This window comes from Mustela nivalis, assembly GCF_964662115.1.
Source record: "Mustela nivalis genome assembly, chromosome: 11".
Taxonomy (NCBI): domain Eukaryota; kingdom Metazoa; phylum Chordata; class Mammalia; order Carnivora; family Mustelidae; genus Mustela; species Mustela nivalis.
In genome coordinates, this window is record NC_139030.1 from 25,136,381 (window position 1) to 25,280,559 (window position 144,179).

At 35.1% G+C, this 144,179-nt stretch overlaps 2 protein-coding genes across 2 annotated transcripts in view; one reads left to right on the plus strand and one right to left on the minus strand.

Moving 5' to 3' along the window:
• The first annotated feature begins 15,310 nt into the window (after window positions 1-15,310).
• LOC309844039 (uncharacterized protein) lies at window positions 15,311-79,268 on the plus strand. Its single transcript, XM_082690180.1, has 3 exons — window positions 15,311-15,650; window positions 20,730-20,850; window positions 79,004-79,268. The coding sequence occupies exons 1-3, from the start codon at window positions 15,489-15,491 to the stop codon at window positions 79,141-79,143; spliced, it is 423 nt and encodes a 140-aa protein (XP_082546306.1). The 5' UTR covers window positions 15,311-15,488; the 3' UTR covers window positions 79,144-79,268.
• A 39,333-nt stretch (window positions 79,269-118,601) lies between these two features.
• Window positions 118,602-144,179, minus strand: part of LRP1B (LDL receptor related protein 1B) — a 1,916,825-nt gene continuing 1,891,247 nt past the window's right edge. Inside the window, exons 87-91 of the mRNA XM_082690181.1 lie at window positions 133,857-133,933; window positions 126,827-126,917; window positions 125,529-125,673; window positions 122,349-122,447; window positions 118,602-120,889 (exon numbers count right to left, since the gene is read on the minus strand). Of these exons, the coding sequence (XP_082546307.1) occupies window positions 120,749-120,889; window positions 122,349-122,447; window positions 125,529-125,673; window positions 126,827-126,917; window positions 133,857-133,933 (553 nt within the window). The 3' untranslated portion in view covers window positions 118,602-120,748. The remainder of the gene's footprint in view (window positions 120,890-122,348; window positions 122,448-125,528; window positions 125,674-126,826; window positions 126,918-133,856; window positions 133,934-144,179) is intronic.

Here is a 144,179-nt window from a genome sequence, read left to right on the forward strand (position 1 = left end):
ACTTAAGCTTACCACAAGTTTCTTTTTTTCATCTTCTCCTTCTTATCAAGAAAATTTCACAGACAGACCTGTTACCTAACAATGCTTTAGCTTTAAACCTGTTGAAGTTATCTACACCTCATCAGTAAATTCAAACTTACCCACACACAAAAAAGAGGAGACAGGGTGTAAATTGTCATGTATCCCATTTTCCAAGGCACTTAAGAATGTCGAACAGTTCTGTCATTTTACTATGTAAGTGAGACCAGATGTCGCTGAAAAGTTCTGTCCAGTAGATTTTCAGTGGAATAAAAAGCTTTATAGACATCCTTATTGCTTTTTGCTTGTCAAGAGAGAAAGACTGAAAATCCAAGCTGGATCACAAGGTAAGTATAAGGAGGAAATTTTTACCATAACTTTTGTGCAGTTGCTATTTCTCACTCCCTCCTCTTGCTCAAGATGAAGACTCATACGCCGCCCACTTATCCTCAACCACTTTCTTAGTTCTGGTAAAAACAGCCATGGAAAAGATATGTGGCTTTTCCTTCCCACTCCTTTCAGAATATACTGTCTCTATTTGTTAATTTTATCATATAACTGAGACTTTGGCACAGGCTTTTCACAGTTCTTGTTATCTGACTGTGGTTCTAATAACATATGACAATATTTTTCTTATTATACTCCCTGAAAAGTATCAAAAGATTTCCTCTTCAAAAGGCCATTTTAACCAATACAATCTACCCATACTATTTTCTAACATAAAATCCACTTGAGATAGGTATAGCTCCAATATGCTATAACCTTACAGATACCAGAGTAATCCCTTCACCTAATATGGTACTGTGACTACATTCTGTAATACTCTTCTCCATCAGTTTTAAAGTGTTTATTTTACCTAAATCTTGATTTTCAACTATGCAGGCATCTTTCCTGTTCATTAAAGTAAGATTTGATTGCATATGTTAAAGTCTAATTTTGACAATTTCATCATACATCTTGAATGGGCAAACTTAAGAAGTTTTGTTATTCATGCCAGAACAGTGAATTTTGCAAATATAACTCATTCCCCCACTTATGCTAGCACCTCTTAAATACTTCTTTGGGTATTCTACTTCATTAGCCTCTAGTTAGCTTTTCTTATTCACAGCCAAATTTAGCTTTCTTTGCATTTATTCAAGTATTTCAAGCATTCACTTGTATTATTTTAAATAAATAATGTAAGAGGATGCCTAGAAGCCTTTCTCAAGTAACATAATCCCCTACAAACAATAGTCTCAATATATATGTTGGGTTCTTCCATATAACAGATGGGTGCCAAATGCCATTTATATAAAGCTCCATAGACTACCTGGACACTAAAAGGTGTTTATCAAGAGATTATCCTCTTTCATTTTATTTTTTATTTCTTTGTGCTTTTTGCTTTAGAGATTTTTTTTTTTTTAACTCATTTCAGAGATTGAGAGAGTACAAGCAGGGGGAGAGGCAGACGGAGAGAGAGAGAAGCAGACTCCCTGCTGAGCTGAGAAACTTGGGGCTCCAACCCAGACCCTGGGATCATGACCTGAGCCAAAGGTAGATGCTTAACCATCTGAGCCACCCAAGCACCCCTCTTCTTTAGTTTTTAATACTTCTCATAACTAGATATATTGACTCAAGTATCTTAAATATATATATGTAAATAAAAATTTTCATCTAGCTTTGTTAGTCACTCTCTGGGCTTTGCTCATTTCAACAAAGCTCAGACATAACTCAATATAGTACAAAATAACATTTCTGTGACACTGTAATAAAGTCTCTATCCCAAAGACATCAATAAAGCAAGAAATTAAAAAATTTAAAAGTAAACGGAAGTAAATCAAATCAAGTCTTAGAGATATTAGTTATGCAGAGGCGAAGAAAGCATATAAATGGATTACTGACCAAAACAAGAAAAGGCAGCCAGAAAGTACCTAGAGCCCACAGAAAATGCAACCAATTTTAAAAAGATACTGCTGATGGGGCACCTGGGTGGCTCAGTGTGTTAAAGCCTCTGCCTTCCGCTCAGGTCATGATCCCAGCATCCTGGGATAGAGCCCAGCATCTGGCTCTCTGCTTGGCAGGGAGTCTGCTTCCCCCTCTCTACCTGCCTCTCTGCCTACTTGTAATCTCTGTCTGACTTGTGATCTCTGTTTGTGAAATAAATAAATAAAATATTAAAAAATTAAAAATAAAAATAAAAAAGATACTGCTAATTGAAGAAACTATTGGACCTAGTTAATATGCCATTAAAATCAAGGAATAAAAAAAAAAATACTAAAGGTGTTTTTCCCGTAAGTACTGATACATATTTCAATAGTGCAATTAATTAATTGTCAGTTATCCCAAAGAATGTGCCACTTTCTGGTTCCAGGTTTTTTTTGTTTTTATTTTTGTTTTTTTGTTTGTTTTTTAATTGATAAGCTGCATCCCACCCTATATAAGTTATACAACCTCTATGGCCTTCAGTTTCTTCCTCTGTAAAATGACAAGGAGTTTATGGCTAAATATATTATAGCTAAGATTGCTTTCAGCTTTTAAATTTTTTTTTAAACTTTAGAACAGTTTTTGATTTACAGAAAAATTGCCAAGATGATATAGAGAATTCCTATAATACCCCAGACTTAGTTTCTTCTATTATTAACATCTTGCATTTGATGGAACACTTGTCACAATTCATGAAACAATATCAATATATTTTTTACTAAAGCCCATAATTTATTCATATTTCCTTACTTTATGTACCTACTGTCTTTGTCTATTACAAATCTTATCCAGGATACTAACATTGCATCTAGTCATCCTATCTCCTTGGGCTCCTCTTGATTGTGACAGATTTTCAAACTTCCCTTGTTTTTAATGACCTAGACAGTTTTTAAGAGTACTGGTCAGGTATTTGGTAAAGTGTTCCTTACACTTTATAACTTTATATAGTTGTCCCCCTAGATTTTTAAAAACATCTTATCAATGATCTTTGTAAAACAATAGCTGGCACACAGCAACAAACACATAGCATACCTATGAATAAATAAACAAATGGAAAACTAGATGTTTCATTCATGTATAGATAGTGATATATCAATATTAATTAAAAATTAATTCTTCAGGGGCGCCTGGGTGGCTCAGCGGGTTAAAGCCTCTGCCTTCAGCCCAGGTCATGATCCCAGGGTCCCGGGATCGAGCCCCCCATCGGGCTCTCTGCTCAGTGCAGAGCCTGCTTCTCTCTCTCTCTCTCTCTTTGCCGGCCTCTCTGCCTACTTGTGTTCTCTGTCAAATAAATAAATAAATAAATAATCATAAAAAAAAAATTAATTCTTCAGTGTGGATTTTGATACCAGATTGGTACTGTATCATTCCAGTTTAACAAAAACCAAACTGGAGAATTTGATTATTTTTTTCTTTCTGAATTGAATTTAGCAACATTTCAGAATAAGACCAATTCGGAAGTTTAATGAGAAAAAATAAAGTATCATTGGAAAGTATTTACTAGTAAGAGAAATGCAAGTGTGGGAATGCAAAGGACATTTTTAAAATAGTGAGTGATGGTCAAATCATTACATTCAAATCACCTTCGTGTTCCACACAATCAGGGGGAGGCATGCAAATATCAGTGAGGAATAGACCAAAAAATACAGTGAAAGACTAAGGATTCAGTATTCTGTTGGAATCAGGAAAATGAAATTAGATTATTCTGCCTGTAGGGCAACAATGTGTTGGAAATGGAGTTATGCTAAACATAACCTTTCTTCAACCTTTATTCAAGGTAGTAGCTGAAAATTCTCTTTTCACACATAATTTCATCATGCAATTACCTCAGAGAAAAAAAGATAGCAAATATAACCTTGACTGGCAATGCAATCTTTTGAAGTAGTCTTTCTTCTTTCTCAAAAACCTGGGTCCTCCAGATATAATTTCAGACTAAATACAATGTACAATTTTCTGGCAAGAAAATGGGTAATCACTATACTATTTAGTAATACACTGATCAATATATTTTGTTCTAATTCAGTAATGTAATAGCTATTTACAGAGTATTTGGTTGCATCACTACAATTTCAACTATGAGGTTGGCTAGATAATAAAACAATAGGCTTTTCCTCAACGAACTACTGCTCAGTTTTCACAATTTACTGTAAATATTAAGTTTAAAGAGAAAAGAACTTGCCATGTTATCAGTTCTTTCAGCCTGCTATATTTTACCACACTATAGCAAACTAATAATTATCAATCCTCAAATGTCTTTTTTTTTTTTGCAAATTAGTTTCAGAAAAGCAATTTAAAAGTTCCTTCATTTTTCTCAGTAGGCCTCAAGATAATATTCTTTTAATTGCAAGAATTGGAATGCCTGATACTCTCCATTTTTAGTATAGTGCATTGACTTTTTCAGTCACTATTCCATTTTGTACTTTTCTAGTGATATTTACTTCACTGCTACTCTATTTCAGATAAATTATGGAACACTTACTCTGATGCATTCAACATTGTTGAATGTTTTCTTTGTGCGGGGATCAGAAGTGCCTGTTAGAGATACAAAAAGGTGAAGATACCTTTTTTAACCTAGCAACGAGGCACTCATGGTCTTTTGCAACAGAAGACAGAACTTTGCACCACAGAGAACAAGACCCTTTTAATCTATGTATGTAAGTCTTCTACAGATGCATATAGATACTACTTAATACACATAACAAAACAGACACAATGAAAAATCTCTATCAATTATTAATATAGGTAAACTTAATTGACTTGATTGTAATTTACTGTTTTATAACATAAATATGAAATACCATGAAATCCAATAAAATATAAAACATATAATTCCCAAAAGGCTGCAAAAGGCTGATTTCTGGGCAACCTAAATTTTTATCTTTTAAAGGATATGAAAAAGAGTATAGTCATTCAGTTAGAATCTGGGAAAATGGGTATATTTCTTTGATTCTAGGTTTGCAAGTAGAGTTTCCTAGAGGCAGTGATATCAACTAAGTGGTTACATGATTGGCACAAAGCAACAAACACACAGCACACCTATGAATAAATAAACAAATGGAAAACTAGATGTTTCATTCATGTATAGAAAGTGAAATATCAATATTAATTAAATCGATATACCAATTTATCCAATTTGATTTAGCCAATGATGATTGGGAATAATTAGCATGGGTATAGAAGTACCTTCTTAACCTCCTGTAAACGTGCCTCTCTGAAGTCAGATTAAGTAACACAGGAAAGTGATGGGAAGGTATTCGAAGTTAGCCCCATCTCAAAAAGAACTCTTGACAAAGGAAATCTGAAACTTGAAAGAAAGAAATTGGATCAAGAAAGGGTAAATGGAAATTATATGCAATTCAAATACAGACAAGGGGAAGGTCTTAAAGCTATAGTTTGAGGCTGATGGGAGAATAAAGATAGGGTTCTAATGGAGCTCATAATGTGAAGAGTAAATTATATAAAAAGGAACTACAGGCAAGGAAGGCAGAGTCATCATTAACAAAGGCAGGACCATGAAGAACATTGGTTACTTATCATTTCCAAGGATGGCAACAGGCCCAATCATACACAAATTAATTAAAATCTAATTATTAAGCTGATAAATAAAGCAACTAGCAGAAGATAAAACTTAGCATTTCCTAAACCAGTGGTGTTTAACCACTGAAAAATATAATACACAAGTGATAAAATGATTTTAGTACTCTCAGCCCCTCTAAGCATCCTTAAGCCAAAGCGATTAAATATGGCAACAGACTTACTAAGATCTGCAATTCTGATCTCTAGAAAGTTTTGGGGTGCTCCTTGTAATACCATAACTTTTTGGCTATCTTTTTCATTGAAAGGATGAGAAGTGGATGGAATATGATAAATAGAGAAAGATCAAAGGTTTGGGGACGGGGAGGAGAGCAAAAATGAGATAATAAGAGACACAATCAGAGATGTGGTTATTCGGTAACAACTCAGCTGCTAAGAACTCTACAGGAAGCAAAGTACTTTCTAGTCAGCGAACACTTGATTCAAAGCTCACATTCATACTTGTAATATGATCTTGAGTAAGTTATTTACTTCTATAGTCTCTTTTTTTGAGTTTTAATATGAAAACAAGATTAATATTACTTCATTGATCTGAGGATAAACAAAACAACATACAACAAAGTGCTATGCACTAATGCCAAGTATACAATAAACATTTAATAAACAAATCTCTTCTTCTCTGTATATTCATATTTTCCACATATTTGAGATATTATACTGTATTTACCAAAACAAATTTTTCATATTTCAGCCACTATATGTCTTAACTGTTTTATGTTTTCCTTCCTTCTTATACAACTGCCTATGATTACCTATTAAGCTTTCCAATGTTGGTATTTTAAATATCAATATATTTTTTAATAATACAGTTATGCATGAGTCCATTCATTAAATGGTCCCAAGTTCCTATGAGTTGTTTAACTGAGTTAGCTTTGAAAATATTTTCGATAATGAATTCTGGACTATAAATGAAACTCTGTTTCAAGTGACACCTGTATAATATTTATACTTCTAATTACACTTTTTTCCCCAAATTATATCCCCCCAAAGAAAGCCCTCAAGTGAAGGATGGCTAGAACACTGAACAGACAATAATGCTCCAGACTATGTATTTTCAAAAATTACTAATATAAAACCCACCAACTTTTTAATGAATCAAATTACATACATAATACTATGATCTAAGTTTATTTATAAAGCTTAAGTAAAAGTACCCATTTTCCCTCTTATACATAGCCATTTATAATCAACAACCTGATAAAACTAAGATTCAAATCATATTCATAGTAATATCTACTTAAGCCCAAAGACTCATGTTGTAAAGCAGAGTGTTGGTACCTTGGCTCATATGAATAGTCACTGTGAATCAAAAATACTCCTCTTACAAGTACATAAGTTAGGTGTTGAGCAAGGAACACAATTAAAGAGTCATGACATAATTGCTTGGAATCATTGCTAGAAAGAACATATTCAGTATTCTCACTAAAAATAATAAATGTGATGCTGAAACATTTTGGTAAAATTTATTTAACTTTTAATAGTCAAGAAGAAAGAGAGACTCTTTTTTTAATTTAGAGTTCAAAATAAGAAGATATCATTACTGCTTAGTTAGCTGCTTAAAATGACATTTATCTGACATTTTCACCTATATAGAAAGGCATCTTATGAAATGAATTTTCTTCAAGCAGCGAAGCTAAAATGGTAATCATATCAGCAAAATTCTTCAAGATTACTCTTTCCTTTAAAAAATGTCATTCAAGGGTTATTACATATTAGATGTGAACTGTATTCTGACTTCCGGTAATACATATACTCAAAGGCCATACCTTACAACTCTTACATCATTGAAAACACAGTATACCTAGACTTTTTTTTTCTCAGCCCTTAATTTTGATAAAAGGTTTGACAAAGGAATTCTGTGGATAAACAGTACATAATCAGGTATCATCTGTCCATTAGCTGAGGCATTACAGTGGCTGGCCTAATTGCTGATAGCATAAATCACACAACAAAAAACACAACATAAAGCCTAATAAAATCTTCACAATTACCTTTTTTTTAAAATATTTTATTTATTTATTTGACAGTTAGAGATCACAGGTAGGTAGAGAGGCAGGCAGAGAGAAAGGAGGAAGAAGGCTGTCCTCAGAGAGAGAGCCCGATGCGGGGTTCCATCCCAGGACCCTGGGATCATGACCTGAGTGGAAGGCAAAGGCTTTAATCCACTGAGCCACCCAGGTGCCCCCACAATTACTTTTATAAAACTATTATAACCATAACATTGAAACATGAACTAGATGTTATAGAGGAAAAATATGACTAATTCTTACATGTCAACAGAGAAGTTTTTTTAAAGGCAAATTAAATAAAGCAATATATTAAAATAATAATGAAACAGATGTTAGCAAAAAATTCCGAGTGAAAATATATTAATATTAGGCTACAAATTAGTGTAATCATAAAAATAATATGATTAAAGGATGAAAAAAATGGGATACCTTTAGGGATATGGAGACTATAAGGTCACAAACCTGGTATTTTGGCTAAGGGCCAAAATTATAAGCAGTGTGCTAAGACTTATTTCAATGTGTTTGAAATTTTGAAACACAATTAAGAAAAGCATGGATACCTACTGAATATTTAGAGATTCTCATAAATTAACTGAATGGAACTGCTCACACTCTAAGGTTTTTTAAGACATCTAGTTAAAGTTTGGTTGGAGGTGAGTTAGTTCCATGCTATGAAGTCCAGAGAAAGGATACCAAGGAAGGCAACTCCTGCAGGACACAGCAGTGAGCTCTAAGGCTTGCATAACTTTTCACTGCAATGGATTTCTCTTTTTGTGATGCTTAAAAATGAAGATTGCTAAACAGATGGATTCTAACTCATTTTGGAAAACAACACTAGGAAAAAAATACAACTTTCAGGAGAAATGCAATAGGTCAATCACTAACCAGCTGAAAAGAAAAAGAAAGGGAAAAAAACATATTACAGGGCCACCTGTCATTTAGTTGTGGGTGTCTGTATTTGTTTGTTGTTTTATTTTTCCACTGTAAAAAGCAGGAGATTAAAAGTAGATATTTGTCCAAATAAATTAGAATGTTTTACTCACTAATAACCTGTCAGACCTAGCAGACAGGAATTTAGACAAATTTGTCTAAAGATGAGTACTAATGTTCATTTCATAGTAGCTCACCCTGCTATCATGAAAATGCACCCTCTTTATAGTAAATAAATAAATGAAGCCAATTAAACTCAACGAGAGTCTCAGGATATCTACACCAGCAGTCAATTATTGTTTGAGAAAATAGCGCTAATTAAGTCTCAAATTTTTTTTTTTTAAAGTAGAAGTTCATCATGGCTTTCTTCCTAAAACAGAATTTTTAAGCACATTTTTAAAGAAAAAAAAATCATCCTCCCACTTAAGAAAGCTGATCTAGAATGTTTTGCTATTTGCAATTTATTATTTCCTATAACATATCAAAAGGCACCACTGTTAAGAACTAGCTTTGGCCAATGTAAATTACAATACCAAAAAAGCTTTAGATCAATGACTAACCATCTACATTCTCACCAAAGGAAGAAATAAAAGATAATAATCAATAGCTGGAAAGGAACAGACATGAAACATCTCTTGTTTATGTCATAAGAGAAGACTTTGACTATTCACATGCATATAAAATACTGTAGTTGTTTTAATTTTACTTTGATAACTATACAAAAAATAATTTAAATAATTAAAAAGGATCATTATTAGTAAATTTTGGGAAATCAAGTTTACATCTGTTTACATAAATGATGTGGATCATTTATATTTAAAAGATGGCATATGAGATACATATATCTTAAAATTCAGTTATTGAATAATAATAGGTCACAACTTTAAACATTTATATCTCTAAACAATGAAAGATTAACCCAGTGCAGACAGAGGATACTACCAGGGAAAGGGTGGCAGGAGACTATTTAATTTCCTTGTAACCTTAGTGATAGACCTCCTAGAATTTAAAAATGTATATATGTATATATTACTAATAGGGGGGATCCTCACCTATGGAACACTTTAAGTCTAACATATCTTGTGCATCTAAAATTGCTTATGTTAAAAGAGCCTGGTCTCATGGTATCTGGCTTCCTAGAAAATGTCCCCGTATACCATGGATTTACCAGAGAAAAAATGGAAGTGTTTGGGGGTGCCTGAGTAGCTACGTGGTAAGTGTCCGAGTCTTGATTTTGGCTTGGATCATGATCTCAGAGTTGTGAGATCAATCCCCAAGTCTGGCTGTGCACTGGGCTTGGAGCCTGCTTGAGATTCTCCAGGTTCCCTCTTCCTCTGCCCCTAGCTCCCTGCTCATGCTCTTCCAAGCTCGCTCGCTCTCTCTCTCTCTCTCTCAAAAATTAAAAAAAAAAAAAAAAATTAAAATTAAAAAATGAAGGTGTTGCATGACGTAAGCCTCCAATTCTGTGTGAAGGGATTGTGCTTCTCATTTAGAAAACTTCTCTCTTAACTGGGCCATTATTAAAAGTTAACACATAGTTATTAGTATTAAATATTATTAAAAGTTAACACATAGTAATGTATAAAAGGTTATATGTCATTCACCCTTGAGAACTGAGAAGACAAAACCGCCTTTTTATTTTTATATATTTATTTTTTAAATATTTTATTTATTAGTTTGACAGAGATCACATGTAGGCAGAGAAGCAGGCAGAGAGAGAGGAGGAAGCAGGCTCCCTCTGAGCAGAGAGCCCGACACAGGGCTCAATCCCAGGACCCTGAGATCATGACCTGAGCTGAAGGCAGAGGCTTTAACCCATTGAGCCACCCAGGCGCCTCTGCCTTTTTGAATTATTTTTGAATTTTGGGGGGATTACGGAGAGTTACCCTAGGAACTTGTGATTGCCAATGGTATCTGTAGATCATACTATGACCATTAATTTTATAGTCAGCTTGAGTCTCACATATTTATATAGTTTTATTATATTGTTCTTATACTTGGGGAACAAAAAATTATAATAGTAAAGTTCTGATATTGAACAAGATTTAAACATTAAATCTGATTTACCACTGACATGACCAGGGAGTCTGGGAAATACAGATTTTGGATTTTAGGATACTGAGTCTACAGAGAGTATAAAAGTAAGTGGCAATAGATGCTTGATTGCCTATAGATGTTTTTCAGCTCAATGTATGTGTAGATTGATTAAATATATTTGCTATCATTGCATTACCTCAAAGTTTTAATGGTGATATTTACTGACTTAGAGCTCAAGCTCTGTACTGACAGTCTTCAAATCATCTACCAGCTACCCATGGTGTGAGCTCAGATAATTAATCTATATTTTTCCTAAAGATCTCCATGAGAAGCTAGTATAATGATTTTTCTTTTTACATATGAGGGAACTGAACCTTACCTCAGGAATTAATGACATAAACCTATGTTTGCATGTTGGTAGTAAATAACACCTATCACACATACTGATACATAAAAATAACTCAATAAATGTAAGCTATTCCTAATATATCAACATGGCCCATTTTATATATCTATATACATCCAGGTAATAAGATTATAGCAGAAATATTCAAACTACATCTTTCCATTATTATCTGTTTATATCATCCATTAAAAATATACTTTTGGGGGCACCTGGGTGGCTCAGTGGGTTAAAGCCTCTGCCTTCAGCTCAGCTCATGATCCCAGGGTCCTGGGATCAAGCCCCGCATCGGGCTCTCTGCTCGGCAAGGAGCCTGCTTCCCCTCCTTCTCTATCTGCCTGCCTCTCTGCCTACTTGTGATCTCTGTCACATAAATAAATAAAAATTAAAAAATATATATATTTTTGTTTTTCCTTATGTGTTTTTCTTTTATAAACTGAAAAAAATGCATTAGTTGTTTAAGTGGACTATAGCTAATCATTTGGGTTGAGGATTTTAAAGTCGGTATAAGGCAATTCATTAATATGCTAAAATCCATATTAAGAAATTAATCCATTTGCAAATGAACTATAGCTCCCTCAAAATGACTGATATTGCCAGATTTAGAGATCTTAATTATATAATTTGAAAATCATTAATGTTAATAACAAAATTAATTTATTGAGTTTATAATTATTCCTAAAACATTTTAGTTCTTTTTAATAATGGCACTAGATATTAGAGTTAATTTTATAGTTTTAAACACAAATGTGTTACTCCATTCTTGTTGGTGTCCCAGAATGCATGTATTTGATTTTGAGGACATGGTTTATTAATTTTTTAATTGTTAATTTTAAAAATTTGCTATTTCTTCTCTGTGCTCCCAAAGAATTCAGTGTTTCTCTGTCATCATTTATCACCTGATGTTTGAACAGTCCTGTCACCATATAAGAGAGATGTACCAACATGTAGCAGCTACCAGAACCTGGAAAATAGTTGGCTTCTTTACGTTCTCAATCAACAAAGCTAGTGATCCTAATAAGGCACACGCACACACTAATACACACACGATTAAGACCCTGTTGGGGCGCCTGGGTGGCTCAGTGGGTTAAAGCCTCTGCCTTCGGCTCAGGTCATGGTCTCAGGGTCCTGGGATTGAGCCCCGCATCTGGCTCTCTTCTCAGCAGTGAGCCTGCTTCCCCCTTTCTCTCTGCCTGCCTCTCTGCCTACTTGTGATCTCTCTGTGTGTCAAATACATAAATAAAGCCTTTAAAAAAAAAATACCCTGTTTACTAGGAGAAAGTATGAAAGTGTGATATCACCTCAAGTCTTTCAAATTTCAGATAAATGCCCCTGGCTGGCTGCATTTAAATCACATATGGAACCCAAGCTGCAAGAGAATCGGAGATATTGCTGTATATGTTATAGTGTATATAAAGATGTTATTGATCTAACCTATTCTCTAAATAAGGACACAAGTGAAGGAATCATAATGTCCCCAAGTAGCAATCCTCTTTGTTACATTTGCTATCTACCTTCACTTCAGCACTTAATCTGTATCACTTCACAACCCAATAAGATGGTTATTATCCCCACAGAAGAAATTGGGGCTCACATAGGGACCTCACATTGTCTTAGATCATGTAGCTAGCAATCGTAGAGTAGTTCTAACACTCTTCTGAGCATGTTATACCTGAACTCTATATTAAATTTGTTTTTAAATAAGCCCTGAATTAACTGCTATTATTGAGGCAGACTAGTAGAGTCATACATAAAAATTTGATTCTTATAATGGTCATGGTCATAAATTATCTGAAACAATGTATTCATACTTTAGGGAAAGAGAGGTAGGGAGAATAAGTACATTAGAGGTATGTATTGTGTTCCTAATTCACAAAATTGGGTACAAAAGAAAAATCTAATCTAACAATTTAAAAGTAGATGGTCTACTTAGGTTTTCTTGCTTGAAGATGTCCAGTGATTTTGTAATGCATGAACAGATGTTGAAGCCTAGTGTGGGAGATGTTTAGTAACTTTCCTAAGATAACAAAGTAATTTGGCAACTTTGTCTCTAAGCACAAAGCCTGGCTTTGTTCCATTATACCAAATGCATTCATGACACAGCTTCAGAAACTGTAAAAATAGTTTAATAAAGATTTTTAATATAAATTTTAAGGGGACTGTTTTGTTTTAATTATATACTTATTATCTATTATTTTAATATATATATATACATATATATATATGCTTGCTCATATATTTTTATTACAAAGTAATTATAATTGAAATATGGAAGAAATGTTTACCATCTGAATTGGGTTGAATGGCATCCCTATCCCCACCCAAAAATGTATGTCAACCTAAAACCCCAGAATGTCACCTTATTTGGAAACTGGACCTTATGTGGAAAGATGTATTCAAGTTAAAATGAGGTCATACTAAATTAGGGTGGGCCCTAATTCAGTGACTGGTATCCTTATAAGAAGAGGAAAATTTAGGGGCTCTTTGGTGGCTCAGTCAGTAGAGCAGCATATGACTCTTCATCTCAGGTCATGATCCCAGGGTCCTGGGATCAAGCCTCACATCTGGTTTCCTGCTCAGCAGGGAAGTCAGCTTCTCCCTCTTCCTCTGCCCCTGGCCCTGCTCTCTGTCTTTCTTAAATAAATAATAAATAAATAAATAAATAAAATCTTTTAAAAAAAGAGGGAAATTTGAAAACAGAGACATGCACAAAGAAGAAACACACACAAAGAGAACATCATGTGACAGCAGAAGCACAAATTAGAATGCCTGAAGACAGAAAGGGGCCAGGCAGGATCCTCCCCTGGATCCTTCAGAGGGAGCAGGGTCTGCTAGGACCTTGATTTCAGACTTCTAGCCTCAGAACTGGGAGACAATACATTTCTGTTGTTTTAAGCACCCAGTATGCAGTACTTTGTGCTTTGTTTGGTTTTGTTTGGCTTTATCCTCATTTTAATCTAATTATCCCATTAAAAAGGAGAAAATGCACAAGCATGACTCCCCCATCATATATCACATATAATTAATATGTAAGGACAACTGAGTTACATCCATGAGAGATGGTGTGACCTTAAACATTTTGCAAACTTGTTTACTGATGTAAATCTCAATTCCTATATCAAGAGAGCCAAGAGGAAAACAAACAAACAAAAGAAACAGTAATATCCTCCTTAAGAGAAAGAATTTACAAAGATAATTGCTTTAAAACTACAAATTAAAGAGGGGGGGAACCCTCAAAACGATCAAGTTTACCCACTTAGCACACAGCAGATCAAAATTAACCCGATCAGTAAAACAGGTATGAGCACTAACCGCTCAACACTGTCACCTAAGCATTACCTAGGCTGAAGCACTTGGCAGAAAAGCAGTATACGAACAACATGCATTCCTCTTCTCCTATACCCACTCCTTTACCCACACATACATTTACTATTACATGGACTAGGCAGAAACAAGGACAGCTCATCTCCTCTGGGAAAACAAGAAAATGAAAACTTGAGTTAAGAAGGGCCTATGATGGGGGGGGGGGGCGCCTGGGTGGCTCAGTGGGTTAAGCTTCAGCTCAGGTCCTGATACCGGGGTCCTGGGATCCAGCCCCGCATGGGGCTCTCTGCTCGATGGGGAGCCTGCTTCCTCCTCTTTCTCTGCTTGCTTCTCTGTCTACTTGTGATCTCTGCCTGTCAAATAAATAAATTAAATCTTAAAAAAAAAAGTGGGGGGGCTATGAGGGGCGCCTGGGTGGCTCAGTGGGTTAAGCCTCTGCCTTCTGCTAAGGCCATGATCTCAGGGTCCTCCCATCCGGCTCCACATGGGGCTCACCGCTCAGCAGGAGCCTGCCTCCCCGCCCCCCCCCCCCCCCCCCGCCTGCCTCCCCGCCCCCCGCCTGCCTCCCCTGCTCGCTCGCTCTCTCTGCCTGCCTGTCTGCCTACTTGTGATCTCTGTCAAATAAATGGATAAAATCTTAAAAAAAAAAAAAGAAAGGGATTATGAAGCAACAATTTCAGGGACCGACAGGTATTTGTATTGAGGGCCTACTCCTTCCTCCACTGAAATTAGCTCAGCAAGGTGCTGGACCACGGGTTCATAACGGAACGAGCAGAGGCAAAGCCGCACTCCTAACAAGCCGCTGGGAGGCGCGGCTCGGGAGGGAGGCCGTGAGGTCCTCCCGGGCGCCGCCATACCGCTCTGGCCCACCATCTTCCCATTGCACTGGGCCGGAACACATGGCGGCCGCATGTTGCAGGCGCAGCGGCCTCCCCTGTTAAGACACGGACCACCCCCTGTTCCTGTCACCACCTCTCGGGCATAACCCCACCGCGAGAGCACTGTCCCCTGGGGCTCAGTCAGACTCGGGGAGATGCGAGTCGGCTTGAGCAGACAGTCCTCCTCCCGGCAGCGCCGGCAGGACTCAGAGCCCTGGGGTAGCCCAAAGGCTGGGAGGGGCAACCCGGGGGGCAGAGGCCTCCCTATTCCTCCGGATCCCACTGGGGGACTCGGGGGTCTCCCCCCAGCCCTCCAAGCTCTCTTTCTGCCTGATGCTTGGTGGGACCACGTTGCTCTGCCTCGCGTCAGGCCCTCCAGCAGAAAGGGCCAGAGGGGCCCCCCAGGGAAAAGACAGGCGGGCGGCGGCAGCCCGGTGCCAGAAGGGCCGAGCGGCGCTCTCGCCGTCCGGCTGGCTCACCTTCGCCTCAGCTCCGGTAGGTTCTCTCCCGGCCGCATCATCTCCACAGGCCTGACCTTGGGTCGGCCGCCATTTTAGGAAGAACGAGGCACGGGGGCCGCGGGCTGTGGTCCTGATTGTGGCACTTTGTTCCCGCAGCCCAGAAGTGAATACGCCATCTAGTGATAGAATATATATTTTTACAGATTATTTTACAAATTATTTTACATATAGGGACGCCTGGGTGGCTCAGTTGGTTGGACGACTGCCTTCGGCTCAGGTCATGATCCTGGAGTCCTAGGATCGAGTCCCGCATCGGGCTCCCAGCTCCATGGGGAGTCTGCTTCTCCCTCTGACCTTCTCCTCACTCATGCTCTCTCTGTCTCTCTCTCAAGTAAATGAATAAAATCTTTAAAAAAAATTAAAAAAAAAACAAATTATTTTACATATAAATACAAATACACATTTGAAAAATAGCCCGTGAGGAATAAAAACATGTTCCTAAACACCTGCTTTATTTGTATTTATTTAGTGCATTGTTTTCTATCAAATATTTTGTAATCAGCTTATAGACTAGAATGCTGCAGAAATAGATTCATCTGAAATATTCAATTCCTAAGAATTAGCACTTATTTAAACATTTATGAAAATAGTAATTTGGTATGTTAATATCTTCATTTAGAATTAATCTGCATATCTTAATTTTTATGTCATTAATTCTTATCTACACATTTCTTCAGTGTGAATGGTATTGATTTTCTATATTTAATTTCTTGAAAATATAGTTGTGATTGAAATGTAGATCTTAAAATCTAAGGGGGAAAAACAGTGAATCTTATGTAGCAATGTGAGATTAAAGGAATTTTTAGCTTGATTCTTGATTTGACATAAATGTGTCTTTCTGACTTAAAAGTCCCTTAACTGTGTAAATGTATGGCATAAAGCACTGCCTTTTGTGAAATGAAAAATTTAGTAGATAATTAATCATGCCAATTGTTTTAAGATGGGTATTCATTTTTAATGCATAATTTGAATGAAAACTACCAAATTACAGAAATAACACATGAAATCTCTGGCTTATGGGCATTTGGGGAAAGCTAAAGGATAGCAGTGAACATAAAACTTCCAGAAGAGATCACTTCAAAAGCTTTTTCCTCTCATATTAGAGAATGTTTTGCTGTTCAAATTCTGCTTTTTTGAGCAAGAAGACGTTCTCTAATACAAATCCTGGGAAATAAGAAGATGAAAGCCCCATATCCGAAAAGATGTGAGAAATTGACTGTACGATTTTAACCCTACATGGATTAAGGTGAAAACTGAGTAGGTTAGTTTGTAGTGTGTAGTGAATTTAGCAAGAATCTATAGAAATGATATATAACTCTTAAAACCATGAATTATTGCTCTATTTTTACCTACTGCTTGGTATATTTTTGTTGATATTGGTTTTTCAATAACCATAATTTTAGTATCCTTTTCTCTAAAAGAATCATAAATGAATGGAAAAATTAGAAGTACAATATAAATAATATTTTTTATACTTTCTTGTCTACCATTCCCAGGTACTATGGCAGATATTTTTTTATAAACAAGGCCATTCTTCTTATAACCACAATAAAACCATGAAAATCAGAAGGTTTTCCTTAGTAAGTTGCTATCTTCTAATTATCAAAGTATACTCAGGTGTTGGCAATTGCCCCCAAAACATCTTTTACAACTAAAGTATACAATTCAGAATTACATGTTACATTTAGTTGTAATGTCTCTCTCATCTCTTTTAGTCTGGAACAGTTCCTTAAATTTCATGAGATTGATATTTTTATAAATTACAGGGCTTTTTTTTTTAAGATTTTATTTATTTATTTGAGAGAGAGATCACAAGCAGGCAGAGAGGCAGGCCGAGGGGGAGGGGGAAGCAGGCTCCCTGAGGAACAGAGAGCTCGACGTGGGGCTTGACTCCAGACCCTGAGATCATGACCCCGAGCCTAAGGCAGAGGGTTAACCCACTGAGCCACCCAGGAGCCCCAGGCCTTTTTTTTTTTTTTTTTTTTTTTTAAGATTATTTCTTTAGTTTGGTTTGTCTGAGATTGCCTTATGACTAGATAAGAGCTGCATCTGTGACACAAATATCACAAATATGATGCTATATTCTTCTCACTGCATCCTATCAAATGGCAAAGTATTTCATTTTTACCCCATTATTGATAGTATTTAGTAATTTAAGATGGTGTTTTCCAATCTTGTCTACTGTAAGATAGCTCTTTTTCCCTTTGTGATTATAGTTATTTTGTGGGAAGTTATTTTGAAACTATGTAAATATCCCATTCCTTTAAAAAAAATTCAAATCATTCATTTATTTTTCTAATCTTTGTCATCTCATGGTTCCCTAAATTATTTGTGTATTATAATCTATATTGTCATTTCTTTAAGTCTCAAATTATCCAGATTTGGTCAGTGGAAATTCATCTAGCCTAGTTTTTCTGTTCTCTTGGGATATTTTGTCATTTTTAAGCATTTTCTTCCCAGTGCTCTAGACATTCCAGGCTCATATTCCCTTCCCCAGCCATAATAGCAGCTATTTCTGCAATGTACTTTTTTTTCTCTTATACAGAAAGTGGTAATAGAAATATCTGTGTACCAGATGGGTTCATTGTTTTAGGTTAGCAATTGTTTCTGAAGACCGCAGTGACTAGAACTTGGGAATATATGCATCAATTTACATATGCATTAGTTTATTTATTATCTATTTATATATCCATCCATCTCTTTATTGAAAAGCTATGAGTTCACTTCTAATTTGAGTCCAACACTACAGTTTATTATGGTTTTCTTTGTTTCTGTGTTTATAACTACAATTGTTGTCAGTGAGAAACATATCTACCATTTTATTTAATGTATTTATATATTTGATTAATAGTCTGTATGTAGGCTATGTCTATTTTCACTGCCATCCCTTCTCCTGTGTAGGTACCTGCTAAAGTTCTGACACCCTGATGTAGGTTATAAACTATATGACACCATGATAATTCTACTTAGATTCTAAAGTCCCACACTAATGTATCCTTCCATAAGGGCATAAAGTTTCAGTAGGAGTATAAATTGTTTGTGGAAGCAGTCTGATAATATGTATAAAAATCTAAACTATACCTGTCCTTGGAAACCTTTTCCCTGCTAGGAAGTTAACCTAAATAAATACCCTCACATGTACACAAAGTTGTATGTACAAGGCTTTTAGTCTACCTAAAAGTGACTAAGTGCATAAACATACTCCAAGATAGAAAGGGGAAAGTCAAGAATATAAATTGAAAATAAGTACCCATTAATTAAGACAGAAAGAGAAAAGCATTTGAGATATAAGTTTAGAGAAATAGTATAACTATATAAAAACAACTGCCAATAAACCAAAACTGTAAGGGAAAGAGAGAGAGGAAGAGAAAGGGAAGAAGGAGGAGAAGGGGGAGGGGTAACAAAAGATGACCATGACAGAGAGTGAAGGAGGAAGGAAGGGAAGGAGATGGTAGATACGTGGATAGATAATAGAAAAGAGCACTTCAGACCAAAAGCATTCTATTTTAGACAAAATATTCTCACAGACATACAGCTATATTCTAATAGGCACTAGAGCATACACATGAACTTTTATCCAGATTGAATCTTTTAAGTAGCTTACCTTCTCTGTCTTTGCCCATTTTATGCCATGTTTCTACCTGGATTATACCACAACACACGTGTTTATCCTTTCCCCACCCCCAAATCCCAGAAGCCCCAGAATCCTTTATCAGCGTTACAGATGTTTTTGCCATAGCACATGTCCTTGACTTGCTCCACCTGAAAATACCGAGTGCTTTAAAATTTTCCTTCTTCTGATGTAAACAAATATGTGTGAAAGTTGTTTCTTAGAAGAGAATTACCTTCATAATTTGAGAATTAAACTTGAGGCGACAGTGGGCCAATAGATTACCTTTCTCAGACTATATTTGCATATTAGCAAATGCCTTCTATCCTTAACCCCTTACCCAGGGCCAAGGGCAAAGACAGCATTAGAGGAGGGTAACCTCATTCTGCTCACTTCTGTAGGATTCTGTTTTGGTTTACTGCATTATATTTGGTAAGTTCTTAATTGAAATACGTAAATGAGTAAATAAAACTTCTGATTTGTATGCAACCAAATGTAATGCACACTATATCCCACACTTTTCTATTCTTTAACTTTTTTTTTAAATTTTTTATTTTTTATAAACATATATTTTTATCCCCAGGGGTACAGGTCTGTGAATCACCAGGTTTACACACTTCACAGCACTCACCAAATCACATACCCTCCCAATGTCCATAATCCCACCCCCTTCTCCCAAACCCCCTCCCCCCAGCAACCCTCAGTTTGTTTTGTGAGATTAAGAGTCACTTATGATTTATCTCCCTCCCAATCCCATCTTGTTTCATTGATTCTTTAACTTTTATTTACTTGTAAATACCACTTCACTCTTAGGAAAGAGCAGTATGGTAACTTGAGAGAGTATATCCTAGAAGCTCAGAATTACCTGGATGTCTCATTCCACACAAACTCGTCCTGATCCAAGTTTAAAATGTGGCAAACTCCACTGAAAGAATTGGCCAGTTCAAAACATAAAATCTTTATTCTAATCTGAAATCCTCTCCTTCACTGTCCTTTCAAATTTCTTTCACATATAGGAACACCTGTTTTCTACCCAGAAGAACTTATAAGATAACTAGCTATAGTTTTGGCAGTTTGGAGAAATATAACTTTCCCTGGTGTCTCTATACTGGAACATTTTTGTTTTTTATTTAAATCTCTTATTCTTCCCATTGGGAAAAATTTACTACAGATAATTCAAGAAAATTTCATTTATTTAAAGGCCTTTCTTCCTTCTGTTCAAAGATACAACTACATTTATAGGAGCTTATAGAGGGTTGCAGCATTGGATTGGTGGGTTGTTAAGGGAGGAAGTCCCTAGCTTCCTTCATGATCATTATTAATCTAAGATGTACACACTGAAACAGCCTCACTTTCAACTGCCTTCTCATTATTGTTCTATGCAGGTAACTACAGCACAGTGCATGCTCTGACAAGTCATCACCATGTTTCACTCTTTTTTAGCTACTTCCTCGCCACTCTCAGACCACAGGAGACATAAGCTACACTGGAACTTTGAGGCTATGCCAAGCTCACCTGCAGCATTGCCATCTTTTTCCTGGCAACCAGGAACTCCACAGAGAAGGTGAGCAACTTGTTTCTCTAACCCTGAGGTATCCTAAATTGTATCTGGTCTTCTATTTCCCACCAATTCCCGGCAGGATATTAGTGCAGAAGAGACCACAGTTTATTCTCAGGTTTGTCTAACAGTATTTAATCAGCTATGTTCCGTTATTTCTCTCTCTCTTCCTTTAGGCTATATAAATTTTAGCTAGTCCAGGGTGAAGGGTGAGGATGCTTTGTGTCTGATACAGTACATATAGTTTCCAATCAATTGTGTTAAGCTTAAGAAATATAAAAGACAAATATTTAATTATATTGTTCTACGTCTTTCTTTCCCTAGAGACAAAAAACAGTTGCCCCTGGTGGGAAGGATAATTGGGTCCATTGAAAAATCAAAAGAAAATTTTCAGTTTTTAAAAAAAAAATTTGCTTAGTGCGTAAAGAATTCCTAAAGCATCCAATAGCAAACTTCCTTCTCTGTTGCCCTTTTTGACTTCCTGTGTTTATACTTATTCTTAGAGCTGCTTTTTAAAAGCAACTGGAGGTGCCTGGGTGGCTCAGTGGGTTAAGCCGCTGCCTTCTGCTCAGGTCATGATCTCAGGGTCCTGGGATCGAGTCCCGCATTGGGCTCTCTGTTCAGCAGGGGCCTGCTTCCTTCCCTTCCCCTCTCTCTGCCTGCCTCTCTGCCTGCTGTGATCTCTCTCTGTCAAATAAATAAATAAAATCTTTAAAAAAATAAAATAAAAAAAAATAAAAGCAACTGGAGAGTGTGATTTATAACTTTCAACCTGAAAATGTCAGAAAAAGTAGCCAACACCAAATCTTGCTCTGTGAATTTAAAACATCATGAAAATTATGTTCCTCCCCTCTACCAAATTGTTGCCTTCAAAACCCACAGCTGCCTCACGGGCTGTGGTAATGATAAAGACATAGTAACAAACCTATACCTGCCTGGAGAGTTTCTTAAATATGCTGATTCTTGAACAACAATCCAGGGTTACAATATCATCATTTTTAGAGCAGAGGAAAGCTAGTATTCATACTTAATAAACAATTCAAATAATTATTTCCTTCAGTTTAGAATATTCTATCCTAGAAGATATTAGCTATTATATGTGAGCTATAAAAACTGGCCATACAAATGTAAAAAATAAAATAAAAGCCTTCAGATAGCTATTATTTCAAACCAATTTGGGCTACATTTAAAAAAAAAAAACAAACAAACACTCAAAGGGATAATTATAAAAAAATCTCAGAAAATAGTAATGACCCCATTCCCATGCACACACACTGGAAAAAAAGAACATAATAGTTCAAATCAATGTCTTCAGACATTTACAACCTCATCTCCACAGGATCATTGATGATTCCAGAGAATACCCCAGTCTTTTTACTGAGAATATAGAACAATGGAAGAATTGAGTGGGTAACAAAAACTAAATCTAAGTATCTAACAATGGATGAACTTGTTAAATAATGTTGTTTAAGGAATTTTAAATGCCTATAAAATTAAACCATTCAACAATATTTAATGAGATTCTTCTAAATTAGGCAGTATGCTAATGTATTAAAATATTATATTCCTACATCTATTTATATGGAAAACTTGCTTATAATAGATTTTTAAGTATAAGGGTTAATGAAAAATAGTCAGCATATTATGATTTCTATCAAAAATACACATAGAGGGGTGGCTCAGTCAGTTAAGTATCTGCCTTGGGCTCAGGTTATGATTCCAGGGTCCTGGGATCAAACTTGTCATTGGGCTCCCGGCTCAGTGGAGAGCCTGCTTCTCCCTCTCCTCCCCACTAGTGCTTTCTCTCTCTAACTCTGTCTCTGTCTCTCAAAGAAATAAATAAAACCTTTAAAAAAATACACACAGAGATACGAGCTTTAGATGGACACAAAGACCAAAAACTTAATGTTGATTATGAATTAGGATCGTAGGTAATTTTTAATTTTATTTTTATCTATTTTCTACATGTGTTCATCTTCTTTTCAGCCAGGCTCACCACTCTACCTTATGCCCAGTAGACGTGTCAGGTAGCAACTTGTTATTTTCACCTTCTTACCTGCTCCATTTGGTTTTGATGAATGATGCAGTCTTGAGAAATGACATTCAGAGTGTCAAGGGGTTTGATGATCAGGTAGTTTTGGCTATACTTAGGCTTTAAAAATGAGGTCCAAAAGCCTGAACCAGTAGGTTTTGAATGAAATTTCTTTTACTCAAATTTTCTATCCCTTTTCTCTGTTTTTTCTTTGATTATCTTTTTTTGATACCCCCTGTCATCTCTTTTTTTAATTCATTTTTCTTTCTTGTGTATTTCTTCAATTCATACTTCCTTCTCTCTGACTGTCTTATTATTTGTTTCCTGTAGAGATTGTTGCCTTCATCCCCAAACTTATAACATTTCTTTCATTATTACATCAAATGACCAAAGTTAATATCACTTTATAACATATTTATTTCAGAAGTATGTGGGGAGTGCTGAATTATATGTTTTCATATAAAATAATTATTGGTTAGAAATACAGAGTCATACATATAACACAAAGTTCAGAGAGAACAAATGTCAGGTGTTTCTGTAGATTGTTCAGTTTTCTGTTGTTGGAAAAATGAAATACAAAAACATAAGAACACTGAGACTTCTTACTACTCTTGACCACAGTAGCAACTTGGTCTTGCAGAAATATAATGACCTGTGGCATAAATCCAGGCAAGTAGGGGGAAATGCACTCTTAATGTATGAAGGCAAGAGATTAGTGTGTGTACGTATGCATGTATATATGTATATATAGAGAGAGAGAGGGAGGGAGAGAGGGGTATGATTTTTAGGAGAAAAAATAGGAGAAATATGAATTTCTCATTTAACTCAAAAGGGGAGAAATTTCCATAAATGAATTTGACTTCAGAGAGAACATACTCATAGGCAGGCAGAGGACACACATGTCAGGGACAGCAGAAAGGGAGCTGGAGCTCATTTCTCTCATGTAAAAGAGTAGCAGACATAGCTGTGCAAGGTAGAGCAAACTTCTTTCTTGTTCCCACCAGCCAAGAAGCACTTCTGAAAACTGAACTGCAATTAATGGGGTTTGTTTCCCAAACTGAAAAAATATTTTAAGTCAAGGCCACTAACTAGTCACTGTCCTCTAGCAGACTGGTATGTTCCAGTTACTAACGCATACCTGCCTTCATCTTCCCTACACAGTGAGTTTGCAGTTCATCAGAAAGAGAGGACAGAAACTAAGAGGATTATTTCAGTATTGAGGAGCAATTGACCTTGACAAAGCATACATGTTGAGGACTCTGGAAAGGCAAAGTTAGTTTAAGAGCAGCAGGAAATAAGAGATGAAAAGGAGAGTTGAGGAAATAAGAAAAAGCAGGTATGTTTTTGTGAGAAACTTTCAAAGAGTTGAGGGAGTATTCATGAATGGCCCCAAGAAAAGAAAGTCTAAGCAACCATGTCCTGTCTCTTGTGTTGTGTGAGGCAAGAGGACATCTAGAGATTAGATCAGCCACTTCCTTTTTGTTCACTCCATCCCAAAACACAATTTTATGTGTAAAATGTCTTCTGTTTGAAGCACTAACTGTGGTTCCTATTTTTCTGACTGGTACATAGGCTCATTGTGAAGACAGATGTTAAACAAATGGACCCAAAAATAAATATAATCATACAGTTCACAGATGAAAAAAGAAAAAAAAATACTTATATAATTTCATAACAAGTTTATGGGTCTATTTTAGGTTGTCGGCAGGCCCGGATATGTTGTGATGAACAATCTCCTTTATTTGTACTCTTGTCCTCAGAGATTTTAGTTACTTGGTTGGCTTCTTTTCACACCTCAGTCTGCATCTCATTGTCATTACTTCTTCTGACTTCTTTCTCAACTGTTCTTATTCTTTCCTCTCTTCCTACTTCCTGGATATCCCTAATGGCTTCCATCTCAAATTCAACAAGTTCAAGAATCTTATCACCTTCCCCTACTATTTCTTTGTTGCTTGTCCTTTATCTACATTTGTACAACATCAGTCTCTTTATTGTCACAGGAGCCAAAAACTCTGGTTCATTTCTTTAAAAAAAAAAATAGAAGAAGAAGAAGATCTTATTTATTTGTTTTAGGGAGAGAGTATGGGGAGGGAGAGGAGAAAGAATTTGAAGTGAACTCAGCACTGAGAGGGGAGCCTGACAGCAGGCTCAATCTCATGAGCACAAGATCATGACCTGAGCTGAAACCAGAGTTGATGCTTAATTCTGAGTCAGCTGAGCCACCCAGGCATCTGGTTCATTTCTATTGGACTAATTGGGTGAATACTATTTGCTAAATGTCACAATAAATATCCTAGCTTCCAATTCTCCCCAACTTGGTCCATCCAAAATATACTCTTCATAAATCTTTAAGCACAATTCTGGCTGTAGCACTCCTTTTTTCAGACTCTTTCAGCAGCTTTCATACATTGACCACAACTCTGACATCAGGGCCATCTGAGAATCACCTATAACCATTTTTTTTTAAATTTAATTCCACAACTCTTCTGTGATCTAACCATATTGGACTTATTGTAGTTTGTCAGATGTGCTCTGAAGCTTTCTGCCTGCCTGATTTTTGCTCAGTTTATTCTAAGGGAAATATTCCACTTTTTATCTTTTGTATCTTAAGTATACACATTCCTATTATTATGTTAAACTTCATATTCTCTGTAAAGGAATTCCTAGTGCATTTTGATTGACATAATTGCTTTATTAAATTTTCATTATTTTTTTTTTCTTTGTAGAGTTCACATGACGTTTTTCATGCATTTCTTGATGTGATTTTAATCTTCTCCCATTCTTCCTTGATGTTTGAGATCTCTTATTATCTGTGTATTCCTAAGTGTTTATGGTGTGGGTGCTTAGCACTGCATCAAAACCCCTCAAAGAAGTTGAGTAATACAAGCAGTATAATTACAAGTGGCAGCATCCAGTAAGTGACTATGATGCAGAAGAGGCATTTCCCTTTAGCTTGGGAAACCTGTTTTCAAAGGGTTAATTGGACATCATGGTGATGCTCTCAGGAAACAGGTGAACTGTGTTTCTCCCCAGCAGGCTTAACGATTAAAGACTCCACACTTCAGATTTGTGTCATTGCACATGCTGGAACTAAGCCAGGGAATCAGTTAGGCAAATCTTTATTTTAACCTTGCTGCACTTTCAGAGAAAGATCATTTGATAAGCTGAGAACTTCCCCAAATCAATCTGTTACAGCTAGGCTGATGGCTGGAGAAATCTAGTAAGCTCAGAACTCTCTTTCTGGAGATGTTTTCTCTCTCCCTCCTTCCTCCCCCCCCCTTTTTTTTTTATTACATTGAATTCTACTTGCAACAGTCACATCTGTTATTTCACTTCTCAAGCCTTAAAAACTTAGAAGAATGCAGTTTAGACCTTTTCATGAATCATTGGATACTTAAAACGAAATTTTTGTCAGATCAAATTCCTTTTCTTCAAAATAGATAAATAAATTTGTTTGTGCTCTGACTGGTAAACAGAAGAAGACTAGAAAACTGCCTGATGATGGTGTCTATTTGTGAAAGTTAGCTGGCATTATCAGAGGGCTCTTATAAATGTCAGAACATTTCATCAAATAGAGTAATGAGGGTAAAACTTGAGTTCCTCAATTCTTCTACCAATAGGAAATGGGAGGCAGTGGGAATTAATCATTTTAGTTCTTTATGTCATTTGATTCTAACAGACTGAATTTCCTCTGACAAGGAAGGTGGCATGTGGCGTGTAATAATCTTTAAAAACCAGCATAGCTTGGCTTTGATACAATATTCTCTGAAAACAAAAGTCTACACCTCAATCTCAGGTTTCAATAGCAGCATATAAAAATTCAGTTGGCAAGAACTATAAAAAGGAAATTTTATATTCAGTTTCGTCAAATGCCTTTCAATTCACTTCTTACTATTCTTTTAGTTTGCTTTTGTACAATTCTTAGAAGAAAAATGAATCAAAAAGAAAATAAATGATTTTTCTATGTAATGTTTATACAGACACTTATGCAGTGATTGGATGATGATCCTCTAAGTTAGCAGTATGAAAATAGTTTTAAAATTAATTTGAATGGTGGGGAAAATTTTTAAATGAAACAGACAGGCAAGTATCATCAGTTAATTTAATCCACAAATATGATATCTCCTCTGAGTAAATGTATTAAGGGGGGCCTGGTTGGCTCAGTGTGTTTAGCGTCTGCCCTCAGCTCAGGTCATGGTCCCAGGGTCCTGAGATGGAGCCCTACATCACGCTCCCTGCTGGTGGGGACTCTGCTTCTCCCTCACCTCCCTGCTCATGCTCTCTCTTGCTCTGTCTCAAATGAATAAACAAAACCATTTTTAAGAATTAGAAATTAATTAATTAATTAATGAAATGATAAGAATCTGTGATACTTGGGTAACATTTTAATGCAAAGTAGTTTTCTGTAAGCAGTAAAATTAAACACACATTTATTTAAAACAACAACAATAACTCTTGGCTTTCCAAATAGGCCTGGAAATATTTCTAAAATTCACTTTCTTAGACAAAACAAGAGATGTAGACCTCAAAAGCAGAAAAGAGAAGAAAAACGGACATGATACTGAATGGGATTAGAATGAACTTCACTAGGTCATAGTAACATTTTTGTTACCTTAGAGGATAAATAGTGATTTATCCCTATCTTGAATATTTTCAGATATTCAATTTTCAGATAACATCAATATCTTACAGTTTAGCATACAATCTAGCATTTTATTTTACATTCTTTTTCATTCATTTTTTTAAAATCTATATACATTAGTATTCCAAATAGAAATCAAATATATGAGGGGCAACTCATATGAGGCCACATGACCCCCCATCATCATTTATCAAAATAAAATATAGCATACTGCTTAAAAAATAGTAGTTACTTTTATATCTGTGGATGACAATTGCCATCTTAAAATTACCTTTGGTAGTCTACTCAGTTCCTGCCAAGAAGTTAGCTGACCCCTTTTTTTTTTTTTTTTTTAAATCTTTATGTCTATTGTTATATTAACACATTTTACCTAGTTCTATAGTCAGTAAAAAAAGAAATTAACCAACTAAAATAAGTCAATTGTTGCTTTATACTTTTAGGATACAGTGTCTCCAAAATATATTTTTTTCCAGCTACACAAATGCTAAAAAAAAAATCTTTGATAATACAATTTTATGGTTTTGAGAATGAAAATATTGTATTGTAAATCTATGTCCAGCCAAAAAAATACTTTTGGGATGGAGGTCACAGAAATATAGTTCTAGACATCAAAAACCTGAAAAGTTTGTCTTGTATGAATTTTTATTTTAAGGCAAAAGTATGAGAGAGGTAAAATTTTATTTAGGGAGAATGTAATGAAATAAAAATGATTAATAAAACAAGAAGTGCTCTTGTGAAGTAATGAGGATACGAATATAGAGGTACAAATAATTTAAGGAACTAAAATAAATTAGAGATCCAGAGAATATTTACATTTTAATACTATGTAAAAAACTTAAAAAGTTAGATGACAAATTTCTTGGGAAATGCTAACAACCAAATCATAACAGGAAAAATTGAGCTAGTAATTTAAAACCTACCACTGAAACACTCATTACTCATATAGTTTTGTTGCAGGGTCATCAAGAACAAAGGCCAAGAAAAAAATATTGTATGCTGCAACTTAGTAAGTTTATTTAAGTAGCATGGAGACAGGACCCATGGGCAGAAGGAACTACACCATTGCTGTATGAATTTGCAGTTATATTCTTAGTGCTCAAGGCAGAGGGGACATACAGAGAGTATTAGATCATAAATGTCTTCTCTGAATACTACTCATAAAACTATTCTTGGAAGATTTCTCTGGTGCTTATCACTCAGTTTAATATTAGCTGTCAGTGAGATATACAGGTAGTTATGAGACCCTTTAAGAATGTAGCAACCAGGGCATATCTGATCCTTCAAAACTATGCAAGTCAGCCTTCCAAGCTAAAGTTGAACATTTTTCTGCTTCTATACCCCATCATCCTCCCACCCCCACCCCAACCAATTTTCAGTCTTTAAATCTTTAAGATGTTGAAGGGTGAAGGGCTCATCTTCTGTAAAATCTTCAAGTTGTCAGGGGTCATAGAGATGGCCACTATCTGTCCCTACAAGTAACTATTATAGAAGACCTTGCTGTAGAGTTCAGAGTGGATGTTGCGGTAAATTTGTTTTGAGTAGTAAGAGTCATCTGTTGGCTGGGTGGAGTCAGAACTGTTTGCACATATCTTGACAATAGGAGAGAACAAAGCAAAAGAGACACACATTAGGATTATGATTGTAATAAAAATAAGAAGTGTGATAAGAAGACCTTTTAAGGTAAACCATAGTCCACCTCCCACCCAACCAAAAATTTAACCAGTCATTGAGAGAATTAGGAGTCAGGCATTGCCTTAATTTGGGTGTGCTTGTCTGCCAAAATTTTGTATACATTAGCAGAGACATTTAGGATATATATACAACATTTAGTGTCAATATTAGCATAAGAATTTTCCTTTTGACTTACAGTCAGGATATCAAGAGCCATTAGGTTTTGGAGGGCTACTTTTTGAATTTGTGGGTGACTTTGTGTTGGGTTTGGTTAAAGGTAGCTGCTGTATGTTTGATAAAGCTGCCAGGACATATGGCTAAGGGATAAAACCATTAAGAAGCCTTCTTTACCTGATATCTAGCCTTAACAATATCTTAATTAGAGGAATCACTAGCAAGTGGGAGATGACTTGTCCCAGAAGATAAGGACATCCCCAAGTGCATTATACAATCCAATTAGCATCCATTATCACCACAAGTTCATAGTCAACCCCATGGAGTGGGATGCACTCCAACTTTTAAGGAGTGATATCACATAGAATTGATTGAGGTGATAATTGAGTTATACAATGATTAGGAGTGTCTATCCCATTCTTTAGCTGTTTAAATAATCACATACCCATAGGGTCCCTATTACTGTCCCCACAGAGGAAAGACCCAAAGATTGTCTGTATTTGAGCTATTGCAACAATTTCTTTGAAGTTTACCTCAAGTCATACTCAAAAATAATTAGAACTAGATTCTAACATCAACCAAGGTGTGTTATTGAATCATAATTTTTCATGGGGCACCTGGGTGGCTCAGTTGGTTAAGTATCTGCCTTCAGCTCATGTCCTAGTCCCAGGGTCTGGGATGGAGCCCCATGTTGCTTTGGACTCCCTACTCAGAGGGGTGTCTCCTTCTCCCTCTCTCTCTGCCACCTGACCCCCCAACTTGTGTTTTCTCTCAAATAAATAAATAAAATCTTTAAGAAAATTGAAACATAATTTTTCTCTTTAAATTCACCCTTTTTTCCTGAGGTAGCCAAATCAAGACTAATTTGTTTATAAAACAATTCCAGTTTTAACAAACCTGGCCTAATTATATATGTAAACACAGAAATAAAATTGATTGATCATATGGATCCTTTAAAATGTTCTTTGTTGGAACTTTTTATAAGGAATCTCTATATTGAACTTTTAATATCCTCTCAAGGCCAGAAAAAAGCCAAATAATGTCATCAGACTTGCCTTCAATACCTGTAAATTTGGGCAAATTTCTGTTCTCGAGGTCCCTAAAATATCTTGAGGTTCTTGACCTGCCAGGAAGTGACATTCTTTATTCACCTAGTAAGACTGCTGTGAATTCTGTAAGCAAAGTATCATGCCAACATTTCCAAGTGGTTGCATTGGCTCCATAAAGTCAGCCTTAATCCCTTAAAGCTATCTGGTCGTATCTGAATCTATGCATATCTCTCTCAAATATAATATTCTAGTCAAAGCCTTGATAATATAACCAATATTTCCAATTGTATCCTTTTGCAAAGAGAACAGATTCTTTTTGAACTTGTGCAAATAATGAAAATGACCCTGAAAGAAAAGGCTTTCTGAAATCTGGAGGGTTTGGGTGGAAGAAAAGTTAAGTGCTTCAATCTGTTTATAAAAGAACATTTTATCATCTTCCTCCATTCAGTCCTGTTAATTTTGGTTTTGTTTGAATGCAGCTTCCCCATTAGTTCTAGAAATTCTTACCCATTTAGTTTTATGATTTTTAAAGATATAAAATAAGCCTTATTTGTCAAAGGCCCTTCTTATGAATCTCCTTGAAGACAAAACACATTTTGCAAAAGCATCTGCACAATAACTATAAATAGCAAAAAACCCAGAAATGGACCTAGTTCTAGATTGGAGAGTTCATTAAATGTATCTGACAAGGAAGCCCAGTTATTTCTGTGAAACATCGTATTTTAATAATTAGAATGCCAAATAATGACTTTATGATGGAGCATATTAAAACTTTGGGAATTTCATATATTTTCTAGAACAATTTTGCATTTACCCATACAGCATAACATAAGTTTTATCATCATTTGTTTGACCGTGCTTCCCATGTAACTTAACATAGCAAATAAACAAGACTAATTAGATTTCCTTTATCATTTAAATCTTGGAGAAGTTTGTTAAAAACCTTAGAAAGTTTTAAAGTACATCCCTAAATAGTATTAAAGATCATTATAAATCTAATATTTGTATTTAATTAAGGTGGCAATAAGGGGTTCTATAGGAAGTTATATAGTTGTTATCAAAACAAGCTCCCTAACATTGAGAATTTTAACTTTTCAAAGACCGAATAAAAACTAAACTTAGAGCTGTGAAGTTTGTAAACCTGGTGATTCACAGACCTGTACCCCTGGGGATAAAAATATATGTTTATAAAAAATAAAAAATTAAAAAAAAAAAAACTAAACTTAGAAACTGGTTTTCTGGGAAGATAAAGAAAAGAGAAAAACTTTGTTTACATTTTCTTATCAAGAGCAGACCATCAACCCAAGAAAACTGTCTTTTAACAAAAGTAAAAGCAGAATTTCAGTCTTATACCATTGTGCTTTTAAAATCCACTGATTTCAGCTTTAGTCCTGACCGCACATAAAGTTTTTTTTCCAAAACTCTCCCTTCACAAATCTACAACTTTCTTCATTCAGTTTTTGTCCCAAGACTTTTCTCTCTAAATAACCAATCTCCTTTTTTTTTTTTTTTTTTAATTTTATTTATTTATTTGACAGAGAGAAATCACAAGTAGATGGAGAGGCAGGCAGAGAGAGAGAGAGAGAGAGAGGGAAGCAGGCTCCCTGCTGCGCAGAGAGCCCGATGCGGGACTCGATCCCAGGACCCTGAGATCATGACCTGAGCCGAATGCAGCGGCTTAACCCACTGAGCCACCCAAAAAAAAAAAAAAAACTTTAAATAACCAATCTCCTTTTAGAGCAAAAATAATTTATTTTCCCTCAACAAAATCTATTCCCATTTCTTAATTTTTTCTTATTAAAAACACATCTTTCTTGCATACAGATTGACTTCCCTTGTTTCCATCAGTCTTAATTAAACTTAGCAGAATTTTAAGTCTTAGAAATCTTAGCCTCCAAAGAAGATTAAGTAGTAACAAATTGTGTTGTTTGTTACACCAGAATTCTTTAGATCAGCAAGTTTATAAATATATTTCATAATTTATAAAAACAGATGTTTTTTCATAGTGTACTCTTTTAATAAAACAAGCATATTTACCAGCAGGCCCAAGTATTCTGCAATGAGAAGTCAAAGCACATAAACTTATGTTCAGCAAACAATATTTTAGTATTTTTTGGAAAAGACATAGCTATCCAATGAATTCAGTTTATCATTTAGCAAAATTTCAAAGTTTCAGGTTACCAAAGACTTTGAAAGCTATTTGAAAGTTTTACATATAAACCTTTTTATTTATTCAGCCTACTTGTTCTTAAAAAGTAAAGAATAAATTCTTAACTTGCTCTCTTTTGTGAGACAGACAAAACTAACCATCATTTTAAGTCATCTTTTTTGCTGACAAAGTGCAACAGAGATAACATGAACTTATTAGACCTTCAGTAAACCTTGCTAGAATAAAAATATTATATTTAGGGTACCTGGGTGGCTCAGTTGGTTGAGCAACTGCCTTCAGCTTAGGTCATGATCCCGGAGTCCCAGGATCAAGTCCCACATTGGGCTCCCTGCTCAGCAGGGTGTCTGCTTCTCCCTCTGACCTTCTCCCCTCTTATGCTTTCTCTCTCTCATTCTGTCTCTCACATAAATAAATAAAATCTTTAAAAATATTAATTTATGCTGATAAATCTAAAGAAATGCATAAATTAAACTAACAAATTTTAATGAGCTTAAATACCAAATATGTTATACCTGGGTCCTCGAAAAGTCAGTTTGTTCCCTATTGTCACTTTTTTACCTTGGGTACATGAGGGTAGATCTGAAGTGGGTGGTTTTAGTCCAGTGAGGGGAGTTCTTTGCTCCTTGATACCAAAGTTAGGAGGATCAGGAGCCAATGGTGCTAGAGGTATGGAAGATGGTTTATGAGTGGGTTATGCAAGCTGCACTTAATGATGGTACAGAAATAGAAGGGGGGTGGAGGCAGAGGATGTGGGTGCTCCTGGCTAAGCTGGAGGTGGATAAAAGCCCAGAGGGCAGAGAAAGAGGATTCCCAGTCCTAAAACTGGTCAGCTCAAACGGAGACGAAGACATATGTTTTCTTTCCACCAAAAAGAAAAAAAAATATATAGGCAGTCCAAGTTAGGTCAAAGAAGACAGAGAGTCTTCCCAGAACAAAAGGAGTTTCAGTAGCTGTTTGGTAATATTCCTTGAGATCTGTCCCAGATAAACTAATCACAGATGATTGAGTCCAGTTTTCCTATCCATTAACCCAGGAAATGAATGAGGAAGAAAATTCCACACAATAAGTGTCAGGCAACGTTCATCTAATCCTCTCAAGATACATGCTAGATCTGACACACAAAAGAATGAACACGGAAGAAATGAGTGACTTGGGAAGAATAGAGGAAGACATGTATGGGATCTTGGCAGCAACCCCTTTACAAGAGAGATAGTGGGTGTTGTGGTGGTGGGAGGGAATAGAGAATGTGACAGAACACAGAGAAAGTAGAGGATTAACGGAAGTAGAAAAGCCTGAAGCAGCTGAACTGATGGTGGATTGAGGGTTAGAGAGTGAGAGGTATGGACAAATGAGTTTGGATATAGGGCCATAAAAGCCTGACCATATAGGTGAGTACTTTACAAAATGAGGTGAGTACTTTAACTAGGACTACATTACCAAAATATCTGTTGACATCCAATGGTGTCCCATCAGGAATATTGCAGAATGTTCCTGGGTTCAGAGTGGCAGGAGGCATTCCTCTTTCTTGACTGTTCTGAAAAAGGATGTTGAACTCCCTTCACTTCCCTACTCCATTCTAGACTAAATTGGGTGCTTGTGAATGGACTGAAATGCCACAGAGACTGGGGCTACCTCTTTGCATTTTGGGGAGTCCATATATTTGGTGACCAATAATAATACCCTTTGTAGGCCTCTAGTTCTATTATTAATAGCCGGGGTAAAGGTCCTTGCCTTTGTTAAGAAGGGGGCAGCTATTTTTTTTTTTTAATTCAGCATCATATATCTAAGCTAGAAGTACTTTTAATCTGAGAGCAGGACCTAGAATACCAAACAGACCATGGCAAGAACAAATGAAAGACAAGAAAAAAATGAAAGTATGGAACTCTTACCTAATCTGGGAAACTTTCTTGTGAGCTTTATCATGATCCAGTCCCAAGGGAATGACATATCTCAGTAAGACATATCTTAAATTTTATGTTCATCAAAGGTCACACCAGGTTATTTAGGAGGAAACCTTACACAGTAGTCTTGAGATCCATGGCCATCCTAACAACATGTATGGGTGGCCGTCTCATGCCCAAGAAGAGTACAGGGATTAAAAGAACAGGTAAAATAGAGAGACCCTGATTTCTGAGCCCAGTGCCCTTGTTACCAAGGTACTAGTGTGCCTGTGGGAGGCGAGGCAAGAGAGTGCATAGTGTAGCCACAGGCAGGAGTGCGCAGACAAGGCATGAAGTGTCATACTATTCAAGACATTTCCAGAAAAGAACAAGGGGATAAAAGAATAAAAGAGGCTCACCAAGTTGCACCAGAGCTCTTGGATTCACTCTGTAATCCCTGAGTGGGGCCACCAAAAAATGTTGCAAGATCATGGAATGTAAAGACCAAGAAAGAATTCTTGGGATGTTGTAAAGTGCATCGTAGTAATTTTACTTAAATAGCATAGCATAGTATAGTACTGCTTTGGGTGGCTCAGTTGTCAAGCATCTACCTTTAGTTCAGGTCATGATCCCAGTGTCCTGGAATCGAGCCCCACGTGGGGCTCCCTGTTCCACAGGAAGCCTGCTTCTCCCTCTCCTGTTTCCCAAGCTTGTATTCCCTCCCTCACTGTCTCTCTGTCAAATAAATGAATAAAATCTTTAAATAGCACAGTATAGGACCCATGAACAAAAGGGCGCTCCTTTGCTCTATTAAGCTAGTGGTTATATGCTTAATACTCAAGGAGGAGGGGACATGCAGGGAGTATTATATCATACATGTCTTCTTCGAAGTTTTACTCATAAAACTACCTTTGTAAGATTTCTCTAGTGCTTATCATTCACTTTTTTATTGACTATCAGTGAGATAGGCAGTAATGAGACCCTTTAAGAATGTAGCAACCAGCATGTATTTGATCCTTATCAGAACTATGCAGGCAGTAGGCCAGCCTTCCAGGCTAAAAGAGAACATTTTTCTGCTTCTGTCCCTCATCAGTTTAACTGATAACTTCTAGTTTGTTTGTTTTTTTTAAAGATTTTATTTATTTGACAGAGAGAAAGATCACAAGTAGGCAGAGAGACAAGCAAAGAGAGAGGGGGAAGCAGGCTCCTTGCTGAGCAGACAGCCCGATGCGGGGCTCGATCCCAGGACCCTGAGATCATGACCCGAGCCGAAGGCAGAGGCTCAACCCAGTGAGCCACCCAGGCATCCCTGATAACTTCTAGTTTTATTAGTGACATGAATTTTAATCTCATATAAATTATTTCACAATATACAAAAAGATAACAAAAACTTTGTTTCCAGGAGAATGACAGTCTAAACACTCTGAATAGCCCTTTTGCTAAAGACAGATATAAGTGTTGAAATTCTCTCTCTTTCTTTCCCTCCTTCTCCATTCCCCACCTCTGTTTGTCTGTCTATCTCTATACACACACATGCACGCATAACTAAGCTGACAAGGAAGTATGAAATCTATAAACCAAAATGAAAGGAGGAGTCCTGGGATATAAATTAAGGCACCTATAGACCCATGGTTTATATTTTGTTGGCCTTTCAAAGTATTATGAGGTATAGTGGTTAGGGTTATGGCCTAGGTAAGATAAAAACTGGTGTAAGAGATTTATGTATAGGAACGCCTGGGTGGCTCAGTTGGTTAAGCAGCTGCCTTCGGCTCAGGTCATGATCCCAGCGTCCTGGGATCGAGTCCCACATCGGGCTCCTTGCTCCGCAGGGAGCCTGCTTCTCCCTCTGACTCTGCCTTCCACTCTGTCTGCCTATGCTCGCTCTCGCTCGCTCTGTCTCTGGCAAATAAATAAATAAAATCTTAAAAAAAAAAAAAAAAGAGATTTATGTATAAAGCAGGGGTCCCAAAGAGTCATACTATCCTTATGAGACAGAATGAAAAGTACATCATACAGAATATGACAGCAAGAAAACTTACCTGCTTCAACTCTGTACTGAATGAAGAGCTAAAAATATATTTTTTTGAAGAGCCAAGAATTCTATCCTGAGAATTTGTAACCATAAGCCAGACTCCAAGTAGGTTTGTAAACTAAGTTCAAGTCACCTGAGTTGACTAAAATGCTTCATAATAAAGACTTCAGTTTTGATGTTTGACTAATGACAGCTTTCAAACCCCACAACTCCCCTTTCCTCTTTTGCCTCACATTTGGGGAAGCTGATTAAAAAATAAAAAAACCCACCGTGTTCCTTCCCTTGGTGCCAGGGAGAAGTCAAAACCAGCAAACCCAAGCCCTCTAGTGGAACACTTACTCCAGTCCCAGCCCTCAACCACATTCTAACTTTCATTCTCATTTCATTCTAGCCATGAGGACCAACTGGCACCTGCCCTGTTCTCCCCAGAAAGTCTCATGGAGTGACTAATAAATCTTGGCATGTGCTCTTAGTGCACATGGTGTCAGCACTGTTGATATCTGAACAATTCCTTTGGAAGGAGTCCTTCCCATCCTCCATGGGTTTACTGTAGAACATCCACACTTAAAACTACAGTGAAATTGTAGATTTTTTATTTATTTATTTATTTTATTTTTTTTCTGTCAGTGGATGCTGTTGGTGGTGTACCAGATCCCTTTTATAGGGCCAGTACACACAGGTGCTATAGCTGTGGCTATTAGTAGCTCACATCTATTTCCTTCTGCAAAGAATTGGCCATCATCAAATGAGAATGGCCTTTTCCAGTCAAGAACCATCCCTCAGCCAGTGGTTAACATACTGGGGTTAGGGGATGTTAAGAATTGTGAAGATTGTGAGATTTCACCCTACTTATAAGCTAATAAACTAGCTTGCCACAGTCTTATGAATGCTAGCAAAAGATATAGAATTTCATGGTCAAAGACAAAGGTCTTTATCCCTCACAATAATAGCAATTGTAGCCAGAGTGTCAGAGCTGGTCCCTGTGCCCCAATTCCCATAAGGCAATGTGAAAAGGGCCAAGTCACACTTATACATAAAATATATCATGTTATGGGAGAAGGAATCTTGAGCTTGGGGAATGGAATCCTTTATAATGGGCTATAAGCTTACCTTAACTTTGTGCCAGAGGGAGACATTATCTTTATTATATGAGCAGAAAATAAACCTGTCCTTCAGTCTAGAGATAGACATTATCTCTAACTTCCAAGGGTGTTCACTATAGAAAGAAACAATTTTTAAAAGATAGTCCAGAACAAATGTAGTCAGCTCCTCTGCTCATAAGACAGGCAGAAATACAGGAGATCTGTGGATAACTGACTCCAACAGATGGGTTTATTTTACTAATCTACCATTATACATTTTGAGTTTTTTTACAATTAAAAAAATCTGTCAATTAATGTAAATGGAGTAAGCTCTCCAATTCAAGAAAGAATGATTATCAGAATGAAAAAAAAAAAAAAATCCTAGCCATGTAAAATTTATGAGTCATACCTACAATCTAAGGACACATACACACCAAAAAACATGTAACAAAATTATATAATAACATATGCTAGATGAATACCAATTGAAAAGCTGGTATTGGTAAGCCAAATAATAGACTGAATGTAAAAAGTCTTATGAGAAATAAGAAAAAAGAAAGGTTTGGTTTGGCATAAAATAATGTTTCTAAATTTGTATGCTCCCAGAAGCAGTCTTAAAATACCATAAAGCAAATATTGACAGAATTAAAGCAGAAAATAATAAATTCATTATCATGGTAGGAGATTTTAAACACATCTATCTTAGTAATTGAGAAATCTGACAAGCAAAAAAATCTGTAAGCATCTGTACAGTTTCAATAAGACAATCAGCAAGTTTAATTTAATGGACAGTTCCATAATAGTATATTCAACAAAAGAATAGTATGGAACTATTACCCAACTGTCAGATACTAAGCTGCAAAGCCAGTTTCAACAAGTTCTAAAAAACTTCTGCCATGCAAATCACATTCTCTGGCTACATGCAACTGTTAGAAATCAAGAACAAAACGATAACTAGAAACATCCGAAACTGTTATAGGTGTTGAACATAACTTTAAATATTTCATGTAATAAAAAGAGAAACTTACAATGGGTATCAGACTTTATTTAGAAATTAGTGATAATGAAATTATTGCATATCCAAAGTTCAAGCCAAAAATGAAAGAATTATCCTATTTCCAGGATGCCTGGTGGCTCAGTCAGTTAAGTGTCTGATTCTTGATTTTGGCTCAGGTTATGATCTCAGGGGCTGAAACTGAACCTTGAGTTGGGCTCCACACTGGGCATGAAGCCTGCTTAAGATTCTCTTTCTCCAGGGCGTCTGGGTGGCTCAGTGGGTTAAAGCCTCTGCCTTCGGCTCAGGTCATGATCTCAGGGTCCTGGGATCAAGCCCCACATTGGTCTCTTTGCTCAGAAGGGAGCCTGCTTTCTCCCTCTCTCTCTGCCTCCCTCTCTGCCTACTTGTGAACTCTGTCTGTCAAATAAATAAATCTTAAAAAAAAAAAAAAAAAAAAAAAGATTCTCTTTCTCCCTCTGCCACCCCCCCCCAAAAGAATCAAAAAGTTATTTTATTTCCTCTACTTCTCTCAGCTTTCACATCCAGTTCATCAGAAACCTCTAAAACTCATGCTGTATCTGTCCAATTTTCTACATTTTCTCTGCAACTACTATGTTCCAAGTCACTCTTCTCTCTTGCCTGTGGTATTTCAACAGCAATGGTTTTCCTGCTCCCTTCTTGCCTTCCTAAAATCCATTCTCCCTGAAGTAGCCATCATGATCTTTAAAAGCATACATTGGATCACATTGCTCCCATGTGAAAACAGAGTGGCCTGCTCTTTGATTGCAGGACTGGTTCTTTTAATTATTCTCATCTGTTCTAGTTTTCTGTGCTCTAAGTTCTCTCCTCAGAGTCTCACAACACAGTAATCCAGCAGCTGGCTGGACTGTGTTCTCATCTATAGCTCAAGGTCCTCTTCTAAGATTATTCATGTGGTTGGCATAAGCTAATTTCTTGCAGGTGTGGAACTGAGGTTCACATTTTTTTTGCAGCCTGTTGATTAGAGTTAGCATCTAGAACCTGCCCTCAGGTCTTCCTTATGTGAGTCTTTCACAACCAGGGATATTTCTCCGAAGGCAGTAGTATACTCTTTCTCCAACTGATGAAGATGGAAGCTTACACAACATAATGGAATAAAAGGAGTTATGGTGCCATACTTTTGCCATAGAATGTAACCCAATCAGGGGGCACCTATCCCATCATATTTACAGGTCTGCCTATACTCAGAAGCAAAGGAAGTATACAGGATACATGTGCCAGCCAGTGGGAATCTTTTTTTTTCTTTTAAGTTTTTATTTAAATTTCAGTTAGTTAACATACAGTGTAGTATTAGTTTCAGGTGTACAATATATACAAGTGATTCAACACTTCCATACAACACCCAGTGCTCATCACATCAAGTGTACTCCTTAATCCCTATCACTTCTTTTACCCATTCCCCCCTCCCCATCATCTACTTCCCCTCTGGTAACCATCAGTTTGTTCTCTATAGGTAAAGGTCTCTTTCTTGGTTTATCTCCCTGTTTTTATTTTCCCTTTACTTCTGTTTTGTTTCTTAAATTCTATATATGGGTAAAATCATATGGTATTTGTCTTTTTCTGACTTAGCATAATACTCTTTAGCTTTATCCATATTGTTACAAATGGCAAAATTTCATTCTTTTTTATGGCTAATATTCCATTGTGTGTGTGTGTGTACACCACATCTTTTTTATCTGTTCATCAGTTGATAAACATTGGGCTATTTCCATATTTTGAGTATTTTGTAGATAATGCTGCTATAAACATCAGGTGCATGTATCCCTTTGAATTAATATTTTTGTATTCTTTGGGTAAATACCTAGTAGTGCAATTGCTGGATGATAAGGCAGCTCTATTTTTAATCTTTTGAGGAACCTCCATACTGTTTTTCAGAGTGGCTGCACCAGTTTGCATTTTCAGCGGCAGTGTAAGAGGGTTCCCGTTTCTCCACATCCTCACCAATACCTGTTGTTTCTTGTGTCAGTGGGAATCTTGATGTCATCTTAAAATTCTGCTTTCCATCCTATCCTTTTTAAAATCCCTTCTGAATAATTAAAATAGTTATCAGTCTATTACCTTTTTAAAATTTTAAAAGTTTATTTATTTTTGTAATTCCTCCTTGGTATCTAATCATCATTAGATAGATCCCTTTCCTGTGGTTTCCACTGTTGTTTTTCCATCTATAGAGCAGAGCCTAAAACATGGAAGATAATAATGCTGCATGCATGTGTGGCTACATAATATGATATGATTATATATATATATATATATATATATATATATGTAATTGTAGGGGAGGAAAACTAATTTTCCCTCTACCTTTCTAGATTCTTGGTGGAGCAACACACCTCTCCCCTTAATACAAGATAGATTAACAGGAGAAAAACAAACAGTTTAATAACATTTGGGGAATGGAGGAAGGGGCTGTTAATTGAAGGTTATCAGGAAAAAGTGAACAAGGACAAAGTTGTGATGCAGATTTAAGTGCTGGCCTTCTCCATTGATAGGAGTTTCAAGATATTAGTCATCTTCCTCTTCCTGGTACAGAGAAGGAGACACCCTTACAAATGAAGATTTTTCTTATAAACTTAATTTTTCTTTTTTTAACAAAAGGTCAACTTCCATTCCTGCAGTTTCAGAGCTTTGTCTGTATCTGCTCTTTCTCAGAAATAACCAGCTCTAGATAATCCTTTTGCCAGATTTTGCCATGGCATATTTTGTCTTTTCCACCATATATTTGAGGGAAAATCTATCTTTGTCCCTAACTTACAACTTAACACCAGAATGAAATATGGATGAGATATGAGATAAAATGGAAAGGTATAAAGTACATATAATATGAAGCGGAACACACATTCCTTGAGAACTGAGGAGGCGTAGCTATGAATGACACAAAATTCAAGACCCATAAACTAAAAAAGTAAAAGACTTAATCAGATGATAATATTTCTTATACTGAGGGCACCTAGGTGGCTCAGCAGGTTAAAACCTCTGCCTTCAGCTCAGGTCATGATCCCAGGGTCTTGGGATCAAGCCCCACATTGGGCTCTCTGCTCGGCAGGAAGCCTGCTTCCTCCTCTCTCTCTCTGCCTGCCTCTCTGCCTAATTGTGATCTCTGTCAAATAAATAAATAAATAAAATATTTAAAAAATATATTTCTGTACACTGAAAAGCACCATTAAAAGGTTTTTATAAAGATAAGCTACAGATTTATAAAATATTAAAGAATATATACCATGTAATTTAATAATGATGTATAATGAGAATATACAAAATTTTAAGACAGACACACATATAACAATTTTTATAAATGGACCAAGGTTATTATCAGAAAACTCTCAGAGGAAGAAATGAAAAGGGGCATTACTAATAATCAGGTAAAAAGTGTTATAATTTTCTATCAATGTATTAAATATTATGAGAGTGAGGGGCCATTCTTTTTCCACCTTCTTATTGGTAAAGGTAAAAACAATAATGTTATTTCACATTGCTAAGAAAAACTTTTTAAATCCAGTCAATAAGGAGATAAATTGAGACAATATCTCTGAGAAGAAATTAGGCAATCAATAGCAGAATTTCTTTTGATCCATCAGGAGCTTGGAATTAATGAGCATCATTTAAAATTATTGTCTTAATAAATAATTGGAAATGCCAAATTTTTTCTTAATTAAATAATATGCTAAATTAATAAAATGCAACATAACTTATTCATTTAAAATAAATTATTTTAGAATAATTTAATTTATTCAATTAAAATTAAAATGCTGATACCAATTTTTATTTGTTATGGAGTATCAGGCCTTTGAAATATACTTATCCATATATGTAGAATTACACTGTAAGTTCTAAATAAAAAGGCACCTATGAAAACACCCCCAGTTTTTCATTCCATTGGTTCTCAAACTTTTGACTGCATTAGAATCATCTGGAGGGTTGACACATAGATAGCTAAAATCCATCCTCAGAATTCTGACTTGGAATTGGTAAAGATAAAAACAGTAATTGCACAGTTTCTCAGATGCTGCTGGTCCAGGACCACACTTGGCAAATCATGCTCTATTCTACTCTTCTAGTTTATTACTTCAGAGTTACAGCTTTCTAAAGTGTTAATAGAGTCTTCTTGCTCAAATTTAGACCCAATAGTTAAAATCAGAAATAGACAAGATTGCTTAAGTCACACTCAAACAAAAACCCATTGTGCTTATTTCTTATCATACATTGAGGCATCACTGAAGATGTTTTGCAATGACCTAGAAAATCCCAACCACCAGACCAGAAACACCATGGTAAGAACAGAATGCCTAGAAGACCCCTTCGCTGTCCATGATCATGGGATGTACACATACTTATCCTTACCAATGATCACATGTTCCCTGCCTGCTCTCCTGCACATACCCTCTCCCAACCTTTCTCTAAAACTATAGGTATCCATCTTACTGGCAGAGATGTCAGTTGTTGAGACTTGAACCTGCTCCCTTCTCTGGTGCCAGGACCTGAAAAAATTACTCCTTTTGTCTTTTCCAAACCCTCATCTCTTGAGTTATTATTGAATTCTCTTGTGATGAATTTATCAAAATTTGTTCAGCAACGGTGTTGGCAAACCCAGCCAAGAGTAGTGCTTCCAATTTGTCCAGCCCTTGGGATTCCCCAGGGTGGAGCAGTTGGCCATAGTAGCATGCCAGGGCTTACTGGTTCCTTTTCTTGAATTTGTAGCTGTGATAGATCATTTCAGCATCAAAAGGATATAGATAGAGTATAGATGTATAGATGTAGATGCAATGTAAATATCAAATTATATAGAGATAGATGTGTAGTTTACCAGTATTCCTCCCACCCACAAAATATCATCTCTACAGGTCAATAAATATTTATTGAGAATTATTCTGGAAGCACTAAGAAAGCTGTGATAGAAACAGAAGATATTATTTCCTACCCCAGAGAAGCTATATACAAATAGAGAACTTAAGACAATGAATACAAAAGCAAATACATAAAGGAAACAATGCAGTTGTGAAAAAGGTATTTAAGAAGATAAAATATGGTAACATGATAGAAAGTGCCAAAGCCTAGTATATCAAGAATGATTTGCAGGGATGACTCTTGAAAAGGATAGCATTTAAGTTGAGAAAATAAAAAATTAAATAAGACTCAAAACTAAAAAAAAAAAAAAAAACTCTCATTAATAATATGGAGAAAAGAGTATTCTAAGCAGAAGAAATAGAAAATTCAAAGCCCTGACATAGAACTGAGATTGGAGAAATCATAGGTAAGAAAGTAAAAAGTTTATACCTTGGACTTTGAATGGGAATAGAAAATAAGGGTATGATTATGTCCACTTCTGAATCCCCAAGCCTAGACCAGGGCTTGGTACACAGAAAATGCTCAATATGCTTCTTTGCTTGCTTGTTTGTATTTTAAGAAATAACTATATTAATTATTAATTGAACCAATGAATAAGTTTTGGATATGGATTTCAGTGAATGATATCCCACATGCAAATAGAGCTATCATTTTTTATAGCTTGTGTTTAATATCCCAAAGTACAGAACAAATTGTCAACTTTTATTCTCAAATTCCTCCTATAAGTAAGATTCAAAGGACAATTTGTTATTATAATTAAAACTGTATTATAGAAAATGAAAATTTAACATGGTTTGACTTTGAAAAGTGCAAGGAATCTGTGAGCCACAAGAATACTGCAGAGATAAAAATATTTCTAAAAATATTGACAGGTCTGCATTTACTTTCAGTGCTTGAGACTGTACTATGGTGATAAGATGAAAAGTACAAAATGCTTACAGCCTTCTCTTTGACCAATATGGGAAAAGGTGGAAAAATAAAGTATCATATAAACTGAGACTATTTTTGTTGTATCTATGAGTAATGGTGAACTTTGGTTCATTTTCTCTTCATATATTTTTTAAAGATTTTACTTATGTTATCTGAGAGAGTGAGAGAGAAAGAACACAACCAAGGGGTATAGAAGGCAAAGAGATAGGAATAAGCAGACTCCCTGGTGAGCATGGAGCCCAAAGTGGGCCTCCATCCCAGTACCTGGGGATAATGATCTTAGCCAAAGGTAGATGCTTAACCAACTGAGCCATCTAGATGCCCCATCTTTTCATGTTTTCATTACTACTAAGTAACTTAATACACAATATTCAAAGTGTTTTGCTCTTATATATACATTAAGAGCAAGAATTAAAATTTTAAAACAAATCTCGTGTAGTTGTTATCTGATTGGGTGAATAGCTATTATTTGTTTTATGTTTTCTTTTTTAATTATAAAAATATCACATCCTACATAAAAAAGTCAAATTCATAAACAGATACAATAGAAAGTAAAAAACAAACCAAAAAAACAACCTTCACAACTTTTCACCTTCCTGCCTCACCACAACAGTTTAGCAGATAATATTCTACCTCTCTCTATGAATCTTTATGTTATATATTAAATATCTGCATTTAATTAAATATATATTGTTTTAAGTGCACACAGAGGCTGATGTGAAGGGATGATAAAATATATATATATATATATTTATATATATATATATATATATATATTTCCCATGCAGTGATAACCAAAAGAGAACTGGAATGATTATATTTACATTGCACAAAATAGACTTTAAGTCAGAAACTCTCAGAAAAGACAAAAAAGAGCATAACATAGGGGCACCTGGATAGCTCAGTCATTAGACATCTGCCTTTAGCTCAGGTTGTGATCCCAGAGTCCCTGGATGGAGCCCCAAATTGGGCTCCCTGCTTTCAGGGAGCCTGCTTCTCCATCTCCAGCTCCCCTGTGCTTATGTTCTCTCTCTTTCTCTCTCTCTCTATCATAAATAAATAAAATATTAAAAAAAAAAAGGTCATAACATAATGGTAAAGGGGTCAATTAATCAAGAGGATATAACAATTGTAAATATATAAGCACCCAACATTGGAGCTCCTAAATATATTAAGCAATATTAACAACATTGAAGGGGAATAAAGAACTATACAACAATATTTCACTTTCAACACAGAATACATCATCCAGACAGAAAAGCAATATGGAAACCGTGGACTTGAATAATACTATAAAGCAAATGAAGCTAATAGATATTAACAGAATGAAGGCCAAAAGTCATCTAGTCATTGCAATGGCTGTAGAAAAATCTTTTGAAAAATACTCTTTCATGATAAAAAACATTTAACAAAGTAGGAATAGAAGAAAATAAATAACTCAGCAGAATGCAGTTATATATGACAAACCCACAGCTAACATAAAACCCAGTGATAAAAAGCAGAAAGTTTTTCTTTAAGATCAAGAACAAGACAAAAATCCCCACCCTCACCATTCCTAGTCAACAAAATACAGGAAGTCCTAGCCAGAGCAATTAGATAAGAGAAAGAAATTACAGGCATCCAAATTGGAAAGGAAAAAAGTGCAAGTGTTTTTATTTACAGTTTACGTATCTTAAGTACAGAAAATCTTAAGGATGCCACTAAATAACTGTTTAAACCAATAAATTAAGTAAAGTTGCAAGATACAACATTAACATACAGAAATTCGTTGCATTTCTATGCATTAACAATAAACTATCAAAAAATTAAGAAAACAATTCCATTTACAATAGCCTCCAAAAGAACAAAATACTGAAGGATAAATTTAAGCATGGAGGTAAAAGACCTGTACACTGAAAACTATAAGATATTGATGAAAGAAAATGAAGAAGATGCAAACAAATGTAATGATACTCTGTTTTTATGGATTGGAAGAGTTAATATTAAATTGTACATACTATATTTTGGGGATTGAATACAATTCCAATTAAAATTCCAAAGGTATTTTTCACAGAAATAGAAAAAAAAAATCACAGTTTTTTTTACAAAATGACAAAGGTCTAAAATAACTAAAGCAGTTTTGAACAAGAAAAACAAACTGGAGGCATCATACTTTCTGACTTCACGTTATATTACAAAGCTACGGTAACCAAAGCAGTAAGGGACTAAAATCAAAACAACATATAGACCAATAGAACAGAGAGCCCAGAGATTAATCCACATATTTACAGTCAACATATCTTAGACAAGGGTGCCAGGAACATAGAATAAAAGATGCATGGTTTTCGGGTGCCTGGGTAGCTCAGGCAGTTAAGGGTACAACTCTGTTCTTGACTCAGGCTATGATCTCAAGATCCTTGGGCTCAAGCCCCACATCAGGAGATTGCTTGAGATTCTCTCCCTCTTCCTGTGCCTCCCACTCCCACAGCTCTCTCTCATTCTGTCCCAAATAAAAAAATTAAAAATAAATAGAAGGACAGCCTGTCAATAAATGGTCATTGCAGAAACTGGTTATCCATATCTGGAAAAATAAATAAACTATCATACGTGTACAAAAAATTCACACCATATACAAAAATTAACTCAAAATAAATCAAAGATTTAAATGTCAGACATGAATATGCAGAACTACTATAATAAAACAGAGAAAAATTTCTTGACATTGGGCAGTCATTTTTTGGATATGAAACTAAAAGCACTGGTAATAAAAGCAAAAATAGACAAATGGAATTGCATCAAACTAAAAAATTCAGCACAGCAAAAGAAGCATTCAACTTGTGAAAGAGACCACCTACAAAATGAAAGAAAATATTTGCAAACCACACATCTGATATATAAGGAGCTCATGGTTCTCAATATCAAAAACCAAATTACCTGATTAAAAAGGACTTTATTGGGGCGCCTGGGTGGCTCAGTGGATTGGGCCGCTGCCTTCGGCTCAGGTCATGATCTCAGGGTCCTGGGATCGGGTCCCGCATAGAGCTCTCTGCTCGGCAGGGAGCCTGCTTCCCTCTCTCTCTCTCTCTGGCTGCCTCTCTGTCTACTTGTGATTTCTCTCTGTCAAATAAATAAATCTTTAAAAAAAAAAAAAAAGGACTTTATTGGGTACCTGGGTGGCTAGTGGGCTAAGCCTCTGCCTTCAGCTTGGGTCATGGTCTCAGGGTCCTAGGATAGAGACCTCTGTCGGTCTCTCTGCTCAGCAGGGAGCCTGCTTTCCCCTCTCTCTCTCTCTCTGCCTGCTTCTCTGCCTACTTGTGACCTCTCTCTCTCTCTCTCTCTCTCTCTGTCAAATAAATAAATAAATAAATCTTTAAAAAAAAAAGAACTTTATTTATCTAAAGAAGGCATACGAATGGAATGGGCACATGAAAAAGTGCTCAACATCATTAATCATCACAGAAATGCAAACCAAAATCAGAATTATACATTACCTACACCTGTTAAGATGGCTTTTACTGAAAAGACAAAAGATAACAAGTGTCTGTAAAGATGTGGGAAAAAGAGTACCCTTGTATACTGTTGTTGGAATATAAATTAGTATAGCCATTATGGAAAGCAGTATCAAATTGCATCAAAAAATTAAAAATAAAACTGTTATATGACCCGGCCATCCCACTTTGGGTATGTATCCAAAGAAAATGAAATTGGTATCTTCAAGAGATATCTGCACTCCCATGTTCACTGCTGCATTATTCACAATGGCCAACATATGGAAACAATTTAAGTGTCTGTTGACAGATGAATGAATAAGGAAAATGTGGTAAATAGGTACCCTAGACTAGTACTCATTCTTAAAAAAAGGAAGTAAGTAAACTGCCATTTGTTGCAACTTGGATAAACCCAGAAGACATTGTGCTAAATGAAATAAGCCAGATACAGAAAGACAAATATTTCATGATCTCACTAATATGTGGATTCTAAAATGTCTAACTCATTTAGAGTTAGAGAGTAGAGCAGAGAGTAGAACTATATTAACCAGGGGTTGGAAGGTGGGGGAAATGGGAAGATGTTGGTCAAAAGAGACAAAATTTCTGTTATGCAGGATGAATATATTCTGGAGAGCTAACATACAGCATGATGACTAGTTTTTAATGCTGGATTGTGTACTTGAATTTTCTAAGAGCGTATATCTTAAGTATTCTCACAACACACAAAAGAATGTGGTAATTATGTAAGGTAATGGATATGTAAATTAGCTGGATTGTGGCATTTTTTACAGAAATAGAAAAAAAAGTGTATATTAAAACATCACATTGTGCCTCTTAAACATATGCAATTTTTGTTTGTCAATTATACCTCAACAAAACTGGTAGGAATAAAACATATAGTGCAAAAATATATATATTAAATGTGTGTATATTTCTAAGTACACATATATTTTCTATGTTCCATCACCTACATTTAAAAAAATCTAAAAAAAAGCCTATTAGGCCTGGGAAGGGATAATAATAATATATAAAAAGGTGACTCTCATACAGATATAATAATAACACTTATTATAAAGTTTATTTAACTCTATTAATGAGGGGACTGGTAAGATGTTAATGACCCATTCAAAGGAGAATCCAAAGAAAATGCACATTTATATATCAGAAACATTGAAGGAATATGCAAATAGAGGCAAAATTGGCTTCTTTCACATTGGGAGAGGGAAGTAAATTGAACCTCTACAGGACAGAATTAGCATATCTATAAACAAGATTTTGCATTGTTATCAATTATCTATAATTTAGAGTTTTAAAATAGCTCAAAAGCAATATAATGCTAGAATTGAATAACCAAGATGTGTGAGCTCTAACAATGCATAATTTTCCATTGAAGCACAAATTTCCCCCTACAAAACAAGTAGAGAAAAGCATTTTATTAGGCATACCAGTTAAATATTTTTCAGCCAACTTCTAATAGGTTATCCATGGAAACAACTAGAAATGTTCCTTTATGTTTCAAAACTTTTTATGTAAAATTCCACACACAACTGCATATATGTACACACATATATTCCTTCTAGGATGTAGCATGTATAACATGCAGCATGTTATTCCTACATGCCTCTGGAATTGAACACAGTAAACTGAAGCTCAGAGACTTGCAGAATATAATCTGTGATGCTAAGGTTGTAGATCTAGAATTCACCTTCCCTGCCAAACTGCACCATTTTCTTCTACTTCTGAATATTCTGAATTTAGGACTGGTGTGTAACTACACACAGTCCTGTGAGAATAGTGGTTTTCTAAACTGCTGATCAGTGAGATCAGATCTGAAAGTTGTCTACACTATTCTTTGTAGGTTCTATGCCTGCTTAAAGAAAAAAAAAAAAAAAAAAAAGAAGAAAGTATTTAAAAAAGTAGGAAATGAAATGAATATAACCATGTCAAGAACACCTCACCTGTCTCAAGTGACATTCTCTCTTCTAAATAGGAATATTGACCTTCACCAAAACCTTTTTCTGCTTACTTGTTAGATCTACTGTCTAAATATAGCCCAAGCCTAGCCATTTTTCCAGAATCTGCGGGAGTTGCCTTCTGCCACATCTAACTTTGAAATGATAATCCTTTGACAGCCCTTCTGTTAGTTGTTTAGTCTTTACATTCTGGTGCACCCAAATTTGCAGTCATCCAGGTGGAATCAAAATCTGGAAGTGATTTATCACTTTGAAGAAACTAGACACATTCTTTCATAGTCCTTTCTTTTTTTCCTCCCCCTTCCCTAATTTCTACCCTGAGAGACAAAGAAATGTATAAACTTGACAAACAATAAATCAGTAAATGAATCAGCATCTCAGATAGAAAGAGTTTAGACTGAAAGACAAAAAAGTTCAAAAAAGAAACAACCTGATTAGTTTCATTAGCATTTCAATAGAATGCGGGCCTTCAGAAGAGGGTGGAGTAAGATTCCACCAAGTGTCATTGAAAATGAACGCTTTGGAACTCTTGACAAGCTGGGGAAGAAGGTAATCATTTTACTTAATTTGTTTTTAGGTTCACTCATTTATAAGAACTAACAGTTCCATTGCTCTTGGCAAAATACAACTGTGATTGCAGCTTTTCTATTCACTGCACTGGAAATATCAGTGAGTGTCTCCAACTGGGAGTGAGATATTGGCAGTATATCCACATATTATGTGCTTATCCATATTATTTTTCTCTTCTACCCTTTGGTAGTCGAATTTTGATATACTTTAAAAAATTGTAAATAATAAAATCAACCAAATCATTGTCTTATAAGAGTATAGATACAAATAAATATATTAATTCAGCAACCCATAGTCTGCTGAGTTGTACTAATCACACCAATGGGTGTTTAATGTGGTTAATTTCAAACACAGCAGGATTTAACTATGTATATACTCTGATGCTATACAATTCTGAGTAAGAAGGCATTTGAGCATGAAAATAACAAATTATATACTCCGTGTATTATATATAGTTTCTTTTCCCCAAATAGCTCTCCTAGTCTTGCATGATAGTTAAATAATTAAACACTAGGTTAATTGTTTATATACAGGAGTTGAGAATTGATTTCCATTCACACTAACACAAACCCATGAATACTGTATCTTTTTGATAGTATCTTTTTTGAATTTTAAACATCTTGAATTTGTTTTTCTTTGCTGAAAAGGAAACTACATGAATTCACCTTACTAGGACTACTGCACATTTTTTTTTCTCTTGAGAGTTGGGAGAATAATCTAAAAGGATCAAAATGGAGTCATGGAATCATGCAGAGGCAGCACATGGATGTTATATTCTTGTTCTTGTTTCTCAACTCTGAGCTCGTTGGATAAGGACCAAGACTAATAATGTAAGACAAAAGAAAAATCAGTAATGATATAGTAATATAGCAGTAATTTAGTATTAATCTAATATAATCTTAGATTGAAGGGGTTATCTCATTTTTAATTATCTTATTTAGAGTCTATATATGATGTAGTAGGAATTACATAAAAATGTCTATGTACAATAACTGGAAGATGGTGAACAAAAATAAAAATACGTGAGAAAATAAAAGTTATGAGTAATTTAAACACTTTAATTTATTGTGTTCTAATGAAAATGATATTTTAAATCTGATTAAAGTAGTTCCATCATCTTTAAGATATGCATATCAGCAATGGTAATATTAAAATTTAGCAATTAGGGGTGCCTGGGTAACTCAGTGGGTTAAACCTCTGCCTTCAGCCCAGGTCATGATCTCAGGGTCCTCGGATCAAGCCCTGCATGGGCTCTCTGCTCAGCAGGGAGCCTGCTTCCCCCTCTCTCTCTGCCTGCCTCTCTGCCTACTTATGATCTCTCTTTTTCTTTGTGTCAAATAAGTAAATAAAACTTTTAAAAATTAAAAAAATAAAATTTAGCAATTATGTCATCAGTATCTAGTGTACATGTAGTATTATTCTTAGACTTATAGAGAGAAAATATAGTATAAAATGCCTGCCATAAAATATATGCCAGTTTAGCTTAGAGAACAAAAACTTACTTTGGACTGTAATAAGAATGCAACAAAGGACTAATTCCTTTTCCAGTTCTCAATCAATTCGCAGTGGTGATGTGTAGCTGATGTTCACAAGCTATTAGATGTTTTTGTATCACCAAAATAAGAAGAACCATAATGTAGCTACTATTTAGGAAATTCTTGCTATATGCCAGGCACTGAGTTAATCATTTCACATTCCTTATTTAACACAATTAACTTTTGAGTTATTTTCCTATACCTTTTAACAAATAATGAAAATTGCAGAGATGAAGCACATTTCTCAAAGTCTCAAGGGTACTATACATTAGAAGAAGGATGTAAATACCGTTCTATTTGTGCCCACTCCCCGTGCTTTTTAGCACTCCATAAAGCCCCTTCTACAGAGGATGTATGGTCCTGGCATGGAGTGTGACTCAGGAGGAGGACAGAGGGAAGACATAACTGAAAGAAATTGGGGTGGGTGAGTGGGCGGAGATAAATGAAAACATGACATTCAAGCCACAGAAGACCTTTTGCACATATGAGCTAAATTCTACACAAACAGAAAGATAACTTGATGGGAAAAATAAACAGCTTACATTATTTTCAAAACACAGTATGCTCAGAGTTGACTAATATTAATAATGTGTTCTTTCGGCAGTGCAGTTTATCTTAGGTGCCATCAAATGGGGGAAATAACAGAATCAGGACCTTAGATCTTGGCAGAAATTTAGGAGAACCAGCTAAGTAAGGTCACAGTGGGCCTGCAGGCTCCAGCCTGACCTTTTGGATCTGATTTTGATAAAACTGAGTCATTTTACAGGTTGAATATTTCCTTACTTCCTAAGCCTTTAGTATGTCAATAACCCTAATAAAAAACAAGATTATCATAATGACTGATTACATGCTTCTCACACCCAGTCCATACATGCCTAGTCCTGCCTATTTTCACCTTTATCAGAGATCTACTCCTCATTAATAACATACAGAGACTTAAATGTTTATAAACAAATTCAAGTGAAATCTGAAATTTTCTTTAAAATACTCCAGGAAAAAGTCAGCGTGGCCTAGATGAAACAAAAATGAAAAATTGTTGATAGTACTGAAGTTGTATAAGACTACAGGAAGGTTTTTTACAATACTCTCCCCAGCTTTATTTCCCGAATAAAAATAAACAGAAAAGAGAAAAATGTAGAAAGGCAAACGTAGAAGTCAGATCAAGATCTATATTGATACCAATATAGAGTTCTTCATTCTGAACAGACCATGGTTAGGTTACTTTTGAACTGTTTTGTGGGGGTGGGTCTGTGTATACATAGTTGTACTTTTGAATATGCACCATGCTTAATCAGTCTGTTAAGAAACAGAATTCCTCTCCTGGTACTTGTCTTCCCTCTTGTGTGCTCACTTTTGTAGAAATAATATACTCCCCTTTATTTGACACTTTGATACTAAAATTTCACATTATGAATAAAGCAATACATTGGGGAGAATTGAGCTGTGTTTCAGAAACAAGACTGTAAGTCTTCTGTAAGCTATTTTCTCAACAGTCTTAAGTTGAGGAGGATTTAAGGATTTATTCTGCCTTTCAGCATTAGCTTCATAAATACTTGCCTGTTCTTTTTGTGAGTAAAGAAAGGAATCCTTTACGTGGAAACACAGCACGTGGAATGCCCTAGATTCTGCGAAACATTTAGAAGAAATACAGCAATCCTGTCCCTGAAGCTTGTCATTTTAAGGTTAGACAGTTCAAGCAATTCAGTTTCAGATTTCTTCAATTAATAAAAGGGGAATTTTCTGAAAATGTCTTGGTATGGAACAAATCAGTTTAAAGTTAAAAATAAAAGAAACTGAAAAGCTTAGGAGGAGAGGCAGTGACAAGAGTATTTATTTAAAGTGAGGGCTATAGGGGCCCCTGGGTGGCTCAGTGGGTTAAGCCTCTGCCTTCAGCTCAGGTCATGATCTCAGGGTCCTGGGATCGAGCCCCACATCAAGCTCTCCATTCAGCAGGAAGCCTGCTTCCCCCTCTCTCTCTGCCTGCCTCTCTGCCTACTTGTGATCTCTCTCTGTGTCAAATAAATAAAATCTTTAAAAAAATAAAGTGAGGGCTATAAACAATAAACAAATGACAACTAGGACAGAATGATAGATGATCTAGAATGAAAAAAAGTGATGGAAAGCTGGCAGGTAGGTACTGGGCAAGCTTACCTACCTACTGCTCCCACTGTAGGAAAGAAAAACAGTGGGAGACTGGGCTGATAAGGCAGAGGCATGCCCTTCTCCAGCTTATCAGTGCAATCTGCACTGACGTGACCCTCTGTTGGTAATGGTTATCTTCAAATGATTTTTTATATGCAAAGGAATAAATCACTAAACTCTACCTAGAAACTAATAATACACCATATATTAACTGACTTGAATTTAAATAAAAAATAAAATTAAATAAAATGAATTTTTAATGGAATTTTTAAAAATGAGATTTGGAAACTCTATGTATGTATGTGTGTGTACATGTGCATGCATATATGCACATGTGTGTACTTTCCAATTAGCACAAATAAATCATGCTTTATAAATATCTCAGTAAAAACTGAGCCTTAAAATTGTCAGTGATAATTTTTATAATAATTTATTTGTATCAATAATAATATATATTACAGAGTTTCCATACTTCTCCTAAAAGACTTTGGTTCTACCAACAGTATTCAAGGGACCTGAGTTGCTCTAATAACCTATTTTCAATGAGTAGGAGATTTAACGAATCAAATGATATTTAATTGAAAATGGATACTTGCTATTTTCTAAACCAAGTACCAAGTAGAATAAAAATGATTCAGTATTTTTTCTTATATTTCTTATACAAATTTTTTTTCATCTATGTAGAATTTTACATTGTTCCAAATCCATGTGAGCTGGTCATTAAAACAATAATAAAGGAGAAATGAAAATAAATATGAAGATTTATAGATCACAGAAAAAAATAAATTTTTTATATAGGCCTCACTAATTATAGTTGTATGTTTTGAGTTTTTCTAAGTAGCCAAATTATAAAAGTATGTGAGCTTGAGGTAAATGAAGCTAATATATAATCAATCCATGTAAAATAATTCCATGATAATAAATATGAAGAGAAAAAAAGAAAAGAAAAATTCTAGGCAGATCTTTGGTTTTGTGAGTTTATGAGGGTTTGGACTTTATAAAAAAATTTTAACTTTTTAATTTTTTGTAAATGTACTCCAGTGATAGGTTGGCAAGGTATAACAAGAGACAAGAAAGGGTTCCAATTATCAGTGTAGAATGCCAGTCACATTTCATTTTTAATCCACCACACCAAGAAATACAACACATTAGCCACAACATCTGAAGATAAATTGCTATTTCTATTTACTGAATTAAGTTTCTGCCTCTGAGTAATTAAAAGTTTTGAACTTTGAAGAGCTTTCTTTGAACACTATGCTATATTCTTTTCTTTTTTAATTTTTTTTTAGAGATTTTATTTATTTATTTGACAGAGAGAGATCACAAGTAGGCAGAGAGGCAGGCAGAGGGAGAGGAGGAAGCAGGCACCCTGCCAAGCAAAGAGCCCAATGTGGGACTCAATCCCAGGACCCTGAAATCATGACCCAAGGCGAAGGCAGAGGCTTAACCCACTGAGTCACCCAGCACCCTCTTTTTTAACTTTTAATTTAGGTTCCTAAGTCTCTATCAAGTATCATTTGAATCACTGTTCAGTATTTTCTGGTTTAACCTTCTTCCTAGAAGAGGATTATGTGAAGTTAATAATATAATTGCATCATCCTAATTGGTGTAGATAAATTATACATCAATTGTGCAATTTTTTTAGTATCTAGAATTCATTTGATATCATTAGAATTCAATTATTTAATTGCTAATTGGAATTAAATCAGGTTATTTGGGTCTTAAGATGATATAAGGTAAATACTTTGTGGAAAATAAAGTCAATATTGTTTCCATACTTCAGGTATTTATAATATAGTGGGCATATCATATAAGAATGAAGTGAGTCAGGATTGTAAAGGAAAAAGGACAGAGTGCAACAGAAACCTCTATATCATTAGCTTCCATAACCAAAATCCTAACATCCCTTTCCAATCACTGCCTGGGAAGGCACTGCATATTTTTTCATGAGCCTATATTCAAAACCATTTTAAATTTGCCTTACTTACCTTCACAGCCACAAAAATAAATCAAATTTATTTATGTAGAGTGATACCTGGTTTCTGACCAAAACTTTTATGTTTAATGAGGCTCATTATTCACCAGGATGGCATCCAAATTTTTGGCTATTTCAAAAAAAAAAAAAATTCATTCTCAAACAAGGAAGATTTGCTCACCTCAAGGATATTATAGTGATTGTGTCTCAGGTTTTAGAAGAAATGGATGTAAAAAATGAGAATAAAAATGACATCCTTTAAATTATATAATTCTCAGGTACTCAACTTTATCTTGGGCATAACAAATTGGATAGATGGATATTAGAGAGTTTGTTGAAATTTCAGAGATTATTTTATCTCTTGAACATCACAAAATAGTATCCTACACAGAGTTGATGCTTAAAAAACTAAATTACTTGTCATAATCATAACAATATTTGGTGAGCCACTTGATTTTTGGAACTCCAAAGTGGCAAGCGTGGAAAATTCTGACTTGTTTCACAGTAATCTAAAGTTGTGGCCTTCCTATTCTTGGTCCCATATTTGTGCACTTGAACACACATACACATACAAAAGTAAGGTCGTTGCAAGAATCATTCTTTACCTTTAATGAAAGTTCTCAGTGATATACCAAGTACAGCTAAAATGACATTAATGGATTTGACAAAAATATATAATCAGAATTGTTATTTAGTCACCTGAATTTACTTTAGAATGATGTTGGTTAAGATACAATATTATTCTCCAACCTACATCCTTTATACTCTCTTTCAAGGCTTACAAGGACATATTTGGCTATAATGCTTTAATTAACACCATAGAATTAACTTCTTTTTGGTGTAGTGTTCCCAAAATTTAAGTAAAATTTCCTTGGTAAAATATTTTGTAGGTGGATGTTATCACCCTTGATGGACCAAATGCAATTGATTGGATGGATATAATAAATTATTTGCAATATACCTAAAATTGTATTAGGACTTGATAAAAAATAAAACTTAGAGGTAATAGATTATTACCCAGACAACTAAATAAGGAAATAGAGATTATAATGAACTCACAATCTAATTAAATTATTATGCCAAAAAATAAATTTGATTTTGTTATCAATTATTTTCATAGTGTAATAATATGTTTTTTATATTTTTTGAAATGAAAGCTGATTTTTTTAACTCAAAGTGGTCAGCTGTTTTCTAACCATAACTTTATATGACTGAAATTATTGTTTTGAAATTTTCAGCTTTTCACTAAAACAAATAAAAAACTTCTGTAATGAAAAAGTAAAATAGTTTCACTGTAATTATAGCCCATGGTACATATCGTAGCAAAGAGTTTTTACATTAAGTAAAGTTACCCTAATTTTTTAGTTTATATAATATTGCCACAAAACATAAGCTGTACTTTAAAATGCAAATGTGTATGTACATTTCAGTTAAAGCTGCAATATAATAGTCATTCATCCAAATGTTGTACCAGGTTGAATACAGTCTCTGTCCTCCAGGAATTTAGATGTAAGCTTCAAAAGGCATTATTTTCATATTCTAAATGCTGTATGGGGTGAGGGGGTGGGCACCTGGTTGGCTCAGTGGGTTAAAGCCTCTGCCTTCGGTTCAGGTCATGAACCCAGGGGCTCAGGTCATGATCCCAGGGTGCTGGGTCCTGGGATGGAGCCTGGCATGGGGCTCTCTGCTCAGCAGGGAGTCTGTTTGCCTTCCTTTCTCTCTCTGACTGCCTGTCAGCCTAGTTGTGATTTCTGTCTGTCAAATAAATAAACAAAATATTTTTTAAAAATGCTGTATCAGGGGAAGAAGCACTTCACTCAAGTACTCAAATCATAACCCACAAATGTTCTCCACCCTTCTGTTGCTTCTATTGAATGTCTCTAGTCTTTATATCCATATGAGAAGCATATCTGCTGTAAAACTAATGAAGCTTACACTCCAGTGGCCCTGTCACTTTTTTGGTCTCTACTAAGATCTTGGAATGGGCTACAGACCTACTGAGGGGAAGAGATTACAGATTTGTTTTAGGCTCAAATAAAAATTAATTAACTTTAATTAATTGATCGATAAAAGGAAAAATCACATTTTTCTAAAATTTTGTGATGTTTGTGGTATCCATCACTTTATAAAACAGTTTTTTATTTGTTTCTAATTTGTTTCTCATTCTAAATATTTCCTTATTCACTTTTGTATTTGTAATTTGGTACTTTTTTTGCACAGATTTATAAGTTATACATACTTCAGAGTTAATAAAATCTGGTTCCATTTCTTTCTCTTCTTTTTATTTTCTCTCTTTTTTTAAAGATATTATTTATTGCAGAGAGAGAGCAGGAGGGACAGAAGGAGAGTGCGAGAAAATCTCCAACAAACTCTGCGCTGATTATGGAGCCCACAGCAGGGCTCCATCTCAGGATCCCTAGATCATGACCTGAGTCAAAAATCAGAAGTCAGACACTTAACTGACTAAGCCGTCCAGGAGCCCCTGATTCCATTTATTTTAAAAGATTTATTTATTTATTTTTAGAAAGACAGAGTGTTGGGAGGGGCAGAGGGAGAAAATCTTCAGACTCTCCACTGAGAGTGGAGCCTAACATGGGGTTCAATCTCATGACCCATGAAATCATGATCTGAATGGAAACCAAGAGTCAACACGTAGCCCACTGAGCCACCCAGGTGCCCCTCCATTTCTGAATAATACTTTTATCCAACCCTCTTTACTTCATCCTAGATTTTGAAAAGTTTCCTCTTCTGTCTTCTATTGTTTTCAGTATTGCTCATCTCTGATTCAACCTTTTTTTAAAAATTTTAACTCTGAAATTGTTTCTAAGTTGCATACCTAAGAGCTTGATTTATTTTTTAAAATACAAATAATTTTCCATTGAACATAGGATAGGGTATATCCATTATATGTTTAGGTATGTTACAGTTCCCTATTGTTGCTCTTACAAATTACTGCAAATTTATTGGCTTAAACCCACACAAATTTATTATCTTATAGTTTCTAAAGCTCAAAAAGTCCTAAAATCAAGATGTCCATAGTGTCTTTTAGAGGCTTTTGAGGCTGTTTCCTCACCTTTACATCTTCTGGAGGGTACCTGCATTTCTTAACTCGTGGTGCTTTCTTCCATCTTCAAACCCAGTAGTGCAGCATCTTCAAATTTCTCTCCTTCCTGACTTGTTTCCCTCTTCATGTTTCCTCTGATTCTGAGTCTACTGCCTCCTCTTCCCCTCATAAACCATTGCAATTACACTGAGCCCACCCAGGTAATACAGGATAGTCTCCCATCTCAAGACTGTTAAATTCATCACATCTGCAAAGTCCCTTTTGCCACATAAGCTTCTCTGGCTCTGGGAATTAGGACATGGATACCTATTTTGTCTACCATATTTTGATCTACCATATATGACATATTTTGCCTTTTGATTAGCACCATTTTACCTTTCTAATTCTTTCTTAAAATTCTGAATCCAGACTCTGATCTTAGACTCTAGACCTGTGCTATTAATTGTTCACCACTATGCCATTATGTCTGTAGTTCTTCACAATACTTTTTCCTAAAACACCAGGGAGTTTCATAACCCTACCTTTTACTCCACAGCTCTCTGCCTTCTTGCCTTTATTTAAGACCAGCTTTCCCTCATGATCACCTCTCTGACTCTTGTTTCAAATCTTCTTACCCCTTCAGAATTTTCCATGCCCTCAACTGTATGCACTGTATGTTCATCTCTGAACATTTAGTTACCTGCATGTCTCCCTTTATAAGATCTTAAGCCGTCTGAGGAAAGAGGTCATGTTTTTAGCATTGTATTTCCTGAGAACCTTCTGCCATAACTGAGACACAGAAGATACTTAATAAATGATGATTGAATAAATAAATTGAAATGCAAAGTATAGTTAGGTGGGAGCGATAAACCCTGCTTAGGAGGGCAAGGTCACAAAAGGGTAAAACAACACAGTTTATTTGAGAATCATGAGTATTTCTGCATGGCTGGAATTAGTATTAAATGGGCATGAGCAACAAGAAGGAGGTAGAAAGACAGGGAAGAGGCAAGTCACAGGAAGCTGTATCAAACAATAGGAATGGGACTTTATCCAGAGGCTCTGGGAATATAATGGCAGAAGTTAATCATAAAATGGGTATTAAGTTTGTATCCTAAAGGATTTTTTTAATAACTGATTTCAAGACCATATGTAATTATTCTTTCTCTTCCAATTTAGTGTTGTAGGATTAAAAGTTATCCAAATTACATCTTTAGTCATCAGTTCTACCACAAAATAGCTCAGTTTCAGTACCTCCATTCTGTTAACTCCAGAAGTCAACCACTTCTTGACATTCTGAGGACCTTGGTTTCCTCAGTTCAGCTCATCCAGAGGAAAGAGAACATGCTTTTTTTGTTTGTTTGTTTTTAACCCGCATTGGTAAGTTTTGTCAAAAGGAATTCTCTATTTTTAAGGAATTCCCCAGACTTAAATGTTTTGATGATGGAGTAGGCTCATAAATTAATCACTGGCAATCCAACAAATGTTGTATCACAAACTATGGCTTTAGGAGTACAGAACAACTTGGGTTATTCCCATTTGTGAGGAGCTTAAAGATTTAATAATAGTAATTGTTAAATTCTAATTATATTATAATTTATTATATAATAATAATAATAATAATAATAGTGGTTCAGAAGGTATCATTTAAGAAACCAAATGACTGAGGTGCCTGGGTGGTTCAGTCTTTTAAGCATCTGATTCTTCATTTCAATGCTGGGCATAGAGCCGGCTTAAGGATTCTTTCTCCCTCATCCCCCACCTCTACCTCCCCAAAGTATGCATGTGCTCACTCTCTCTCTTTAAAAAAAAAAGAAAAAGGAAAAAAAAAAAACCACAATTGATTTCTCCCATCAGCAGAGTTAGAAATCTGAGGTAGACAATTAATGTTTTTATGGGGAGAAATTGGATTATTATTTACCCTATACTAGGATCTAGATGAAAAGCTTCTCTTTCTTTTTCTTTTCTTTTCATCTTCCTTTTTTCTCTCTTACTTGCACACACATAAATATATAATCATCAAATATATAATTAGGAATTATTATGCCCATTTTTTCATATTAAGAAACAGATACTTGAATAGGTGTTATTTCCAAGATCACAAAATTGGTAAGCACTGGAATCGATATTCTACATTGGTTGTGCCAGCCTCGAAAGCCCACATCATATTCTCATTTTCTCCCTCATTCAAGGGAAACCAATTAATATTTGTTATGTGCATTTAATTTTATGAAACAACACAATATCCTGCTCTTGAGAGCCTCCAGCTCCAATATATAATTTGTCATCCCTCCTTTAAAAACCATGGTCCTATTTTTTTATCACCCAGGAAATAGGAAGCAACACAGTCTCAAAATTGATTCTTATGAACAAATAATTTTCAAAAATGATATTCATATGGGTGGCACAAACAGGACTTTTGAATGTAGCGAAATGGGGAAAGATTACAAGGACTATAATTAGCTGTTAGAACTTAACTACCATTGCAATTTTCAACATATTTAATAGCTTAATTAGAAAAACCAACATCTATTAATGCCTGTAATGTGTTAAGTACTGTGTTAGGTACTGGGGAGTCCATGACAAGCCATAACCATTGACTTTGTCTTCAAAGAAAAAGAAAAATATAATAAAGAATTATAGTAAAGTTTGTTAAGTACTATGAAAATGTATTTCAGGGGCTTTTAAGTTAATCTGAAGTGGTTAGGGCAAGTTTCAGGTAGAAGAGAAGTTAAGTTTAGACAAAAGGAAGGAGTAAGAATTAATGAAATGAAAAGGGATGGGTGATGCCAAAACGTAAACCATTGGCAGGTGGCCCCATGTCATTAAGGGATGCAACTTTTAAGAATGAAACAGTAAAACAAAGAGAAGGTTATAATTTGTTATATCAGAGGTCCTGTCTCTCACAGTTTGCTATTCAATGTCAAGAAATTAAAAAAATATCAGAAGCTTTGTAAGAGGCGTAATATTTCACAGTTACAATAGTCCATATAACAGAGGTATTAAAAAAAGTAATTTTTCTTGACTGATTTTTGAAGCTTTGTCAGATGACTTATTGTTTAAGCTTTCAGGTAAATTCAGTGTTACTGCACAATTTTTCAGATCACTTCAGAAGACATTAGCCACTTCAGGAGCACGTCACTGATGCTCAAAGTTTCATTTTTATACCATTGTTTTCTCTGTAAAAGGTCTTTCTTCCTTCCCATTTTAGTTGTAAAGTCATGTGAAACAGTCCATGGGCACTGGTTCCCACTAGTGGTTCAGCACAGAGCATGTGAGGTGATGGCAAGAGAAGGAAATGTCTTATCCCTTTAGGGTCTTAGCTGAACAGAGTTGGTCTAGCCTAGCCCATGCTCAGGTTTGTATCGTGGACCGAGCCAGGTATTGTTTTTGGCTCATATCCAGCCCCTAGGAGTACCCTATGGGCAGGGCATGTGTACCCTTCTGAGGTGAGCACCCTTTTCCTTGGAGTAGTTCTTGACTCACTTTCCCAGCTAGTCCCACAGTTCACTTTAGGGCTCTGGGGGAACTTACAGATCTTCTCATGCCACCTTCAGACCTGTGGAAAACTAATAAGCTTATCTAAGAACCTCTCATGCCTAGAGGTCACTGTCTTTCTCCAGGGCATATTTGTGGGTTTCCTTTCTTGGGCTGTACTTAGAAAACATGTCTCTTCTTCATTTAGACTTGTCCTGGTCTTACAGGGAACTCTTGTGTTCCTTCCTCTTGACTTGCATTGAAAGAGGGGACACAAATACCACAAATACTCTTCCTTTCTCTACCTTTTCTCTCAGTGTGCACTTCATGACTACCTCAGGTTTCTCAACCCTGACATTGTTGGCATTTGAGGCCTGATAATTCTTTGTTGTGGGAGGATGTCCTGTGCACTGTAGGATGGTTAGCAACAACCTGGCCTCTACTCACTAGAAACCACTATCACCTCTCCAATTATAATAATAAAAAATGTGTTCAGACATGGCTAATTGCCCCATGTAGGTAAATTGCGACGTTACCGCTTTCTCCACAAAGTAACAATTTTGTCTACTCCAGGGCAAAGGAAATAAACTGATTCTATCAAAATAAATTCATTTAAAAATATTTTTAATCTTATACCTAGAATCTAGGTTTTATTTTTCTTCTCTAATCTCAGGGAGACTATAGAGTTAATTGACATCTTTTATTTGCTGAACACTGGTAAAAATCTCTCCTTTGTCCCCCAGGTAGAAGTTTTTTTTTTGTTGTTTTGTTTTGTTTTGTTTTTTAAGATTTTATTTATTTATGTGAAAGAGCAGAACAAGAGAGAGAGAGCACAAGCTGGGCGGGGGAGGCTGCTGCAGAGGGAGAGAGAAAGGAAGAGTCCCTGCTGACCAGGAACCCTTCCTCCTCACAATATGGAGATCGATCCCAGGACCCTGGAATCATGACCTGAGCAGAAGGCAGACATGTAACCGACTGAGCCATTTAGGCTCTACACCCCAGGGGTAATTGTAACCCCAAATCTTTAAGATTGAGTCAGAGGTCAGCAGAACAAACACTTGTCAATGGTTAGTGCTTCTATGCCACAAGTTAGTAGTTTATGTATCATTTTCCCCAATAGTTTTACCAAACATCTAAAAAATGATTCACAGTAAAAAGTTAAGTAATCAAAACATTTCTAAGATTTTAATCAATGCAATTATCTATATATTTATTTATTTATTTATTTTTAAATTTTGTATGTATTCCACTTTTTCAAAATAGCCCAGCAACAGCTCTGGCTCTCCCTGGATAAATCTCTTTATTAGCCAGTGCTACATTTCCATTATTTTTCCTTGGGCTCCATTATTGTCAGATTGCTTATACTTAGAATCCCAAACTGTCATTATTACTCCATGCTACTGATCTATCACATCGTTTCTCCTCTACTTTCTACCCTCTGCTCTTTCAACGGTGACAGAGGCAGAATCATTCTGAGAACCAGCCTATATAAGTCTTGGTCATACCAAGCTGTACTTGTTTTAATGTGATACACAACACAGAGATAGACTTCTAGGAACCACATGTATCATTTTGGTCTGTCTAAAAGCAGTTGTTTTCCATCCTGTAGTAGTAGTTTTGCAATTAATTTATGATATATTTTGGAGTAAAGGAGAAAAGCAATTTGCAAGGGGAATACAACTTTAAGTTTAATGCAAACTAATGTACAATCAATCAACAGTATTAAAAGAGAGAGTACTGCAACCGTTGTGGATAGACTAGGCTAGTTCATTTTCATGTTCTGACTATAAATGTCTGGGTTCACACATTATTATAAACAGGAATCTAAATCATGGTAGCCAGTTTAAAGGCATAAACAAAACATTAATAGGAACAACAAAATTAGGAGCAATAATGCATTTTCAACTAAGGGTATTTATCCTGCTATGTTCTAAAAACCCAAACACATAACTAACGTGATAGCATAATTCTTGAAGTATGCATTATATCAAAGACTAATTATTTTTCTATAAAAATACAGTAACAGGATTAAGTTTTAAAAGGTCACTTCTATTGTAAAATGAAGCTAATTAAAATTATACATAAAACTGGTGAGGTTAGAAATTTGTTTCTGAGTTCTTATTCATGTTGGAAATTCCAATATCTAGTACAATTCCAGGTGCATAGTATATGCTTAATAAATGTAAATTAAATGAGTAGGAATTAAAGTTTTACAGAATAATATGAGTGCTAAATAAAGTAATGAGAGAGGAAGACACGTGTTATAGTTTTGAAGTATGCCTGCATAAATAAAGTGTTCAGTAAATGCTTGTGATCTGAGCTGAAAATGTTCTTATGGAAAAGATGAAGAGAGAAACCAGAGTATTGACAAAGAGCTTACCACATGAGGTAGGCTCCCAATGAATTTGGCTTCCTGATACTTACATCACTGTATAACCCCTTTCCTTGAGTGGCACTTTTCAAATGAAGGGAATATGGCATGAAAGGGTTTCATTTCTGAAATTAGGTCACAAAGAGCTGTGGCTTTCATCTCATTTGCACTCCCTCTGGCTCTTCCTGCTTGCTTGGTCAGATGAAGTCAGCTGCCTTGTTTTGAGCTACTTCATGGAGAGACCCACATGGCAATGAACTGTGTGTGGCCTCTGGTAAGAGACAAGTTTAAAGCATCATGCTCCTCAAAAGCCAAAATGAATCCTAAAGGCGTTAACAGCTGGAGCCTGTCAGCTAACGGCAGTTTGAGCTAAGTACAGTCGTCTCTCTAAAGGATATCTGATTCTTCACAGTGGAGTATCAAGGAAAGCTGTCTAAAACATGGTACACTTGAACAGACTGGGCTTAGAAGGATGGGCGACTAGGGAGGAATGTGGCAAGGGAGCAGGAGAACTGCATGTTCAAAGGCACATAAACTTGAGGCAGCACTCTATATGGCACAAAAGGGCTAGAGAGAAAAATGCTCCAGGAGAAAAAAGTAATCTGAGAATGGAGGTGGGCAGGTGCCAGAAAATGAAAGCCCCTGTGCCTCAGATGGCTAAAACTTCATCTTAAAAGCTATAATAATATTGAAGAGTTAAGGATTTATATCAGTGAATTATAAGATTGACTTTTTTTTTTTAAGGATTTTATTTATTTATTTGACAGACAGAGATCACAAGGAGGCAGAGAGACAGGCAGAGAGAGAGGAGGAAGCAGGCTCCCTGCTGAGCATAGAGCCCGATGCGGGGCTCCATCCCAGGACCCTGGGATCATGACCTGAGCCGAAGGCAGAGGCTTTAACCCACTGAGCCACTCAGGCGCCCCAAAGATTGACATTTTTATAAAGCTTTTGTTCTGAATGTTAGAATGTTAGAATCCCAAACTTTCATTATTATTCCATGCTACTGATCTATCACATCATTTCTCCTCCACTTTCTACCCTCTGCTCTTTCAACGGTGACAGAGAACCAGCCTATATAAGTCTTGGTCATACCAAGCTGTACTTGTTTTAATGTGATACACAAACCAGAGAGGAAAATAGCCAGTTCATTGTAGGTTTCTGAACTCATGAACCAGTATATAAAAACATAACCTGTTTATTCCATGATAAAATATGATGAATAGTAATTATTGCAAGGTGTTGATTTGCACTGGGACTGATACTTGAATGTATTGACTTCTAAAGGAAGATGACAGTCTCTTGGAAGTCCAGCTTAAGTTTCTAGATGGATGGGATATATGGAGATTAAATTAGTTCTGGCCAGTTCCTCTGATTTGCCTATTATCTAAGAATCTACTAGAATACAACTTGAACCATGTATACCACTGTGCTTTAGACCCAAATTTATCTGATTAATTGGGAGGGACTTGGAAGACAACAAAGATAAGACTTTCAGGATAAACAAGAGGAACATAGAAGAAAAATCACCATCAATAAGAAGGCACACAGCTTGTTGGGCTTCATGTACTCTGAATAAGGCTGGATACGTGAAGAGGGCAGGAAAGCTACATCAGAAGTTACCTACTCTCTGACAATACCTTTGTTCCTGGGAAGGCAAAAGTTCTGTTAAACAGAAAGAATTGTTTCACAAAGTCCCAGAGACTTTACCCCATTTGTGACAGACTTTGAAATGACACCCAATGATACCACCCTACAGGAATTCATGACCTTTGCTTGTCTTACTAGCTTCATCTTATATATACCCTTGTTATCTGCTGCTTATCTCCAGAAATTTTATAAATGTCACAATCTTGCTGATTTCTAGACTAGATCAGTGCCCTCGTTAGTCTGTTTTCTGTCATTCTTAAATAAGTTATTTTATGATAATTTTTATAACATTATCTTTGTAATTGAATATTGTTTATTTAATTTGGTATTTATTTCATTAATTGGATCCTTATATCAACTATATTTTTTCTTTAATTAGAATTTAAGCTTTATGAGGGCAAAAATTATATCTATGTACCTAGCATGATACAGGTATATACTAAGTACCAAATAAATATTTGGTGAAATAGTAGGTGTATAGAACAGGAATGTATAAAATATCTCACCCTATATTCCAAATTTCATTAAATGACATCCAAATTTCATTAAATGACATCCCTGGAGTGTTAACTCTACTTAAGAAGTCCCAGGCTCCTTCAACCACTGCTGCTCCCAATCTGTCCAATCACTCACCAGTTCTGAAAGAAACATAGTATACATGGGAATTTGTGGGAATTTGTGACCAACTGTGTGAGGTTAAAAGCTAAAATCAGGCTCTGCTGGTTTTACTTCACAAATACTTGTGAATTCACCTCCTCTTCATCACTACTACCACTAATATCTTAATGGAAAAATTAATGTACTAATTAGACTCCTATAATCATTTTTAATTTTACAAATAAAATAAAATAATGACCTTCTAATTAGTGTCCTGTATTTTTATGTATACAACTTTTATATATTATATATAATTTTATATGTAATTTATATATAATTATGTATGCAATTACATATAACATATATAGTTATATATATTTTATACATATAATTACCTATAATTTAATGCTTTTAGTTAAATATATTGTTTAACTCTACAAGTTATATAACTTGTAAAAATTTTGCAAGTTAAATTTATAAGTCTAATGCCTTTAATGCTCATAATAACACTTTGGAGAAAGCTATCTTAGTTTTAATCCTGTTTTTACAGATAGAGATATTAAGACAGGTGCATAACTTTCTAAAGGACATCTAGCTTGTAAATGGAAGTTGCTGGCAGAATTCAAATCTGTTAATAGGTTGGGAACTAATGGAAATGGTGGAACTAGTGAGATTGGAAGGTAAAAGTGTGTTTGCAGGGGTGCCTGGGTGGCTCAGTGGGTTAAAGCCTCTGCCTTCAGCTCGGGTCATGATCCCAGGGTCCTGGGATCGAGCCCTGCATCGGGCTCTCTGCTTTAGCAGGGAGCCTGCTTCCTCCTCTCTCTCTCTCTCTGCCTCTGCCTACTTGTGATCTCTGTCAAATAAATAATAAAATCTTAAAAAAAAAAAAAAGTGTGTTTGCAAATTCCACACTCCTAAAAAACTATTGTTGCTGCCCCTGACTGAAATTCATCTTTCATATATTTGGCATAATTATCTTTCTAAAACATAGATGTGATTCTGCCATACTCCCATCTCCGTCTCCCTCCCCCGCACCCCCCTCAGCCCTGCCCCCACCAGTGGGGACATGGGGATGCAAACTAAGTCCTTTAGTCTGACATACAGGTCTTTCAAGAGCCTGATGTTTTTCAGATTCCCTGATTGTCTCCTGCCACTCCTGGTTTTCACCTTGCTGGCTCACCTTACACAGCTATTCCCTTACATGCTTCACATGTGCTTCTGCATATTTGCTTCCCCAGGAAAAGCTTCCCTCATTTCTGAGCTTGGATGCTTGGATAAATGTCTGCCATCCTTCAGAATTTAGCTTAGGTACTATCTAATCTAGACAACTTCTATTACTTTACTTTCTCTATTATTTTAAAGAAAAAAATTTTTAGTTCATATACTTATCTCCTCAATGGATTGTAAGCACTTCAAGAACAAGAACTGTATCTCATAGTTTGATATCCAATGGCAGTCAGTGATTGGCACAAGGTAGACACTTGAAAAGTAATTATCAAAGAGCACTAAGAAGGGATGAGTAGGAAGCTAAGACAAAAGAAATCTGTATTGATTTAGAGCTAACGCTGTAACAGACATTTCAAACTTGTCATTTCATCCACTGCTTGTGAAAAGTAGAATCTATATGGTGTTAGCAGTTCCATTTTATAGATAAAGAAACAAATGTTCATTGAAATTAAATAACTTTCCCAAGTTTTCATTATTAGTGAAATTCAAATGTAGTTTTGACTCCACAGCTAGAGTATTAGATATTATGTATAATAAAACTTTCCTGGAAAAAAATCTTTATAATGATGACTACCATTTATGGTGTAATTACTATGTTCAACATATTGTGCCAAGCACATTTCTTTCATTCTATTCATTCAAGTGTTTATAAATCTCATGCTATAACCAGGAATATTCTAGTGACTGGGAATATTAACAATAAATAAAACAGGAAAAAGTCCTTGTCCTTTACAGAATTTACATTTAAGAGAAAAAGGAGAAGACAATAAATTGATAAATTCATAATACACTGGTTGACAAGAACTATGGAGAAAGATGATGTCTGAATGGATAGAGGGTGTGCAGGGGGCAAGTGGAAGGGTTGCATTTGTAAATAATGTGGTAGTGAAGGTCTTACTCCGTGACATTTGAGTTGGGTCTGGAAAGAGACATCATGTGCTGCCTGGTATGTGGACAACCAGGAAGCTAACATAGCAGGAATGGGAGAAGGGTAGGGAATGTTAGTGGGAGGTGAAGTCAGAGAGGTAGGGGTTAGGGTTGGAGGTGCAGACTGGGTAGGGTGCTAGATGGCACTCTTAGACTTTGACTTACATGGTTTAGAAAATTATTGAGCAGAAAAATGACACAGTCTGATAGGATTTGAAAACATCTCTCTTGCTACTGAGAAAATACTTCAAGGTAGCAAGGTCCAGAAACAGTCTAGTTAAGAAGGTATTCAATAATTAATGTCAGAGATTGGGGTAGCTAAAATCAGGTGGCAGTGGAGATAATGAAAGTGCAGAAATTTTGTATATATTTTAAATAGGAAACAGAAAGAATTTGGTATGGATTAGATGTAGTTTGTGAAAGAAAAAGGAGTCAAAGGTAAAATACCACTGTTGTTCTTGATTCAATATGTAAAATGGACATGTAAAAAAAGTCTAATAAGATTCAGTACAATGTGAAAATATTTAATACACTTTATCATTATTTCTATCTAGTAATACAATTTTGATATTTCAATATTATTTGAGGAGAAGTCTATATTGGGGATAAATTATGTAAGTGGTCAAAATTACTATTTCAAAAACTTTCAAAAAAATGTTTATCAGAGTGAATCTTTAATTTGTTTTATTATTTATATTGGTACTTGTCATACTTAGTGAGAGTGTAGTATGTCTTAAGGAAATTTCCAATCAGGATTTTTTTTTTTTTTCACTTTTTAATCCAGTGCCAGTGAAACACCAAATGACTAGCAGTAGGAAGCAATCATAATGCCTCAGATGTGATTCTTGGAAGAATGAAGCTACTTTCATAGCCTGTGAAAGACCGGACTTGTCATGTTTATTGCCTGAGAAGACCTTGAGCTCTTTTTTTTGATTATTTTTTTTAATTTTATTTATTTATTTGACAGACAGAGATCACAAGTAGGCAGAGAGGCAGTCAGAGAGAGACGTGGAAGCAGGGTCCCTGCTGAGCAGAGCCTGATGCTGGGCTCCATCCCAGGACCCTGGGATCATGACCTGAGCTGAAGGCAGAGGCTTAACCCACTGAGCCACCCAGACGCCCCCCCTTAAGCTCTTTTTATCCAGTATGCATGTATAAAGTTAGAGTTTTAACTAAGGCTATTGAAGAGTAATATAAAAATAATCATCAAGGACACTACCATTTTTTTGAGCTGTAAGTGTCTTTGTGTGACTGTAAAAGTGATATAATAAAGCAATCCAATGGATGCAATGTGAAACCAGAGAAGAAAAAAGGATAGAAGGCACAGTGAATGTAGAATTAAGAAGGTGTCATTAAGATCACAGAAGTAAAGGAAATACTTTTCTTTTCTTTCTTTCTTCCCCCACCCCCCTTTCTGGTGGTGTGAACACCTGAAAAAGAACTCAATTAGACCAACAATCAATGGCAGTACTTCTTTGGTTATGCTTATTAGGTGATTCTAGTTTAGATTCCAACTGAGCTGGAGGCACTGCAAGGGAAGAAATGTCAGCAAAATATAATGCTATTGATCTGACATTTACTCAAGAAATTATCTTCCAACAATCTTTGCTGAGACATCCTATTACTACCTTTATTTTTTTCCACAATGCACAGAAAAGTAAACTTAGTTCATCTCTAACATTAGAAATGCTATAGGAATTTGGCGTGAACTTTCATTGCTGTTTCAACATCATATAAGCATTAGTTGGGTAAGGCAAAGGAGAGATGACTGTAAGTGGGATTGATTATTTCTCAGGAGAGGAAAGAGGGAAGATGAGGTAGATAATAATAAATCAGATTCTCTCAACTTGGCAGTCAACAGCTGGCTGTGAATCCAATGCATATGAAAGTTCAGTGGCAGTTGTCAGTACTGGATAGTCATTTGTTAAATAATGTGAAAGATTTGGTGTTTAAAGTAACAAGTATAAGATGGAAAACATAATAAGACTTAAAAAAAGGAAAATACATTATTAGTCAAATGAAATTTCCCCTGTCAAATAGTCAGTCTGGAAGAATGTACAGTAATAGAATATGTATATCATTGATAAAAATTTGGGGAACTGCTCTTTTGGAATTGTCCTGGGAGTAAGTTTTTAGCACTATCCAAGAAAATGTAGAAAATTCAAACTAAAAGATTACCAAAGGAAATGAAGCCGAATAATAAAAGCTGCCAAAGTGAATAGCCTCAAACAAGGGTGTGGGATAAAGCATGAATTACCACCAACACTCTACTCTGCTTTTCTTCCTTCCCCTACAGTCCAGTACTCCCTAGACTAGTAGACACAAGGAATAATAGATTCTTGCTAAAATGGGATAATTACTAATGTCATTGTTACAAAAGTATGGAGAACCTATTCTAATCCAAAAGTGAACTAAATGTCTTCAGATTGTTCAGCTTGACCAAATCTTAATAAAAACTCCAATCTGCTCAGCTCTAGCCTAATGACACTCAATGAGTTTCCCCCACAGAATGACGAACAACTTAATATTCTCTTTTATATGAAGCCATAGAAAATAAATGATTTTAAAACCAGATTAACTGCCTCTGGAAAGAACTACTATAGATCAACAAATAACAGTTTGTAAGTGTGAGTTACTTTTTGATATATCCAATCACTAACACAACTTCGCATCTTGAGATAGGATTTCCCAAATCCTTCTTGGTTTCCATGTTGTAAGTGCACAGACTTTCCACTTCAACTTAGTAAATGTGGAAGATAATAAAAGATGAGTAAGGTGAGGAGTCCAATAAGCACACACAGAGAGAGTAAAGGAATATATATTAAAAAGTTTATTCTAAAGGCAAGAAGAATTGAAACAGTTTCTATACCTTGAATCACAAGCAGTTCAGAGTGGAAGAGGTGATAGCCTGAGGGTTATGGCACATTGTAACATTCTGAGTAGGTGTTGATGTGATTTTAACTGTGGGGGGAAAGGCAGGCTGATTTACTTCATTTGGAACCAGAAACTAGCCCTGGCAGGTGTTTTACCGCATTAAGCATATGGGCCTCAAAATGTCGATGACACCCCTACTGCTTTCATTTTTAAAGTCAGCCTATTAATAACATCTGACAGCTGGGTCAAAAGCATATGCTATTTAGCCTTATTGTGACATTTTGGCTCGTCAGGACACCACCAGTGATTATTCAACCTTGAAACTTGTGATCTTGTGTCTTCTGAAATTATGACTGCTCAACAGAGTAAAACAACCTATAAATTCCAGCCAGAACACTTTATAAGGTTGTCTATATACCTTAACTGAATTTACTGGCCACATAGTCAAATCCTTTTATGTGTGAAGCAAAATCAGCCTTTAGAGTAGATGGAGTGGATGGATCTATAAAGTTATGGTTCAAGGGGTTTGACACAGAATACTTCTCAATACAAACACCCCCAGAGATGGTACACACCATTTATTCTTATCTACTGATACATAATTAGAGAATCCTTACAATTAGTTTGAGTATACAGAGGAGGAGTTTAAAGAGTTTAAGGGGGAGGTCATTTAAGAAATAGAGCACAAAAGGAGAAGGGAATCTACACTAAAAAAAGATGACTGGTAGTACTAACTATAAAATCTAATTTTGCCTGGAACTCCCTGTGTGAACTCTTTTATGCCCTGAGCATTTACTCTTCATTGTCCATTTACTCATCACCATCAAAGGAGACTAAATACCAAGTATTAATGCATAACACACAATTGTTGGGAATCTGGTCTGGCACAAGTATCAAACACCTGGGTTAGTGGAACAAAGAAAAATAGCCAAAGTCAACATCCATCCCTCAAAACAGACACTGGAGCAGGGAAGCCTGGAAAAAGATAAAGAGGAGTGTGGTGTGTGAGCATGAATACTTTCCTCTGCTTATGGACCAATAACCCAGAGTTCTATTTGTTGGATTCCACAAACACAATGGAATAACAAATGCCACTCAAAGAAAACAAAACAAAAGCACTCCTAGATACTATTTGTTTTTGTTAACATTCTCTCTCCATCTTTTCTAAATGAATCTAGATTCTCTGATAGTGAACCCCCCAAATGGGCAGAAGTAGGGCCAGAAGAGACATGGTGCAGAGCCAACACTTATTTTCAGCATGTTATTAAAAGCTGTTGGCATGATTCTTCTAATCTCAAACACTCCCTTCCCAATAGGGTATGAGATAAGCATCAGAGTGCTTCCCATTATAGGAATAAGAGCAATAAATAAGAATTTTATGACCAATATTTTGATGCTTAGGCCAGAGTTCCTGCCAGGATATCTCCCAAAGGTGTTTTCTGAAATGAATTTTGAGGACTGCAAAATCTTGGAACACCCTGACCATCAAGTATCAGGAATAAAGTCAGCATTAAAATTATTGATTTGTGGGGAGAAAAACATAGCTTCCCCCTTTCTTGAAAGATGAACCAGAGCAAAAAGCGATAGAGACACCTCCTTTCACAGAGGTGTATCTGTTTCATTTGCTCCCCATAATGCCAGAGATATTGACCATTCCAACTAGGTACTCCTCACTGAAATCTGAAGCCGTGTGTGTGTGTGTGTGTGTGTGTGTGTGTGTGTGTGTGTGTGTGTGTAAGTGTTTTCTATATATCTTCAGTGAACAGAAAATAAATGTTAAGTAATGGTATTCAACCCTAAACCCATAGTGACAATTTATATTTTATCACCAGGCTCAGTGGAGAAAGTTTAGCTAAGTTCTATCCATTTGTGTGGATGGGTAAGTGCTAAAATATGTCACTTACTTTTAATTAAGACATTGGACCCCTAAGTAAAAGAAATCTACAAGTCATAAAAAATGCACGATTCTGCAGCAAATGTTTTAACTTTGGTCTTCAGAGGTGTGCATTATAATTGTTTTTTTTTTTTTTTGCTTTTGTTTTGTAGAATACTTAGTAATGTGTCAGTAAAGCAGCTTTTCTGTCTCCAATAGCATCTGCTTTCCATGCAGTGAAACTGACTTACAATGAATCTGATGGAGAAATGTGCTCTCATAAACTATATTTGGAGTAATCCTTGGAAGCAAATCCTTGCAGCCTCTGAAATAGCATATAACCATAACAGCACCAATTTTTCCTTTCCCTCTGGTGACTGAAAAGAAAAAGTATGCTCCCCTCCCTCATCCCTGAACCAAAGACAGTACATTGTAATTATTTATTTCACTATGATTTGCATTTTACCTGACACCATTTGAAAAGCCATGCACTTAAATATTTTAACCAAAGATGGTATTAGAAGTGATTTTAATCACCTAAATTATTTTCTCTAAGCTTCAAAAGCTATCAGTGTTTTCTTACTCCTCATTGCCAAATGATGGAGGTTATATAACACTGATCATTTCCCTTTCTATTTAAAAAATAAAATGCTAGTGTGAAAACATAAGTGTTTAATGTACCTACTGCTTCAGTAAAGAAAATACATGGTCAGCAGAGGTGATATCAGCAAGAGAAATGCTGGCCAGCTTGCTGACAGCCTGCCTCAAAGTCCTCATGTATTTCTGCCCGGTAAGCACATCATCACTGGATGTCAGGACATCCTATGTGGTCAAAGTCTGTAAGAGCTGCCACATTGGCTAGTCATAGCCATTGTCACTTTAGGTTGGGTGTATCATCTCTGGAGATTTTAGAACCATCCCATAAACCTTCCTTTCTCTCTCTTCTGTTATGAACACCAGCCACCATTACTGTAATGATTCTGCTTAGTTATCTGAAGAATATAGTGTATTTTATTTCTTTGGTGCATTGAGACACTAAACATATGTAAAATATCTTACCTTTCCAAGTCAAATTGAGGCCATCTCAAGACCTATTTTCTCCAAAGTAAGCTCATGAAAACTGGATATTGCTAGGCAGCTGCAATGTTCACAGCTGGCCTTCGGAAGGGGAGATATCTGAAGCCACCTCCAGGACCTACTCCTTTGTTCCTCTCCACCTTTCAAACTCCTGCCTCAGTTACGTGTCGGATGACAGGAATCAGCAGTTTCAGGAGAGCAGGGACATGCTGTGGGGGAAAGACTAGAGAACAAGATGCTGGCAGTGTCTCTGTTCATATCATTGAAATTCATGGAAACCAGAGTTTTCAAAGGAACTTTATAAAATGGATTCAATGCTATATGTCTTGTTCCTGTCCACCAGCAATCCCTTTTTAGCAAGAAAAGTATAGAGACTATACTAGGAAGTGATATGCCAGAAGTTCCACGTATTATCCTTCCTGTTTTGCCCTTCACAGGAGATGGGACTCAAGTATTAAGTGGAAAACTTCTCTCGAATATAGATATATAAAATTTTATTCAAGAAACAAATCAGTTTCTGGAGCCCCAGGAGTGAAGGAGCACGATTATCTGACATTTAAGCCCTTTCTCCACTCTGCAATATTGATTTTAAACACATGGTCCATAGTTTCTCGCTGGGCTTTTGTTACTCACTAGCTGAGACTATAGATAATTTAATACTCCACATAGTTCCACTGTATGAAAAATGAGAAAAGTTGTTATGCTTCCACATAGTTTTGTTTTGTTTTGTTTTTTGCCATTATAAAGTGAAAATACAGTGCAAAAACATTTAGCATTGTATCTGACACATGATAAGCCAATAAAGTTAGCTGGTACTGTCATTATTCCTGTGTCAGTATCTTGTTCTGCCCTCTTATGACATACTAATAATATGCTACTTCCCTTTGTTCTCTTCTATTGTTTTCGAACACCCCTATGTTAATATTTCTCCTTCTGCTCTTTGTTTTCTTCTCTAATTCCAGCCTCTGTTCAGTGATATCCTAGCATTTTTAGCACGGCCTAATTTTCACCTCTCAGCTGAGTCTTCCCTGATCCTTTCAACTAGGTCAGATTCTTAGGTTATTTATTTTCAAAGGACGATATTGTTTTTATTCAGGGTCAAAATGAATATGTCTGTTTTATATCTCTTTCACTACTGTGATATTAAACTCCAGGAAAGCAAGAACAGCTCATTTTCTTGCTCACCATTTTATTCCTAATGCCTGAAAAGCTGTTTGACTCATATGGGGAACTCCACAAATATATTTGAAACAAAAAGAATCAATCAACAAGTGATTGCTGTTACTTGTAGGCCATTCTTAATTTATCATCTCTTAAGAAACTCTGCTTATTAAAAACCATGATGATCACTATCTTGTCTGCATCATCCAGATCATTTTCAAAATATAGTTTCAGGATATTACATCAGCTTCCTCTATGATATCAGCTTCTAATTCAAATATTTATCTTTCCATTTCATCTCTTTTGTTATCTGTAATGTTGTATACTTTCCCTTTAGCAAATTAATCATTCATTCATGCATTTAAAATGTTCAAAGATAGTGCTAAAAGACTGGGGGTAAAAACCTCATTGTCTTATTCTTGTTGTTTGCTCATTTATTTTGGTTTGTTTCTTTACTTGTCTGGTAGGAGCAGACATATAATAAGGCTACTATAAATGAGTAAGTATAATGATAATGTCGGCATAAGGAATCCTAAGAGAATGGTATAGGGATTCTCAATGAATCTGAGAGAAGATGAGAGAAGAGTGTAAGGAAATTTCCCAGAATGAGGTAGAGGAGGAAAGGGAAAATAATACAGGACTAGAGGCAAGGGGAGCAACATTCCCTCTAATGGGACTCTAAGATGATTGCTGGAAATATTGCATAAAGTCAGAGGCAGAGCAACTCAGAGACCATGCTGGCATATTGGTCAAGTGAGATCACGGGGGACTTTGAATATCATGCTGGAGAGTCTTTGCTCTCTCCTGTATGGTGGATCCTTAAAGGATTTCAAGACGAGGGGTGACGTTGTCCAGCTTGCTTCTAAGATTTAGCGCTGAAAGCTCTATGAAGGATTTGGGGTAGCTGAGTCCACAAGGCCACTGCAGTAGTTGAGGCAGATTGCAGTCCTGATCACAAGATTCAGTGTGGTGTTTCAGGAGAAGGTCTTGGGGAATGTAAAGCCCCAGAGAAGCATAAGGGTGATGAACGAATAGTCAAGGCTAGAAAAGGAAAGGAAGGTTAAGAAAGGCACATACGGATGGGAGCAGTGGAGGCAATGTGGGTTAGGAAGACCCTGTGAGTTTAAAAGCAAAGAACTATGGGAGAGCTATGCCCACTGAGCTATTCAGTTCTTGCAGTTGAGAATTTCTTGAGAAGCAGTTCTGAGTCTTCCCTCAAGAATTACATCCCTGGGGCGCCTGGGTGGCTCAGTGGGTTAAGCCGCTGCCTTCGGCTCAGGTCATGATCTCAGGGTCCTGGGATCGAGTCCCGCATCGGGCTCTCTGCTTGGCAGGGAGCCTGCTTCCCTCTCTCTCTCTCTCTCTGCCTGCCTCTCCATCTACTTGTGATTTCTCTCTGTCAAATAAATAAATAAAATCTTTAAAAAAAAAAAAAAGAATTACATCCTTGCTATCATCACCACTATCTGGCAGGAGATCAATAGGACTAATTTATTTATGTCATTTTCCCCAAAGCTTTAAGCTCTTCCCTCCAGAAATCAGCTTGGCTCACTCCCTCACAACCACCACCTGTTTTCTAAGGACACTCACTTTAGGGAATTTTCTCAATCACTCTTTTTATTTATTTATTTTATTTTTTAAAAAAGATTTTACTTATTTATTTGACAGATCACAAGTAGGCAGAGAGGCAGGCGGGGGTTGGGGGGCGGGAAGCAGGCTCCCCCTGAGCAGAGAGCCGTATGTGGGGCTTGATCCCAGCACCCTGAGATCATGACCTGAGCCGAAGGCAGAGGCTTTAACCCGCTAGGCCACCCACATGCCCCTCAATCATTGAGTTAGAACAAAAATAGCACCTTCCATGGCTCACCATACTTTTCTGTCCAGCTTCAGCCCTCTTTTTCACAAAACTGATTACCATGATACATATAAGTACACGGAAACCTTGGAGATACTGTGGGTTCTGTTCCAGACCACTGCAATAAAGCAAATATTGCAATAAAGTGAGTCAGATGAGTTATTTTTTTCCCCTGTGCTTATGAAAGATATATTTACACTATACTATAGTCTCTTATGCGTGCAATACCATTATTTCTAAAAAAAAAAAAAAAGTATATGTCTTAATAAAAAAGTACTTTATTACTAAAAAATGCCCGGAGTGCCTGGGTGGCTCAGTTGTTAAGCATCTGCCTTCAGCTTAGGTCATGGTCCCAGGGTCCTGGGATCGAGCCCCACATCAGGCTCCCTGCTCAGCAGGAAGTCTGCTTCTCCCTCTCCCACTCTCCTTGCTGTGTTCCTCCTCTCACTGTCTCTCTCACTATCAAATTAAAAAAAAAAAAAAAATCTTAAAAAATGCCAACCATCATCTGAACTTCCAGTAAGTCATAATCTTTTTGCTGGTGGAGGGTCTCACCTCGATGTTGATGGCTGCTGACTGGTGAGAGTGGTTGGTAGTTGCTGAAGGTTGTGGTGGCTGTGGCAACTTCTTAACATTAGACAGCAAAGTTCACAACATCAAATGACTTTTTCTTTCATATTTCTCTGTAGCATTGATGCTGTTTGATAGCATTTTACCCACAGTAGGATTTCTTTCAAAATTGGAGTCAAGCCTCTCAAACCCTGACACACACTACTTTGTCAACTAAGTTTATGTAATATTCTAAATGTTTTATTGTCATATCAACAGTCTTCACAGCATCTGCACCAGGAGTGATTTCATCTCAAGAAACTACTTTCTTTGCTCATCTACAAGAAGTAACCCCTCATCCTTTCAAGTTTTATCATGAGATTACAACTATTCGGTTACATCTTCAGATTGACTTCTAATTCCACTTCTTTTGCTGTTTACAGCACACCTGCAGTTAACTTCCTCCAATGAAGTCTGAACTCTTCAATTTGTAAAAAATTTAATATCTGTGAAGTGTGATAAAGCAAAGTGCAATAAAACTGAGACATGCCTGCATTTGGTTATCATTTGACCATTCCTACTATTTTTAAGTCTCATGAAAATAAAAATTCTTGTCTGTTTTGCTCATTGTGGTATCTTCAGTTCCTAGAACAATATTCAACACACAGTAGGTACTCAAAAATATTAGTTACAGAATAATTGTTGTTGGTAACTTTTAGTGCCCAAAGATTACAGATTTCTATAAAATGTTGGAAAATAAAATGAGCCTGAAATACCTTGGAAAACCATTTGCCAGGTCCACAGAGGCCTAGTAAGGGTCCTGCCCTGCAGAGGGACTGCTTGGAAGTGTTCAGGGTAAAAAAGGGCAAGGACCCCTTTGAGGAATAGCAAATGCTTTGTTCTGACCCAAGGTACATGGTGTTTGACAGTCTCTACTAGAGAAAGCAAAGCCAGATTTGACAAGTGGGAGAGGAGCTTCCTGTTAATATTATGTGTTATTCCTACTGCTCAATTTTACTCTAGCGGGAAAGGAATATTATCTCGGACAGACACTCACCAGTGAATCCCAAATAACTGCTGTAAGCAAAACATATGTTGCCTTTAAATTATTTAAGTTCATATTTAAAACTCTTAAAAATAGAAGGTAACAAAAATAATACCTTCTTTACCTATCTTTGACCCTCTCATCCCAAAAGAAAATGGACATTCTGCTCTTTGGACTATTAGTAAACAGAGTGGTGAAGAAATCTCCTTCAGATAGAGATTTTCCCTCATCTCCTACCCCACCCCCAGACTACTATTGGCTCAGCTCCCGGATACTCTCTGGCCATACCTTTCCCCAGCCAGAAGATACATAAAGAGCTTTGAATATAACGGGTCTCTTACTGATTAAGAAGGATATAAGAAACTTGCTTTCTCCTTTTGTTTGCATATATGCTTGATTACTACATGGACCTTCTTCATTAATTTGTGTTTGTTCAGTTATTTACCTGGATTCTTGAATATGTTTTTCCTGAAACTAGTTGTTATAGTAAAAATGTCTATGCTATTTTCATCTATTAATGCAACAGAGAATACATTCTCGTGTTCCTTAATGAGTACTTTCTGTATTGTAGTCGGTTTCATTTATTAACTCTTATTAGAAATTAAGAAGGTGGGTTCTATTTTATTTCACAGTCTGTCACCTAGGAACTCAGAGTAATTGGAGTGTATTTAACGATAGGATATATAAGTGCGTTTTTACAAACACCAACCCTTCATTCTTATTGCTAAACTTCCCTGAAAATTTTTTAATCAAATTCTCATTGTCTCTTATGTGTTCTAAACTGCAGATTTACAGAGGGCAGGAATTGCTGTCTTTGTTAAGCCAGTGTTTCTAAAGCACTAGCATCTTATGCCATGCCTCTTGGCAGTGAATAAATATTGATTTATGAAAACCATAAATTCAGAGATAATGATCTTTATTAATCAGTGGGGAAGATGATAGGGAATTTACAGCTTCAATTCAGGGACAGTGAAACACTAAATAGAATATTTTAATTATTTCATTATCATCACCATTCAGTAACATCAGCAGATCAGGATTTGTGTGTGTCATGAGTGTGTATGTGTGAATAGACATGTATGTGATTAAATCTAAGCAGAATGAGGAGGAGGAGAGAGTCTGTTTAGTTTTGAATGTCATGAAGTTTGCTGCTGACAGGATTCAGTAATTTAGTCTTCCTCGCTTAGCTCTTTCTATTTCACTAGCCCTGGAACTCTCTCTGCTCCTATGTAGCAGCCAAGATTGCCATATTGTTCTTTGTTGGCAAGATCTTAAGCTTTCACTTCACTAATAGGAAGGAGATAAAATTCAAATTCAAAATTTAAAAAAGGAATAGTCATACTTTTTTTCCTTTTTAAAAAATAATCATTCCCATTTTATAGCTTTCACTCTCATTTATGACAAGATGCATTTTGATAGGCATTAGTTCTTAAACTTTTAGAGGGTTTTAAAAACTATCTTAATTTTATTTCTGCTGAATAGCAGTCCTATTAGATTTTGCTTTAAAACTATGTTTTCATTATCAAATATGTTTGAGAAAAGTCAGAGTCTAACCATCTTTCAAAATCAGCAATGCTCATTCATAAAGTTGCAAAAAGTGTTATACAAAGTTTTTTCATTATTGAAACGTGTATTTTCTCATATTATTTAAATGTGGAAAAAAATTTAACATTTAAAATAGATTAGCATACTTTGGGGAAAGTTCTTAAACTTTATTTATTTTAATGAAGAGGAAAGTGTTTCCCCTGGAGGAGAAGCAGGGGAAGTAATGAATACAGCTAGACCACAAAGCCAAGGCTGTGGCTGCTTGGGTCTGGGGTCTCTTCACTACACTACAGAATGATTTATCCCTAATTCAACTTGATTCTGCAGTAGAAAGCCAAGTTGTTGCTGTTGTTGTTTTTAATGATGATTCCTAGATCATTTCCAACATTGAGAAATGAATTAAGCATAAAACAAATCACAGATATATATGGGTAAAAAAAAAATTCAATATTCCTCTCCTTATCATGTTCTAAGACTGTAACTTTAAAACCACAAGAGGAAAGAGAAACTCAATTTTTAAGAGGTTTAAAGGGAATCCTAGGGGTGCTTGGATGGCTCAGTCAGTTAAATCTCTAACTTTATCTCAGGTCATGATCTCAGGGTCTTGGGATCAAGCCCTGGGCTGGGCTAAGCACTCAGCAGGCGTCTGCTTCTTCCTCTCCCTCTGCCTCTCCCCCCACCCCCAACTTGTTCTCTCTCTCAAATAAGTAAACAAAATCTTTTTAAAAAATAAGGGAATCCTAAAAATATTTCAGTGATTGCTGCTGATACTTTTATTCTTTGGCATCTGAAAAATCACGTTGATTGATTGGCCGTATTTAAGAAATTCTAGTAATTGTAAACCTTGTTATTAAGTCTAAAAATAGATACATTTTCATCTCCAGGTGTCTTTTAAGATTTGATTTTTAATGGATTAATGAATAAAGCAATTTTGGTAAATACATAAAATGAAAACTTATGGAGCCCCCAGCCAGAATGATATAGTGATGCTCAACCAACTCACATGACATAGAAGAATCTTAAGATATTACGCTAAATGCAAGAAGCCAGACACAGAACATCACGTTATATTATTCTGTTTATACAAAATATCCAGAATCAATTAATCTATAGAGATAGAATGTAGCTTGATGTTTGCCAGGGACTGAGGCAGAGGGAAATGGGGAGAGACTGCTTGATGGGCACATAACCCAAAGATTATGAAAATGTTTTGGAATTTGATACAAGTAATAGTTGCATAACATTGTGAATGTACTAAATGTCACTGGATTGTTCACTTTAAAATGGTTAATTTTATGTTATGTGTATTTCACCTCAATTGAAAAAAGAAGATTGAGTTAAGCATCTGGTATTCGAGAGTTTTGCTCCAAATGTAGCCTCCAACTTAAGGCTGAAAAAAACCCTATGCCTCTTTTTTGTTGCTTGATGTTAAAATAGCATGTTTTTCTTGGCATCTCTATCTTTCCCTTTCCTGCTTCCTAATCAGCATGTTCAACTTGAACAGAAAGGTTTCTTCTCTGTTGAGAAAAATTAACAGTGTATATTATTTTAAGAACATTGCACAAACCAACTTGAAGTCCAAATTAGATGCATTCTGAGCATAATTCCATTGCTCTCTTACATATGACCCTAAAATAAAATGGGTAACAATGTGCCGTCAGGAACTATAGAGGGAGGACACATGTGGAAGAAACAGCTTTGAGTTAAGAATCTCTAGAAATGGGAGTGGAGGATGGAGGCTGTGTTAGCCACATGGTATGAGGCAGATTCCTTTGGAATCACCTTTGGAACGGAATGGTAGAGGACACCTAAATAGGCAGGAAAATAGATGGCCAAATGTGAGCTTTCTAAATGAGTTGTAAAAATACGTTTCTTCAGAAAAATGCATTTCAACTCTCAAAGTTTTGTATCAGCTCATCTCATTGCTGTTTGTGATGGTGGTGGTTTGTTTGGGTTCAGATGCAGATGCCTCAGTTCAAGGCATCATTGTCATTTGTCCATCTCAGGCATGTACTTGGTTTTATAATTTATATATTTATTTATTCACTCATGCCTTTGTATCCCATTGCACTCCACCCCCTCTTCCATGACAACCCCATCTGGTGGACTCGCTATGTATCCTTTGTTCTTGCCGAGGACAGCCTTTTTATAGAGTGATTGAGGGAGAGCATCCTATTTTTGTTCTTTCTGAACCTTGCCTTTTGTTAAAATTTCTCTTCTAATGTAACCCGCAATGCAATTTTCTAGAAAAATCGTGGAGGATGGTGAGAAAAGGCCCAGGTTTAGAGACAGAAGATCTGTGTGGGATACCAGATTCAGTGGAGACCTAGGTACTTCTATGTTATGAGCAAATCTAATCTCAAAAGAGTCTTCTACAAAATCATTCCTTTTAACATTATAGTTTGACAAAAATTGCAGTCACAAAAATACGCAATACACGTTTAAGAAAGCTCAACTCCTATCCCAGTGTGGGAAACCGATTCCCCTATGTTGGGCAATTCTGAGGTAGGGCTCTTAGCTGTGATAGCTGTAAATATGAATGTTCTAGGGAAGAAGTTCACAAAGTGAGCTGAGGAAATGCAGCTTCCAAATATACACACAGACCCTGTTTACAGTGTTTGTAAGCCAGTCTTTGAGAACTCAGCTTGGATATTCCTAAAAAGAGAATGTTTCATAGCTGTGAGCATATACCCAGACGAATCCATGGAACTTAGGTAACTGAGAAATAATATTAGTATTGCTAATATCATCAGGACTACAGCAAAGAATGGTTGGTGATACTTGTTGAGAATGAGGATTGACATTCTCTCTACGGGGATATCCAAGCTGAGTCAGCAGATTACGTTTTCCCCTTTTCCATCTTGCTGTCTGCCTACCTTACTATTGCCTGGTTGCCTGGTACTTGGTGAGAAGAAACACCATGATCTTGGAATTCCTTCCTCTTTTTCTAATTTCCCAGCTTCAAATTCCTACAACCATCTTGCTTTTTTTAGGAACAACACTTGGTGTCACTGGAAATGTTCAGTCTTTTTCCCATGTTACATTTCTAGTCTCCACTGAAATGCAACTTAATGGGTGCTTCTAATAATTTCAAATAATTTCTTAAGTGCTTCTAATAATTTCTGCTTTAAAAGAGTATCTTTGCTAAGGCCAAATACCATTTACTCTTTGGGTTTCTATATGACAGTGCGATTGGGTTGTGGCATCTTTAAATTTCCTACACCCCACATCCAATGGCCTGAGGAGTTTTATCAGCTCTACCTTAAAAAAATATACTCCAAATCAGGCTACATTTAATCTTCTCTACTATTACTTGTGTATATATTTTTTTGCTCCTCAATAGCTCATTTCAGCATGGAACAGCCCCATAGTCCTTTCAAAAGGTTAGTGACTCTTAACAATACTCTGTTCAAAATCTCCCATGCCCTTTCCTTTACAGTTAGAACAAAATCCAAAGACTTTCATGTGATCTTCTTCTCCCTCACATCTGTCTTCCTTCTCTTTTTATCCCACCAGAGTCGCTGTGTGCTTCTGAGCTCATTCCTACCTCAGGTTCTTTGTACCTGTGGCTCTCTCTTCAGGATGTTTTCTTCCTGATAACAGTATGGCTGTATCCTTCTCTTAATTTATTCTTCTGCTCGTATTTTATTTCCTGGGACATAACTTCTCTTATCACCAAATAGCCTCTTCTTCCTTTATTGCTCTCTTTCACCCTACCTTGTTTGATTTTCTTTATAGCATGTATCATTAATTAACAGTAAATTGTATTTGTTATTATTAGATTATTCACTAGAAAAAGAGAGCTTATTCTCTTCACTGCTCTAGCAATAACACTTAGAACATACCTGGCATATATAAGACAATAGTGAATGCTAAGATCAGTGTGGCCATTTAGATATAATTATTTTTTTAGAATCCAGTAAGAACAGCATGTTGCTTAGGGGTATCTTGGGAATTTAAGTAAGTTTCCTATTTAAGATGGAGAACAGCAACAGTAAAATGTGGAACAGGCAGAGAACATGAAGGTTAAGAGAAAGAAAATGTGTCAAATGGAAAGTAAAATAAGGAATTTTTTTTAATGGAAGATAAAGAATGAAAATAAAATCAGAAAAAAAATTGAAACAGAATTTAAGAGACTTAAGTTAATGGTGAACATATGCATGGAATTATTTAAAATGGGTGATAAAGTAAATTAATGATGAATATACTAAAATTTCAGTAATCAATAGGTTTTTAATGCTAATGAGACATTGTTTTCTCAAAGCATTTCAACATATGGTGACAGACTACAGTTCATAATGATATATTGTCCATAGCAATTAAATTATTTTCCTTGAAAGTCTAAGGACTTTTTATTCACTTTGTTTTGATTACTGTTATGGCTTCTTAGAAAGTGAATTAAGTAGACAAACCTAAAAAGATTTCATTTTGTTATTGTTGTTTTTAATCTGTTTATGATGATGTCATTAGAAGGTAACTGAGATTATTTGATAAATTCTGTAATTGTGGATTTGTTTGGAGTGAAGTATATTTGTCTCTTTTAATAAATACATGAAATATAGTTAATATGTTACATAAAACAGAGACTTTGGCCTTAATGGCTATAATATGATTTTATTGAAAAGATGTTTGTACGACATCTTTAGGGTTTAATAAGCAATAACAATGCAAATAAAATCCAGAGACAAATTACAACAGGAATGTAGAGCCTACTATATAATTATAACTATGAAGCTACCAAACACATAGAGTTACTTTTTCTCTCGTGTTATAAAGTTAACATGATTTATGTTTCATGTATATTTTTTGAATACCTATAAGTCATTGCAAGGCAGTATGGGAGGCATATATGCCTAACACAGTATTCCTACTCTCAAGAAATAGAAAATTTAGTAAGCGATAATGCATAGTTAGGAATTATATTATCTTTATGAAAATTAAATAACATATAGATATTTAGCATAGGAAATGTTTAAATAAATGTTGCTATCATACTTTATTATTTGGAAGAAACACCAGACTATCGTTTCAGAGTAGTAGTGCTTGAGTTCAAGTCACAGCTCTCTCCTCTGAGACACTGGCCTTGCTTCTCTAAGCTCCAGTGTCCTCTTCTGTAATTATAAATATAATTAATATAAATTACCTGGCATAGCACCTGGCACATAGATAGTACTCTGTAAATACCATTGTGCTCTGACACAAACACCTTGTAATACTAATTCAACCTTCCAATTGTTTTTTCATTGGAAACTTATACTTGGTTTCTGCACATTGGAAAATGCTTTTCCTGAACATCTCAGGACTTCTATATAAGGAATACTAAAAACTCAGCTCTAGTCATGCCAGGTTGATTTTTTCTCTTTTAGTTCTGATGAACTGATGAAGAACAACATAATGAAAGGAAATATTCTGTACAAAGATCATTTTACAACCTGTCATTAGGCACAAGTACTCAGGTTTCACTGATTTCAGTAGATATTGTTCAGACTATCTTCTCCCCCCATACTACCATTATCCTCTAATAACAGAGTTTACAACACATTTTAAGAGACCAATAAAAATGCAAGTTTCTAAGAGAAAATTAATGAATTACCTTCTTCAAAACTTCATTAACTGTGAGAAACCTACTATTGACCATGATGTTAATGCTAACTATTCTGTTCATCAATGTGTTTATAATTCATATAACAACTCATGGTTCTAAAGCATCTGATGATGACAAGAAATTCTAATAATTATGAATTTTGTTTATGTGCAGAGTAGCACTAGGACTATGTAATAGTAAAATAGGATTGTAATTTAAAGTAATATTTTACATTTTTATGCAGTTGAGAACTGTACTTCTGATTTGAAAAATCACAGAAAAGTCTTACTTCTATTGGGTTGATTTAAGTATGTTTGTCCTATCACATGCATGCTACTCCAAAGATAATTTCAAGAAAAAAAGAAAAAAGATCAGAATTATTTAAGTTTTGGAATGGGCATATATCTGCATCTACTAACCTTTCTATACACAATAAAATTCAATCCATAAACAAACCAGTATTCAGGTCTGAAACAGTGGAGGTCCGACAAGATCAATGTTTACATAGACATTAGAAAGTGCTTTCCAGGGGTGCCTGGGTGGCTCAGTGGGTTAAAGCCTTTGCCTTCGGCTCAGGTCATGATCCCAGTGTCCTGGGATCGAGCCCCACATGTGGCTCTCTGCTCAACAGGGAGCCTGCTTCCCCGTCTCTCTCTGCCTGCCTCTCTGCCTGCTTGTGATCTCTTTCTGTCAAATAAGCAAATAAAATCTTTTAATGTAAAAAAGCATATAATTGATATTTCATAGTGAGATTTTTTTTTAAATGCTTACATACTGGAGTAGAAATGCAGTCTACCTTTAACAACAGAAGCTCCTCTTTATAGGTTCTACAGCCTTTTTGAGGGTGGCAACTAATTATAATTTTATTATTTATTTATTTTTTATTTTTTTTATTCTGTTATGTTAGTCACCATACAGTACATCATTAGTTTTTGATGTAGGATTCCATGATTCATTGTTGGCATATAACTCCCAGTGCACCATGCAATCTGTGCCCAACCTTGAAGAAACGCCACAAGTCCCAACCACTTTTCTTGACAGTTTGCATCTACTCTGACTTCCTTTTCTGATCCTGCAAATTAAACACTGTCGCTTGTAGCACTAAATCGTGTCATCGCTAACATTATACTAGCTGTAATTGCTTTATGTAGGCAAGTTTCAAATGAAAAGATTTTCAAAGAAAACTTCTAGTGGCAGCTAGCTAAGAAGCTGCTTTGGGGGTGTGGAGAAAGAGGGGAAGAGGAAAGAGGAGTTGGCTCTGGCAGGTGCTGAGGAGGCAGTGACACAGTTGCTCATACCTTCGCTATGGAAGTTCAGAACAGTTGGGATAATATCTACATTTTTGGCAGAATCCATGCCCATAAAATCTGCAGGTTAGAACTTAAAAAAAATTCTTCCTTATGTAAGGTTGGCATCCAGAGTAAGGCATCATTTCTTTGACAAAAAAAGTCATTTTTCTGTGAGACATTTAATTAGTGGAGCCGTTTCTCTCTAAACTCTAAGTTTGACATCACCTCCTATTAGACGAGGTGAGGCCAACAGTATTGATTTTAGATGACTTATGCAGTTTTCCAGTAACCCCAAAGCCTGCTGTTTTTTAGTTAATATAACCTGGGGAGAAAGCAGCATATATTTAGGGAGCAAATCCATATTTATTTTATATTTCTGTGGGACCAAGATATCTACCTGTGTTTACAGAGTTTCTAAGCCAGACTATTTTAAGGTGTAGGAAAAGTAATACCAAAAAAAGAACAAGTAAAATGTCTTCCATCGAATGTGCTGAATACATTTAATTTCATATAAAATGCCGCTTCATTCCCCAACCTCTTTCAATTCCCTGAAGGTTAATGCCCACTAAAAATACAAATACAAATATTTATTTTTGTTTTCTTTGGATTAAAGAGACAATCTCTAAAGGGCATTTCAAATGCATTTCATATTCAAAAATAATGCTGGATGTGACCTTAAGAAATGCCTCAATCCAGAAGTTTTCTTTGTGTTTATGCATTCACATTCACTGCTGGCCAGTTTGCTGGTTTTTATGGTTGAAAAACGCCCCACAAGGACAGTTCAGAAGGATTTTCATGGCATTTATATTACATAATTTAAAGTCATATCATCATCCAGAACTGATTACAAGTAAGAAAACTAATTTCAGTGTTTAATCATTAACATTTTCCCTAGGAATATATCTAAACTATTAATGCTACAATCAAATTCATTTTTTCATATTTATGGCATAGTATTTTTTAGTCTAAAGACACAATTAAACCATTCTCAGTGCCCATAGGGTCTCCATGGCCTTACCACAGACTGCCCCTTCTCAATTCTCACATGTCTTTCATTTTCTCACTCCATTCCAGACACCCTGGCCCTTCTGTGCATGCCAAATGAACAATCACACTCTCCTCCTTGTTTCTGCGTGTCCCTGGCACTAGGCCTGGAGCATCCTTCCATCTCCACTCTTCACCCACCCCCTACATTTGTTCACATGACTCACATCCTCACTGGATTCAAATCTCTTTTCAAATGTCATTTCTCTAGGGAGGCCTTCCCTTGCCACCTTATTTAATTTAATACCCCATCAATATTTACACATACTGCTTTACCTTTCTTCCTGGTTTATTGCCTTTCTTCTTCACTTGGATGTCAAGAGACCTAGAAGAGGGAAATGAGTTTTGTTTGGTGTTGTGCCCGCAGCACGGGGAACAGCGCTGACACATGTACATGCTCAGTAAATATTTGCTGGATGAAACACAGGCTGCTCAGGGTGTGGAGCACTCTGATGTGTGAGCTCACTGAAGGCTCACAGGACCCTAGTGGTTGGTAAAAACCAATGAGGGAGTATCCGGGGGGGAAGTCGGGTATTCTGCCTATGACCAGGAGAGGGAAAGAAAATTAGAACTATTATACCCTCTCATCTCATAGTAAAGGCAGATTTGAACTAAAAGCAAAGTGTTAGTATGGTGTGATGTGTTCATATGACATCTGGTATAGGAGCTACCCAAAGCTGGTGTGCTGTCTTTGAGTAAACTCAGAAAATGTCCATGAGGCATTAACCAGTACTGTGGCTGAGACCCCAAACTCCTGATTTCTAATTACAAATGCAAAAAAGGAATATGCTACCCCATATGCCACTAAAATTGCCCTCTGGATTCATTTCTACCCTGTGGTATGTATCTAACTCTGAGAAGATAGAATGAGAAAATTAAGCTCTTGAAACTCATTTTCATAGTTTTGTGTTTTCAATCCCCAATGCTAATGATCTTTTAATGCAGATTTTTTTCTGTGAATTCTATTTATTGTGAGTGGTCATTAACATTTGCTAGCAAATGCATTTATTTATTCATGTTATCAAATAGAAATGCAGAATATGTGTGGGATTCTTTGATTATCAGCAGATAGCACAAGAACATTCTTAGAATAATCTTGGCCACAAGTTTTAAACAAATAATAGACTCTTGTGTACCTGAAATACATGTTCCTTAAAGAAAAACCCTGAATAAAGGCAGAAGGTTTAGGTCAGTAACAAGTTTATATGAATGAATAAATGCCAATTTCTTTGGGCTTAATAACTTTTCCTACAGGTTTGGTGGCTAAATATAAACCACCAGTCTTTAAAGTGGGAGGAAATCTTTCTTATTTCCATGAAAATATGTAACTTTTGATTGTTTAACTCTAGAATAACACTGGTCCTCTCAGAATTAATTAAACACAAATTAATGACCCAATAGTTAGATGAAAACCATTATCCACTGTGCTATCAATTAAAACAAAAACAGAAATGAATCTATGACAAAGGAGACCATCATCACTGATTATCCAAAACCATAAAAACATCCATTATTTGCAATCTCCATGACTCATCATTCAAATGTATGTGCAGTTCCAGCTACATTAACATTTCCAAAAAAGCTTTTCTAATTCCTGGCCCAAATCCTCCCTCTTTTTCTAATCATGCCTTAAATCCTGGCCACTGCCCTCACTTCTACCCTCTTGAGACGTTTTTACTACTGGTGACTGTCAAGCCATGTTCTTTTCACAAGAAATAACAGGGTTAGAGAGGATGTGAAGATGTGGAGAAAAGGGAACTCTCCTATACTGCTGGTGGACACGTAAATTGGTGCAGCCACTAGAGGAAAGAGTGACGATTACTCAAAAAAAAAAAAAAAAAAAAAGAGAAAAGGAAGGATCATATGGTATCATATGATAAAGTAATTTTGCTTCTGAGTGTTTAACAAAAGAAAATAAAAACACCAATTTGAAAAAATATATGTGCCCTTATGTTTATTACAGCATTATTTACAATAGCTAAGATATGGGGAAGCAACCTGAGTGCCCATTGGTAAACAAATGGAGAAGAAGATGTACGTGTGTGTGTATACATATATACTCAGTTACTTAAAAAAACTTCTTACCATCTTGCCATTCATGACAACATGGATGGACCTAGAAGTTATTATGCTAAATGAAATAAGCCCAAGACAAATACCATATGATTTCACTTACAGGTGGAATTTAAAAAACAAAACAAATAACAACAAAAGAAACAGACTCATAAATATAGAGAACAAACTAGTGTTTGCCAGAGGGGATGGGGGTGGGAGATGGGTGAAATAGGAGAAGGGGATTAAGAGGTACAAACTTTGAGTTACAAAATAAATAGGTTATCAGAATGAGAAACACAGCATAGGGAATTCAGTCAATAATTAAAAGAAGAAATACATGTCTTTTTTTTTTTTTTTTCCCTATATTGGAAGTTTCGTTGAAAGGGAAGTCAGCTTCACAAACACCTTGAGTTAAAATACTACCAAAACTCAGTGGGTTTCTCTGTTGTTTTTATTATTTATTTATTTATTTATTTATTTATTTATTTGACAGACAAAGATCACAGGTAGGCAGAGAGGCAGACAGAGGGTGGGGGGGCAGGCTCCCCACTGAGCAGGGATCCTGACATGGGGCTCCTGACACTCTCCATTCCAGGACCCTGAGATCCTGACCTGAGCCAAAGGCAGAGGCTTTAACCCACCGAACCAGGCAGGTGCCACTCCCTGTTGTTTTTAAATGCATTTGGGTCACAGTAGTGATTAGTTGTCTTCAACAGTCTCTCATTAAAGTAGTATATAGATCTGCTGCTTTAATTTGGCCACCTGTACATCTAGGTCCAAAATTTTAAAAATTCACGGCTTCTGGTAAAAATGGTCTCCAGGGATGATTCTTCCATTATTAATAAATTCCATTAATGGAACACAGAAGGATTTCCCTTGCAATGTAGACTGAAGACTGGGTCCTTTCTGGTTGCTCATCTCAGATAATCTCCATGGCAGAGTTAAAATATAAAAAGCTTCTTCATGACATTTTGAGGACCTCCTTGAATATAAACTACATATATATAAGTAAGCCAAGTAGGTTATGTTTAAGACACTACAATAGCATCACTTAGCTTAATCCAAGCCAGTCATGAATTAGATATTTAGGAATTCTAATCTGTGTTATTCTCAGTCAGTAGCTTCATTCTGTTCAAAGTTATTCTGGTTTCTCATCTCTCTGTATTTATAGTGATCACAATGATAAGTTTTTAGGATAAATATAGCACATACTGTATGCCTGTCTCCAATGATATCACTTTGTACTATTTACTCAGCCTAACACTTACAGCAGAGACCTAAACTGAGATTGGCTCATAGGGTAGAATCAGTTCCAAACTCAGGACGTAAACCTTTGCTATCCCTTTATAGTATAATGAGGAAGGAGAAGTAAGATGACAAGGAGGAGGATAAAGGAAAAGAAAAAAAAAAAAAAGACAAAGGTATATTTGCCAGAAGGATAATAATAAAGAGATGAGATCATGTCAGATACGTAAGGTGCTCACAGAAAGTAACTGTTATATTTCCAGTGGCTGCTGCAATTTCTGCTTTGCTTACACTTAACGATAGCTGTGCAGATGACTGACAGGAAGACTCTGAGCTGTGAAAACTCTTGGTAAGCTTCCCTATACTAAAAAGGCCCCAGACATTTCCCATTGGTGAGGGGACTGCAAACACCAATGCTATTGAGATCTTGTATCCTCAATTTTAAAAATGTCTTAGATTTTTTTTGAGTACATACTATGTGTAAGGTAACATGTTATAAATATACATTATAAAGATATAGGAGACATGGTTCTCACTCTTCACAATGTATTTTTGACATTTCTCTTACCATATCTTACCAGAGGAGTTTCTCTTCTCCATTGGTTGCCAGTGTGCTTGCCCTGTAACATGTTTTGGCCAAGAGGATGTTATCATCATTGTGCAAACAAAAGCTTAAGACTGGCTTGTTCAGTGGATGTCCTCTTTGTGTCATGAGAACATATTCCCAATGGACACAGAAAGCAGATCATCATCTATCACCAAACTGAAGCAGAAATACTGCATTTGAACTAAATATTTATTAGAAACAAACGCTCGTTGTATTTTGACACCATGCTTTCTGAGGCTGTTACATAGCAAAGGTAGACTGTTCACTAATAGAGATAGTAGGTCTGGTCCCTCTCTAAACTTATTTTAGACCCCCTTGTAACTCTCAGTGTTCCAAGAATTTTGACTTTCTTTGATGTCTTTGAACACAGTACGTTTATTCTGACTTTGCAACCCTTGGGCAAGCTTTTCACTCTGCCTGGATTTTCTTTCCCATGGGTGGACTTGTTGCTCCTTCTCATCTTTCAGATTTCAGCTTAACCATTTCCTACATAGGGAGGCATTCTCAAACCACAATGTCTAAATGTCTAAATACAAATGCCGCCCCCCCAACCCGTTTTCTCTGTACTTATCACATACATTGTTTATGGTATTCATGGTGTTGAGCACAATTCATAAGCATTTGTTTTCTTATTCATTGTCTTTATGGCTACTTCCTTCAGATCAGATAATACATCAATATTTTTCTCTAATGTAACTAGAGCAAGCCACACAATGATAACTACATAAATGATAAGTGGTAACTACATAAATGAATCAACTCCGACGAGTGGTTTTATCCCATTTACCATTCCCAAACCCCCACATAAACCACATGAATACCACACACAGTTAACAAACTCACAGATAAAAAAAAAAAAATACATCCTCTTCGGGTGGAGAGCTTTTTTCTCTCGTTTTTCCTACTTTGAACAGTCTAGTATTTTATTTTTTAAAAGTGCAACATCTGAAATAAGCATGTCTGATAGGCTGGCAATTCCAAGCTGGCGCTCTGAAGGATGGTCAGATATTTTTGTTTTTGTTTTTCTCCCACCATACTCTTCCTGGAACCTATCATTTTTGTATTTTCTAGGTCATTGATTAAGAAAATAAAGATTTAATAGTAGGAATATATTCATATTCATCAAATTCTGATTGCAACTGGTACATTTAAACACCAGTTTTATTTTATTTTTTTCCAGCTTGACACTTCACTCTATGGTTTTCTGATGTAACTGGATAGCATGCATCATCCTATGATTTGTTTCTTCCAAACCATTTGGCTTTAATAGTATATTCAAAAAGTGCAAGAAAAGGCTGTTATTTTTTTCCTTCACACTTTTATTCCATTTTTCCTTTCAGTCAGTATAAATCTATTTTCTAAATTATTTGCTAGATATGAGCATGAATTCTTGTAAAATATATAGATGTATAAATACATATAATATCTACAATTATTTTATAGTATGACAAAGAAGTCTACTTAAAGATCAGTCATGTATTTATCATCAGCCTCCTCCATCCAAAGCACTGAGTATGCTTTTTATATTTTGACATTTCTTTTTTCAGGAGTTATTTTGCTCTTTGAATAAGCTTCTATAAGAAAGAAAAGTTAATAAGCTCCAAGGCTCAAATTATAAGATGACACAAACTACACAATAACAAGTGTGCATTAGTTATTCTGTAATTTATATTCAAAATTGGAGAGATAATTTGCAAACACCTCATAATAAATCCTGAGCTAAAAGAAATGTTTGTCAAATTTTTCTCTCACTTTCCTTTCCGTGGTATGCAGATGTTCAGTTTTAAATTTGTCACATTTTCATACTTCTTTCTATACTGCTTGCATTCTTTGATTTCTTTCCAAAAAATAAAACAAAAAGCAAGCAAATTAAAGTTCATAACTATGAAACAAATTTTCCAAACACATTCTTTAAATATTTTTTTCCTTTCCTTTCCCCCTTTTCCCGAAGCTCTGCTTCTCAATTACTTTCCAATAAGTTTAGTCTACCTTAGAATAACTAACCATTAGGAACATTATATACTTCATCTCCCAAGATTTGCTATCACCTTTCTTGCCAATATCTGACATATTTTTTTCAGACCTACAAACTCATGATATTCCAAACTGAACAAAGATTTAGTCTCAAAACAACTGTTTATCTCAGCTTTGTATTCTTGTCTGAAACATATCAATGTATTGGAACCAGAATTTAAATTTTTCAAGTCCCTAAAATGCTACATCATGTCGCACACAGATCTTTCTGATTATCTTCACCATACTTGTTGCTCTTTCTTTAGTCCATTAACTCTTCACTAGACATTGTAGTAGGTCATTCCATCCCCAACTCCTAAAATCTATTCTGTATCTGCCGTATGGTTCAGCTTTATAAAGACCAACTCTGCTTATATCTTTTGCTTATTCAGAAACTTCCAAGAGTAGTCTCTTCCACATCAGTCAAAGTCAGGTTACAAATTCAGTCTGCCACTGGGGTGTTCCATTTCTTGACTCCTAGCCTGTTTTATTCTTCCCAACCCCCCACCTGCCTTCATGAAATCCTTCCTTCTCCCTCTGCCGGATCTCAAACATATGCTCTAGGTTTAAATAATTCCTATGCTTTTGAATATTTTTCTCTAATTCTTTTCCCCTGCAGAGATTCTATCCATGTTTTCAGGATTGCCACAGATTCCTTTTATCTATGAAATAATCACTGAGCACCTGTGGTCATTAACTCTCTAAGCCATAGTATTTTGACCTCTTTCATGATACTTCCTAACATAAGTTAGTTAGATTTCAGATCTAACTATATCTTGGCCAGTAGAGAGGGGACTATATTAATTGGGATTATACTGCAAATAACTCTGAACTAAATGGAAACTGAAAATTCCATTATGTGTGTGTACAGACTCTGACTTGTGCACCTAGAATACCATTAATGAAAACATATGTGCTTATTACTCTAGTGGACAAAAAATGGAAGGAATCAAATTTTCTGTCCTCTACACTTTCCCACCACTAGTGTCAGGGCAAGATACTCATGGACTAGGCATTCTGCTTTGAATGAATGTGATTGGCAATAATCGTACAGACAGTGACATTTTTTTAAACCATTCTGGGTATCACTGGGTATTATCAGTCACCTTTATCTGCATAAGGAACCACCTTAACATTTTGTGTCTTAATATAACTCTGTGGCATAGCAACTTGGACTGGACGCAGTTGGGTAGTTCTGGGTAGACTGGTCTCATCACTCACCAGTTTAGCTGAGAGCTCCAGGGAGCCTCAGCTAGTGACTTACCTCTTATCCTCATGGTCTTCCATCTTTCGTCAAGTTCAACCAGGCCCTCCTGCAGCAGCTGAGCAGGATGCCAAGAAAATAAGCAAAAATATTCAATGGCTCTTGAAGTCTGACCTCAGAATGGCTACACCATTACTTTTTTCTCACTCTATTTATAAGAAGAGCTTCAAAGTCACACTACAAAGGGCCTACTACATGGGGTGCTTAAATAAAATTTTTTTAACAGCTCCCTATAAACAAGAGGAATCCTTCCACATTCGCATCTCTTGAGTTCAAGCTTTTCGCAGATTCCCTGGATCAGCCCCAACTATAAGAAGCTGAACCTGCTTTCCCTGATGCATCTCCTCCAGGGTTTTTATACCAGTATTGCAAAGGGACTTACTTTAATTGGCTTGTTTACTCCTTACACTCATTTGGAGAGATGGGGGCTTAATTATTAATGAACCAACTGTTTTATTTAGGAGAAAAAATATTCAAAAATGACATGAAATAAAACATTTGATGATGAGTCTAAAATTACCTATACTTCATCTAATTAAACAATTAACAACCAGCACCTATTTAATATATTTTTTCTTTTCTCCTCCAAGATATATAATCCTACCAATCCATATATGTATTTCTTTTAAAGGAAATTCTCCACATTAATGGGGCTTAGAGTCTTAACTTAAGAGGCTGAGCTGGGAATGAGAACATATAGTACAGGCACAGGGTTTATGAGGCCAGGAGTCTTTCTTGCATTCTGAAGTGGTCATTTTTAAAAGCACTCATTAGTTGGGCAGGCCATGGAAGAAAGAATCTAGAGGGACACCCAAATAATTAGGAGTCAAGAGGGGGATTAATAGTTCTAGAGAATCTATAAAAGAGTATAGATAAATGAAAGGTGCTACAGAAGAAGGTTCTAGTTCTGGGGAAATGTCCTAAGAAAAGCGGGGTAATTAAGGCCCTTGTACAGACAAGTGAAGCTGTTCCTAGGGGATCCAAAATATTCCTCAATATCATACTACTAGCTGATCAGGATTAAGGTGAAAGAATGTGGAAGCACAATCCTGAGATAGGAGACAAAGCAGATCACAAAATGGAAACCCAGAGGTAATCACTTGACTACACATCGATAGCTTTGATTGGCAAAAATGACTGTAGATAGAGACCTTTGTGGAAAAGACCAATTCAGGGAAAAATATAGAAAGAATTATTTATATCTATCTATCATCTATCTATCTATCTACCTATTCATCTTAAAAGATTTCTTTATTTATTTCAGATATGGAGTAACTGGGGAGATGCAGAGGGAGAAGGAGAGAGAGTCTTAAGCAGACTCCACACTGAACCTAGAACCTAACTCAGGGCTTGATCCCACAACCCTGAGATCATGACCTGAAACCAAGAGATGGATGCTTAACCAACTGTGGCACCCAAGTACACCATGTATATGTTCTAATTAAGTAAATAATTGCAAATTCTTTAGTGTATTTAACATGTTTTAGCATTTTTTGTTTTACAAATTACAGATACTGTTTTACCTTTCAGGTATCCAGTAAATATATAGTGAAAACCAAAAAATGTTGTTGCTCCAGAGATAGAGATCTGCAACCCCGATCCTGCTTCTAGAAAGGATTCAGTGATTAGCTGCAAATGCATGGTTGTACAAAAGCCTTTAGTGTTAGTCTGCCTCAGCTTTTGAGTCAAGATCAACTTTTCTAGAGAAGCTATCCAATGACTAAACAAGATGGTGATACAAAGGCCTATTTCTGCCCAAGTTGGGACTCATCCAACAGATAATCTTTGTTTAGGAGCTCCTTGTTGAAGATGTTGTATTAGTTTATAGTTAACCATGTTACTAATTGCTTTAGATCTGATTGGTTATAGTACTAAGCAGTATGTTGTAATACGGATTCTTTGTGGTAGCCAGGAGGTTCATTTGGTCTATAGTATGAGAGAATGGAAGCAAAAGTAAAAGTTATGAAGGTACTTTAAAAACTGCATGAAAGAGTTAATTTTTATGAATGCCTGATTAACAATAATAACTAAAAAACAGTAACTATTGAATCTCAAAGATAATGTAAATCTTCATTCTTTTTCGAAGTCCCATCTTCCATCCAGATCATTCTTTCCTAGCATGTATTGAAACTTCTCTCCTATTCCATTATTTTTTAGTAAATGAGCACATAACTATTCTGATAGGGAAAATGGAAGAAAATCCCCAAGGGATAATATGGATTGAGTGTTAAGTAACTAAAAAAGATTCTATAACCCCTCGATGAAATAAATAAATTGGGTATGAAGTTCATTGCACTGACAACAATGGTGTGGTAGAATGGAAAACAAATTCAGAAAGGGCGCCTGGGTGGCTCAGTGAGTTAAACCTCTGCCTTCAGCCCAGGTCATGGCCTCAGGGTCCTGGGATTGAGCCCGACATCAGGCTCTCTGCTCAGGAGAGAGCCTGCTTCCCCCTGCCTCTCTGCCTACTTGTGATCTTTCTGTCAAATAAATAAATAAAATCTTAAAAAAAGAAAAAGAAAAGAAAACAAAGACAGGGAAGAAAAACTGAGAAATGTAGGCAGCAATTAAAGATCTCTCTTGACTTTCAATTGGTTGATGTCCTGATAAACCCATTGTAAGTTGAAACTATAATAACTTGAAAATGTATTTAATACACCTAACCTACTGAATGTCATATCTTAGCCTAGCTTACTTCAGAAGTGCAGGGGATGCTCATATTAGCCTACAATTGGTCAAAATAATCTAACACAAACCTCATTTTATAATAAGGTTTGTTGAATATCTGATGCAATTGATCAAATACTCTACTAAATGTGAGTAGAAGAATGGTTGTCTGGGTACAGAATGGTTCTAAATGTATCCATTGTTTGCCCTTATAATCAAATGGCTGACTGGAAGATGTGGCTCACTGTTGCTACCTAGCATCATGAGAGTATCATATAGCATATCAATAGCCCAGAAAAAAAATCAAAATTCAAAATTTGAAGTATGATTTCTATTGAATCCACATATTTTTTGCACCATCATAAAGTTGAAAAATTGTAAATCAAACCATTATAAATTAGGAACCATCTATGTTCAGATTAAGGTCTGAAATTCACAAGAGCTGATAGAAATTGGGATATATCTTTTTTGTGAAAAGTGAATTTTCACTAAAATTATGCTGTCAGTGTAAGTGTCATCTTTCAGTTTCATAAACACGGATGATTTTTAAACTTATTCTCCTCCAAAATTTATTTGTATTTTACACAGAACAGGGATAAAATTCTGACTTTTATGGCATAATCTAATGTACAGACTGAAATATAATCTAGGAAATCTTAAATTATAGCATTCTAAATAACAGAGATTTTACTTATCAATGCTGTGTATCTAGAAGGACTAATTATTCATCTATCAATCCAATAACATTTGCACATATTTGTCAATCATTATTGAATTACAACATATTTCTTTCTTTCTTTTTATTTTTTTTTTTTGATTAATATATAATGTATTATTTGCTTCAGGGGTACAGGTCTGTGAATCATCAGTCATACACAATTCACAGCACTCACCATAGCACATACCCTCCCCAATGTCCATCACCCAGCCACCTTATCCCTCCCCCTCACCCCTCAGCAACCCTCAGTTTATTTCCTGAGATTAAGACTATTATGGCTTGTCTCCCTCTCCAGTCCCATTTTGTTTTATTTTTTCCCTCACTCCATGAACCCCTCACCCTGCCTCTCAAATACCTCATATTAGAGAGATCATATGAGGATTGTCTTTCTCTGATCGACTTAGTTTGCTACCCTCTAGTTCCATTCATATTGTTGCAAATAGCAAGATTTCACTTCTTTTGATGACTGCATAGTATTCCATCACACACACACACACACACACACACACACACACACACACACACACACACCACATCTTCTTTAGCCATTCATCTGTTGATAGACATCTAGGTTCTTTCCATAGTGCAGCTATTCTGGACATTACGCTATAAACATTCAGGTACATGTGCCCCTTCAGATCACTATGTTTGTATCTTTAGGGTAAATACCCAGTAGTGCAATTGCTGGGTCATAGGGTAGCTCTATTTTTCAACTTTTTGAGGAACCTCCATACTGTTATCCAGCTGGCTTCATGAGCATGCATTCCCACCAACAGTGTAGGAGGGTTCCGCTTTCTCTGCATAGTCACAATCATCTGTTGTTTCAGGACTCATTAATTTTATGCATTCTGAATAGTGTGAGGTGGTATCTTACTGTAGTTTTGATTTGGATTTCCCTGATGCCAAGTGATGTTGAGCACTTTTGCAAGTGTCTGTTGGCCATCTGGATGTCTTCTTTGCAGAAATGTCTGTTCATGTCTTCTGGCCATGATTGGATTATTTGTTCTTTGGGTGTTGAGTTTGATAAGCTCTTTATAGATTTTGGATACTAGCCCTTTATCTGATATGTCATTTGCAAATACCTTCTCCCATTCTGTGGGTTGTCTTTCGGTTTGTTGATTGTTTCCTTTGTTGTGCAAAAGTTTTGATCTTGATGAAGTCCCAATAGTTCATATGTGCCCTTGCTTCCCTTGCCTTTCGTGACGTTTCTAGGAAGAAGTTGCTGCAGCTGAGGATGAAGAGGTTTCTGTCTGTGTTCTTTTCAAGGATTTTGATGGATTCCATTCTCACATTGAGGTCTTTCATCCATTTTGAGTCTATTTTTGTGTGTGGTATAAGGAAATGGTCTAGTTTCATTCTTCTGCATGTGGCTGTCCAATTTTCCCAACATCATTTGTTGATACTGTCTTTTTTTCCACTGTACATTCTTTCCTGCTTTGTCAAAGATTAGTTGACCATAGAGTTGAGGGTCCATTTCTGGGCTCTCTATTCTGTTACATTGATCTATGGGTCTGTTTTTGTGGCAGTACCATACTGTCTTGATGATGACACCTTTGTAATAGAGCTTGAAGTCTGGAATTGTGATCCACCAACTTTGGTTTTCTTTTTCAACATTCCTCTGGCTATTTGGGGTCTTTCCTGATTCCATATACATTTTAGGATTATTTGTTCCATTTAAAAAAAAAACAAATTGATGGCATTTTGATAGGGATTGAATTAAATGTGTAGACTGCTCTAGGTAGCATAGACATTTTCACAATATTTGTTCTTCCAATCCATGAGTGTGGAACGTCTTTCCATTTCTTTGTATCTTCCTCAATTTCTTTCATGAGTACTTTATAGTTTTCTGAGTACAGATTCTTTGCCTCTTAGGTTGGGTTTATACCTAGGTATTTTATGGTTTGGGGCACAATTATAAATGGGACTGACTCCTTAATTTCTCTTTCTTCTGTCTTCTTGTTGGTGTATAGAAATGCAACTGATTTCTGTGTGTTGATTTTATATCCTGACACTTCCCTGAATTCCTGTATGAGTTCTAACAGTTTTGGAGTGGAGTCTTTTGGGTTTTCCAATAAAGTAACATATCATGTGCAAAGAGTGAGAGTTTGACTTCTTCTTTGCCAATTTTGATGCCTTTTATTTCTTTTTGTTGTTGATGCTGAGACTAGGACTTCTAGTACTATGTTGAATAGCAGTGGTGATAGTGGACAGCCCTGCCATGTTCCTGACCTTAGGGGAAAAGCTCTCAGTTTTTCCCCATTTAGGATGATATTTGCTATGAGTTTTTCATAGATAGCTTTGATGATATTGAGGCATGTACCTTCTGTTCCTACATTTTGAAGAGTTTTGATCAAGAAAGAACCTATTGAGAGTATCCTATGGTTCTTTCCTTTATTAATGTATTATATCATACTGATTGATTTATGGATGTTGAACCAAACTTGAAGCCCAGGAATAAATCCCATTTGGTCATGGTGAATAATGCTTTTAATGTACTGTTGGATCCTTCTAGCTAGTAATTTGGTGAGAATGTATGCATCCGTGTTCATCAAGGATATTGGTCTATAATTCTCTTTTTTGATGAGGTCTTTGTCTGTTTTTGGGATCAAGCTAATTCTGGCCTTATAAAATGAGTCTGGAAGTTGTCCTTCCATTTCTGTTTTTCAGAACAGTTTCAGGAGAATAGGTATTAATTCTTTAAATGTTTAGTAGAATTTCCTGGGAAGCTATCTGGCCCTAGATTCTTGCCTTTTGGAAGTTTTTTGATGACTGCTTCAATCTCCTTACTGGTTATGGATTTGTTCATGTTTTCCACTTCTTCCTGGTTCAGTTTTAGTAGTATATATGTCTCTAGGAATGCATCCATTTCTTCCTGATTGACAAATGTGCTGGTGTATAGTTGCTCATAATATGTTCTCGTAATTATATTTCTTTGGTGTTGGTTGTGATCTTTCCTCTTTCATTCATGATTTTATTAATTTGGTTATTTTTTCTTTTTGATAAATCTGGCCATGACTTTATCAGTCTTATTAAATCTTTCAAAAAAATAGTGCTTAGTTTTGTTGATTTTTTTCTACTGTTCTTTTGGTTTCTATTTCATTGATTTTTGCTCTGAATTTTATTATTTCTCTTCTCCTGCTGGGTTTAGGCTTTCTTTGCTATTCTTTATCTAGCTTCTTTAGTTGTAGAGTTAGGTTATGTACTTGAGACCTTTCTTGTTCGTTGAGAAAAGCTTTTATCACTATATACTTTCCTCTCAGGACCGCCTTTACTGTGTCCCAAATATTTTGAACAGTTGTGTTTTCGTTTTCATTTGTTTCCATGATCTTTTTCAATTCTTCTTTGATTCTCTGGTTAACCTATTCATTCTTTAATAAGATGCTCTCCAGCCTCCATGTATTTGAGTTCTTTTCAACTTTTCTCTTGCGGTTGAGTTCTAGTTTCAAAACATCGTGTTCTAAAAATACGCAGGGAATAATTCCACTATTTTGGTACTGGCTAAGACCTGATTTGTGGCCCAGGATATTATCTATTCTGGAGAATGTCCCATGTGTACTTGAGAAGAATGTATATTCTGTTGCTTTGGGATGGAATGCTCTGAATAAATCTGTGATGTCCATCTAGTCCAATGTGTCATTTAAAGCCTTTATTGCCTTGTTGATCTTTTGCTTAAATGACCTGCCCATTTCAATGCAGGAATTGTTAACATCCACTGCTATTATTGTATTATTGTAGATGTGTTTCTTTGATTTTGTTATTAATTCGTTTATAAAATTGGCTTCTCCCATGTTAGGGGCATAGATATTTAAAACTCTTAGACAAACCCTTTAAGTATGATATAGTGTCCTTCCTCATCTCTTATTATAGTTTTTTTGCTTAAAAATCTGATATAAGGATTGCCACTCCAGCTTTCTTTTGAAATCCATTAGCATGGTGAATGGTTTTCTACCCCCTTACTTTAAATCTAGTAGTGTCTTTGGATCTGAAATGAATTTCTTGCAGACAGCATATTGATGGGTCTTTTTTTTTTTTTTTAAATCTATTCTAGTTTCTTGTGTCTTTTGATTGGGGCATTTAGCTCATTTTCATTCAGGGTAACTATTGCAAGATATGCCTTTAGAGCCATTGTATTGCCTGTAAGGTGACTGTTACTATGTATCACCTCTGTTCCTTTCTGGTCTGTTACTTTTAGGCTCTCTCTTTGCTTACAGGACCCCTTTCAATATTTCTTATAAGACTGGTTTGGTGTTTGCAGATTCTTTTAGTTTTTATTTGTCCTAGAAGCTTTTTATCTATCTTTCTATTTTCAATTACAGCCCAGCTGGATATAGTATTCTTGGCTGAATATTTTTCTCATTCAGTGCTCTGAATATATCTTGCAAGTCCTTTCTGGCCTGCCAGGTATCTGTGGATAGGTCTGCTGCCAACCTAATATTTCTACCATTGTGTGTTACAGACCTCTTGTCACAAGCTGCTTTTAGGATTTTTCTTTGTCACTGATACTTGTGAGTTCTACTATTAGATGACAAGGTGTTGACCGATTTTTATTGATTTTGAGGGAGGTTCTCTGTGCCTCCTGTATTTTGATGCGTGTTCCTTTTGCCAAATTAGGGAAATTTTCTGCTATAATTTGCTCCAATATACCTTCTGCCCCTTCTCTTTTTCTTCTTCTTCTGGGATCGCAATTATTCTAATATTGTTTCATCTTATGGTATTACTTACCTTTCAAATCCTCGTCTTGTGGTCCAGTAGTTGTTTATCTCTCTTTTTCTCAGCTTCTTTAGTCTCCATCATTTTGTCTTCTATATCAGTAATTCTCTCTTTTGTGTCATTTATCCTAGCAGTAAGAGCCTGCATTTTTGAGTGCACCTCATAAATAGTTATTTTTAATTTCAACTTGTTTAGATTTCTTTTATTTCTCCAGAAAGGGATTCTCTAATATCTTCCATGCCTTTTTCAAGCCCAGCTAGCACCTTGATAACTGTCATTCCGAACTCTAGTTCTGACATCTTACTAAGGTCCATATTGATTAGGTCCCTAGCTGTCAATACTGCCTCTTGTTCTTTTATTTATTTTTCTTTTGAGGTTTTTTTTTTCTGCCTTGTCATTTTATCAATATTAGAATAGATGAATTAGGGAACAAAATATTAAAACGGTAACAATGACCCCAGAAAAAATATAAACTAACCAAATCAGAAGAGATCTGAAACTGGTGGGAGAAGTAAGGAGAAGAAAAAAATTATATATATATATCTAACGTATATATATATTACATATAATATATGTAATATTAATTACATATATTAATTACATATAATATATGTAATATATATATACGTTAGACTGGAGATCTGAAACTGGTGGGAGAAGTAAGGAGAAGAAAAAAATTATATATATATATCTAACATATATATATTATATATATATAATATATATACGTTAGACTGGTAATATATATATATACGTTAGACTGGTGAATAGAAAAAAGTCACACATTTGATTTTATGTGTATTTTGGTCTGTTAGAAGAAAATTTTACAGAAGGAAAAGCTCATATATATACACTCACACACACACACACACACACACACACATAAGTAAGGGTAAACATGATGAAGGGATGGAATATGACTGTAAAGATAAAAATTAAAAAAGATTCTAAAAAAGTAATTTATAAGAAGTTGGTTGGAAAAAAAGTTAAAAAAAAAAAAGGAAAGAATGTGATCAGGCTGGAGACTAGAACAAAGCCATGCCCTAGATTTAGAGTATTCTTTGATCTGTTAGAAGAAATTGTATCCCATAATTTTAAAGACAGAAAAACTTAAATGTATACAAAAATAAAGTTAAATACTTGAAGGATAGAATATGACTAAAACAATGAAAATGTAAAAAGATTTTTAAGAAGGTATTGATAAGATAAAATAGTTCAAAAAGTTCAAATAGGAAAGAGGAAAAATTTTTAAAAATCAAATAAGCAAAAAATAAAATAAAAAAAAATTTACTTTGAAAGACTAAAGAATTATGGGGAAAAAACCATGAATTCTATGTGTTCCATTCCCCTAGCTCTGGAGTCCTGTAGTTCTCATTGATTGGTCAACTTGGTCTTGGCTGGATGTTCTTGCCAATCTTCTGGGGGAGAGGCCTGTTGCAGTTTTTCTCAATGTCTTTGCCTGAGGTGGAATTACACCTCCTTTACCAGGGGCCAGGTTAAGTAATCTTCTTGATTTGCTCTTGTGGTAGCTTTTGTTCCCTGAACATTTTCTCTACAGCTTTGGAGGGGAAGAATGAAGACAGCAGCCTCCAAATCTCTGGTCCTGTAGGAGGTGAGAGCTCAGGGCTCCAGTCCTCTGTGCACCCTCAAAGAAAAGCAGTCAATCCCTCCTGCCTCCCTGGTTTCCAGCTGCAATTTGAGCTCACCCAGCCTGTGACTGGTGCACAGCCCCTTTTGGAGTCTCCAAACCCGGCAGATTCTTGCACTGTGCTTCTGTGTCATTCCTCCTGGAGGTTGAAGGAGGGGGTCTTCCCAGATGTGTCACCTGTGGAGTCCCTGCTTGAAGAGCAGTGGTCTGACTGTACTTTGGATCACAGTTTAAGGTAATTACTGCGAGTCCACTTCTCAGCTCTGTCTTTGCAGCTGGCTTCCCTGCTCCTGTACCTGGAAGCTCTTTTGCACTCAGGCACCCCTGGTCTTTTTGTTACCCTGCAGGTCCTGAGACTTCCTTGTCCCTGTGAGGGCTCCAATCCCTGCTTAGCCTCTGGAGTGATGTCCCTCAATAGAGCAGACTTGAAAATTCCAATATTGTGCTCTGCTGCTCTAAAGCTTACCAGGATCTGGCCCCTCCCCCCATGGGCTATCTTCCTGTATACCACCTGGGATTCACTTCTCTGCAAGTCCTACCTTCCAGTAAGTGGTCATTTTTCTATTCCTCAAAATGCTGCTATTCTTTTCTTCAATCCCCTGTTGAGTTTGTAAGTGTTCAGAATGGCTTGATAACTATCTAGCTGAACTCCTGGGACCTGAGGATATTTAGGTCTCCTATTCCTTCTACTTCCCCCCCGCCCCTCACCCTGTCCCAGTTCCAACATATTTTATGTCTTATGTATGCAAGTTTTCTTAATGTAACTTCCAGGGAATTAGATATTTTCAGTGATGCATCTAAATTTTAATTTGCCTAAAAAAAAGCAGCCATACCTGTGATTTTCATGTCAACATGGATTTTTCTGGGATTTACTAAGGTTCTTGAAACCCAAAGCGATGTTGTACTCCATTTTTAATATCCTCTAAGAAAATACAGAAATCTGAAAAGCTTTATGATCAAGGAGGATTTTATTATCTTCATCTGAAATATATTGTTAGGAAATCTCAGACTTGAGCTGTTTCTATAATAATGCGTCTACTGTAGATAATGCTGCCTTAAACATGAGGTATATATATATCCCTTTGAATTAGTATTTTCAGTCAGAGAAAGACAAATAGAATGGATTTCACTCATATGTGGAATTTAAGAAGCAAAACAAACAGACAAAGGGGAAGTAAAAGAGAGGCAAACCAAGAATCAGGCTCTCTGCTTTTTTCCCCTTTTTTAACGATTTTTATTTATTTATTTATTTGACAATGGGAGGGAGAGAGAGTGAGAGAGAGAAAGCACAACAAGTGGCAGCACAAGCAGAAGCAGAAGCAGCTTCCCCATCAAGCAAGGGGCCTACCAGAGCTCAATCCCAGGACCCTGGGATCATGACTTAAGCCAAAGGCAAGCACTTAACTGATGGAGCGACCCAGGCACTCCAAGAAACAGACTCTTAACTATGGATAAGAAACTAATGGCTCCCAGGGGGAGATGGGTGGGCAATGGGTGAAATACGTCTTGGGAATTAAGGAGGACACTTGTGACAAGCACCAGCTATTGTATGAAAGGTTTGAATTATTATATTGTATACCTGAGACTAATACTACACTGTATTTACATTAAAAGTGGGAAAAAAAGTAATTTCAGATTATTCTATAATACTAAGAGACATTTTAAACACAGAGCTTACTTGAAGAGAGTAGGCAAAATGTACCCCATCACATACAACTTCTTTAATAGTATCCAAAGAAATTGCATATGTCTTTTGGAAACCATGGTAAGTTAGGCCTTATTTCAATACAATGAGATCAATTAGGTAAGTTGGACATGCCTTCTGAAATTTGGATTATGTCTATAATGTGTTCCTGAATACTGAATTCTTGAAATGGTACCCTGCATATTTTAAAAGAGCCATTTTGGCTAACATCCAGTTTACACATGTTAACATATAGTTAGTATATATGTTATCTCTGTAGTGAAAACAAATCCATCAAAGAAACACTTTAGGGGTTTTTATAGATAAAAAATATGTACTCAAAAAGGGCTAAAATTACTATCACATGCATTGTGTTACATTGTTTGAGCATGGCTTGGATAGGTTGGGGTTGATTTTAGGATAAAAACATAACTGCCATGTTTGTCCATGGGGTGTTTTAATACCACCTTCGAAGACGAAACTAGGATTTCAAGGGATCACTGAAATGATGACCTATGATTTAACATCCATGATTTAATCCCCAAGCCCAGGTGAAAGAAAGCAATTTTAAAATAAGTTAAATTACATATATCATAAATAGGCCTTAATATTAATACAAATGCAGAAACAGATAGTAGTAGATTTTAGATTCATTCCATATAGATAGCACTTTAAAAACAAAAGTTCTATTATTCACAAATTATCTCTATTAATTATAGTTACTTAAATGGATAATTCAAAATGATAGAAAAAAACAAAGGCCTTGTACTTAATGGTCAACAGATGCTATTGGCTTAATTATGGACTTATATTCTTTTATAAGGGCCTAAAGTCTGAAATTCTTCATCTTTTCATGTAAGTTTTGATATGTAGAGTATGTGTCATTTTAAATATCAAATATGATTTGCCAGATTTTTCTAGTTGTTTCATTTATACAAAACTGTTCTTTTGTTGAAATCTGCACTAGAAGATAAATCAAATTTGGCACTTCCTTCTTGCCACACAGTGAACTAGCCATAGTGATAACTATGTCGCATCTTAGCCAAATGGTCTGTAATGGGAAACTGGCACATCATAAGTCTAGTGGCATGAAAGTGATTTTTTGTAAAGAAGAAATGACACACATTTAACCAGAGCTTGTTAAAATCTTCAAGCTGCCATTTCTATCTCAGATACAACCATCAAAGGGAGCAGAGTGTCCCTGTTCTTTATCCCTATTATAATAGTTCCACTGAAATATGCAGGGTATTTAATATTTTAGGCATAGGCCTTTTATCAATGTCTCTTCAGTATACCACTTAATGCACGAATGCCTTTTTAAAATTCAGCTGGTGATGTCAAATAAAATCATCCTACACTTTAAGAATAGAAACTAAATAAAGGGACCATATTTAATTACATATAGATAGTAAGGTTTTTTCCCAAGGCTCAAAAAAGCTTTTATTCATAGGTTAATTTAAGGAAACAATTGAACTTGAAATTCATGAAAAATACTGTCATCTTATGAAAAAAAAAATGGATTCTGGGTTAAAAAAACAGTAATGGAAGTAAAAATGAGGTAATAATTTTAATAGCCTATTGAAGATTTCAGTCAAAAAGGGAGGATACAATTTGGGCACCTTATTAATCATTCTTTTTTGGAGTTGTATGAATTGGAAGCTACTCTGTGGGGTTAACTCAATTAGAAGTGCTTGCAGATATCATAAATCTCTTCATCTTAAGTGCATCATTAATTTTATGACAAAATTAACCCAACACCATTTGAGCAACAGGCAAATCTTGACAGCTATTTTTTTTTTAGACCATTCTAGTTGATATTTGAGGGGTCCACGAACAATTTGAACAGTTCACTAGGTTTTAACTTTGAAACTACTACAGCTGATGGGATCCTAGAATCAGCAGTGACATTATTATTTCTATGGTCTTGTGGGAACAGTAAATGAACAACACAGCTAGCTGTGTTACATGAAACCTTTCCTACCTTTCCTTACCACACAGAACCATCCTTGATGTGTTCACTCTAACAGGGAAGATTACTTTCAGCTTTCTGCTTGCAATGTTCTGATAACCTTGCATATTTAATTGTAATTGAGAGTCAAGTGACTTCTACAGCGAATGCATTTTAATTAGCTATCAAATGAATTAGGAGGCTGTTTGTCTAGATTTTCTTTCTTTGAACTAATTAATTGAGAGTCAAGGGTCGGGATCTTGTCTTGCAGAATCCATTGAAGACATTCATTTCAAATATTTATATACATCCACTTACAAGCATAGGACTCAGAGTTCATTTTACAATCTAATATAGGCCAAAAAGGAGCATTTCCATGAATGTGCTGGCATCATGCTGTAAGTAATAATGATGGCAAAGTAAATATTCAAAAAGGTTTATGTTTTCTGCTGCAATATTTAAGGTGAATAAAAGTGCACTATTTTAAATACCATTAAGCAAACAAAAGAGAAATCTATAGGCAAAGATTATATATATATTTTTAAGATATTATTTATTTATTTGACAGAGATCTCAAGTAGGTGGAGAGGCAGGCAGAGAGAGAGAGAGAGAGGAAGAAGCAGGCTTTCCACTGAGCAGAGAGCCTGATGCGGGGCTCTATCCCAGGACCCTGAGATCATGACCTGAGCCAAAGGCAGTGGCTTAACCTACTGAGCCATCCAGGTGTGGTGTCCCCAAAGATTATATCTTAATAGAACAAAACTTATATTAAAAATAAAGTGCAAGTAACACCAAATTTGAAGAGTCCATAGAAAATAAATGGAATGTAGAATTGAAGTAGTGTTTTTCATGCAGTTACTTAAAATAAAAACATTTAGGCAAAAAAAATTAATTTAGTTCTAAACTTCACCTTATGTCTGGAGTTTTATAGCACTACCAAAATGGTCACGATAATTACTGTAAGTCTTGCAAATGATTTTTAATTATAAACCTATGAATATCAACCTAGAAAGTTCGCATGTGGCATGCTTATATTTACTAAACATTTGAATGACCTCCTCATGTCACTGTGTGGTTCTACAAAATGTGAGATGACTCAGATCCTGAAAAGGGTAGGGGCACCTGGGTTACTCAGTTGGTTAAGCATCTGATTTTCAAGTCATGATCTCGGGGTCATGGGATTGAGCCCTGTGTTGGACTCCATGCTCAGTGCAGTCTGTTGAAGATTCTCTTTCTCTCCTTCTGCTCCTCTTGCGTGCGCATGCACACTCTCTTTCTCTAAAATCAATCAATCAATCTATCTATCTTTAAAAAAAAAAAGGGTGGGTGAACATATTTCTATGGTCAAAGTGAATGCATATTACTCTTCTTCAAGCATTAAAGAGATTTTTAATCTTTCCTCTGATAGTGATTTAAGAAATGCATTTGTCAGATCAATAGCTGCAAACAAAGTGCCACAGTTTTGTTAGTTTGGTTTATTTATTATTTAGACAAATGGTTTAAGATGGGAATCACCACCACCACATCTTTTAAATCTTTAATTGTGGCATAGATCTCTGAAATTTCTCTGGGAATTTGTTCTTGTTTTTATTTTACTATTTTGCCAGAGCATAGGGCAGTTTGGGGAATGTCCACTTAACCCTTAATATAAGGACTTTTCCTCCCCCAATGCATGTCAGAGTTGTGCCAGATCCTCAGTATATGCATCCCAATTGTGTACGGAAGGGACAGAGAATAACTTCTGGCTAGATCCTTGGATGTACTAATCCACTATATGAGAAACTCGGGCCAGAACTTTATTCTTTACTTGGAGTTCACAGGCCCCCACTAAATGGGAAGCATGATGATTTTAAGGTACCTTGTTATCTTCATCCATTTGGATGCTATATTCAACAACTCTCACAAGTTTTGAGTATTTCCTTTTTTTACTGCAAAGTTAAGACTAGTAATTGACATAGAACCCTTGGGTCTTCTGACTTACACTGTGCATCTTAAGTTGATTATTATCCAACCTGAATTTATTTTGTTTTTTAAGCCTTAAATAAGTCATCCAATAATACGTTTATAATTACTGTTGTTCCCTATTGTTTAAGAGTCACAGCTGTCATATAAGTCAATGCTTAATCTTCTTTTCTTTTAAAAATTTATGTATTTATTGGAGGGAGACAGAGTGCAAACAGGGGGAGGGGCACAGGGAGAAGGGCAGAGGAAGAGGCAGAGGAAAGAAACCCAAGCTGAATTCCCTCAGAGCCTGGAGCCTTGAACAGGGCTCAATCTCGCAACCCTGGGACCATACCTGAGCCCAAATCAAGAGCTGGCACTTAACCAACCGAGCCAAACAGGTGGCCCTTGATCATCTATCTATAATTCAACCCAGTCCCTGCTAGTGGGACTGTTAGAAATTGTGGTGTTCTATATATCAGGGTAATCATCACCCCACTGATCCCAAACAAGGAGGTCTTTATTATATATGACTGGTGGGTGACTTTGTTTTAGAATTCCTTCCTGATATTTCGCTTTGGCAGGCTCCTTCATATTTCCCAAAGCAGAGCTTGATACAAAGGCTTTATGCAGTTTATACTGGATAGTGATCTGGGGACTATGGAAGGAAAACTGGGACTAGTACGAAAGTTATACAGATGGGTATTTTCAAATTGATTGCTGCTATTTGAAACTTGGGCTGGTTTCTTAGAGAACTTCAGAAGAAACAGGAAGAATGAAGCAGAAAATTAGCTGTCTAAAATGAGGAAGGGGCATTTTTTATTGGTTAATTGTTGCTCTATTGATTAATATTTGCTCCATGGAGCAGTGACACCTTCAAATTCCCAGATCACACATGCCTGAGTTCCAGGTGGATTCCTGCAGACTTTCTTGCGCTCCCCATGGATGGTCCTTTTTCATTTGTTGTCAAATAATCGTCAACTTAGAGTGCAGCTTGAGTACAGAAGAACTGTAAACCTGGATGATGTGGGGGGGAGCACATTCTAGAATAGATCATAAAAATGTTGGACCAGCGAGGAATAATATAAGAGAATTTATTTAACATCATGGGGAGAACATCTAGAACTTGTCTTTTGCACTAACTCAGAGATGCCCCAGGGCAGAAAGCAAGAGTACATTAGAGGCCAAATAATGCCTCTCAAATAACCTAATCCCTGAAATCTGTGCATATGTTACCTTACTGCTAAAAGGGACTATGCAAATTTATTTAAGGTTGTGGACCTTAAAATGAAGAGATTTTCTAGGTTGGTTTGATCTAAATCCATGACCACTTAAACACAACGGACTTTCTCTGGCTGAAGGGGGAACGGATCAGCAACAGGGAAACCAGGGAGATTATAAATCTGAAAGAAATATGAAACATGGTTCTGGAATGTTCTGGGGAATCCCCCCCCCCACTATATTTTTTATCAAGATGCAAAGCCCTGGGATCTGTATTAGAAAAGGAAGTGGGTAGCCATCCTTCCACTGAAGAGTCACTGCCCACAATCCATGGTACCACAGTCTTTCAAAGAGTGATGCTGCCAGAAAATAGACAGATACCTAGGACCCTTTCTAAGAAAGGGAAGTGGTGTGGATACACTGAAGAAGTTTGTCTCTCTCCTGTTGAATTTATAGGTTAGAGCACAACATAGGAAATGATATTTGGGGATGTAGCTGAATGTGGATTACAGAAAAGAATCCTGGTACTATGGCAAACAGGAGCATTGACATTTTTATGCACTTCTTTGTTTCATTATTTAAGTAAATGAAAATATAGTGATATGAAAATGAAAACAATCACACTGGGTTCTAGGAGAGACTCACTAGGATGTAAGAGGGAGAAATGGTCCAGGAGTTGTAGGCCTAAGAGAGATATTTAAGAGCCATAAAATTGATGGAACAAGTACATATTGCATATACTATGTATATGGACAGCACTAGAAGTACAGTGTTTTCTCTGTAAATAAAAATCAGTAAATAGAAAAGAAAAACATAAGGAGGACCTTTGGCTATTACTACTTTTAATTTAATGGCCCAGGGACATGAAGGTATTGTTCCATAGGCTTACAGAATTGTTGAAAAAGAGAACTTTTGAAAACTTGTTGGTATTGTGAGTAGGAAACAGTTACTATGACACCTCAGCAGAAAGCCATGAGAAAAAAATACACTTAACAGGACAAAAGAAAAACTAAGTTAAGAAGGAAGCTGAATTAAAAAAAAAAGAAAGGACTCATTCCTGAGGTACATGGATACATGAAAAATCAGTTTAATCTGCAGAGAAAAAGATCAACTAAAAATGCAGGGCAGAAACTTGAAAATCCCTTCTAGAATGAAAGAAAAAAATTATTAAAATGATACAGGTGTGAGAAAAAAAGACTTAACCTAAGAACTTCTGCGTATTAAATCAATTTGGACAAAAGTGATAAAAATATCTTGAAGAAAATGAATCTCATCTATAAACATTGTTTTAAGTAGACAAAATTAATAAAAAAAAACATAAGTGCATATGTGGCAAAATATTTTTATTATAATTTGTTTTGTGTTTCAAGTCTGAGGAGAAATGTTACAAAAAAAGAAAAATCTGTTTGGTCTCAGACTTATCCTTAACAACATTGAATACCAGCAGGCAGTGTGGGGCAGGTGCAACTTAATTTTGCAGGAAATGGAAAATCTCCATACGTTGAGTTGAGTTGACATTTGTTTTTGAAGACCTTAGAGAAATGTTTGTATAAATACAACAGCTCAGCAATATACCACAGATAAAAGCTTTTTGTAAGTATACTTGATAAAATATACCAATAAAATTAGACTTAAATAAAAATAAAGAATGAAAAAATCGTGTAGTAAAAGGAATGAAGATTAAAAAGAGAAACACTTAAATTTGAAAATATTCCAATTAATAAAAAGAAGACAAAAATATAAAAATACTACTTCATTTAATATTTGTCAAAATAAAACCACAAACTGCAGCAAAACTATGAGGGTAAGTTAGATTAGGGGAGTCTAAGAATATTAAACTTCTCATGTTAGAGGGGAAAAGAGAGAGACATTTTAAAATTTTGGATGTAATTATTAGTACATTTTTTAAAGTTAAAATTATTTAACAGTAAAATACATAATAAATAAATAACTTTCAAATCAAAAGACAAAAATAAAGCCATGCAATATTGAGTCTGTATAGGATAAACAGAAGCTGAATAAAAATAAGCTACCAAATAAAAGCCCAGGAAAGACATAAAAACAAATATTCTAATGTTATATTTTAGAAGCAGGGTAGAAAATTTAAATTTTTGCATGAGCTTACAACAAATGAAAATTCTTTAAAACGGTAACTGGTTATTTCTAGTGTTTTAACTTAGTGGTAGTTTTTCTTTTTTTCTTTATATTTATTTTCTAAATTTTCTAAAGTGATTTTTTTTTAACAATAGAATAAGCAATACGGGATACAGGTTATAACAAAATAGTCGATGAGGAATACTGGGCTTCTGTACTGTCACTTTGGATAGGAAAGAAAGAGAAGCAAATGGAGAAGTTATCACTCTGGAGCAGAGTAGTGACTTCTTAAATTATCACTGGAGAAGAGTAGTGACTTCTGAAATTATAAGCCAGAGAAGCTAAACATGACTGAATTTTACATAAAATAGGAGAGAAATGCCATCTTCACAATTAACGGGTCATCAGAGTCAGTGTGTGAAAATATGTGGGGTGTGTGTTATTGTTGTTGTTGTGTATTTATATGGATTACCACAAATTTACCATTGATGCTGGCTGACTGCAAGGACAGAGGTTATTCCTGTTTGCAATCTCAGTGTTCAGTTACTTCCTAACTTTTGACATTATCTACTGACAAATACAACTCACTCTAAACTTAAACTCTGTGTATTGTTTGTTTGTTTGTTTGTTTTAAAGATTTTTATTTATTTATTTGACAGAGAGAGATCACAAGTAGGCAGAGCAGCAGGCAGAGAGACAGGAAGGGAAGCAGGCTCCCTGCTGAGCAGAGAGCCCGATGTGGGGCTCGATCCCAGGACCCTGGGATCATGATGTGAGCCGAAGGCAGAGGCTTAACCCACTGAACCACCCAGGCGCCCTGTGTATTGTTTTTTAAGTATCTCCATAAACAGTCTCATATTTCAAACTCCTGATTTTTTTCTCAATCATATTTTCACAGTTTATTCTGTATGTGAAAAAAATATTTTCTCATTTATAGTTAAATTACTGACCTGAATAAGATGTGTATGATTTTTGTTATGGACCTTATCTTTTGAAAGTTTATGAGTTTTATTATTGGTTTCCCAAGTTACTATGGCATAAATAGCTAGAAATCAATTGCATCAAGATCTCATATTTTATGTATTAAAACTTCAGAAGAAACTACAGCTACAAAATTATCTTGGAGTGAACAAATGAGTAAAGCTTCAGAACTGCATTGCTTCAGTTCACTGTTATCTTACAAACCCCAGTAAAAGGGGCAGACTATCCATCAGAGAGAATAAACACATTCTAAACATAGAATTTATCAAATAGGCCATCTGTAGTACCAATCTTTCTTTTGATTTTTGATCACTTTGGATACAAAAAAATGGTAGCATTCACTAGAAACTATTTTTCAGAATAAGTTATAGTCATTTAGGTATAACTACTACAGAAAAGTTAAACCAAAGAACTCATTTCACTTCATTTTTTTTTTAAACTGGATACATAAATAACACATTACGAAGTACATGTTTCTGGACCTGTGGATATTACATCATCAAAAACTAAATGTTGGTCTAAATAAAACTCTTTCTGTATATTGTTAATTATCTATATCTTCTTCTTGATGTGTTAACTTTCTGGGTATATTAGCAATGGAACTGGTAGCAAAACAAAAAAGTACCATTCTCTCGCTCTTTTAGTTGCTTTTCTCACATTCAAAGTATATGGAAAAATCATTTTTTTGTGTGTGCTATATTATCTGGTAGTCATCTTCACAGAGAACTTCTGGAATCTCTTTTTCTTACAAGTTATAATTCAAGGATTTTTATTTAAATAATGATCCTAATTTATATCAAATTATATCATCTAATTTTGAAAACGTTTTTGTTAAATTGATGGAAACTGGAATGTAGCATTAGGTGAAGAAAACAGCTTTAAAAAAGTGGTGAGCTATATTTTGCTCAACTCAGTGGGATTCCTAATCTTTTATATTTTAATTTTTAAAGTAATACTACATGAAAAGCTTGACTGTAAATAATAATAGTGTTCTTAGAGAGGAATCAGATTTCACATCATGACTATCTGTTTGGAGATATGGATGTGTGAGAGGCTTAAGGAAAATAAGCAGTGTATTTTTTTTCTCTATTCCTTTCATCACATATACCAATTTCCTCAGTTAGGGTTTGGAAATTATGGGTATTTTGCATATTTTAGTTCATTTATAGTAGATATAACATACATTGAGAATTGAACTTCTTCATATCTGAGTCATCATAAAAACAGAAAGTAACATTTGTACAAGAAAAGTACAAGTTTAAATCTCAATCTTAAGAACCAACAAAATAAGCATATAATCGAATACAAAACAAGATAAAACATAATCATAAATGGCATTAAATGGCCAAATAAAACACATGTATGTAAATTAAAATAGCCCAAATAAACACAAAACTGTGAGAGTTTCTAAATGAAACTTTCTCCCTTAGTTGGTTCTCCCTTTTGTGTTGTTTTGTTGTTGTTGTTTTATTGTATAGGCACTTTACTAATACCAAGTTTCTATAACTCATGTATCATCAGTATTAAAAACTTAAAACTTGGAGGGAGCGCCATGATTCTCATGCTGAGGTGCCCTTCCTTCCTTCCTTCCTTCCCTCTTTTTGACGTCGCTATTTCATCTGAGAGCTTTTTAATAGTGGAAGGTAGAACACAGCCCTAGACCATTTGTTCTTCATAAGTGTAACTTTTTCCCTCAGAAGAAATTTGGCAAAGTCTGTAGACATTTTGGTTGTTGCAACTTTGGGTGGTGTCAGTAACATTTAGTGGATAGAAGGCAGAGATCCTGCTAAATATCCTTCCTTACAAAGGACAATAAAGACTTAACTGGGCCTAAATGTCTACAGGTTGGAACCACATACTTTGGATGAATAGTCATTTTGGATGAGAAGGAGAATTCACCTGGAAGCATTCATTTTTAGAGAATATGTTCCATCAAAGCTTGAAGGAAGGTTTTAGGAAGTGATTGGTTATGGCATTTATAAAGAATGGTAAATGCAGAGGAAAATTATACACCTGAATTTCTTGCATTTATATGAGTTTTTGCATCAGAGAATTGAAAGAGCTAGAGCTATATAAGTAGAATAAATTTAAGTAGTTTAAAAATTATCTTTGTCCTGTAAAGATTGAAGGCAAAATAATTGCAAAAAGAAAGACTATGAACTCTGATGTGGACTTGAATGAACCAGCATGGGATGGTGAAGCATAATGTGGACATAATGACCATGATCATGTAGATGGGACCTCAGGGTTAAAAAGTATATCCTGAATTCTCTCAACTATGGTTTTCATCAATGCTGTAGTGAGAAACCAGGTTGTTGTGCCAGACTTTGGGTGTTAGTTATCTGTATATCATATATGATATGTTAATATTTATAACACTGGGTATTGCATTAAGATCATCTCAATCTCTAAGTTCTGTTTCTTTCAAATAATAATTTCAGTTACATTTATAAAGCTTTGATATAAAAAGTCCACTTTATATAACTCAAAGACAGCTCCAGTAAATCAGACCTTCCTGTATTGCTTCTCCAGCATGATACTCCAGGATGATATATACCAATAATCATTCCACTTACAAAATAATGCCTACACAGAATCTAATGGAATCTGAGTTTTCCATAAAGTGCACTTCCTGAGAATGGGAAAGGCAGGAAGAGCTTTGGCTTATTTCAATACAATTGTCACACTACTGTGTGTATAACCTACCTCTCTTTCTATTGCATATAAGAATCCATAATAAACAATATATCTTGGGGGAAAATACAAAACAAGGAAAATGTTTCTGCTTCAAGAAGAGAGAAAACGCTTTCTCTATTGTGCTTTTAAAAGTGATGTAATGAAATCAACCCAACCCAGAAAGTATGCTCTAAGGATATAACAAAAATTATGTCTCATGTTTACTAAAATAGTTTCCTACGGATATTACAGTCCACAAAGAAAAGAATTTTCTTACTTTTAAAAACTACCCAACACAAGCACTTAAATATGTAGAATTTCATTTAAATAAGTCAGTCAACAATTTTTTATAAAGTCTTTAACACTTCATTGTAGAAACATAGGCAAAATGACTATTATAACCAAAATGAAAAATACTGTTCAATTTAAAAAATGTACTTAAACAAGAACCTGAAAAAGTTTATGATATGCATAACATTGTTCAAGCAAAATTGCACTAGTATTACATAAATCAATAGTTTATAAAGGCCTCAATATGGCAAAGTTTAGAAATAGGTAGTATGCATGCACATAGTACAACAAAAAGTCTCTTTATAAAACAGCAGTTTTTTAATGCTTGTACAAAGGGATAAAGAGCAACCACAAACATATTTCATCTGTTAGGTTAATACATTATGACAGCTAAAAGTCAGTCATGTCTATCAGAGGAACAAAAAGCCCTCCATACCTTGTGAATAAATCTTTTGTGCCTTTAAAGATATCTGTATAAAAATGCTATCCTTTTTTTATACAACTTAAATAAATCGTACTTATTTCAATCAAAATTTGAAAACAAACAAACAAAAAAGTGAATGGGGTCCATGTGTTTTGCATAACCAAAAGAAACTAGAGTACCAGAGTAACTGGTCAGCATTTACACTCTCCACCTTTGATTATAGACAAATAATTGTTCTTCTATAACCTGTTAAGTCCCTTAAGAATATATTTTGAATAGGGCAAATATTGGATTAGTCATACTGTATACTGAAAATATTTACCAACTACTCTATACTATAATGGCTGCTTTACCTCTTTCTCTTGACCTAGCAAAGAGAATGCATTCACATAATTGAAGTTCTGTCATCAATTTGTGTGCTTATATATTATTGTTCTGTGTTCTGTGTGGTAAAGGATTGGGTTAATCTTCCACAAAATGCACATGACTAGGAAGAACTTCCTAAGGCATGAGTACCCATTGCCCTATTGTGCTCTAGGCTGGCTATTTACCTCAGGACTGAGGGAGAACAAAAGGTCTTATCCCATAGCAAGTGTGGTCTTTCCACTTCTGGTTATATTTTTGCTATGTTCTACCACCTAAATGTAACTGTTGTTTATAGGGTGTATATGTTTAGTATATCACATACAGTCCATTAAATTTTGGCAAACGTAGTCATAGGTATTCATGCAAATTATTAATTGTATATATTTTTAAAGTTTTTCCTCAGAATTTTCATCTATCGCTTGGCAATCTAAGACTAATTTCAAAGCAGGTGATGCTGGACTTGTGAGGGCTAGATATTTTCAGCAGTCTGAATCAACCTTAATGGGCACAAAGAAGAGAGTTGACCATTCAATCATTCTTCCATCAGTTTAAATGGAAAAGTAAAATGACATTGCATTACAGCTTTCAGACCATATAATGAAAAAGTGCCGAGATTCTCTTTGTTAAGTAGAAACAAAAAAGTTCATATAAAATAGATTGCTCATATTCACACTACAAAGGAATATGTTGTTTTTAATTTTAACAAATCCAAAGGTGAATCATATCAGCAGCATTGTTGTAAATTGTATTGTAGTGCAGTTTTTTTTCATAAAAATACCATACAAATGGTCAATCAATAGTCATCAGCAAAAAGTAAAACCCAGAAAACTCAGAAAACAATTAACCAGGAGAAAGATAAAGAAGGAGGTAATGCTGATGCCAAAACAAGTATAATACTGTTGGAACATACAAAAGTAATCCTTATATTTTATACATTTTTACAGCATATAAAAGATATCACTGATTATGCCACTGTCTCTCTTATCCCGATTTCTATTTTCTTTGGAAGCAGTTCTTTCCTTTCATCAACACTTCCTAAGGAGTTCCGACAATTTTGCCCATCCATATATAGTTTTGCATACACTGGATTGGAGTAATTTGTTGTCTGCAGGAGAAAAAAAATAGATAAATTCAATTCTTATCATCAATTCTGACCACCTTAATTATTTTCTAGGATATCTGTCTTTCAATATTAACACTTATATGCAATACATTTAATTTTCTAAATAGTAATTATACATATGTAATTTAAATTCTATTTACAGGTTTTAGTTGACTTTTGTTTGGTATTAGATAAAAACATAATTGTACATTTTTCAGGTAAGTTGTGAATCTAAGTAGAACTTTGACATAATAGTAAAAGCCCAAGGATATCTTTGTGAAGACAATATTCACTGAGACATTATTTAAAAGCATAAAACATTAAACCAAATCATCTTATTTCCAGTCCATGTGTTTGCCCACTTACTACCACAGCAATGGCAGGAAGGAGGTGTTTACAGAAAGTAATCTAATTGCTTGAAGCTTATAATTGTTTCAATAGGAAGTTAAGAATCAAAAAGAAAATAATAATAAAATATATTGGTGGAATAGACTTTAAAATAAAGAGTATTTTTGCTTCAAATAACTCATATGTATTTATTACTGGAAGTACTTTTGGACACTTCCAAGGAATTGGGAAGTTCATTGTCATCTTAATTTTCATAGAAACTCAGAGCACTTTGAAGTAGAATTGAGACATACAGAAGTGATCTCTTTCAGTTGAAAAACATACAATGTTTATTATTTTATTAATTACAACTTAACCCAAGAAATAATTGCCTACTTTTTGTTTAGTTTTGTCTTCCCAAATGCAGAACACTAAATCTTAGTTCCAACAAAGAAACATATAATCTTTGAGCCATGCAAATGAAACAACCATGATAAAAAATGAGAATGAAAAACAGCTGATGGGAGAGAGGTATGAGAGAGAACATACTCATCCCTAGGAATTTTTATACCCCTATTTTGATCCCTCTTCCTTCTACCATAAGCCATGTAACTCAAAATCAAGTTCCTTCCACTACAAACTAGTTATTTAATTAAAAAAAATTTAAAAGTGGTCTCATTAAGCCATTTCTAATTTCTCAACATGATGCCACATTTTGTAGTATATTTTTATTTAAATCGACATCAAAGTTGCAAATACTAAACAAAACATCTTAATAGGAAATGAATAAAGCCAAACATGAATTTAAGTTTAAATTATTCAGTTTAAATTTCTGGCTAGAGATTTCTAAGAATAACAAATACTCATTTTTATTGTTAAAGTGCTGTGACATTTTCAAAATCAGCAGAAGAGATATTTCTACTTAATAGCTTGTCTAAAATGATAACATGTTTTCCATGAAATCTTGCATAAGCAGGACATCTAACATAAGCCTCTGATTTTAATGCTGTTTTGAAATCTCTTGTTAATTAAAAACTCAATTAAAGACAGCCCCTATCTAAGTCTAGCCATCATCTCTCATTGCGAGGGGTTCTGTGATGGAATGGATATGGAATAATGAATTTTCTTCTCTCACCCCAGCAGTTAGTGGTCCTTTCAAATCAGAGTTTAAGTAGATGGGAGGCGCTGTGTGCGGAAGCTTGAAAGCACTGGACCCTCCCCCTATATACCTGGCCTGTATGTAAACAGAGAATTTTAGTTTCCAATCTAATATCATAGAATGATTTTCATTGACATAAACTCATATTAAGTCATAAAAATAGCATAAAAATTCTCATTAGCCCTGGGACACAAATGGTGTGTTCATCATAGCTTTAATAGATTGAGAAAAAAACATAAATATTGGATCTGTGACTTTAAAGTAGACATTTCTGTTACATACAGCTTACTGATAGACACGCCATACCTCAAGATACCTCCATACATTTCTATTTATTTAACTTCATCCTTCCCAAATAAAGCACATCTTTGTTAACCACTCTGTGAAAAATATACAGCACTCCCCCACTTAAGGTTTTGTCCCTTTGAAAAGTTCTGATGGTAACCCATTTTGAACACTCAAATATATGACTGCTTCTAATTAAAGATTCATCACCACTCTATATTTAAAAAGAATTAAAAATGTTACATTTAAAAAAAAATCTTTATTTTGGAAATCTGACTCTCCAGATGAATTATTAATTAAACTAGTTCACTAAGTCTCTGTACAAGAACACTGACTTTTAAGTTTTCTTGGATCTAAGGGCAGAATAACCAAACTGGTACACTCATATTTGGGATGAAGTATTTGTTAGTGATCCAAATGGGGGGAAAACTAGGCAAAAATTTGAAAAGCATAAAAAATTAATGTACAAATTTGAAGAAAATTAAAGGTGAATTGAAAAAACATTAACTATTGACTCTTAATGAATAATCACAAAGTTTGGGATGGGGGCAAGGGTCTCAGAAAAAGATTTTAAATATAAAATCAGGTCAGTATTGCCTCTTCATTTTCTCCCACAAAGTTTTCATTGAAAAAATACTGAAAATAATCTAAGTAACATTTGAGATGAATTTGGACATAAACCCAGTGAATACTAATTTCCTTTTTTGTAATCTTCAAACTGTTCTGTGATTGCCTCCATAGTCAAATCTTTTTTTCAACTTTACTTACTCCTCCAGTTATTTTGATTAGAAGGTATGGTTGAAGTATAAATTTTATTCATTTTGAAAGTAATGAAAATGCTCTATAAAATCCTCTTTATGTGTAATGCAGTTTGTATTTAATCACATCATGACTATATCAAACCATCACACCTCAGCAGATACCCTATGAAAAGCATTAGATTATTAAGGTTGCTTTGGTGTGGTCCTCTGCTTTCTATAAGTGTTTATACCTATTAGGACTAGCTGTATCTTTTGCAGTTGCTTCTTATGCAACAATTCATATTTACATTTCAAAAATCAGAACCTAGCTAGACTCAGCCATCTAAATCACATTAATGTAATTTTGATCAATCAGTCAACAAATTGGTAAATAAATATTTATTGCATGTTATGTGCAAAGTATATTAAAAGTGTATCTGAGGGGCACTGAAGCATAGTTTTATTTTCCTAGAGTAAATATGGAAAATTTTTAAATGGAATACTAAAAAACCATTTTCTTTAAGTATCCAAAATTGGCTTAATTCTATCACTAGGAATAAAAATGATGGGGAAAATGAGAACTCTCCTTATGAAAAGTGTATAAAGTATGTCCTCATCAGTTCATATTATACTTACAGACAGTGTACTTCTTCCTAAGAAAAATTCAAAGAATATGAGAAGTCTATTATTTATCTTCTTCATAGATAAGTTATCAAATAACAATGTACCATATATAAAGTCTTCCATTTTTTTTTAAAGATTTTATTTATTTATTTGACAGGCAGAGATCACAAGTAGGCAGAGAGGCAGGCAGAGAGAGAGATGGGGAAGCAGACTCCCCGCCAAGCAGAGAGTTTGATGCAGGGCTCGATCCCAGGACCCTGAGATCATGACCTGAGCCGAAGGCAGAGGCTTAAACGACTGAGCCACCTAGGCTCAGTGGGTTAAGACCTAAAGTCTACCATTTTTAAAGTAGAAAACACTGAAACTTAGGTTTCTAAGTTTTATTTCATTAACAATTTCAAATGTAGGAGTTAATTAATGAATAATGAAAAATAAATATAAATTTACTTCTAATTAGGAAAAAGTCACTATAATATCCTCTGATAGTGTAAAAAATTTATACATGCACTAATAATGGATTCTTTTTCTGAGAAATAACTATTTGACCATTGATTTCAGGCTCAGACAATCCGGCCATGGATTCAGAACTAGCCTGAATGTATGGGACTCTATTCAACATCTTTGGGAATAGCTATTGCTATGAGTGCAAACCCATTTGGACATAGATTGTTTTCTGTGATTATTTACAATGTAAAGGTGCATTTTGAACAAAAGACGTTTAATATATCAGAAAATAAATTAGCTATTCAATAAATGAATGAATAAGCTAAGAAAAATCATTCCATAGTAGCAAATTGATGTTCTTAATTCACAGTAAAATAGTCTATCATTCTCATATAAAATATAAAGATAATAAAGTATAGTGAATCTTTGTGAGTTTACTTTATCTGGATAATTGTATCATTTATCTATTTCTCTTTAAAGCTGCCAATCTGAGCATATAATAAGAATAGAAACTTTACCCAAAGATTTAGGTTTTTAGGCTGTGTCTATCAATGATACAACTCAAATCGATAGGAAGGCTATTATTATAGTAGAAAATATTTTTCAAAAGTAATTTGATTACGAACAAATCCAAAGGCACAGCTTAGTTGAATCAATGAAATACTACTAGAAATTAAATACCTGTTTTGACAATGAAGTCCTGTACTCCTTTTATTATTAAAAAATAAATCAGTATTTTTATACTAGGCTATACATTTAGATATGCTAGAATCTCAATTCATTTGAGGTTCCTTATACATATAGGTTCCTCATACATGTTTATCAACTTAATGAATGAATACATATCTATTTTCCAAAACATGTTTTTTCAACTTCATGCTTCAGGTGAAAGCAAGCCATAACTTATTTTTTTCTTTTAAAAAAGACTATAACATTCAATATATCCTAAAATTCTTTACTTTAACTTCAGATAAAAGAAGTGCTGATAAAATTCATGACTGCATTATAGATAAATGACAGAGAAATGTTAGTGCTTACTGTCTGCCATCTTAAAACATATTACCTTTGTTGCATCTACTATAAAACCAGGATCTAGAAGACCTCCATCGTTGTGATCATGATCCACCTCATACATGTTATAAGATGGATTCCCAATTTCTACATTGATTCCTCCATTGATAATAGGTTGTCTTCTAATAGTTTTTGTCCTAGAATATGTGAACATTAATGTAAGTGTAAACTAACTCAATATTACAATCATGATACATAAAGCTATCACATTCATAGATTTACTGACTTAATATAACTCACAGAGAGTTCATAAAACATATTCAAAACAAATATTTATCTAGTCATGAAAGAACAAAAAAAGTCAATGTGATAAGTTATTTCTCTAAATTATTTAGATTTGACAGTAAAAAATGCACTTGGAACATATTCCTCTTAAATAGCTAATACATTAGTTGAAACAATATTCACAAATTCATTATTTTTTTAAATGCACTTTTACCCTTTATTTCTGAAAACTATGACTAAAAAGTAGTGATAAAGAATCTTTGAAATAGATTGTTTTCTTTTTTAAAAAATTTATTGATTTGACGGAGAGAGAGCACAGGCAGGGGGAGGAGTAGAGAAAGAAGAGGGGTAGAGGGTGAGGGAGAAACAGGCTCGCCACTGAGCAGGAGCTCAATCCCAAGACCCCAGGATCATGACCTGATCTGAAGGCAGATACTTAACCAACTGAGCCACCCAGGCACCCCTGAAATCGATCGTTTTTAATCCCCATGTCATGCTTTTTAAAAAACTGACTCTGACTCACAAACACTTGGTTCTGGGTAATAACTCTGTAGATAACCTACATCTTCTAGATGTTTATAACTATAGGTTCACATAAATTGAAAAATTTTACTCTCAGGAATATATAAAATAAACCAATGCAGAATTTGTGAATGAAATGCACAAGTTGTGATACATAATACATATTAAGGATCATTGTATTGACATTACTAATCTTAAACATTAAGATAACAGGGTGCGCTTCAGAGACTCCTCCTGTTTCATGGAAAAACTGCCAAAAATGTAAAATTCTGTTGAAATTTTAATTAATATGTTCCCTTGTTAGTTTTATTAGATTATATAAATAGAGCCATTCTGTCAACATAACAAGGGAGAAGAACATTCTGAATTATACTCACTTTAAAATGAAATAGAAGGATAAAGGGGTTTGAAAACAAGGTTTTTCAGTTGGAATAACTAAATTACTTTTTAAGAATAAAAAAAAAGAAAAGAAAAAACACTACATTTCTGTAACTCTGTGTGTAATGTATTGACTGACCTTTTGTTTAAACCATTGAATCTTACCTTCTTTTTCTTTTACAAAGCACTAAACCAATTACTAAGGTGGTTATCAAAGTCACCAGGAGAACGAGAGGTACAATGATGGCAATGCTTCCTGAAAAAGAAATGAATTAATAGGTGAACACATAAATAGAATGAATTAAAGAGTGATATAACTGAATACTTTATTATACCAAATCTTTTGACCACGGATGTAATGAAAAGTAAAGCTAAAGCCAAATATCTATATTCTTAGTTCATATATATGTTAGTGGAAAATCAATCTCCTATTAAAAAAAAATTAAAAAATACTTGGTCCGCTGGAAATGTTTCTTTAGATATCTTTCATTTACATGTTGCAGTTAAATACTTTGAGGTTAGAAATGTTGATTTCTTTGTCAGTCTGAGTCTGATTCTCACTACACACATTTACTTGCAATGATATAATTTAGTACATGTTGGTAACTTCTTGTAAATCAATGGTGACTAAACATTTATATAGTTCCACTGGCTACAATCCCACTTATAGTTTTGTTCCTTTAGCTATAAATACTCCCTATGAATGAATACATGTATAACAAATCAGATGGCAGGTTGGCCAAATAGAAGGACATCGGTGTTGGATTCAGATAGACATAGCTTAATTATTGATCAGTTTCACAACTTACTTAGATAAGTTGTGATAAGTTATTTAAAACTTGAGTTTCATGTTTCTCGCCAATAAAAGAGAGACAAAGAGATACTGCACAGGGCTATTAACTTGATTCAGCAGAATGAGGGTTGGGGAGCCAAAGAGGAATCTTTCTTAAGTTCCATTTCCAGAATAATTTCAGCAAAATAAATCTGAGGGTTTGGCTTATGTTGTAAATGTCCATTTTCACCTTTTTCGATATATTTATAAAAGTGATCTCAGGTTGTATCACCTATCTTCAAAATGTAATAAAAGATCTATGGAATAGATAGATCTCCAAGAACAGTCAGAGTAACTAGGTCTTAGTTTTTACGCATTTGAGCTTAGGGGAAAAACAAAATGGAGGAGAAACTCCATTTCTGCCTTGGCGATAAGAGCAACCATCTCTCCCCTCTCCACTCCCATCCCCCAGAGGAAGGAGATAATACCCCTTTGCTGGTGATGTGATCCACTGGAAAATATACCAACAATTATGCCACTAAAGCAGGAAGAAAATTGAATGTGAGGGTTGCTTAATAACAAGGAGGTATTAAGTAGCTCTATCAAGTACCTAATGTTAACTTTTCCAGCAGATAAATATCTAGTGTCTGTGAGACAAAGGTTTTTGTCTATTTAGAATAAGCATCTGGTTGATTCAGTTGAGTCAGCTAAAAACTAATACAAATAAACCTCAAAACTAATTGAAATTTTTTGTGGGGATCTTGAATAGCTCAAGAATGAAATATTGGGAGTTATTAAATATATAAATTTTTCTCTACAAATACATATGCATATAAAAATACTGTGGTAGAAATGAATGGTAATATTTAGCACAATAAGCGGCTGCTTAGGGACTACAAAATAGTAATATAGATCAGTTTTGATAGCTCTAGACAGGTGATATCTCTGTGACATGGTCTATCCTGGAGATTGCTTACCAAAATACCAAAAGGTCTTTATTAAGGAAGTCTCATGTGTAAAATAATCTTCTAATTTTGAACTTTAAAAATCATTTGTTTAAAATAACCAAATAACTACCACTTCCATGCAAGAAAAAAAAAATGACTTGCCTAAGTTAATCAGTTTCTAAAATATAAAATTCATTTTATTATTTCATGTTCTTACCAGGACCATACATCTTAGTGAGTTTTATATTATTTTACCTTCTTGGTTTGGGGAAAGTGAACTTTATATGAATGTGTCATTTATTAGTAATTAATAAAAGCAGAGATCTGGCACCTTGGATAGTAATTAACATTTATTCACAAATTTTTAAATACCAGTGAACAGCTTGGTCTTTTCATAAACTATGACTTCAACTGACTGCTCATCACTTTATAAATATCCTTACTTCATTATTTATCCCCCCCTAAAATTTGTGGTAAATTGGTAGATACAAAATACTAATTCTAATCTTTGGGCATATAAAGTTACTTTCCCTTTACTGCCAATTGTATATTATTTTAAATAAGATTTTATTTGTTCCATATAGTTTCTTTGATTCCTATATAAGATAGAAATTCTATTATATATACATGCTAAAAAAAACTTACCGATCTTTCTTTTCTTTCTGCCATCTGTGATGGCAGTTCCAAATCCTTACATTGCAGCACTTTGTTTAAGAGCCTAGACTTCTAAGATGTTTATATAACCTATTAAGGTAACTGCAATAATGCTTATTGTAGCCAATAAATAATGCAGGTGGCAACTGGGCAAGGTTTTAAAACTGGATTTTTTAAAAAAAATTTACCAAGTGAAGCAACTGGTAACAACATATATTTTTAAAAGAATTAGAAGACTTTTATCAAAATAAGTAGAATACATAGTAGTAAATATATTGTAACATATCAATCAAAATTTACTGCAGGTGTTTATTTTTTTTCCCCTGAGCTATTTGCAGATCATTTAAACTGATTTTTAAAAAAGCACATTCTATACTTATTACAGATGGAGAGGATATCTCAATGACCTTGTCATGTAAAATATAAGTCTTTCTTTGTAACATTGTTCTGAAGCCTCATTACACAACACTTTCCTGTTAGAAAGGACTGTGTTATCAGATTGTTAGATTGAAGAGACTCTTTCCTTGGGAGAGGCAGTATAGTTCGGCAGTTGAGATGATCGACTGTGGAGCCAGGCTATCTTTGTTCAAACTTCAGCTTACTAGCAACATATCCTTGGGCAAAGTAGTTACCTTTGTCTCAACTCACACATCCATAAAATGAGAGTCATCATTAATACGACCTCATAGTAATGTAAATAAGATTGTCTATTATGCAGAAAATGCAACATACCTGTTTATTAAATAATTATACATATTGCCATCGCACCGTGCTTGAGTAGGGGAAGGTGGTGAGATCATTTTGGGACATGTTGAATTTGAGTGTCCCATGGAATACAGATGATATAGACCTTGCCATGGATATAGATATGGGTATAACAATTGTGCAGTGGGATCATGGCTCAAACTACGAGACAAACCAGGCCTGAGAATAGAAATGTAGGGGTAATCAACATATAGTCGGTAAGTAAGGTTAAGAATTGTGGTCCACTGAGAACAGTGTGTATAGTGTAAGTGGAGAGAATGAGTTGTCCAGAACAGACAGGGAGAACTTATCTCATAAAGAAGAGAGTTGCTTTGAGAGGTAAGAAGGGAACCAGAATAACTCAGTGTCATGGAAGTCAGGAAGAGAACCTTTTGTTTATTGGTTGAATTTATAGTGGAAAATATAAATATTAAACATGCCATTATGATGACATGTTTAATGTTATTGTTTTATGTTGTTATATTTAATGTTTAATTGTTAATCACAATTAACCTCTTTTGATATATTGCTATATATTCTGCTCTTAAATGCATGTTCACATATAGGCATATATGTGAATGTAGATATGTTTTTGTGATTAGGGTGTTTTCTCTTAAGCATTGTGATGAACTGTAATTTTAAAGGTCATAAAGAAAATATCCTCACTTTGTACCACTCTCCCTCCTGTCCCCTTGATCCCAGCACACTGGTCTTTCAAAACTTTGAGAAGTTCTATTTCCTGTTCCAGTGCTTTTGTGCCTGCTGTCCCTTGTGTTTGAAATACCCTCAGGGTCTTCTCTTTCTAATCCTTCAAATCTCAGCTTCTGTGTCATCACCTCAGAAAAATCATTCCTGACCTTAGTTCTCACTTGCCATTTTTACATTTTTGCTTCCTTTTTTTGCCTCCTTCACAGAACCAATAAAAACTTACTCTTATTTCATAAGTTTGCATGTTTACTCATTTTTTTGCTTCCTCGCTTTATTGCGGTAAACCCTTCTAGAACCTCAGCTTCAAAGAAGAGGCACTGTCTGTTTCACTGACTTGTCTCTGGGATTTCATTCAGTCGGACACTTAGTTAAGGCTTGATAAATATTTGCTTTGGGAGAATTAGGACAAAGGCATTATTTTGTTACATGTTTCAGTTATTTCTCTGTATTTGCAATTTTTTTGTTCCTTGGTGTCACAAAGTTTGTTGGTTCTTTTTTTTTTTTTTTTCTATTTTAAAACAAGATGGCATAAAAGAGATAAGGGCAAAATAGGAAAGGAGGAAACACAACTCCCTAACAGATATCACATCTCTGTTGTCACTGTACTAAAGTAAAGTATCTCAATATTACTGCCTCTCAAATGCTGAGTATATTCTTACCGTCTTTAATTTTAGCAAATATGAACAGCATAATTCAAACACTGAGTATTCACTCCCTTAAAACTTTAGGTAAAATTTAAATAGAAGTACCCAAGCAATATTTTATCATATTTAATTTAAAAATTTTTAAAATAACTTCAGAAAAGTCAGACTAGCTTTTTTTTAAAGTGGAACCTCAGCAGAACATGCTAGGATAATAGATTGTTTAATACCACTGGCTAAGTTTTTTGATACTTTAAACAGCAACAGCCAGAAAACATCAGCATGACTACTCAGAGATGATTAAGAAAGCTGTGCATCAATTAGAAAGGGAAATCTCCATACTAGCTGACAGTAGTGAGGCCAACAGAAACAGTGTATTCTTCATTACCCCAAGGTTCGATCATTATGGAATGCTTCACTGTTAGTGGAAACGCAGATCTGAAACACACTGCTAAAGATCTATCTTTCTTACTGAGCAGATGACTTTTCCCCAAGTTTGGGGAACATTTGACAACCATTCAAAACTACTGGGCTTTACTTTAGGTAGGATCAGTTTAACTACCTTTTTTCCTTCTTCCAGAGTTACTGAGGCAAGTTTCTCTAAGCATAAATGTCTGATGATAAGTGCCTTTTAATAGTGTCATTTTGTGGTCAACTTTGCTCAAATTTAAGAAATTTGACATTTACATAGCTAATAGCCCTTTCAATGTGCATTGATACTTCCATTAAATTTAATGACTTTAAATCAGTGATGGAAGGAAGGACATCAGAATCTTTGGAAAAAGGGCTGCAAATACTTGCACTCTTTCTGTTTGATAGTCCCTATTTATAACCGCCATATGGAATTAGAGCCATTTGCCTTATAAGGGAGTTTTTGCCCCTGCAAATAATTGGAGACACCACCCTCCAATGAAAACACCTCTTGTTTCTCTCCTCCAAACCATTTCCAAACACCAAACTCTCCCTTGTGGGAGAAACTTAATGTAAAATGTGAAAATTCAATTGATGTGGTACTTTATATACGTTTTTTTACAGAGTTTATCAATACTTATAATTGTTTTTGACTCTTTCAAAGGCTGCATTTCTTATTTATTTTAGATAACTGAGAAATCACCAAAATTAAAGGCTAATGTAAATTGTCTCCATAATTCTCAACTTATAAGTTCAGGGTGGTCTACCGGTTGGTAACTTGAAAAGCATTTTTCATTTAAAAACAATACTATTGGTAATTGCCGAGCTTTGTAGCTGCTTCACAAAATCATATGTAAATTAGTGTGTCTCCAGAACAATAACTGATAACCTAGATATGAGCCCTAGATCCTGGGAAGAGAGAAAAGGAACTTTTTTCTTTTTCTTTCTTTTTGCAATATTAAATTAACCATGGTATATTTTGTCTCCTCTGCTAGTTTTTATGAACCAATTCCTCAAATCCCAGTGCCTATTCCTACAATAATATGCCCATACCTTTCCAAAGGTCTTCTTTTCCCGCTCGCCTTCCCCAAAGACAACACATAAATTCCAGGGTAAACCCCAAACACTCTATGATCAAAGATTACTCATTTCTGCAAATTCGAATTTCATGTCTAGGCTATTTACTTGAGACTTATTGGCCATTTTTCTAAAATGCTCATGCTTATTAGCCCAAATTAATCTCTAAATGGTGGAATTTTGGGCAGTTTTGCTTGAAAGATCTTAAGCAGTGACGGAGCAAAGAATAACAAAGAAGTAGATCAGCAAATACTGGGATCCTGCATGTAGGATACAAAAATTACATACTTTTGACTTCAATGGTGCCTCTCCTTTTTCACAAACTCTGTAGTATGTTTTTTATTATTTTCATGAAAGCTTTTTTCACCAGCAGTAATGGACTAGAGAAAAATTCCCAAGGTAAATGTTTATCCATCAGTGATATTATTTTTCTTCTTTAAGAATATATTTAGCCACTTGATAGATATTACATATTTCAAAAGTTCTTCACTCATAATAAAATAATTGATAATATGTGAGAATTGGGAAACTATTTTTGACTTTCATTTTGAAAATCTTTAACTGACTGAGCCACCCAGGCACCCCTCATTTTTGGATATCTTTATAAAATCGTTTAGAATTGTTAAAAATAGACACACAATATTGATGTAGATGGACTTTCATATCAATGATCTGTCCTAAGACTACAGCTGCATAAAGAAAGATTTGCAAAATGTTGAACTATATTTTAATACACTTCAAAACAAATATTTTGAAGACAAAGAAACAATTAATCAACCATGATCCTGATTAAGATTTGTTTGTTAATACACTTTTCTTTAAGACTAACCAGTAAAGTCTGCTTTACAACATACTGAAATTCAAGTCAAGAAAATATACTTTTCTCTAATTAAAATATGAAATTACTTTTTTTTCTTGGAGCATTCTCATACCCGTTGTGATATATGAAGCCTTTGTAGCTGATGTACATTTCCCCAGAAAAGATTATGCTAGATTTGCAGATGTGCATTCTGGAAACTGCCAGAATTTGAACTCTTGCTGCCTAAATTAGCACGTGAATGCTGGTTCTTGTCACCAGGTGAACTCAGTGCCCCATCTTTTCCAAAACAACCTGGATTGAAATGCATTTTCTGAAAAATTCCATGAAGAAGTTTTTCCAAGACTCAAGTCCCCCAGTAATGGCATGAAAAATGATTTCTGTACCGTACAGAGCACCTAAGATGTTAACCTGAAGAACTTACTTGTGTTAATATGATCAGACTTGCTGCTCTTTGGGGCTGGTCTCTCACACTGTGTGCCTGACCAGTTGGTGGAGCATCTAAAAAAATTTAAAAGAAGAAGAAGAAGAAGAAGAGAAGGAGGAAGAATTATTAGTTCATAACAAAACTTACAAATCTGCTAAGTAGTAACTTCAACCAGATGAAATGGAGAAGCCAGCCACAGATTCATAAATATTAGATAGATTCATAAATATTAGTTTTGCTAATGTCCTGCATATTGCCAGTATGCTGAGGGTAACTTCAACTGGACTTCACTTGTTGAAATACTTTTTCAAAATTTAGATTAATAGTAATTTTCCTTATCCTATGTTAAATCTTAAATTTAGCTGATTTTATAGCAAACCTGAAAACTTAATTAAGAACTCGGAATTAATTAATTAATTTAAGAAGTACTGAAAATTATAAGTAGCCATGATAAAAACTGACTTTGCCTGTTGAGCAAATACATCTTTATTAAGTTTCTGGGATTTTTTTTTCCCCTTCTTGTTCTATGTCCAACGTGTAATTAACCATCAAACAGCAAATGCTCATCTGTCTCAGTTCAAGCTGCAGAATTTTAACTCTTCTAAACACAGATAAGGAAATGCAGTCCATTCCCATTTGAAATCAGACTTTTATTCCTATAGAATCAAAACAATGTGCCCAAGTTTTTAGTGGGAGAGGTTGTCTTCCCCATATAGGTACCATGACACTATGATGAGAAGTCTAACAGAGGATGGAAATAAGAGATCTGATTAAAATCCTTTACTTAAACATAAATCACAGCCATATAATTAGCTGGATGCATCGAAATAAATGCTGGGATGGTTTTAGCTATGTTTAAATAATGCCCATTGGCTAAAATAAGATGCTTTTATGCATCTGTCAGAGGAAATCCACAGAGAGACCATTTCATTGGCTTTGGTTCTTATTTCAAATGACTGTCAAATGCCACCATATTAAGAATAGTTGCACACAATGAAAGAACAGCTTCCAGACCATTTCAAGTAGATCTCTCTGGGCATGGTGGCCAAACTAAATAGCTGCGATTTCAAGGTTTCTGCCAATTCTGTCATTGCCAATTCAGATAACTGAAGCTGTTTTTGGAACTAGGCTTCAATGATGGCATGTGAATTATTTCGGATATCCGTGAGGACGGTATTGGCTGTCCTAAAACATGGGCAAAACCTCATAAAATCATCAAGACTGAAGAACTCAAATCGTGAAACAAAAATTTGTTTCATTAAAGCATATATTAATGTCAGCATAATTTATAGTAATGTTATAATTCAAGAATAGAGCTATTTGATTAATAATGATATTATAAAAATATGAGTATGAATTATGATTTAAATGAAAATTAATATATTATTAGGTCAACATTTATGCATCATCTTACCTTTTTGTTTAGATTGTTTATAAAAAGCTTACATACATACTTCCTATTCACATTTATTATATACCATAATGCAATAAATCACTAAAGTAGATAAATAAATTTTAAGGACAGGTCAGTGACTCTGTCTACATTCCTGAAATGAAGTAATGGAATGAGCACATTTTCACATAATTAAATAAAGGGTACAATGGATAAAATTATTGATTTTTTAAAAAATAATTTTTTTTCTTCAGTTGCAGTTTTGCAGATGAATGATCTAGAATATTGTTCCAATTCTTTACAGTTTCTAATTCTTGACACAGTTCACCAATAATTCCAGATAAAGTATTTAGGATAATTGTGTATATATGTCTTTGGAGTGAATTCTGATCATTGCAAAATTCTTTTTGTTTTATGTAGCTTTACATTTATCAAAACTTCCTAAGGATATTTTATATATTCCAATGGGGGAAAAACAATACTGACTTTTAAATAGTTTTATTATAGTGCTTATGTATAAAAGGTTATTTTTGTGTAGGCATATTGCATTACTGATTAAAATATAAAAAGTGGCTTTTTACACTACCTCCCTTGATAACCAAACCAAACCAAAAAAAAAAAAAAAAAAAAACCCAAAACAAAACAAAAAAAACAAAAACAAAAAAACCCTAAATCAGGGCTCATGTTAAGAGGAGTGACCTAAGATACATTTTGTGATCTTATTACTAGAGGTAAGAACCTCAGGGCTCATCATTACACTGAGATGCTGAGAAGTCAAAAAATGAAATTGCTCAGCAATGGGAGGATTAAATGCTAATTGACCAGATTGTGTTCTGACATGAACATCATGTATCAGGAAGTTATGAAAAATATGGCTTGAGAACTCCAGAAGAATAAAGAGAGATTTTTAAACAAAGAAGATAAGGATAATGTGATTCTTAATTCCAAATTCTGGAATTATTTAGGTAGGACAGGTGGTATTTGTTAACAGTACTGATTTTCTATTTTATCCATAGCTTGGAACCTAGTATTTATGATGGATAAAAGAAATCACCTGCTCATGGTGATAAAGCCCTTCTCTTTTAAATTGTGGAACCACATTTAAATTCCTAATCTTCAAGGAATATTTTACTTATTATATCCTGGATATAACTCTCAAAGACTATGTCGGAGAAATAATTAATTTTAATAGTTATACATCTTAATCAGCTGATGATCACCTTGCAATTTTCCCTATACTCCTTATAAAACAATTATTTTATGGCCAAAGATAAAATATATTCCACTGTTCCACATTTGTTACAGTTTTTAAAAATAATCTCTTTTGAGATATTAAATCAAATAGAAATCATTATTCTTGTTGCCTACCTTACAAAATGACTACTTAAGGCATTTGCTGCTCCATGAGTTCTTCTTCCAGTGGTTGATTTAAGACCAGGTATTTTTACCATCTTTATAGAAATTCATAAATCCTCATACCCTGAGTTGACTACAATGATCAAAGCCATTAATGGCAGAGCATTTAGCAATAAGAATGTCTGAAGATGATCAAAATTTCCTGTCCAATTCCTCACTGAATCATTTGCATTATCATGCTGACTATAGTATCTCTGGCATCTGTCTCTTTTTCATTATTCCTCAAGCAAAATCCATAGTCCATGCCCTGGTCATTTTTAATCTGTACTGTTGCAATCCAGTGCTCCCTTGCTGAGTGCAGAGCCCAGCTCAAGGCTCTATCTCATGAGCCATGATATCATGACCTAAGTAGAAACCAAAAGCTGGATGTTTAACTGACTGAGTTACCCAGCACCAACCCCCCATTTTTTATTTCCTACCAGAACACTTCTATGTCATTACTTTTACACTTATTCTATAGGCTGTTTTCCACTATCCTTAACCTTAAGGCAACAAAAATCCCCGTTTTCTTATGTTTATCTCTATGACAGTCTGAATTATTTAACTTTTTAAACACCTTGGTGAATTTTAACTAAGTATTTTTGGAATGTGGATACAGAAAGAGAGAAAGAGGTAGAGAGAGACTTATTTATTTAAGCTATCTTTCATCCTTTTTTTACATCATCATATAAATATATTGTCCTGGGCAGGGTTTTGTTGTTGTTGTTACCTTTTTCTTTTCCCCCCATCGTGATAAATCTCCTGTTAAATGCCCATCCTCTCTTGCTCCCCTCCTCCCACGCACCTCCTCTCTGGTCGTCATTAGTTTGTTCTCTATAGTTACGAGTCTGTTTCTTGGTGTATGTGTATATCTCTCTTTTCTCCTTTGCTCATCTGTTTTGTTTCTTAAATTACACACATGAGTGAGATCATATGGTATCTGCCTTTCTCTGATTGACTGATTTCACATAGCTTTATACCCTCAATGTTGTTCCAAATGGCAAGATTCCATTCTTTTTTTATGGCTCCTAACAGTTTCTTGAAGTCAATAGCTGCTTGGTAAAGCTTTATAGATTTCACACTGATTTTGCCTTCTTCCCTTCTCTCTAAGGCTACTGACCTTAAAAAGAATGATTATTTACTGCTGCATTCTTTTCCTAGTTTTATTCTTCTACTTTCATTATAGTTATATGTATAAAAGTCTTAAATATATTTTATGATATTTCATTTATGTTCTACAGAAGTATGATTATCAAACTGAAAAAAGATGCTAAAACTGAAATTCTAGAGTCCCATATACCAGAGATTTTCATTAAACAGTTTGAAGTCTGGGTCAGAAATCTTTCTTTTCTTTTTTTTTTTTTTTAAAGATTTTATTTATTTATTTGACAGATGGAGATCACAGAGAAACAGGCCAAGAAAGAGAGGAGGAAGCAGGCTCCCTGCTGAGCAGAGAGCCTGATGTGGGGCTCTATCCCAGGACCCTGGGATCATGACCTGAGCCAAGGCAGAAGCTTTAACATACTGAGCCACCAAGGTGCCCCTGGGTCAGGAATCTTTAACAAAGTGATTCTGATGCAAGTAATTCGCAAATCACACTTCAAGAAATATTTGAGACAAATTATTATTATAGTCCCACAGACTTTGTTCTTATATCAAATATTATTTGATTATTTATTTTTTTTAATTTTTAGGATGAACATAATAATATTCATGCCCAGAATGATTGTTCAAAAGATTAAATTATATTGGTAGAAGTTCTTTACATAGTACTAGAAAGCTGGCTAGGTTTTTAATTTAGGTAACTAATTCTCATCTGAATGTTACTATATGAAATATGTAGTTAGTTGATTTACTGTGCCCTTTAAAAGTTTGTGAAATTATTGTATAGTTAGTATATACTCTGTTTCAATTGTAATATTTTATAGCACAAAGGAACACCTTTGTATAAAGGCAATAGTATAGCAGATATTACTAGGAAGACCAGTAAAAATTTTAAACTGTCTAAAATAATGCTAGCTCTGAAGTAGCACAGATTGAGAATTGAGACTATCAGATACAGAACACTAAAGATGTATTAAAATCTGAGGTACTGCCTTTCACCATGTAACAAGGATCAACTTACAAGGACCACAAATATCCTTTTGTAGAAATGTCGTCTAAAGTCACTTGCTTTGGGAGAACTTCAAAATAAAATAATCTGATTAATATCCACTCCCTCTTTTCATCAAATTTAAAGGTCATGGGACTCTTCTGACCAAAGTAAGATTCAAAGGTGAAACTTAAAGCAATTTGGAATTGAATTTCTCCTCTTCTTTATATGTGCTAGGCTGCCCTTATTAACCATGAAGACGGAGACATTTAGAAGAAAAAAGAAAGCCTCACGGGGGGAAAAATGGCACAAAGGGATTAAGGAAACCTTAGAAAACTCATGCATAGTGTCATCCATCCCTTTGTGCTCCAAGAACTTCAATAAAAAATGAAAAATACTACATTTTGTCTACCAGATTTATATAGTAGTACTTCCATATTTATGTAAAGAAAATTAAAAAAAAAGTCAGCAAAATATTTTTTCCAATTAATTGGGCAAATTTTAGTCTTTCAGTATTGAATCATGACTATTTTTGCATGGTGTTCTAACTTTGAATCTCTATACTCTTACAGTACCTTTTTGTGCCCTTTTCTTTGCAGACAGTAGTATTGCAAAATGTTATATAGACAGTTATCTAGATATTTAGTCACCTGTTTGTTAATTTTATCATAAAACACTTTTTTGAAAACACTTTTAGATCTTTTATTGTTTCAAAGCTTTCTGAGCTAAAATTATTTCATATATTCATAATGATTCATATTTTTTGTAATATGTCCCCAAAATTTCCTACTCTAACTTTAAGGGGAAATTTTGCATAAGGTCCAATTAACATTTGCTAACTTTGTGCCAGATCTTAGGATAAATACATTCATATGAAAAATGCTCTTATTCAATTCTATAATAATGTAGGAGTTGGAATTATTCAGTGCGTGAAATGAGGAAGTGCTTGTTCAAATAATTTGCCAGAAAAAAATAGCTAATAAGTGGTAGAAATAAAACATGGTGTTATTATTTCTTATTCTGCGACAATGCCCTTGATCCTTCTAACTCAACGCAGGAGTAGGAAGAAATGCCTTTCTTTAGTCCCTCATGTCCAGGAGAGTACTAGTCCCTCAACAGGAAACCCAAAATGTTGTCTGAACAAAAGGAAATAATATATTTTTTTAAGTAGTAAAATTGTAGGAATCACCATATTGGCTCAGACCTGTGGTCAGTAATGTTTAACATTATGTCTCCAGCAGTAACAATGAGGAACATATTATTAAAAAGTGTTTACATCCTTCTTGATATCAATTTCACATTTTTATTTTGGTTCCAAAATATTGTAAGTGTGTCTAATATACCTTCAAAGAGCCATTATCTATAAATTCATCTATATTATTACTCAGTACAGGTTTGAATTTCCAAAACTATTCACTCTATTTTTCACTTATTTTTTAATTTTTTTTTAAAGATTTCTTATTTATTTATTGTCAGAGAGAGAGCAGGCAGAGTCACAGGAAGAGGCAGAGAGGGAAGCAGGCTCCCTGCTGGACAAGGAGCCTGATGCGGGACTCGATCCCAGGACCCCGGGATCATGACCCGAGCCGAAGGAACCAACTTAACTGACTGAGCCACCCACGCGTCCCTATTTGGTATTTTTTACATACAATTTTGTACTACAATTTCTATTTATGCAGTACTAGTCTCAATCGAAATTTAACTGTTACTTCTTACATGGCAACAGCTAGGGATTACTGTGTTTTATTTTCTTTAGAAAGCTTAAAGTAGAAGCTTGAATTTAGTTGGTTTTTATAAGTATACTCTATTCTACTCTATAAGAACATATTATAATACATAGTTTGAAAACATTACATTAAATCATTGTGTTATTATTTATGCTGATAAAATTAGTAAGACAAAACTAATCTTACTTTAATATTAAGAGAATTGGGGCAGAAAGAGTTTTGGTTTCTCAGAATTGTTAAAGTGATAAAGTAAAAAAAAAAATGGATATTAAACAAACTCTGACCCACAATTATTTTAGGAAAAGTAAAAATTAATAAGAAATTGAAGAGGTGGCCATGAAAAAAATAAAATTAACAGAATGGATTATTTAACATGATTTATTTTAAGAAGTAAGGAGGACTATAAAAGAAAAGATGAAATCTAGTTTGCCAAGTAATTACCCATAAAAGGAAGTTTGTTAAGATTGGGTGGTTTAAGTTAGAAATGTTTAAACATAAAATTCTGCACAGGCCACTTGAGCAGAAATGGCTACCAAAGTGTGAAATGATGACTGAATAAATACTTAAAAAAAAAAAAAGAAAAGAAAAGAAAAGAAAAATAGAAGTCCCTAGTAATGGAAAATTTTTATCATCTAAATACTCCCCAGAAAATTTTATTGAAAGCAGATCAAAAAAGCATGAGGTGTTTTTTTTAGAGTGGATAGACAATTTCTACTTCACTGAATACATTACATGCACCAAATGAAAACTAAAAGGAATAATTATAAAATTAGTATTAAGTAATATGGTGGATGTAACTGAAGACATAAAAGCAGAGGTTAGAAACAGTGGTTACAATGCTATAGCTAAAGGTGAGAGGAAAAACAATTCACCCTGTAATATCAGTAGAAAGCTCTCTGTATACATTGCCCAGATCAAAGGCCAGTCCCACAACTGTCTTAAAAAGACAGCAAACCGTGGGGGGCAGAATTCTCTTAGTGCCATGAACACAAAGTAACTACTTTGCCATATTTTGTGATTTAGCACAAAATAAGGGTATGCAATAAAGACTTTTCTATTAAAAACAAAACAAACAAACAAACAAACAAACAACTTCATCAAGGCCCTTCCTAATTTTTAGGGCTTCTGTGGTACAGGATGTGAAATCTTAAATTATTATGAGGATGTCTGGCATATCCAACAGCACCTATTAACTATTGTTCAAGACATGTTAATCCCATGCAAATCTGGGACAATGGGACGAAGATCAGAAGGTGTTACCACAACGTTTTGAGTATGTGAATATCTTTAAGTCCAATATAACTTTAATTCTCTAAAAAATATATAATTTAGTTTCTATTGCAGTGCTCATGAGCTGAGATATTGATGTTGGTCATGCTAATTTATAACCTAAATCCCTGAAAAATGATTCTGACATAAAAATGGACTTCGGCTTTATGGTACTTCTGCATATTCTTTGTTCTACTTACAAGATTACCATATATATACCAAAAGGTATCACCAAATCTTCCCACCAACCGTTTGTTGTTAGGTGACCTTGTATTAGTATCTTGTATTAGTGTGGATCCCAATTACAGCCTTTCAGGCTTCCTTAAAATCTAGGACCTGAATTTTCAAAGATTTTTTTTTTACATTTAATTGTTCTAAAACAAAAGGAGTAACTAAAAAAAAAAGAATATGAGATAGATTAATTGCGAAAGTCAAGCTTCAGTATGAATTAACAAATTTGTGTATGCTATTAAAAGTTAGTCATACAGCAGTCACCAGATTTGTTCAACATTTATAGAAGCATGGTACAGATAGAATTATAGGAAGTTTTAGAACAAAGATGCCCATTAACACACATTTCTTTCCTAATCCAAGTGTTAGATTACTTTTCTGACTCAAGGTGAGAAGGTTTATGCAGGCAATGGGCTAAAAATTGATTCAGGAAGTAGAGAAAAATGTCTTCAATAAATCTAAAATGCTACACAGTATTATGGTAGCATTTTTCACTATGGAGAATACTGCCATTTGGGGGTAGTTCTAAATATTTTTATGCATTTGATCAACATGTAATCATAAATAGGGTAACTTCTATTTTTTGTTCTCTATATATGTATTCATGGATATCTAAGTATGCATTTGCCCATAATTATGCTAGACTGTGATTAATTTAAGGTGGAGATTATTATTCATCTTTGTATTCTCTCATTTCTTGAACAGTATCTGGCACATAGTCAATGTGTGTATCTGGTTAATCAATATTTGCCATCTGACAAAATGAATGAATGAACCCATGAGGCATGGAGGATGCATGGCTGAACACATACGAATATACACATATAGAGATATATGTGCCGTACTCATTCTATGAAGAATATACAGCACCATTCGTACGAATATGCTTTCAGCTAGTTACCAGTCAGCCATTTCTCACTGAAAGTAATACTGATCCACCACGGGAAACACTTCATATGTAAGAACCACAGTAATAGGCAAATATTTTCTTCCTTCTTTCTTTTTGCTTCCCTCTTTCCTCACTTCCCCCTTTCATTTATTAATTCATCCCTCTATAAAATCAGGTGATCACATTCTAGCAACTTGGGCATGTAAAATTTTTACTTATTCAGTGATATAAATTGTGTAATAATTCAGTTCTTGTCTCAGGAGACAGACAACAAAGAAATGTTTTTCCTTCTATGACAAAACTTATAAAAGTGTTTGATGAATTCTTTGGTATGGAAACCAGTTATTGGTATTAAATTAAATAATTTAATTCAATCAATTAATTTAAACTGTTGTCTGAAACTAAAGTATATGCTGGGACACAAACAGCACGGGTGAATTTGGGAATCAGACAGACCTGTATTGTAATCTAGTCTCCTCTCCTCACAAAAAGGATGTATCCTTCAGCATTTCATCCATTTCAGTTTTTAGTTTATAGAAATGGAGAGAGTGAATGAGCGATATTTCCTGCTTTGCCACACATTGTCTGCAGATACAGTCTCATATGACGTTACCTTTGTTTTCCTCTTAAATCCACTTTTTTTACTGTATATGTTACCTTTCTATTTTTTATGTTTTCCATTTACTGCCTCAAAAGATTTTTCCTTCTTCACTTCTTTTTTTGGTGGGGGGAGGTAAATTGATAATTATAGAAGTGAAAACAAAAACAAAAACAAAAACCTTCCCTGGGAGATTAAGTGACATATGATGTATATAAAATTTAAATATCATTTAACTTAATTTAACTCAAATGATGATATTATGAATATTAAATTATTAAATTTAAAGACTGTATATATCATGCCAATATCTATGTAATTGTAATTGCTTATTTGTAATGCCCACTGGAAGAAGTATTAGCTTAAGGCTTTAAACTCCTTCAACATAATGACTTCTTTCTGTTACTAACTTACGATAAAAAAGGAGAAAGAACGTATTTTCTTGAATAATGATAGTATGAAGAATCTTTATTTTTTTTACCCTTAAGTCAATGTTGCTAGTTAAACTGTATGTGCCAGACCCTTTTCTTGGAAGTGTATAAAATTAGTTTGGGATCAGGTACTAGGTCAAAGGCTGACTGATACAGTTTTTTTTACTTGTTCCAGCATGGAATAGGAGCAAGAAATAAATCTCTGTTGTTAAAAGCATCTGAAATTATGAATTTTTTCTATAACAATAAAATCTGGGGAAAGTAGTCTAAATAGATAGGAAAAAAATTTAAATTG

Excerpts from the sequence above, each read along its gene's own strand:
- LOC309844039 (XM_082690180.1), top strand. The coding sequence starts at position 15,489 with ATGCTTGGTGGGACCACGTTGCTCTGCCTCGCGTCAGGCCCTCCAGCA. Across the intron at positions 15,651-20,729 it reads TCACCTTCGCCTCAGCTCCG|CTACTTCCTCGCCACTCTCA; the intron begins GTAGGTTCTCTC and ends ACTCTTTTTTAG. Across the intron at positions 20,851-79,003 it reads CCAGGAACTCCACAGAGAAG|TCTTCACAGCATCTGCACCA; the intron begins GTGAGCAACTTG and ends TCATATCAACAG.